The 142,297-nt window shown below is 35.6% G+C and overlaps 12 protein-coding genes across 20 annotated transcripts; 5 read left to right on the top strand and 7 right to left on the bottom strand.

Moving 5' to 3' along the window:
* Positions 1-283: 283 nt before the first annotated feature.
* Positions 284-11,888, bottom strand: LOC127794931 (oligouridylate-binding protein 1). Its single transcript, XM_052326255.1, has 12 exons — positions 11,521-11,888; positions 7,399-7,460; positions 6,831-6,933; positions 6,503-6,579; positions 6,371-6,432; positions 6,160-6,247; positions 5,960-6,035; positions 5,804-5,834; positions 5,196-5,315; positions 4,622-4,707; positions 1,973-2,146; positions 284-974 (listed from the first exon to the last, which is right to left on the bottom strand). The coding sequence occupies exons 1-12, from the start codon at positions 11,602-11,604 to the stop codon at positions 717-719; spliced, it is 1,221 nt and encodes a 406-aa protein (XP_052182215.1). The 5' UTR covers positions 11,605-11,888; the 3' UTR covers positions 284-716.
* A 6,516-nt stretch (positions 11,889-18,404) lies between these two features.
* LOC127793838 (protein TIFY 10A-like) lies at positions 18,405-21,053 on the bottom strand. The gene is made up of 5 exons (XM_052324585.1): positions 20,651-21,053; positions 19,959-20,145; positions 19,151-19,416; positions 18,958-19,015; positions 18,405-18,711 (listed from the first exon to the last, which is right to left on the bottom strand). Exons 1-5 carry the CDS (start codon positions 20,769-20,771, stop codon positions 18,591-18,593), a joined length of 753 nt encoding a protein of 250 aa, XP_052180545.1. The 5' UTR covers positions 20,772-21,053; the 3' UTR covers positions 18,405-18,590.
* Positions 21,054-26,076: 5,023 nt separating this feature from the next.
* On the top strand, positions 26,077-28,895 carry LOC127795572 (pollen receptor-like kinase 3). Its single transcript, XM_052327343.1, has 4 exons — positions 26,077-26,756; positions 26,846-27,177; positions 27,268-27,928; positions 28,106-28,895. The coding sequence occupies exons 1-4, from the start codon at positions 26,441-26,443 to the stop codon at positions 28,660-28,662; spliced, it is 1,866 nt and encodes a 621-aa protein (XP_052183303.1). The 5' UTR covers positions 26,077-26,440; the 3' UTR covers positions 28,663-28,895.
* Positions 28,896-29,204: 309 nt separating this feature from the next.
* On the bottom strand, positions 29,205-31,928 carry LOC127795362 (protein DEEPER ROOTING 1-like). Of its 4 annotated transcripts, XM_052326989.1 has the most exons (6): positions 31,588-31,928; positions 31,435-31,507; positions 30,359-30,897; positions 30,063-30,228; positions 29,842-29,900; positions 29,205-29,741 (listed from the first exon to the last, which is right to left on the bottom strand). In XM_052326989.1, the coding sequence occupies exons 1-5, from the start codon at positions 31,591-31,593 to the stop codon at positions 29,881-29,883; spliced, it is 804 nt and encodes a 267-aa protein (XP_052182949.1). In that variant the 5' UTR covers positions 31,594-31,928; the 3' UTR covers positions 29,205-29,741; positions 29,842-29,880. The 4 variants fall into 4 exon arrangements, 3 of the variants coding, with proteins under 3 accessions (XP_052182949.1, XP_052182948.1, XP_052182947.1); XR_008021786.1 differs by having other exon boundaries at positions 29,842-30,228; XM_052326988.1 differs by lacking the exon at positions 29,842-29,900.
* Positions 31,929-37,989: 6,061 nt separating this feature from the next.
* On the bottom strand, positions 37,990-44,747 carry LOC127795300 (protein trichome birefringence-like 14). Of its 5 annotated transcripts, none has more exons than XM_052326899.1 (7): positions 44,608-44,747; positions 44,023-44,337; positions 43,505-43,738; positions 43,087-43,398; positions 42,070-42,240; positions 40,058-40,253; positions 37,990-39,366 (listed from the first exon to the last, which is right to left on the bottom strand). In XM_052326899.1, the coding sequence occupies exons 3-7, from the start codon at positions 43,656-43,658 to the stop codon at positions 38,538-38,540; spliced, it is 1,662 nt and encodes a 553-aa protein (XP_052182859.1). In that variant the 5' UTR covers positions 43,659-43,738; positions 44,023-44,337; positions 44,608-44,747; the 3' UTR covers positions 37,990-38,537. The 5 variants fall into 5 exon arrangements, with proteins under 5 accessions (XP_052182859.1, XP_052182857.1, XP_052182856.1 ...); XM_052326897.1 differs by having other exon boundaries at positions 44,234-44,337; XM_052326896.1 differs by having other exon boundaries at positions 43,505-44,337.
* A 14,592-nt stretch (positions 44,748-59,339) lies between these two features.
* On the top strand, positions 59,340-80,046 carry LOC127794382 (ATP-dependent DNA helicase Q-like 3). The gene is made up of 20 exons (XM_052325410.1): positions 59,340-59,627; positions 59,922-60,083; positions 60,236-60,343; positions 60,474-60,481; positions 60,580-60,663; positions 61,890-62,030; positions 62,133-62,167; positions 63,418-63,501; positions 65,335-65,423; positions 66,426-66,578; positions 66,662-66,758; positions 68,797-68,800; positions 68,923-69,072; positions 69,172-69,267; positions 69,345-69,410; positions 69,521-69,654; positions 70,893-70,987; positions 71,538-71,665; positions 79,187-79,293; positions 79,403-80,046. Exons 2-20 carry the CDS (start codon positions 59,936-59,938, stop codon positions 79,854-79,856), a joined length of 2,181 nt encoding a protein of 726 aa, XP_052181370.1. The 5' UTR covers positions 59,340-59,627; positions 59,922-59,935; the 3' UTR covers positions 79,857-80,046.
* Positions 80,047-81,156: 1,110 nt separating this feature from the next.
* LOC127795752 (proteasome subunit alpha type-6) lies at positions 81,157-89,345 on the top strand. The gene is made up of 9 exons (XM_052327622.1): positions 81,157-81,332; positions 81,437-81,531; positions 81,645-81,726; positions 84,217-84,313; positions 85,525-85,583; positions 85,746-85,828; positions 86,327-86,422; positions 88,758-88,817; positions 89,048-89,345. The coding sequence occupies exons 1-9, from the start codon at positions 81,257-81,259 to the stop codon at positions 89,138-89,140; spliced, it is 741 nt and encodes a 246-aa protein (XP_052183582.1). The 5' UTR covers positions 81,157-81,256; the 3' UTR covers positions 89,141-89,345.
* A 2,738-nt stretch (positions 89,346-92,083) lies between these two features.
* LOC127795948 (uncharacterized) lies at positions 92,084-95,187 on the top strand. 2 transcript variants are annotated; one of them, XM_052327932.1, is made up of 3 exons: positions 92,084-92,657; positions 93,094-93,393; positions 94,540-95,187. In XM_052327932.1, the coding sequence occupies exons 1-3, from the start codon at positions 92,521-92,523 to the stop codon at positions 94,604-94,606; spliced, it is 504 nt and encodes a 167-aa protein (XP_052183892.1). In that variant the 5' UTR covers positions 92,084-92,520; the 3' UTR covers positions 94,607-95,187. The 2 variants fall into 2 exon arrangements, with proteins under 2 accessions (XP_052183892.1, XP_052183893.1); XM_052327933.1 differs by having other exon boundaries at positions 92,086-92,657; positions 94,595-95,187.
* A 159-nt stretch (positions 95,188-95,346) lies between these two features.
* Positions 95,347-97,377, bottom strand: LOC127795946 (protein LURP-one-related 6). Its single transcript, XM_052327931.1, has 3 exons — positions 97,027-97,377; positions 96,505-96,750; positions 95,347-95,679 (listed from the first exon to the last, which is right to left on the bottom strand). Exons 1-3 carry the CDS (start codon positions 97,261-97,263, stop codon positions 95,533-95,535), a joined length of 630 nt encoding a protein of 209 aa, XP_052183891.1. The 5' UTR covers positions 97,264-97,377; the 3' UTR covers positions 95,347-95,532.
* Positions 97,378-100,287: 2,910 nt separating this feature from the next.
* On the bottom strand, positions 100,288-104,384 carry LOC127795893 (RING-box protein 1a-like). Its single transcript, XM_052327866.1, has 5 exons — positions 104,121-104,384; positions 103,985-104,035; positions 103,818-103,877; positions 100,655-100,726; positions 100,288-100,555 (listed from the first exon to the last, which is right to left on the bottom strand). The coding sequence occupies exons 1-5, from the start codon at positions 104,284-104,286 to the stop codon at positions 100,518-100,520; spliced, it is 387 nt and encodes a 128-aa protein (XP_052183826.1). The 5' UTR covers positions 104,287-104,384; the 3' UTR covers positions 100,288-100,517.
* Positions 104,385-106,769: 2,385 nt separating this feature from the next.
* Positions 106,770-123,529, top strand: LOC127794381 (protein FIP1). Its single transcript, XM_052325408.1, has 14 exons — positions 106,770-107,005; positions 107,634-107,725; positions 107,849-107,953; positions 109,885-109,934; positions 110,300-110,366; positions 111,313-111,385; positions 115,887-115,942; positions 117,020-117,116; positions 119,159-119,243; positions 119,431-119,493; positions 120,101-120,160; positions 122,321-122,413; positions 122,818-122,880; positions 123,058-123,529. The coding sequence occupies exons 1-14, from the start codon at positions 106,950-106,952 to the stop codon at positions 123,160-123,162; spliced, it is 1,065 nt and encodes a 354-aa protein (XP_052181368.1). The 5' UTR covers positions 106,770-106,949; the 3' UTR covers positions 123,163-123,529.
* Positions 123,530-123,665: 136 nt separating this feature from the next.
* On the bottom strand, positions 123,666-137,015 carry LOC127794380 (uncharacterized). The gene is made up of 15 exons (XM_052325407.1): positions 136,669-137,015; positions 134,454-134,717; positions 133,661-133,785; positions 133,353-133,569; positions 132,465-132,590; positions 132,135-132,391; positions 130,847-130,954; positions 130,465-130,606; positions 130,203-130,368; positions 129,751-129,908; positions 129,315-129,638; positions 129,082-129,156; positions 128,769-128,838; positions 128,500-128,657; positions 123,666-124,192 (listed from the first exon to the last, which is right to left on the bottom strand). The coding sequence occupies exons 1-15, from the start codon at positions 136,939-136,941 to the stop codon at positions 124,043-124,045; spliced, it is 2,613 nt and encodes an 870-aa protein (XP_052181367.1). The 5' UTR covers positions 136,942-137,015; the 3' UTR covers positions 123,666-124,042.
* Between the last annotated feature and the right edge of the window lie 5,282 nt (positions 137,016-142,297).

Below are 142,297 nucleotides of genomic sequence, written 5' to 3'. Positions count from 1 at the left end.
GTGAGGATATTTTGATATTTAAATTTTTTTATTTTTTTATTTTTAAATAAAATTATGATCAAATGTGAATATATGATACAATTAATTTGTTTGAAATGTTGAAAAATAAATTTCAAAAAAGTGGCTAAAAAGTAATTTTATATTTGAGGGGTTCGTTACTTTTTGCAATTTTCATGATAATTTATGAAATTATTTTCTAGGAAATCTCAAAGCGACCTGCTTGGAAAAAAGCCCTATGATGGAACAGCGACATGACACCATACACGACTATAAGAAAGCCTGCTGGAACATAGGGCAGCTACCAACCTACAACCCAAATTGACTTGATTGATAGAAATAGAACCACCACATTTTAACACATTTGTTTTTCGGGTCTCCACAGAGTAGCAATCTAACAAAGATTGAGAACAAAATACAGAAGAAAATACTGTTCCAAGTTCAAACTAGCAAAGTCACTCAATCACTCCACACAAAATATGAGGTTTTAAATGAGGTTCGGTGGAGTTGCAGTCCCCAACACAGATAATACATATGCACCATATCCATACACACCGCAGGTACACAAGGGGGCACAGGCAAACTAACCGTCATTAAAGGAAGGATAAAAATGGGAAGAAGAAAAAAGGGGTCAGGTAAAGCTCATGCATCCTACATCCGTTCGTTTTAAGTTTACGATCCTGTAGGAGCTATAACAGGAAAATCTATATAATTATTTATTACTGATAGTACATAGGTTGCTGGGTTGTGGCAATGCCTGGATACCCACCATCATAGATTGCCTGACTAACCCCAGCACCACCAATTCGCTGACCCTGTGGATGCATCAGCGCTTGGGCACCCATTTTACTAAGTGCCAGTTGTCTTTCATAGGCAGCAAGGTCGGCAGCGGAAAAACCTGGCAGTTGTGCAACAGTTGGCGGCGGTAATGGGGCAGAGCTGGTTCCTGGTGGAGTGGGCTTGCTGCCCCAGGAGCACTGCAAGAAAAATTGCATACTCAAAGCCCTTAGTTCACAACATATGTCTTTAAAGCCTCTTACTAACTGACCTACCAGCAAAGGAAACAAGCAAAACGTGCATCCTCAAAAGCCACATGTATCCAGCCCATAACAAGTTAGACTCATGGCTCTAAATTTAAAATATCCAAGGCATTCATTTGATCCCAATATCCATACGCAAAATATGCACACAGCTACTACACATGCTGTACAAAATCTCTATAAAGGATAGTAAATTTGATTCATTTTAACTTTGAATTTAGATTTTAGATTTTTAGCTTTTCCTTTTAGTAGATTTGTTTGGATAATTGTAACTGAACTATCAGCCAAACAAGGAAAGATGGACGGGTCACATTTCACAAGCTGAAGTTTCCTCTGCCAAATCATCAGGTACAAATGTAAAGCCATCCAACCACTTACTTTATGGATGGGTGATTGAGCAGTGAGAGCCTGCAAAACTTCAGGTTCAGGATGAGTTTTTTCAACCCGCCGGGGAGGTTGATAGGAAATTTGTTTTATTCTAATTTTTTATTTATTTTTTAGCTTTCTAGCTTTTATTTTGGTAAATCTCTAGGATAATTGTAATTTGAAATTTTATCCATTAACTCTAGCCTATAAGCCTTAGTGATGAAATCAGAAGTTACGTCATTAATTTGGAATTCTCTCTCACTATGTTCTCTCTCTAGTCTCTCCCTCTCTGCGTCTTCCCTAGATTTCTCTCCCTCTCCCTCTTTTCTTTCTTCTCTAATTCTCTGCACAATCCTTGCCACTTTGCATCAGCTCCAGTGTACCTTTTATTTCACACAGATAAAATACACCAGAAACCATTCCAATCAGATATATATATATATATATATACTACATGCAATCAGTAGTCAAACTCAAATAAGCAAATTTGGTTATTGTCACAAAATCCCATGTCATACTAGGAAGTTATATAAAAAGATGAAGGTGCACAAGTACAGAAATAAGATTACCTTAATTGGCTTGCCAAAGAGAATCCGAGCATTTCCCATCTGAATAGCCCGAGCAGCTTCAGCATGCGTACTATATCTTACAAAACCAAAACCTTTATCTCGCTGTACCCGGACATCTTCAATAACACCAGCACCAAGAGAATGGAAATGCCTGTGGAGATCAACAGAAGCAACCTGCAACATATTGTCCATGTCTTCAACACACAGCCTAAGCGTGTTTAAGACTGCTCAAACTTGGGTATAGAAAAAGGAACTTTTTAATAACAGAAGAAACTAATGTATCAGGAAGCTGGAGAAGGTTAGTAAAGATGACAGACTATAGAGCGCACACTCCTTAAGGGGCTGCCTTACAGGCATCACCCGCATGTCAGACACACTGACATGCCTTCAACACATGTCAGGCACACCCACTTAGCATGTCCAATGCTTTCTTCAAATTTTTTTAAAGGTTACAGGAGGAGACAAGCATGTCCCAGATGCAAACACTTCAAAGACTACAACATAAGAGGTTGTTCTTTTCATATTTCAGCTTTCAGTTTTGAATTTATTTTCAATTTTGTATTTTGAGTGTGTTTTAAAATTGCTGAAAACCCATTCTTTTTATCTATAGTGTTTTTCGCATTTTGGAAATTTTGAGTATGTTTGTGATGAAAACAATCAAAACAATTTTTTGTTGTTTTTGAGTTTTATTTACAAAAAATTTCTTGTTTTCGAAAATACTTTTTAAAAAATATGAAAGTGAATACATTTTCATTGTTTTATAAAACTGAAAACAACATTAAAACAGCAAAGATAACAGCGCCTAAGGGTTTTCTTTTTGACTTCTCACTTTTCCAACCGGGCAATTGCATGCTGCTTATGTTTTTCCACATTTTGATCGCATGGTTGTTCAGTTTTCATACCCTTCACACTTCTTTAAACATTGACTGGATTGTGAGGGATGAAGATGACTGGACTGAGTTGATTGCTAATAGATTAGAGTTATTTATTGAGAATTTAAGCTTATGAATTTTAAATGCATATTTATGAGTTCGGAATATAATTTTAGAACTATATTATGCCATTAAAAATAAAAAATCATAAATCATCAATATAATTTTGAATTTTCCATGCTTTATAAATGACAGATAATCTTTCTGCTGATTAGTCTTTTCAGATTAATTTTGAATCACATTACTGCTGTGCGTATCTATCACATGTTAGAATACATAAAAACACAATAATTTAGAGATTGGCAAAAGAAAAGAAAATTCCTTTGCCTTTTATGTTTAAAAAGCACTGCCACTAGCTCCCAGCAAATGGCTACTGGAGCTAAGATTCGCCGCTGCAGCAGGAATATAATTTCTCCCTCCCTAAGAAGCTTTCAAATTTCTTGGATAAATCATCCAAAAAGATAGGGATATTAATGAGATATTACCCATAAAATTAAAACAAGATTGAAATGGTAAGATTTAGTTAAAGCTAGAAGTAAATTTTATAAGACCAGCTTCATTGTATGACGCAGAATGTTGAATGGTTCCTATTGAAGATAAGATGTGTAAGGCAGATTTCCTCAAGTGACAAGACCAATAGAGACTCCTGTTATGTGAGGACAGTGAATGGAATGAAACAAGTCTTTAGCAAAAGAAGTAGAGGAAGACCAAAAAAAACTTGGAGACAGACTCTTAGATATGATATGAGTTATAAAGGACTTACAAAAAATAAGATTGTTAGTAGAAATGATTTACAAGCTAGAATTCATGACTTAGTGACTCCGTTTGTTGCAGCTTAATTAAAGAAATTATATCTTCTAACTTCTTAGATTATAGCTTCTAAAATTTAGAATAAGTTGTGAACTTGTTTGTTACAACTTCTCAGAAGTTGTAGTTAAACAGTTGTGGTGTTTGATACCATAAACTGTAAAATAACTTATTTTTGTATAATTGTCCATAATACCCTTAATAGTTATAGAATGATAATTTAAAAATTAATTAGTGTATATGTATAAGTTTCAAGTGTTATAAAAAAATTAATTAGTGCATAGAGAGAAAGAGAGATGGCGAGTGAGAAGAAGAGATTTGAAAATGGAGATGGCGGTGGAGAAGAGAGACACTTGATTGTATAGACAGAAGAGTAATTCTTTGTTAAAAATAGGGGCAAAATTGTCAAAAAAATGTAATTGTTTAATCAGAAGTTATAGAAGCTAGGGTACTCCAACTTTTAAAAAGCCAACTTCTACCACTTCTAAAAGCTAGTAGAAGCTATAAGCTAGAATTCTAAAAGCTAAAACAAACACTACATACCCACTTTTTTGAAGCTAGAAGCTAAAAGTTGTAGCTTTTAAGCTGCAACAAACAGGTCCAGTCACTGATTGAGATGCAACTGCATGATTGTTTGCAAATGCTATTAGACTTGAATAGGCATAGGCCATATGAGATCCTATCAGAAGACAAAACCATTGCCCACCCTGATTCTACAAATCAGCCCGGTGGGATCAGGCTATAAATGATTTGGTGCAATTCTTTGTTCCCTAACAGGCTTGGAACATGGTAGACTTGATGCAGCATATATAAATCAACATGCTGTTGAACTTATATGTATAACCAAAGCAAGACCAATTATCTAAAACAATTATATACCATACTATTAGCTAATATGGAAAATTCTCACCTCCGGAGCAAGATTGCCAACATAAACAGTTGTATACTGGGGATTATTCTCTGGAGCATCCTCATTGGTCCTCTCTTGGCCATCTTCTGAACAGAAAAAAAAAGATGCAACCTTGTAAGGATTATGATCAGGACACCTTAAACTGTAAAGATCATTTCAAACAATAACATAGCAAAAATAAGTTCATTTTGAATAAAATCTTCTTGGAGAGTAATAGTAAGCATATGCTAGGATTTGGATTTTGTGCCTGCACCCTCTGCTAAATATATAATAGAATATTCAACATGCAGCATGCATTTATCCGTTTGATCAGATTATGATTGGAGAAATAAAAAAACTGCACTAAAGTCGAGAGAGAATCAAAATTCACAATTTAAAGCCTGCCCCTCTATAACATGCCCATAATACATACAGGAAAAAGTTCAAATTCACACTCAGAGATGGTCTAGCAAAAAGGAAGGGGGAATAGCTAAATCACAATTGTTAAAGTTAAGATTAGTTGTTACAAATTCACAAATGAACAGTTCCTTTAGCAATGATAACTTCAGAGAGTAATTTCACTCATCATCCAGACCTGATGTTCCATTTGTGAGTTCCACAACACTTTTGGCATCGGAATTCTGTTTGTCATCATTAATGCCAGCACCCTTTGTTGCCCAGTTGCAGCGGATTTGTCTGCTTCCAAGCCACTTTCCTATAATGTAAAATCGGAAAAACTCCAGTTTACACAAGTAATGAGAAGCAAATATGGAAAACCAGAAGGAAGAAATGTCTCTACTTCAAGAGTCTACAGAAACTGCCAAATAATACATGCGTACAAATTCAGTGCAATAGATGAAAAAGGTTCTTCCTAATCACACCCTCTCTAGTTCCTCTCAAGTATTGAAAGACATACTCCATGTACCCCTAAGAAAAGATATACTTCAATATTTACTAATGAGAATATAACTTGGAGTATGATTTGAATTTTGAACCAGTTTTATGAATATTAACTAGTGCACGTTAAATCCACAGGGGCATGCTATAGTCCTATAAAGCACCTTGCCAATAACATGTATAATAGTAACTTTTACCAGTTATTAATAACAACAAGATGTAAGCAATTTTAGTGCACAAAAAAATAAAGTATCAAAAACATTAAAGTGAAAATTTGCGCATATAATGATAAGAAGGAAATCTCACCATTTAAATCATTTATTGAACTCTGAGCATCCTGGACATGGCAAAATTGGAAAATGAGAGAGAGAGAGAGAGAGACCATCACATGCAGAACCAGTAAAACACACAGAAACAGATAGAAGAAAGACTATCATGGATGTCAATAAATTGTCTCGGTACCTGCTGACTTCGGAAAGAAACAAACCCAAAACCCCTTGAACGCCCAGTCTTCTGATCCCACATGACCCTTGCATCTCTGTGAATGGAAATGAAGGGATCAAGACAAAGAATTGTTCCCAAATGTTTTAGTCTGTCCTAAACCTGATGTGATTAACACTGTACACAACCAATGACAAACAGGACAAGAAGCAAAAGCTTACGAGCAACTAGGATAAACAGAGAAGCATGCAAACAATGTAGCATCTGTAACCTCAGGGCTAAGATCGCCAACAAAAATGTTGAAATGACCTACATACAATGGTTGCCGGGGGGGGGGGAGAAGAAAAAAAAACACAAATAAGATACCAATGATTTAAAGAAGCACATAATCCATCTTAGCATGAGAATTATAAAAAATAAATACATATGAACCTGATGTGTCCTCTCTCTGAGTACTAGCATATGCCCAGTTAACTTTAATGGGCTGCCCAAACCTGCAGACCATTTGGATTAGTACCTACGAACAGAAAATGCATAAAGAGCAAGTCCCTGATTTCTACTTACAGATGCCTCCCATTGAGAGTCACGATAGCAAGAGCAGCTGAACTCCGGTCAAAGTAGTCCACAAAACCATAGGATGACTGCATGACATGAAATAAGCACCACCACATCACTATAATACTAGCATAAAATTGGAGCAGCACACAAAAAACAAGATGAAGACAGGAGAAGTAACATAACAAAGGGAATACATACACAAGTGAATGGCTCAATACTGAAAAAAAATATATATATATAGGGTTTAAGTATAATTGATACAAGAAGCACTAGAGCATATCTTTAATACACCCAAAATCAAGAATGAAAAGCTGACAACTCGCAGTCCCTGTACCTTCTCCTTTCGGATGAGTTTGCACCCTTCAATAGGACCAGTACTTGAAAACACCTCCTGGAGAAGTGGTTCTGTAACCTGTGGGTGGACATTTCCAACATACCTGCATTATCTCATAGATGAAAACTATCAATTAATTGCACATACAAGTACTTGAATAGGAAATCCACATGAATTGGTACATATGAGCATCACATAACATTTATAAAACTGAGTAAAAGAAAACACGAAAGTAACCAAAACTATCAGAAAAAACACGAGAAGCCATGCTTATCCATGTTAGAGAGAGAGAGAGAGAGAGAGTTTTCCATGAATACCAATGTGCATTTAAATGTAATGCTGCTGATGTACAAAATAATACTAACTGGAATATCATTTTGCAGTTTAGGTAAGTATTGCTGCTAAAATAAAAAATAACAATTTTGACCTCGAAGGAAACTAACTTTTCCATGATAAGATGATAAAAGAAACACAGCTTGAACTGGATAGACAAAATCAAGGCAAAGGGGAACGTGAAACAACTCCAAAAGACAAAACTAAAAAAGGTAACTGTCTGCATGACACTCACACACTGCGGCAAGTGCTTGAGTCAAACCCAGGAGGCAGATTTCCACTCAAGATAGGCTCTATCTGCAAAATGAAAATGTAAAGAACCAAGAAGGGGAAAAAGTCCCAAAAATAGAACATGAATAATCACTACCAAAAAAAAATTAACAAAACAGATATAAAAGGGAAAACTCATGGAGACCCCTAGGCATGCATAATATGAACACTAAACTATGGTTGCCAAATCAAGATTTGAATTATCAAAATTCGTTTTTATTTCAAATAGAAATAAATACAAAATCAAGAATAAATCAAAATTTTTAGAAGTGCGACAAGCATTAATACACATACAGGAACAAATTAGCCTGGTGAAGATATATGATATTGTTATCCATACTCTTGAGAAATTGTATTAAACTTAAATATAAATGAAAGATGACTCAAAAAATGGTGTTTAATGGTTTTCACTTTCCAAACTCAGACAATAAATGAGACTACTAAAAAGGGCGGTAAGAAACACAAAAATGCACTGGAGGCAGTAACTTCCCTAGTACCATCATGCATTTATAAAAATCTGATGGACACAAACTGATAGTTTTGTTCGATTCCCTCGTGCTACTAATGGAATTGCTATAATTGCTAGAATTTCTTGGCCAAAAGCTACTTCATTTTCTAATAGTAAACATGACCCTAGCATCATGGAAAAGGAAGTTAGATCCATATGCAATTCACCACTGATTGTATCAAGTGAAAATATAGCTTTCAATCAAATTAAAATTGAAAACCAAGACAGTCGAAGGATCTATATAGATTTTAAACACTAGTTCTGACCTCCCAGTCATAGCTCTCAATCATTTTATTAAATCATTTATATGCTTTTCTCCCTCCACATATGTGATTTCTTTACATGCCAAGAATTTAATCCCTTATTAAACAACCCAGTAAGCCATCGCTTTATTCTATTCTTTTATTTTATCAAAAATTTATAGTGGATCCCACATAAGATTGATGGCCTTTTATGAATTACAATGACCTAGTATGAGAACCAATGAAACTAGTAAGGGAAACAACAAGATAGTAGCAATCATCTGTTGATTTTTTTTTGTTTTTTTTTGTTTTTTTTGAGGGGGGGGGGGTGTTGGTGGGGGAGAGAGAGAGAGAGAGACGAGGAGCTCTGATAGGTTTGTTGCAATCATCTGTTAATGGAGAATTGAACCTCATACGTATCATGGAGGGAGATCAAAACACAAATCTGAAGTTCAAAAAAGTTGATAAATCAAGTCTAGAAACCTCAATGGTGAGTAACCACAACAATAATGAAAAAGTGCCACTAATGTCATTGGATTACAAAAAACGATGCAAACGTGATGCAAAGTGTAGGTGGATCACAATGTAGGTCGCATATGCTCTTTAATGTTTTCTTTGTTGTCTCTTAATGAAATGATCAAGGAAAGGATCCTCGAAGCTAGCAAATCTCAGGCCCTACCTCAGCCTAGATTGTTGGATCTGTTAAAACTGCTCAAGCCAACACGTGCTGGTTGTTACACCTGCATGTGCGGACCCCCCCCCCCCCCCCCCCCCTACACTCATCTTCACTCCTTCGGGCGCTTGCTGCGTCTATGATAGGTTCGGTGCACCAGCGACCTATCACCATCCTTCATCGAGAGATATGCATAAAAGCCAACACATGAGGAGCAAGATCTTGGGAGGTGAATAGTAATATATTGGGAGGAGAGCTCCTATAACCAAGTCGGGGTCCTATTCGATGGCATAAAGAAGAGATCACAAGCATCTCATTAGGAATTACACAGGCTCCAAATGGCAAATGCCAAGTTAACTCATCTAATTTATATTCAAGGACTTCTTTTTTTTTCTTTTTTCTTTTTTTGTATAATGGAGCTAAAGTGTAAAAATAGCAACAACTAGGCTTTGAAATTGTAGAGAAAAGACACCTTGCCTCTTCGGATTATCCTCTATTTATAATCTCAAAATTTATAGTTTAGGAATCTAAAAAAGGAAATATATACAAGAATCATCCTAATTACAGCATATATACATTCACAATTATTTTAGATTGATTGTTTGTTGTCCTCCATGATTACTGCCATAGAATCAGCAGTTTACAACCTTGCACCATTATAGTCCACCTTTCCATAATAACCATAAATTTACAGCTGTAACAGCTGTCTTGCCAGCTTTCTTTACTCGAGATTCCAATACTCTCCCTCAAGATAATGTATGAATACCCTCCATATCCATCTTGGATATCATAGTCATGAAGTCCTTGCTGTGTAATGCCTTGGTGAAGGCATCCGCCAGTTGATGCCTTGACCAAACAAATGGAATGCACAGTTGTCCATTGACTAGTTTCTCTTTTATGAAGTGTATATCAATCTCAATGTGTTAGTCTTGTCATGTTAAACAGGATTATTAGCGATGCCAATTGCAACTTTGCTATCACTATATAGTAAGAGTGACTCCTTACTAGGCAATCCTAGTTCTATTATAACCTTATTCACCCATAATAGTTCACATGCACCTAGGGCCATTGCCCTATACTTAGCTTTAACACTAGACCTAGCCACAACTGATTGTTTCTTACTCCTCCATGTAGCTAGGTTACCTCCAACAAAAGTGCAATATCCTGAGGTTGATCTTCAATCATCTAGGGATTCAGGCCAATCTGCATCCGTGTATCCCTCTACACCCAGATGGTTATTGTTAGAAAACAATAAACCTTTCCTAGGAGCTATTATCAGATACCTTAAAATGCTATAGACAACCTCCACATGAATTGACTTAGGATTCTGCATAAATTGGTTTACAACCCCTACTGCATAGGCAATATTCAGTCTTTTATGGGACAAGTATATTAGCTTCCCCACCAACCTTTGATACCTGCTTTTATCAACCTTTTCACCTTCATTAGCTCCAAGCCTATAATTTACTTCAATGCGTGAGTCTGCAGGCTTACATCCCAACATACTTCTCTCAACCAATAAATCTAGAACATATTTTCTTTAGGAAATAAAAATGCCCTTGTCTGATTGCCCTTGTTTAATTTGGCTACTTCAATTCCCAATAAGTACCTTAGTTACTCAAGATCCTTGATCTCAAATTCTTCCCCCAACTGACGTATTCCTTCATGGTCATTTCCTGTCACCACTATGTCATCAACATAAACAATAAAGACAGTTAGCTTGAGTTCCTTTCTTTTAAAGAACATGGTGTGATCAACATTACTTTGTTGATAACCAAGCCTTATTACAACCTTGTTAAACTTGTCAAACCAAGCTTTGAAAAGCAAAGTGGGGAAAAGATAGTTAAGGCATGTATTCTTTCCCTTGGAAGTAAAGGAAACATTTCCTTTCCTCTTATTTGGTTAGAGAAATAATATGATAAAAAGGAACAAAGGATTAAATAAATTTTTAATTCAACATAGTTACATACCTGTCTTCTAGAAATTGGAATATTCTTTGGCACTTAATCAAAAAAATTAAAACATCGAACACTTCAACTTTCCCATTCTTTCCCAAAAATGGAAGGAAAAAGGGGAAAAGGAAAATGATTAGAATAAGCAAACCTCTCGTTCTTCCGAATTCCTCCATTTCCCCTCCAAATTATCTAAAAACCCTAACCCTTTATTATTTCCTTCTGGACCCATCACTTTCCCTCCAAATCCTTCAATATATTACTTGAAAGAAATATTTGTGAAACGAAAGCATGTGATTCAGGCGCATGACGTTTACCATAAGCCGTTCGCATGTCAAAAGACGAACAAAACTATAAAAGACCCAAACTTGAAATTCTACATGCCTCCGCTACCCCAATATTCCCAACATTTTTTCCAGCAAAAACGAAAACCAGAATTAGAAGCCACGAGAAAAAAGAAAAAGACGATAAGCACCATGCAGAGGAATCAGACCCTAATAGACGATCTTTCTCCCAAAAAGAGAACCAAATGACAGAAAAAACAGTAGATTTACTACCCCTCAAAACGAATCCAAAAACACAACACACAAATCACAGACAGCAAGCTATAAATCCATAAAAAGACCTGACAAACAGATTATATGGAAAACGAGAAATACATCAATTAAAACACAAAGAACGAAAACAACATATTGCCAATAGGCGAACAAACCTGAGGAGCGGCCAAGAGACCTGGATGGTAGAGAGATTGCTGCTGCATCAAAGCCTGTTGCTGCTTCAGCCTCTGTTGCTGCATCTTCCTCTCTCTCTCTCTCTTTCTCTCTAAATATATATATATATATATATATATATGACGAAGAAGCGATAGAGAAATAGGTATTAACGGTGGAAGCCGAGAAATTTAGGTTTAAATTTGAAGAGAAGGTAAGAGAAAAAGAAAATTGAAAAGAAAAAAAAAAGTAAGAAAGTAGAAAATCGAAAGAAAAAAACCCTCAAAGGAGGGGAACGAAGAAGAAGAAGAAGACAGGAGGGTTACTGATATGATTGAGAGTCGAGGGAAACAAAAATCGTCGATTCTGCATTTGGGGCAGATCTTATGAGACCGAGACCCAGATTTCTCATCCGCTACGCACAGTTGTAGCTTGGTGGACGTGCAATCGGTCTCTGTGGCCTTCCATTTGGATCGATATTGATGTCACTGTGTAACGCCTTGCCTTCTTTTCCAATATTTTTCTCGCACTTAAGAAAATAATATAATAAAATTCGAACAAAAGTTAATTACTGAATTTTGCTTAATTTAATTTGGTTTTTTGTTTAAAAAATTCAATTTTGTTTAAAACATGTAGAGTTTAGTTAATTATACTTTTGTATGATTTTTAATTTTTTTGCCGCAAGTGACTTTGGTATCGTTTGCATAATAATTTTAGGTTATTATTGCCTATTTTGAATTGTTTCAATGATTTTTGAGTTTCTTTTCTTTTCAATTTATGTTTTTTATAAAAAAAAAAAATAGATAACAGAACGATACATGATAAAAGTTCAATAATTATTATAGTTATATAATGAAGTTTATCATGATTGTCTAAATTTTAATTCTGGACTATTCTACTTTGCTCGAATTAATTAACGTATGTGATGATTAAAAATATTAAATGTCAAAAATATCCTTACCTTAAAAATATCGCGCACGCATTTAAATAAAATTCAGGCCAAAGTAAACTCTGTTGAAGTCCGCCCAACGAATTTCATCTCAAATGAAATCCACCCAGCATGGGCGGATTTCATCTGTGACGAAGTCCGCCCACACAATACACGGTGGGGGGACTTCAATAATTTGAAGTTCGACTGACAATTTTTTGATAAATTCGTGCGTCAACCTTTTTCGAGCACTGTAGCACGACTCTCTAATTTTTGATTTAAAATTTTAATTTATTTAATTTTTAAGGTTTCAATTCACCAAATTAGATGTTTAGTTAAATAATATAATAGATTTAGATTTAAATTTATTATTATATGATCTCAATAATAATTGTTAAAGTTTAATTTTAGTTTTGTTTGGATCTAAGCACCATGACTACCATCCTATTTCGATAGCATTTTATTTATTAAATTTTTTTGTGATAATACCTACTACGATGGATTTGATAGTTTTTCTAAGTTTAATGCAGATTTAATACATTTTTAAAGTTTACTAGAGATTTAATACATTTTTTTTTGGGGTTCCCTTATTTTTATCAATGTCTACCCTTTTGAGTTTTAACTATTTTTTTTTTTAATTAGCCAAGCTCCATGATATTTTGAATTTCCTTTATATATGCTTATTTGGTATGTGTGATTGTTGGTTTATTATATGTGTTTAATAAATTTACATAATATACACTTAAAAAATAATAAACAAAAATAATAAATGAGACTTGTAATTTTCTATTATTCAGAACAATAAACGAGACTTGTAGTCACATGGAACTCATATTTCCAACCATTAATAAAAGGTAAATTTTCTTAAGCACTTTTGAAATTTGACAAAATGATATGAATCTTCTAACATATTAAAAATGACATGAACCTTTCTTAGTTTCTAATCATCTATGTTACACGAAAATTGAAATGAAAAACTTTTCTAATATGAAACGAAAATACGAAAATGGTATTTTTCAAAAAAAAATTAAGAAACAGAAACGCGGGGTAAATTGTAATTTTAAAAAATATAAAGATGTATGTGAAATTAATATACAATTTATATACTATAAATAATATTAAGTTTAATTTTGTAAACCCTAAATTGCATATCAGTGTTCGTTGTTAATGGTTGACCGTCGCCGCTTCATCTGTCTCTTTCACCGCCGTCTTTTCTCTCACCGTCAACGCGTCTTTTGCCCTCGTCGTCGATCTTGCCTCTCTCACAATCAATGCGTCTTTGCCATCGTTGCTGCCTCTCTCGCCATCGACGAGTTTCTTACCCTCACCCTTGTCTTTGATCTCGCCTCTCTCATAGTTGATGCGTCTCTGCCATCATCGCTCGCCTCTCTCACCATCGACGAGTATCTTACCCTCACATTCTCCTTTAATCTCGCATCTCTCATAGTTGAAGCGTCTTTATCACTGTCGCTCGTTTCTCACCTTCATCGCTGACCGCTATCGTACACTCCATTTCTCGCCTCATCTCTTGATGACTTTCCTTGTTGCAAGCAACTATAGTTGGTGGAAACGCGTTTCCCACATATTTTTGTAAATTGTGAAACCCCTCTAGGAAAGTTTCGCAATTTACAGAAATGGCCGAAAAATCGTTTCAGGCCATCTTCGCATTTCTGAAATAGGAAACGATTTGGAAATGCTAAAACAGCACCTTCGAGTCATTTTCGTGCTTCATAACTAATCATCAATCATTTTCCCCTAAAAGTGAATAAAAATCTATTAAATTTTCAAAAATGTCCTCTCTTAATTACTATTCATCGATCATTTCCCCTTGAATAAAAGTCTATTAAATTTTTAAAAATGTTCAAACTATCCCTTTTTCTCTCTCTCATGTATTTATAGAAAGAAAAAAATTATTAATGGTGATCAACTACTACTACCATCTCAGGCCACCATTTTAATCTAGGAACCCAAACTAGGTTCCTCCATTGAAGCTACTAAAGAAGTCCAAATTTGGGTCCTTCAATTAAGAAGGATAGATGAAACATAGGCGGCAAAGGCAAAGAAAAAGAATGGGCAAAATCATAATCACATCTCCACCTCCAATCTTCTCACTCCATTGCAAGCTTTACTACACAATTACTATTGGAGCACAACAACTAAGACATCGTGCCTAAGGCATTTACATTGCCATATCTATCTTCATCGATTTCTAGACTATGTTCTATATTTTTTTTCGTCTTTGTGAAGTTGAAAAAAAAGCCATCGTTGACATTATTATTCGACATTATTGATGTTGTGATGTTTTTCTTCTCCTCATTTTATCTGTCACTCTTTGTCATTGTCATGAAGTTCTTCAATTTGGATGAATCAAACTCTCAATTTGTAGAGATAATGTTGTTGCAAGAAGAGGAAATGATTAGCCAGAAAAGACAATATACGAGGGAAAAGATAAGATTTAGATAATGAGAACAAAAGGGTCATTTTATGTAGTAACTTAATGGCAAAGGGAGTCTCTCATTTTTTTAATAGGCAAAGGGTTTATATCATTTTGTCAATCCTTAGAAGTAGTCAGTCTAATTTACCCTAAAAAAAAATAGAATCACAAAAGTGAATGTCAAATTATTTCTTACTTTCGATTCAACTCGGGCCACTAAGTTTTCTGGGGTCGTGAAAAGCAGCCTGGTCCATTAGCAATGGGCCTTTCCCGAGCTGGTCCAATATTGGCCCATATGCACCTCTCAAGCAACTCGGATATGGCCCCTAATGGGCCTTCATTGGCCCCATCCACAACCAGTTATAAGAAAACATCCTTACCAAAATTTGACTGCTTTGACAGAATAACTTGTAAAAATAAAAATATAATAATAATTTGAAGTCACTGGAAATCCCTTTTAAGAAAATTATAAATATTAAAAATGAAGGATTAATTATGAATGAAATCACTGCAATTTTTTTTTTTTGTTCCTACCTTTTAAAAAACACACACACACACACATGCAAAAAATGACACGTGGTGCAATATTTTTTATTTATGAAAAATGAATGGATTAAAAAAATATCATAATGGCTTTTTTATATTTATATTGATGATGGGGGTTAAGGAGAAATACCCAAAACATTAAAAGGAATATAAACCTAAGGCCCAAATTAAGTTAGAGAATCAAAAAATTTATTTAATTCAAGATTTGAGAACTCGAGATTAAGCTCATAACAGAGCGGAAGGTTTATCATAAAATTCTAATTGATTAAAAAGCCCACATGAATTGAAAAGGCTTACTTGGGATTAATATTTGACCCTTCACGTGGCTCAATCTTGAAACTTTTTTATTTTGTTAGAAGCTTATAAGGTTAATTACACCAATAATAACTCAACTTTGCATTTTATTACTGTTTGATCACTAAATTTTGAAATATTAACTGTTAGTCATTGATATTTCAAAACGGTTACTGCTTAGTCACTGAACTTTGAAATGTCACCTATTAATTACTAATATTTCAAAACTATTACTACTTAGTTACTAAACTTTAAAATGTTACATATTAGTCACTGATATTTCAAAACTGTTATACTAAACTTTAAAATATTACATGTTAGTCACTAATATTTCAAAACTGTTTTTCATTCGTCACTCATGAACTTAAAGTTTAGTGACTATCAAGTGACGGGTGAAAAATGATTTTGAAATATCAATGACTAGCAGATAATATTTTAAAGTTCAGTGTAATAATTTTGAAATATCAGTGACTAATAGTTACCATTTTAAAATTCAATGACTAAGTAGTAATAATTTTGAAATATCAGTGACTAATAGGTAACATTTCAAAGTTCAGTGACTAAGCAATAACCGTTTTGAAATATCAGTGACTAACAGATAACATTTCAAAGTTTAGTGACCAAATAGTAATAGAATGCAAAATTGAGTTATTATTGGTGTAATTAACCCGAAACTTATATATAAAGATATATTTTTTTTTACAAAATAGGTACCTTATTAATTATATTACTATTATATTATTATTTAGTACATTACTTAATTTAAGTATTGAAAGATCCACTGAGAGATCAAGTTCTACTCTCTTTTTGCACACAAAACAAATCGAGACAAGTTTAAATTAAAAAATTATGAAGAATATTTTAAAATTTAAAAAAATAGAAAAGACTAAAATCATTATATAAATTAGGTAGTTATAGATACCAAAACCTTCACCACACACACACATATATATATATATATTTTATTTAAATTCAACCAACTAGACATTTCTTTTATTAACCTAAGCAATTAATCACACCCTATCTCCATCAATTTCATGTTGGTGTCTAACCATCCATTTTTGAATTGAATGGAATGGAAATTTTTCAATAGAGAATGATTTAATCCATCCAGTTAGTTACTTGATATATTTTACGAAAATATCATTTTTAGTTTATTTATTTATACATTTAATCTAATCATCATGTAATAGAAATACACAATGTATAGTTTTTTGTTTGAGTCAACGAAAATATCAATTTTTATTTGACATTGCGTTTTAACCCACCCACCCACCCACCATGTATGAAATGTCGTCAACGTCTTACTACCAACCTCATTGATTCATATTTATTTAATAATAATATATGAAAGGGGTAAGAATGAGTCAAATTAACGTGAGAGGAGGAGAGTGACTGCATTCAAATCATAGCAGCGCACGTTGTGATCCAGTCAAGTAAAGTAAAGTAAAGTAACGCAATTCATTTCAATTATTATTATAAAATTAAAATTTTAAAAAAACAAAACAATACGGAATCATAGGGTCCGGCTAAATTTGGTAGTACGACGTGAAAAACGTGATGTTTTCTTTCTTTCAATAAAAACCAAACTACGGTTTCTTTTTCTTTAAACCTACCTAATACTACTGGGGGTGGGTCCCACCACCACCTCGTTCCCTGGTCTCCGTCGGCAAGCAGGCACACTTGAATAATACGTTATCATTATTTATTCATTTTATCAATATATTCAATTATTAGCTCATTTCATCCTCTCCCTCCTCCTCCTGCTGCTGCATTTTTTTAAATGTTTTTTTTATTTCTCGCTTCTTCAACAACAAGTTGTCTCCTCCGTCTCCGTCTGCAATTTTCAAATCCGCGTTTCTCTCCGTTCTCACTGCCATTCTTCTTTATTTTTTATTTTTTTGCGCTGTTTGATCATAATTGAAAAAGGGTTTTTAATTATAAAATAAAAGCAAAAAATAACATTATTTTAAGGCTAAAATTATTCTCACTCACCAACTTTTTTCAATCACTGCCAAAAATCAAGTAATAACACAACATTTAAAACGTTTTTAAGATGTCTGGCCATACAATAAACTCCATTTCCTAGAAAGTGATCCTTCTATTTCTAGCCCCAACCCCCCCCCCCTCCCCCCCCCCCCCCCCCCCCCAAAAAAAAAGGGCAAATGGGCTTAATTATACGATAAACTATTGTAGCACATTTTGATTCCAAACATTTATATTAAAAAATGATTCCTAATTCACATATATTCCCTTTTTTTTTTTCTTTTTTTTTGGTAAAAGCACAATTCTAGTTTTGATAACTAAATGAAACTTATTAAAACCAAAAGGTGGGTAAGCATATTCTCACACTATTTGTTCCTAAAAATGGGCAATCATGTTAATGCATAGTTATAATCATTTTGGCAGGCAACAAGGTATCCAGCAAGAGGCCCCTCTTTTCGGACTCCACCACCTCCCATTTTAAAAAGTCACTGTATTCTCTGTTTCCAAAAGCAAATTCTATATTCCTTCAATGGTTCCAACCAAACAATTTGAAGCCTACTCCTCGTGCATCAGAACTACTGTGTTCATTCATTCCATCAAGCAAATGCGTATCAGGCATCGCAGCCATGCAAAATTTTATTCATACACAGAGGAAAATTATAGTTAAATTAAAACTTAATATGCTATTGCTGTACAAATAGGAAATTTGAAAATTGAATTCACAACTGAATATTATAACAAATGGATGTTCTGTAATTGATTTATATCAGAGTAACTAATACTAAGTCCAGCAGCAGTTAGATGTGAAGCCCAAGCAGCCCAAAAAACAACGTTAAACTTGAACATGGTAGCATTACTGATAACTGATAATGAAAATAAATTGACTACAATGTGCGCTCCAGTTGCTCCGGAGACTGAGCTGCCAGTCCGAGCCACCACTTGCTTTCAGCCGGCTTGGGAGGAGAAGATGCCTTGCTTGTCTGGTATGGTGCCCTTGACGTGATCCTGCGAGAGTGCCATGAGATTCAACAAAATTAATCCCTTTGATCAAAACAGCGTTACAAGTAGTCAAACCCAACCCAATAGGGTATAGGATTGGCAACTAAACTTACAAGACAAAAACAACCTATTGAGTTTTTATTCTATTTCCATTATATGAAATTAATTACATCAAATGAATTCTAGTTTTTCAAGTACTAAATTTACACACCCACATAGCAAAATTTGATCAGAATTACAGGGAAACCTTACCTATCTTTTCTCTTCTCCAAGAAACGGGTGAGTGAGGCTTTCCTTGCAATTGGCAAATCTGTAACAGAAAATGGAAAAAAAATTATGAGATCGCCCAAATTCACGTGCAAGGCTGCATTTTAATCAAAATATACATCTCAATTCTTCTCCACATGAAAGATGTCTAGATCTAGTACGGCCAAGATTAATTTACCTGTAGCAATGGACTGCGGAGTGCCTTGGCCGTGATCTTGGTTGATGTCGGCGCCAAGATTAGCCACGACATTCGAGCTAGTTTCAATGGGCTTTTGAACCGATGTCGATGCCAAGGCGCCCAGATTATGAGAGCTTGCTCTCCTAGCTAAGAGCACAACTTCCTTGGCTTTATCCGCTGGTAAATCGTCTATCACAACCACTTGCCCGGCATAGAATATGGTCATTTGGGCAGTTTCTGGCTCCGACTTACTACTTTTGTTTACACTGCAAATGGGTTATGATTTATCTTCAGCTTAAACAAGATCAAGCAACCATATAGTTTTACAGGAATGAACATCAAATAGCTAGATGGTAGAGCATACAACAACAACAACTACTTATCAAACCTTTGATGCAAGGCATGAATTCTAATTGGACAGTCATTTTTATATACGGTGATGATAGTTGGTTGGTTGGTGATCATAAAATTATTATTATTATTTGTTCGATAATGAAACAGCCACTTTACAGCTTGAAATCATCAAGCATCTTGAAAGCGGTCGCTTCATTCGAAAGTAAAATCGCTGATGGTACCCTATTTTATTTACAGAATTTAAATTCTTAATACATCAAAAATTAAATTCATATTATCTATCTTATTACTATGATTACTTCATAGCATAATAATCTAATTTAATGGAAGACTAATACAATCGTAAGAATCTGAACCCTAATCAGGGCACAGAGGGGGAGAGAGTACATAGTTCCTTTTTTTTGGGGGGGGGGGAGGGGGGGGGCGCTAAACGAGTAATGAGACTTTAGCTCACCTGGAAACGGAATCAACTTTCTTGGGGAGTCTTTTCCTGGGAATGAAGCCAGAATGCTGGGGAAATAAATCCATAGTTGCCTCATTGGGGGCCGCAGCACCGGGAACTTCAACCGTTTGCTTAGCCACGGGGAACAAATTCATCGTAGGAGGGGTTGTCGCTGTTTGGCGGAATGCTCCGGGGATGCCTGCAACATTTCCAAGCAGAAAGCGAAACATCGTTAGATCTATTATCTCATAAAAGCAACTTTAAATCCATAAATATATAGCACACATATATAACAAGTAGAAGTTCGAATATGTAAAACCGATTCCGTAACAAAATCAGGAGATTAGGCAAGGAGCGAGACATTTGGGATCAGTTACAACGGAAAAATTCAACTATGAGCCTGTTTGGAGGAGAACAGGCAGAACAAAATTGAACAAATCCGGAAGAAGGTATCCAAAGATTCCGGAGGAACTCGAAGATTAAGCCAAAAAAGGGTACATTACGGATCAGTTTCAAAGGTAAAATTGAACTAAGAGCCTGTTTGGAAGACATTATGCGGACCAAAATTGAACAACAAATCCGGAATTAAGATATCCAAAGATTTAAAACGAACTCAGAATTGTGGATCTCAACCGAAAACATAACGCGATTTCTCGGAAAAACGAGATAACCGAACAAACGAAAAGGAGCAGCAGCGAGCGTACCTAAACTGAGATCGCCCAAGGAGCCGTTCTCCTTCAAGTACTGGCTGAGGAGGCTACAAGTCTGCGAGAATCGCAGCGACTTCTCCGGGGCTCTCGCCGGGTGGTCCAACGAAGTGAGCATGTTTTCTGGCGACGGTCGGCGAAGACAGGATTTTCCGTTGGTCCTGTACACCCGTACTTTCTTTCTTGGTGATTTGCTGTTGTTGTGACCTTTCTGTCAGGTGAGATGAGATCAAATCATGAACGAAGTTGAAATTTCACGAGACGACTCAAGAGGGCCTTATCTCTCTTTGTGTTTTGTACTTGGGCTGTGCTGTGTATTAAAAGGCACGAGGAATATATGGGCCTTTCAGAGCATGTTCTTCGCACCTTCCTTCCTCCCACTGCTGCACTGATTATCTTCTCTTCGCTTTGCATTTTCTTTCCTTGCCTATTTTATATTTATTTTTATTCTCTCTCTCTCTCTCTCTCTCGTTCGGTTTTCGGTTTCTTTCTGCAATTTCAAACACGTGCTGTTTGCCTTGTGTCGGCATCCAACAACGCCCTTGTCCTTCCACACATTTACGCCGTTTGCCATCCGTGTCCTTCCGTCTCCGGCTCACCCCTCAACCGCCTTCCTTTCCATTTAAGCGTCCATTATTACATACATTCAGAAACCAAACAGACCCAACAGTCCTTTTGTGAAATTTTATTTTTAATTTTTATAAAATAATTAAAAATGATATATCACGCGTCTTTATCTTAAATATTTATATCACAGACACACTTTTATATATATATATATATTATTATGAAATTCACGGGAGCAAGGAGTAAACGCAAGGCGGCAACGGCACGTCGGTTGGGCCAATTAGGGAACGTCGCGTGGCCCCCCACTTCCGCGTGAGGATTTGACAAGTTGCAACGCGGTGGATGTGGAGGAAGTTGGTGGGTGCACATGCACCCTTGGTTATTGACGCGTGGCGGACTCTTATGGAGTTGTTGGTTGGGGGCGCAACATTGTTCTCGTGATCCCAACCATGGAGGGAGGCGTTGGGAGTTTTTCTGAAGTAAAATATGATGAAGCTGAAGTCACGTGGATTGGAATGCATTGGGCGGTGTGAGTTATATCCTTCTCCTTATTATGATTATTATTATAAATGCTGCTTAATAAAACGTGTTATATTTAATTTTAAGAAAAATAAAATAATATCCGACAAAGATAAATAGTTGAATACAATTTATGCAAACGAAAGCATTGGAAATCTCATCTCAAGATAAGGATGGCAATTTCTATTACTTGATTTATCCCCCCAAGGCATTTTTATTTTTTATTTGATTTTGGATGAATACTAAACCAATTTAATTCATTTTAAAAATAATATAAATTCTATTTAATCCAATAAAATCTGTCTCTATACAAGATAGGTATAAAAATTTAATATTTTATTTAATTTAGAAGATATGAACTCTTAAAAAATATATATTGTGCTGGTATGGGTAAGATTTCAGGAGGCAGGATGTGCGCTTAATTCATAATTATTATTATTTATTTTATATATCTTTAATTTAAATTTAAGAGATGGATATCTAATGATGAAGGTAAAAAATGAAAGACTAAATTGCATTATCAAAGATTAAGGATATGAGTAAGAAAAAACTTTATAATAATTTCAATTAGGTTAAAATAATTTTATCATAATATAACGTTTACTTTTTGTTCACAAATGCTGGTTTTTTCTTCTTAAATAAACATAATTTTTATAATTATAAAAAATAAAAAATGAGGAGAGAATTCTAGAATGGGTAAAGGATAATAAAGCAAGGGTACGACTCTCGAGATTTCTGATATTTTTTTCGTATCCTGGTGCTTGCGGGAAAGCACATCACTTTTCTTCGGCGTCACGTGGTCTGCGTGTCACTGTTACAGCCATTGATGCTCCTAGCGAAACAACCCTCTATTATATGGAAATTACAAGGCTGCCACCTTTTTAAGAATAATAATTTTAATTTTAATTATTCTTAAAATAAAGATTAATGTGTAATAAGTATATTATTATATAATATTTTAAATGATTTTATTAATTAATTAAATATTTCAAAGTGAGGTATACCCGAACTATTATCTAAAATAATAAAATTTTAAGCGACCCTCAAATGATAAATATTAGAGAGATGTGAATAAAAGTAATTTTTTCTTCAAAATGAATGCATCTTATTTTTAGCAGCATTCTTCAAATATTTTTATTAATAAATTAATGATAAATATATTATATTTTAAAATATTTTATCAATCAATAAAAATAATTAAATGTTAAAAAGAAAATATATTAATATACTTAACAAGTACTCGGAGACCAGAATACTTTGTTGGCAAAATCCTTTCAAAATATATATATATATATATATATATGATGCAATGCGGTCCCATTGACGAGATCAAAATCAGTAATTGCATATTATTTTTCAAAGAGGTGTCAGAAAAGGAATAGAGAAATTCAAAGAATAGTATATATAGTGATCAATATAATAATAATAATAATAATAATAATAATAATGGTGAGTAATGAGTATATGTTTGCCATGTATGTCAAATCAAATGAATATGATACCTTAATCTTCTTGAACTTTGTTTTTTTTTTTTTTAATGAATAGGGTGAGTTTTTTAAATTGTAAGTCTTGGTGTTAGGTGGAAGGCAAGGCAATCGTTGCATCATTTAGCTTTAATTTATCGTTCGTTGACTTGCTCACAGTCAATAAAGTTAAAAAGACTCCAATAATTTCCACTCCAGACGCGACGTGCAAATCAAGTGCTATGGATCCTTCTCCTTTCTCCTTTCATGGTCAATAGTGGTGTTTAATGCCAGTTGTTTTGAATAGTCATCGCTCATTGATGGTAATTTTTGTAATTCCTTTTTTTTTTTTTTTTACTTTTTTTTATGATAATAAATCATCCTTTTAGCGTATAAATTCTAAGTCATTTATATCATTTTAAAAATTACACAATTTTAAAATAAGATACATAATTAAACAAATATAATTTTAATTTACATTATGAGTTGAACTAATCATACGTGGATGTTACAAAACAAACATAAAAAAAAAAAAAAAAATGATCAAGATAGACTCCATAAGTAACCTCCAATGCTTTAATCAAAATAACAATTCGTGTAGCCAAAGTATATAAAATGAGGAGAGGGGGTTGATGCCTCCAAGGCATAGGTCGAATAGTCGGATGAGTAATATGTCGGTAGGTTGTGAGTTCGATTCTCACTTTACGTAAAAGTTAAATGATCAATCTGTAATTTATCTCTCTAACATAATCGAGAATACGAATACCTAAGAATACACAAAAACGGTCATTTCAAAAAAAGAGCTTGATAAGAGAGCCCTATAGACAAAGGAGGCATGAGTTTTTATGTGCGTATGGCATACAATTTAGTATTAAAAAGTGTTATTAAATCTAGACTAGATACATCAATCATAATAATTAGAGTTTAGTCCCCAACAAACCTTTAAGACATGTCGGATGGCAAAAGGGTGAGTGATCATCAGTATAGTTCGATGAGTTGTAAGTTTGATTTCTCCTCTACAGAAGGGCCAAATGCTCAACCTACAATTTATTTTTTCCTGTATAATAAAAAATACGAGTAAAGGATATTGCATAAGAGATATCATCTCTCCCCAACAATTTGTAGATACTAGATAGTAGCTACCCAACGCATGTCTATTATTTTTTATTTTTTTATTTTTAAATTCAAGACAAAGCGAAAATTGATTTGATGTTTGTCCAAAGTACATGGGATAAAGAACCCAATTGAGACTTAAGAAACTGTCGGTTCAAAGGTGAACTCCTCGCTTCCCTCAAATTCAATTTGGAATAAGTTTGGAGTCTGCAGAGTGAATGAAAGTTTGAAAGTTGAAAGCTTCAAACTTCATCTTTGCACAGCTATTTGTAACCAAAGACTATTCATATATAATTACTTATTAATCACTAACTCAAATATGTTTACTACCTATTTAAGTATTAATTAAGCATGGTGCAATTTTAGACCAAGAAATTAAGAATACCTAAATGCCCATCATTCTTGAATAAAATTTCATTGAGAGGATCATAAACTCCCCACGAGTACAAGAGCAAGCTTTTAAATTTTGATTAAATTGCTTTAATGACATTTTGAAGGCGTCAACAAAGACTTGTCTCCAGTATTATTTTCTAGTCTTTTAGCAGCACATTTCCTGAAATGCCCTTCATAAAATACGCTGTAACACTTGAGTCCTCAACCAGGCAAGATTATCTTCTTATAATAAACAGTAAAATGATTTTTCTTACAAAATAGTTGGTTAATTAACTGTTTACAAATTATAATCTTTTTTTTTTTTTAATTTTCTTGGAGTGATTTGTTACTTGGGTTCATGAATATTTGGTAAGTTTACTCTAACACACTCAAATAATCTTATTAATAATACAAAGTAAAAAAAAAAAAAGAAGAGATAATAATCATTCTTTTTAAGATTTACAGATTTTGTTTTAAATTTTTTTATTTTAATTAAAACATTACATTTGTGTAATTATTTTCATTTTGATTAGAGGAGTTCGGGGGTCCCAATCTGACTCTCAAAAAACTTTAAAAGTCATACAATCGACTCGACTCTCTTAAAATTTAATGACTAATTAAAAAAATACTTGATGACCTTAAGAAGATAGAAGTTGAAAAAAATAAAAAAATTATAATTTCTAAGCTTTTATTTTCAAACAAATCATCATCACTATAAAAGGAAAGCATAAATTTTTAATTTTTAGATGAATATATAAAAAAAGGGGGTAAAACTAGCACGGTTAGTTATTGGACTTGACCTTTGATCTTATCTCAAATTAGACAATTAGTAAGCAAAATAAGTAAATAATATTAGGGGGAATGGGCTGATCGGGTTTGGGTTTGACAGTTGGACCCATTCATTCATATGTAAAGCCTGTGATAAATGCCCAAGGTTGTGAAGTGGTTGTTGGTATTTAATATATTATTATTATAATATCGTGCCAATATAATAATAATCATTATATTGAACCCAGTAATATTATTTATTATAATGTTTTAACACTCATAAAATTATAAACATTTTTTTAAAGAAATAATAGTATTTTTATACAAATTATCAATTATTTTTTAAAAATTATAAATATTTGTATTATATTGTTTTAAAAGCATTTATTATTTAAAAAATAATTAATAAATTTATAATAAAGTGTCATTAATTTCTTGAATATGATTTTTGTAGGTGAGTGTTATAAAAAATAACAATTACGTATGCTGAAATTTGTTTGAAAATTTTGATTGCCGCGTGGATTTTTTTTGGTGACGTGGAATTCGCTCAATTAGAAATTATTATTAAGTCAAAAATTAAACCTAGCAGGTTCACCGAGCATGGGCATGGCAAACAAAGCACAAAAGAACACTGCACCAGTGGCGCTGTCGACGTCCGCTGCCATGGGCGCCGGAACCGAATTGGCTCCGAGCAATCCAACCTCTGTCTCTGTATTTGAAGGACGACAATGCCGCATGATTTGATATACTAATATAAACCTTCCAGATAGATTAATGGTCAATCAGGCCGCTTTTGAAGGGGACAATTTCAGCTATTCTTAGTAATGGCGATTGGATATGACATCTCCATCACCAATTGCCCCCCAAATAAACCTAATCCAGTCCACCCATACCTACTTTCAGAGAATTCCCATCTCTCCGAGCAGCGGCATGACGTTTCTTTCCGGAGGTTCCACTGCAATTTCCGGCTGAGGAACCACCAGACATGGCCGCTGTTCGCTTCCTCCTCCTCCCTCTCCTCCTTTTCTTCTCCCTGCCCCTCTCTCTGTCTGCGACTGACGCAGAAACCCTAATCAGGTTCAGAAACTCCCTCTCAAATTCTCAGGCTCTCGATTCATGGACCCCAAACACTTCTCCCTGCGACACCAAACAGCGATGGGCAGGCGTTGTTTGTAACAAACAGGGAGATATCACTGGTCTCAATCTCGGCCATATGGATCTCTCCGGCAAGATTGACGTAAACGCTTTGCTTCAGCTCCCCGCTCTTCGAACAATCTCTTTCGTGCGCAACTCTTTCTCGGGTCTGTTAGAACCTTTTGAAAATATTATTATATATAATACAATTTGGCTATTTTCTCTCTCTAACTTCATATTTCATCTTTTGTAACAGGCCCGATACCGCAATTCAATCGTCTTGGTTCTCTCAAGGCTCTCTACTTGTCCTTCAATGGCTTTTCCGGGGAAATACCTTCGGATTTCTTCTCAAAAATGGGGTCTTTGAAGAAACTATGGCTTTCCGGGAATAAATTTTCAGGGAAACTGCCAGAATCTTTGGGAAAGATGCCGAATCTGAAGCATCTGCACCTGGAGGAAAATGAATTCTCTGGGCCCATTCCTCCATTGGAACAACAATCTTTAACTTCAATCGACCTGTCAAACAACAAGCTCGAGGGTGAAGTGCCATCGGCTCTAGCCGCAAGATTTGGCAAGCGTCCATTCCAGGTGTTAGGATTAGAATTACAGACCCTATAATTCATTCAAAGCAATACAAAATTCATTGTTCTGATCATCCCGTGTTTCTTCTAACACCAGGGAAATCAAGGTCTGTGCGGAAAGGCATTGGGCAAGGAATGCAGCCAGTCGCTGCTGTCGGCGGCTCGTGACACCCCGGAACCGAAGGAGAAATCTATGGTATCTTTGTGGGTGGTAATAGCCATAGTTGCTGCAACGGCGGTAGTGGTTGTAATGTTTATAGTGGCTCGGAAAGAGGAAGACGAGAGCGTGGACGAGAAGTATAAAAAGCCGGGGAAAGAGAACCTGGATGAGGGATTTCAAAAGCGGCCATCACCAAGCACAAACATGCGGAGCATCGGCATCAGTTCTAGCATGAGAGGCGGCTCCAGCAGGCGGAGCTCGATGAAATGCAGGGACACCAGCGACCTGGTGGTGGTGAACGAGGAGAGGGGGATATTTGGGTTTGCGGACTTGATGAAGGCGTCGGCGGAGGTGCTGGGGAACGGGGAGCTAGGGTCGTCGTACAAGGCAGTGATGGGGAACGGAGTGGCGGTGGTGGTGAAGAGGATGAAGGAGACGAACAAGATAGGTAAGGATACGTTTGACGCCGAGATGCGGCGGCTAGGGAAGCTCCGGAACCCGAATATCTTGACTCCGCTGGCTTACCATTTCCGGAAAGAAGAGAAGCTGGTGGTTACTGAGTACGCTCCTAAAGGCAGCTTGTTCTTCGTCTTGCATGGTACCTTACAATCTTCTTATAACTCGATTACTTACTTGCCAATGCTTATATATATATATATATATATATATATATATATAAAAATACAACTCGGGGGAACTGAGAACGCTAATATATATAATATCTTTACTCGTGGTCTTAAAATTCTCTCTTTTCTAACTTGTATTTGTTGGTCAGGCGACCGCGGGATCTCACACGCGGAGCTGAATTGGCCAACTCGCCTGAAAATCATCAAGGGCATTGCCCGGGGACTGGGCTTCCTCCACGCTGAGTTTCCATCCATCGACGTCCCTCATGGAAACCTCAAGTCCTGCAACATTCTCCTCGACTCAACGTACGAGCCCCTCCTCTCCGACTACGCCTTCTACCCTCTCATCAACAACTCCGGCGCCGTCCGCTCTATGTTCGCTTTCAAGTCGCCGGAAGCCGTTCTCAACCAGCTCGTCTCCCCGAAAAGCGACGTCTACTGCTTTGGCATCGTCGTTCTCGAAATCATCACCGGGAAATTCCCGTCGCAGTACGGCAGTGGTGGCACCGACGTGGTGCAGTGGGCGCGGTCGGCGGTGGCGGAGAAGAGGGAGAGGGAGCTGATCGATCCGGAGATAGTGGGGACTAATTCGGTGGCAGAGATGGAGAAGCTCCTGCGGCTTGGAGCTTCTTGCACTGAGAGTAATGTGAACCAGAGGATTGACATGGCGGAAGCCATTAGGAGGGTGGAAGAGGTGCAAGCTTGAAGGAAGATGATCAGCTGTGATTAATTAAGTTGTAGGAATGGAGATTAATGGGAATGATTCATTTCTTAGAATTTTTCTGTCATTTGGGTTACATCATTTTGAAAAGAAAAGGTTGAAGAAGATATGGTTAGTGATCGGACACATTCATAGTAGATTCATTACAGTATATATCCCTCCCTTTGTTTGTGTTCTTTCAGTTCCATGGCATCTCTATTTAATATCATATGGTTGGATGATAAAAGTAGAAACAACATTCATCATACAGAAATACGGGTTATAACCCAAACCCAATGGTCATATTTCGTTAGCAATTCTCGATGATTACCATGGTATCCTAAGTGGTACTCAAGACCACTATTGAGTTGGTGCTAGCTGCGGCCTGGAAAATTGTTTTGAGACTAATTTAGGTAAGGTCGAGTTAGGAATGATTAATTACATTTCAGTATTATTTTTGGTTGAGGACGCAGGGGTGGTGTTACAGAAAAGGAGCATGGAACAGTAATTGATCTAATGTTGGAACAAGAAAAACAATTAACCTCCCGTTCATTTCATGTTGAGCAAAATCTGTAATATTCTCAAGCAATCACAATATTTGAAGCATCCCGGATATATGGGGAGAAGAAGAAGAAGTAGAAAAAGAAGAAGAACTCCATGTTTGGGTTGCAGGAAAATTAAAACCTTCCACAAGAAATTCATCATCTGAAACTAAGGGAAGTGATCCTTCCTCCTTAGCAAACATCGATAATCAATTACGACTACCCTGTCACACCACCAAATATGATCGTCAAAGTGTGATGCCACAGGAAAAAAAAAATATTCACATCAACAAACAGGAATATCTTCTTTGACTCCTTCCTGTACCCATCGATATGCAGTTCAATGCAAAGTGGGATAAAAACCTGCTTCTTCTATGACAAAATCCCTTTTCTGCTGCTTCAATTTTGATATATTTGAGGCGGCAACTGGTGAATTTAGGCATGCACAAACTTTTATCTTTTTCGATTATTGTTTTCTTAAGTTTCTTGTACGTGTCAGCTTCGGTGCATACCATCAGAGCAGGCGATGAACCATAGACATCCCTGCAGAAGCAGGACATGATAATTTAGACCATGAAAGTAGGATTCTTTTACCAGGGGGAAAAAGAGTTGAAATTTATTGAACAAGTGCGTGCATTCTTACCATTACATCTTCTGATAATTGTCTAAAGAAAAGGAAAAATTATATCTCTAGAACAATAACTGCAAGCAGAAACATCAAATTCATTCAATTAGAAACTGCAGAATCTCCTCAGATCCCAACCGAACAGTCAGAGGTATCTAAGCTAAGGGTTTCATGATTCTTGCATTTGTTATATATTAGAGATGCATGATTAAGCAATATTAACATGAAAAGGGGCTTACATTCAGAATCTGTTTTGACCCATTTACTGCCATCATTTGCTACATTAGGAATCTCGTCTTCACTGTCAGAATCGTGCATTTGAGTGGTCTCCAAGTATTTCTTTGCTGCAGCCTTTGGGTTAGAATTCTGCGGGTATATTTTCTTGTGCAGTATAGCCATCAAAATCTGTAGAAGATCAGCAATAAAGAAGGCAATTATTTAGTAATCAAGAATGAATGGATAAGCATTTGAGCCATTGAGCTCGGCTTAAGTTGGTCCAAATGATTTGAAGATGCAAATGTTTTTGCAAGCTTACCTTCTCTACCATGGCCTTGTCTGGAATAGGATCCCTTAACCTGGGAGTGGGAGCAACCCCTCTTCGGCAGAGAAACATCTTCTTAAGAAGAAAAGACAACGATTTTTTTCCAATGACTTTCCTAGTGTGATCCGCTTGAATATCTTTCCCTCTACTGAAAAATACACTGGCACTGCACTGGAGCTTACCACTTTTAAAGGCTGAATCACAGCCAGCTGTATCTCCATTAGTTGTATCATCTTCCAGACTTGATAGGAACTTCAAATCGTCCAACTGAACATTTTGAGTTCCTAATCCTTCTGCTAAACTCGGTTCAGCACAAACGTGCTTATGCAATAACAATGTGAACTCTTTCTGAAGTTCTCCAACTTCCTCCGGAGAGATGTCTTGCAGCTGATCCTGTAAGCAACTCCGGCACTCCTGGAGATTGCATCTTTCCGAATCTTCTTTCAGGGTATTATTTCCAAATGTGCCAATTGCAAGCAGACCTTGAGGCCAGTCACTGAACTCTTCTTTCCGAGTTTCTTGCAGCATGTGATCTACATTGAAGAACAGAGTCGTGATATGATAAAAAAAAAAAAAGAGGCCTTTCTTGCAGCACCCCTCTTATTATGCAGATAATATTCAAACAGAAACCTTCCCTTTACTTTTGATTATTTGATTGATATTAACTACCAGAACTAGAAATTATGGATTGTGAACTTGTGATGGGGTTTTTTGGAAACATCAAGTGTACTGGGAGAGATCAGATCCGTTTAATCATTAATCTTTTGTAGATCTGTCTCGATCATATTCATTTGAGGATTGGATTTCTTTGTAATGTGTACTGAATTCTTACCATATGCACACATTATAACATGTAACAGTTTGCATGCCACTAGTATACATAAGGAACAAATCAAAGATAACCGAGGGGAAAAAAAAAACAAGAATAATCAACATAATGTAACTTGTCCTTACAAAACGTTCATCGACATTGAAAGAACTCGTCAAAAAAATAATAATAACAAAATTATAATATTAATAATCATGGACAGAGAAGGAAAAGAAAGATGGTGAAGATTTAGCTTTCTTACTACTAGTGAATACTGAGTTTGGCCTTCTGGTGTGTTGTTTCCCATTAAGCCTGCTCTGCATCCAGCTGAAAATCTGCAATAGAAAAATGAATGATGTTAGATAGGGGCCAGAGGAGCATTTTTACAAACATCACAACAGCATCCTTTTTTCACCTTCATGTTGAGCGGGTAGACCTGAGAGATCTCTGAAACGGGCTGGGTTTGGACTTGAAGAAATCAAATGATTTCACAAGCCAAAGAAAGCCGAGGATATCAGGTGTTAAATAGAGATTGAAAAGGGAGACCAAGGTGGTGGTTTCCATTGCTTCAAGTTCCAAAACCCAGCTTCTTGCCGACTATTTGCCTTCTCATCTCTCCCTCTCTCTCCCCACTTTCTTTCCAATTTTTTATTTCCAACTGCTCCGTCTTTTCGATCCCTCCCTCTCTGCTGAATCATGCTTCTAGATCAGTAAGATGATATCAGGGTAAAATACAGTATCAGCTAGTATCTTCACGGTTAGTGCAACTTTTGAAATGCAAAGAATACTCTCTATGTATATATTAAATTTCTAAAGGAGGGGTCTTTTTCAATCACATGCTCCTTCAGTAAGATAAGATTGAAATACTCGTGGTTAGGGGATAATTTGAGTTTTCATATTTGAATTCATTTTTTATATAATTATTATAAATCAGATTTAGATTTATCTTTTTTATCGAAAATTATGAGATCGAGTGACATGAGTCTCCGCAAGAAGGTATCCCAAGATAAGATTGAAATATTTTTTAAATTAAAATATAAAATAATTAAAATAAGATTAAAAATTATTTCAAAATTTTTATCAAACTATTTGTTAAATTTTTTAAAATATATTAAGAGACATATAGATAATTTTTTCTTATTTATAAGATTCAAGATAAATTTATCTAGAATGGAAGATAAATTTTTATTGAACAATTACAAATAGAAAGTCACATAATTTTTTTTTTTAAGGTAGTCAGATCAATTTAATAAATATAACAAAAAATATTTTTGTCTATAATATTTTTCATATCTTTTTTTTTTTTCAGTTCATATCTTGATTAACAAACATAATCTTAATATTACAAGATTGGTGAGATGGAATAAGGGAAAATTTTACCATTTATGAGTTGTGAATTTGATTCGCTTACTATTCTCATGCATGCACATGTGATTAAAGAAGTGAAGTCATTTGTTATAAGTTTGTAATAACTTTTTATTTATTTAGACATCTTATAAAAGAAATCTCTCGAATAAGATATTATATAATTATTTATTTGAATTCTTTTAAGTAAGATAAAGATGACTTGATCTCTTATCTTTCCAGAAAAGGAAATACTTAACTGTAAAGAAGAAAATAAAAGGGAGGGAAAGGGTGGGCTCAATAAGTGGGAAAGGGAGGGAAGAAGAAACAAGCAACATGATGTATATATACATGAGATCTTTGGTATAAATGGTGTTGCTATATTCATTCAATCATGTCCACTGAATAAGAACTTGGAAAGAAAACAAAGAATGGTTTTCACGTGAAGTCAACAAGTGAAGTGAAGGAGGCAAATGGGTAAATACAAAAGGTGGCCGCCCAAGACAGCCAAAGAGCATGGCAGCCACGGGGTTAACCCAACCTACAGCCCATCTTCCCGTGGGGCTGTCCCTTACTAACCCAACCTACAGCCGTCACTTCCTACTCCACTACCACCACCTCGGTTCGGGAACTCTATCAAATCCAAATTTAATAAATCCAATTTTAGCTTAGAGTAGAAATATTATGAATGGATATATATAGAAAATCTCACCTATATAAATAAGTCTCTTAGAAATATATAGTTTTTGAATGATTAAACCTTTCTAATGTGTAAGATGATGTAATTAAATTATTATAAGATTGTAGATATAAATCTATTAAGATTGAAACAAGTTAATTTTTTATATAATTAAGTGTGATTTAATCATAACAAACGATATCATAATTTCGTAACAATGGGATGATCTTTTCAAGACGGTGATATTGAAACAAATTCTGCAAAATAAACTCCAAATTTATATAAGTAATTAAGCATATGATAATTATAGTACAATCAACTATATATGTAATAAATTGAGTTTAAAATTCTACTAATTAATGGTTGGACATAAGAAGATAAGGTCATAGAAATTTAATTATATATAGTATCTGTTTCTCTAATTAATTAAGATATGATTGCATTATAACCATAGCCAATATTTTAGCATCTATATGGCATATCCACTTGCCCGGCCTTATCTTCTTCCTTGAAAATTAACTATTATTATTATTATGAAAAAAAGGATCTCAAAATCCCTCAGTTCTAAGCACCACTGGACACCACCTGGGCATGTGAACTTGTCCATTCACATGGTGTACAGTATACACATGCCAGATTAATCTACAAAATTCTGTACACAAAATGCCACCAAAATGATGACATCATATATATATATATATATTAGAATTTTTTTTCTGTAACTAGAACCAACTTGAGTGGGTTTTTCTTGGCCAATATATAAATATAAATAGGTTATATTACCCTGTATGAAATTCTATACAAAAATTCCAGATATAATTAAGCTGTTTATGCTGCATAAGAAAACACGGGAAACAACATTCACTCCTCTCGTCTGTGTTCCAAAAGCAAAAGCTGGCTGTCACATACGTACATAGACATATATACAATGAATATATATAAGATAAGCTCTTGAGTCTTGACTCGAGCTTAATTATAGATCATCACCAATATATCAGACTAATGTAACAAGCTTAATTATATATAACTTGAAAAATGTTTTTCAAGACTGCATTCCTATAATTTATAGAGCATATACAAACATGGAGGCAGGCAGGCTATCCAATGCATCCTTGCATCTCAAAGCTCATAAACAACTTGTCAAAGTGCCATTAGGGCTTGCTTGCTATTCTAACAAAAGGGCACCCCCCATCCCCATGGAAACAGTATGTATATATATACATCATTGTGAACATAAGCGGGTTAATTAGAAATCCTCAATTAATAAAGTATTCTGTATCTTCCAAACACTACATTAACAATGTCTCAAATGGCATTGTGTGCTCATAATAAAGTTAAACTTATAAATATATTTTATCTATTTACATTATTATATTATTTACAAATTCTACACGCGAAAACATGAAATTAATTTGAAACATGTCAAAATACTTTTTCCATAGTGATTCTTGAAGTTCGTGTTGAAGCATTAATTATCCTATATTATAGATGGACCAACTTTAATTTCCACCAAAGAGCTGTAGTTTTTCCCTCCCCATCATAATTAAGCACATTAGTTCGATTATTAATTAATGCAACAAATAATATTAACAAATTAAATGAAGATCCATTTGGAGCAAATTACATTTTCCTTTGTTGGTTGACCGGAGGTTTTACCCAAAATGTTTTAACAGCCATGCTATATCTACCCACAATATTGATTCTAACTGGTTGAAGTTAGAATTGGATCACTCAATTACATGCACAAATTATAAAAAAAAAAGAAAAAGAAAAAGAAAAAGAAAATACAACTCACATTGGAATGGTATAAATGACCAAACAAAATAATTATAAGTTTCCAAGCGACTGTGAATTTAAGAAAATACAACTCACATGAAATCAAACTACCAAGCTGGTGATCTTGTAATGCAATATTGGCCATTCTATAGATATCCAGAACAAGCCACCCTTTGCCCCTTTATGAATCAAATTTTATATAAAAACACATTCTTTATATATGTGTGTGTGTGTGTGTGTGTAAAACACATAATCTTTCAATGATATCTTTCTTTGCTAAAACCCTAGCTAGTTCTTCTTGATCTCTTCTCCCACTTGTATGAATAAATGTCAATCTGAACTATCTTTAGATCTTATAACATATGATGGTACTTCCATCCTTTTATGGAAAATATCACCGACCATTCATTTTTTAGGTATATGGAAATTGTCTACCTCTAAACTAAAAGGGTTTAGATGCATTTTTTTAGGTCGAATCACATGGGAATAAACTATATATATTTTTAAAAAAATTATTAAGAAACAGCATATGAATTAATGCAATAATATATTATACTCTCTAAACCGTATTGCTATATTTGTATACTCAAAAAATTAGTAGTATTTTTAATTACATGGAATAAAGTAATGTTTTTTCATAAAATTATCAACTAATTTTCAAAAACTAGAGGCATCTTGCATAACAATGGTGTTTAGAATTTTTAAAAATTAATTGATAATTTTGTGAAAAAGTACCATTAATTTTTAAGTGTACAAATTAAGGAATGTAAACCTTCATATATATATATATATTTGATAATTGATTTATTACAAAGTGATGAAATTAATCAAAATATGATGTATCATTCCAAAACAGTAACTTTCAAGGGCAAACTTGAGAGTTAAGTCCTTTGTTATGAAATTAAGAAGAGTTAATTTTTCTATTTCCATAAGAATATATATACTATGAAAATGTACTATATATATATATTTATTTTTTTTCATTCTTTTCACTCCAATTAAAGCATAGAGCCAAGCACCCCGGTTTCCATGCATGTAAATCCCCATTGCTTCTTGCAAACAAATGCAAGTGCTGGAGAACAGAGAAACACATCCCATTAATTTCCAGATAAAATCTCACCATTTATGCTTAGGATTTAGGAATTTTGGCCAACCAAAGTTCCTAGAGATCACAAGCCTCAATTTAAGAGAAGATGCTTCAAACCACTAAACAAAATATGTAACTTCAACACAAGTCGTCATTTGAGGCTTCTCAAGGATGCAAGTTGTATGGATTTGTCCATGTTCGAGTGAGGGTGCATACCTTATTTGGAAAGCTTCCACATGACCTTCCCAAATTGGCAAGTTTTACATTTTATATCTGTAAGGAATTGAAGACAACTCACATGGGAAACATGCATTCTCAAAATAAGGAATTGGTTCTCAAATTGTTTTTCAATTTACTTTACTTTAACAAATTGTTTTCCAAAATTTTGCTTCAAAGTATGTTAAGTTAAACAATAAAGCAAACATTTCGTTTGATGGTTCTCAAATCTCCAAAGATTATTAAATAATTTCAAAATCAAATAATTTTTTATTAAGTAAATAATAATAATAAATTCATAATTTAAACTCCATATGTAATTCATAATACATCAATTAATAACATCCAAATTGAATATATTCTCAATAAAAGTCATGGTCTAGTCTTTCTAAATTACCTAGAATGTCATCATTTGCTATATCATCTACAAAAATAAGACGAAATCATAAAATAGTAAAATACAAAATAAAATATGTCACATATGAATAATTCATAATTTCCTAGGCCATTTATTAAAAAATATAAAATATAAAAAAATTATAATGCATTTATCTTGGGCAAAGAGGGGGTTCATATCCTCTTCATTACTAATTGGAATGCATTATCTTTATAGATTGAATGTTCAAAATTTTCAAAATTAAGATCAAGTTATGATTCTTTATCGTCAATCTATAAATCTGTCAATTCAACACATTCATAATCAATCAAATCATATAATTTTTTTTTTTTTTTTTTGTACAAAGTTACACATAAAAACAAAAGGGAAAACATGAGCAAACATAAGCAAAAAAAATAAAAAAAACCTAGAAAAATCCAACATAAAAAAAAATGAATATGAAAAACATGAGCATACAAAAATAAAAAATTCATAATATACCTAAGATTACGTCACAACCAAAGAGGTGAGCTGCAACAAGAGAGATGAATGGAGAAGAAAAAGAAAAATTGAAGAAGAAGAAGAAGAAGAAGAAGAACAATAGAAGATCAGTGGTCGGAGATGAACAAAGAAGAAAAATAGTGGAAGATCAAAGATGAAGAAGAAGAAAAAGGAACAGTGGTCGGGGAACAGTGGCCGATGGAGAAGATTGGAGAAAAAGGATCGACATGCGGTCGCCATGGTTTGCAGAAATTTGACTGGTTCTGGCCCTTTTATACTGCTCAAAGTGACAGCATATTGAGCAGCGGCAGGCCCTGAATTTAGAATGGTTGAATTGCACTGGTTTGGATGGTCAATCGTTCGATTGAGGATTCAACTCCGGCTCGATTGGTTTTTTAAAATCAATCTTTTTTTTTGCCCGCACCAAACCAATTTCAAAAACATTGGTATAAAGCAACAATTGTTTTTATAAGATTTGAGTTCGTTTGCCAAAATAATGAGTAGTAGTATATGCAAAAATTGTACTTTTCTACAACCTTTCTTTGTTTTTAAGAACACTCCTCACCCCTTACGGTTTCAGTTATGCATTACTACTTGTAAGTGGTAAGGTTTGTTTCCTTTTTATTTTTTTGAGTCAACATCTAATTTATTAGTGAATTTATTTATTTTGAACTATCGTCAATATATAATATATGGATTTATATACCAAAATGACATGACTTAGTATAAGACTTCCAAATGGTGTTCACTAATAACTTAATAGAAGGTGTTGATTGATAAGAAAACAAATCCATAATGCCAAATTAAAACAGCAAAAAGTACTATAGGCCCCCTAAAAAAAATAATGAAGTAAAATACTTAAAAATGACATAAGCCACAAAAAATATATATGTAATTGAGTCTCATAGTTCATATTACAAGTGAATAAAGAGCCAAAACCAAAACTCAAAAAAAGAGGTATAATAAATGGGATATGTTGCTGTAATTTGTAGGAAGATAACTTCTGCCATAAAAGGATCAAATTGCAGCCACTCTTTAAACATAATGGCCCTTCAAATGGTTCTCTGATCATATAGCTGTAAACTGTGATGCCTCGTAAATAATGGCACAGTTAGCTAATGTACCAAAGAGAGATTCCATGTTTATTGATGAAACCTAAGCTAAAATGGAGAAGATAAGCTGATGAACTTGCAACTCAAGTGCAACAACCTTCAACAGTATAGAAGCTGGCCAAACTGGAAAAGATCAATTTATGAACAGGGTCAGAGCTCCAATCAACTCAAGGGGTAACTCCATCACTTGACATTAATTATCCACTCTATCGAGAGAGCATGATACGTTAAATGGGGAAATGGTGAGAGTTCACCAAACACCAGCTTTGTCGGACTAAATTTGTGCCACAAGGATTTCGTTCCATGTATCAGGGACACCGGGTAGGCACCAATGCAAGCAGTCTTGCATGGTCGGTGTGGTGGCCCTAATGCCGTACTTGGATATATGGCCGTCATCTCTCAGCTGTGACAGAGCTGTTATATCCAAAAACTTAACATTTGTTCCTTTCACTGCATCAGCAACAAGAGGATCACCAGAATCGTCCTGTAAAACTGCTTTCCCTTTGGAAGGGTTCACGTTGTCACAAGTGCCACCAGTGTTCCAATCCCCATTGGAAAAATGCCTTGGTGAGATAGACCGAAAGAATGCTTTTAAACCAGGATATCTTGGAAGCTGTGAGTTCACCCAATTGACAACACTGTGAATCGTGAAATTTTTGGCAACTACAATATTTTCAATCTTTGTATCAGTATTGGGCACTCCACCTATGTGCATGACCCACCGGTTTGCGTTGAACTTCCCTCTGTTCCAATGATGTCCTGTATTAAGGACCAGGACATCAAATCTACGTAGAAAACGCTGCAAAAATGCCGGCGGTCGATCAAGGTGCATGGCATAGTCTGTTTTTGGGTTCGTGATATTTAGTGGCTCCAAGTCACATAGGCTGGCTGACCAGTAATAAAGGATTGTGGTATTGGTGCTTGGGAACCGATAAGCCCAACCATCAGGCCGTTTAGCACCAGGGGCCTTGACAAGACCATATTCCCATCCCACATTGAGAACATCAGGCATCTCTTGACCACCAGTGACCATACACATTAGTGACTGAAATTGCTGTCGGCCCAATGAATCCCCAACAAAAGCAAGGGTTTTGTCCTTCATCCTGTAATAGGTCATCACAATCAAGTAATTCTTTCTATTATAGGTAGCAAGGAACTAATCAAGGCAGCATAAAGTCATCCAATTACTTTTCCAAACAACAAATGAAGGGAAAAGGCTGATACTGATTATTAACTGGCAAATGACAGGGCAGCAGAAAATCATCCAATTGCTTATCCAAACAAAAAATAATAGGAGAAAACGTGACTATTAACCAGCTGCTCAAGGAACACTTGATCAAGAAAAAGGACACAAGCTGCCAAACAGGGTCATGCAAATAATAAGTTCATGGTAGAAATAAACCATCTCACTTCTTACACTAATAGGAGAGAACTCTAAAAAGCTTTTCGGAAAACACCAGAATAAAGGTGTTTGTGTTTAGTTTCCCAATTTGTTTTAGTGTCAAGATAAACAAACTTATTGCACGTGTTGCCCAGTTATATGTGTATATCTTGCTGTCAGGTCAACCTGACAAATGCCTACTTAGAAGCCAAGTTGTTCGATCAAGAGATATATCAAATAATCCTAGACCAAAATTTGGATTTAATGTCAACCACAACCTAGAGATCATGATAATGAATATATATCATCTAGTGCTAAGCCATACATTAGGTTGTGTTAACCACATCACCACCATAAAAGATACATCTACTACCTCATGCATAAAACTTTATCAAGACTAAATGAAGTGGTACCTTTCAAAAAAGGTAGATATCGTAAATTCTTCATTTATACAGTTTTTTGGCAACCATCGCAACTTCTCATATCTAAAATCCATTCGTTGTGTCAGGCGACAAGCCCACATTCCTGACAGCCACTGCTTGCAACCAAACCCAGAATATAAAGGCAGTCTGTCATCCAAAACCCATTTTCCTTTGGCATAGTTACAGTCTGAGAAAGGAATTAAACAAATACAACCAACATTAAAATCTTCAGAAACAGGATATATAAGACAATCTACATGTTGCATTAATATACAGTTCGCAAAATGATCAATGGCAACATTCAGGCAGTATGCTATCTTATTGACCTGAAAGAAAAGTGAGATAGGACTGGTATGTGCATGGAAAACCAAACTAATGGCCCTACCATAGAAGCCTGGAGTTGGTACCGTGAATTGGGTCAACCATCCCAATTCACAGGTCAAAAACGACACAGGTCTCTCTGGATCACGAACTGGATGACCAAAAATGGAAAACCAGATTTCCAGCTTGGTTTTCAAAAGGTTTTGGCTTTTGCATGATTTGTCATTGAAGGTGGTTTTTTTTTTTTTTTGTCAATATGGAAGCATACTCACATAGATTGAAGAAAGGCGAGCTTGCTGGTGGTGGTCGGAAGTTTGTCGGACATGTCACACACCAGCAATATTCTGTGTGTTACTCTCACTCCCCCGTAAACGAGTCGTGTGTGTGGGCACCGAACTTGATCTCTGACGACCGACTTTCACTGCAGTGTCACTAGAGGCAGGAGGCCCACCTCCAATGACTATTTTATTGTTCTTGCAATCATTTGTTTGGCTTCTCTCTGTGAACCAACAATTGTGCGAGGGGTGCAGACTTGATCTCCAATGACCAGCTGTCACCAGTGTCGCCTGAGGCAGGCAACCCAACTCAAACGACTATTTTGTTGTTTTTGCAATCATTTGTTTGGCTTCTTACTGTACCAATTGTGCAATAGGCTATATATTCTTTTTGTTTTTAAGTATGGGGGCAGATAATTCTGCAATTTTGCAATCACTGCTCTTAATGTTTTGTTCTTCCTCAATGCTTTTGTTGTTTTCCAATTACTTTCTTTTACAATTTCCTTAGTTTTTCTTTTACAATTCTTGCTATTTTTCAATTACCAAAGTTACATTGAATTAATATTAATTAATACATTTAAGAACTCAATGACCACAGCATTGACAAAGAGGATAAACATCAACAAGATTATTTTAAAATATCAATAAAAGTATTATTTTTTATTTGAAAATTTATAAGATATATTAATTTTGTTAGTATAAATGTAATATAAACCCTACTTAATATTCAAAATGTACCACGACCCTGAATAGAATACCGACTAAGCCTACCCCCACATACTCTTATTATACTAAGTCATGTACCCCGACTCAACCCCAACCATGTCCTGCAACCCCTATTGTACCATGGTCTTGGCAACCCTCCCCTGCCTAAGAATGGATCAACCAAAGATCACACACATCATACCATTTAAAAGCCAAATGATAAATCTCCCTTCATCTGCCAAGCATAGGCTTTACTCACCATTCAAAAGTAAATTGCAAGTTCATTGGAGGCTCTAAAATCTATTTTCACATATTCTATACTAATTAGTTGATAATCCCTGTAACTTTTTGGTCTTCTCCACTTTTTTTTTCCTCATTTAATATATTGTTATTATTTATTTGCCCAGTGTTTTTAGCTGTTTGACATGCCTACCATTACTTGAAACTCACTCGCTTTTAATTGATATGCTTTTTTATATCCCATTAGCTAATCCATAATGTCTACAAGAACAGCAGGCCCCTTCCATGTGGACCACCCCCCCCCCCCCCCCAAAAAAAAAAAAAAAAAAAACTAATTTTGGATAGATTCTCTTCACTGAATTTTTCAGGAGTAAAATAAAGCTATGATGGTATGATTGATTAGTTTTTCCCTTTTATTTGCCAAGGAAATTAAGAATTTAAATGAAGTTGACGGTATTCTACCTTCCTTTACAGCACTGGTAGTCAAATTATCATTGCGTACTTCCTTCATTGATGAGTCTCTGTCCACAGAATTCCTTGACTCTATTAGACCCTGTTCTGCTTCTTTTGAACTATTTTTCCCTTCAGGATCTTGTTCAAACTCTGCATCATTTTTTATAGTCATAGGAATTTCTGCACCATCATGATAAAATAAAATATTTATATACCAAACAGACATCATTTTAAAATGGTAAAGATGAGAAGGCAACACCAATATCACAGATCAATTGAATATTATTGCTAGAAAAGCACATGGTATATATTATGTTATAGACATTGCCACATACATATGCCTGACTACAAGAATATGTTCTTCTCAGGCATAAAGCCTACATTGTCTGGATTAGTGCACAGCCAGACAAAAATGAACCAGAAAAGTGCACTAAATGTGGTCCAGCATGCAAAAAAATTCAAGACTTCATTGAAGGCGCTTCCTTATCAACAGTATTGCTTCTGCAAATGTGGTTTTTAACTAATTTTCCACTGGAATTCTCACTAGGGTCAAGAGCAGATGAAAGAACACATAATACAAGTCTTATTGTGTACAAGACAAGTCTCCCTTGCTCTTCTGTAGAAGTTGAATTTTTATTTTTATCCCTACCTGAAGAGCTTGAGCCGGCAGTATTCTCATTTTCCTCTGTTATCAATAAAGATAGTTACTCCAGAATAAATCATATTTCTTTTTGTGTACTTCAATTCCTCTTAGAATTAAACATAGCAAAAGTTATATAGAGACCATAACACTAGTTCCTACGTAACTAATAGAACTGGAGAAGTAAAAGTGCTCAAAAAGAATCCAACTGATGCTAATATCATCATCTTAGATGGTTGGTCATTATGAAAGGCCCAGTAGACACTAAGAGGCTAAGGCTCAAGATAAAGTCAACAGTAAGTGCTCAACAGGATCCAGTGTGTCACAACATGTTTGTCAAGCAACATGTAGTTAAGATCCTTGCAACTAAAAGAAGTAAACAATACCTCCCTCGCCAACATGAAAGCTATTTTTAGGACTCAATCTAGTTGCAATATCAACATGTTCTTCCTCTTGCCCACTTGCCATCTCTTTACCTAATACATCTCCTTTATATACAAAAGGAGTTGTTCTTGCATTCATTTCAGTATTGAAAATTCCAGGAGAGACTTCTGCAGGATTCTTTCTAGCTGCATCAAAATAATGTCCCTCAACCTCATTAACTGCCTCCTTTTTGGCAATTGCAGACATATCTTGCTTTGGACCTCCGGAGTTAACAGTTGGAGCACCCTTAACAGTTTCTCCAGATGGAAATACACCTGGCCACGGTGAATTAATCAGTGCAAACCACTACCATGCTACCTAGATTACTTAGGACATAGGAATCTATGTTAAATGAAAAGAGATCAATTGCTGGGGGCAAACCTGGGGGCAGCCGTAAAGGGCGACCCTGAGGTAGAAAAAAGGAGGCTAGGAGTGGATTCCTGTCCCATGCCCAAATAAGAATTGTTGTACATACAAGAGTCATGAGAATGACAGAATTTTTCTTAAACCTCAATTCAGAACAACCAGCTTTCATCCTTATTCCTCTCAAATTTATAACCCATCCAAGTGTTATCGCTCAAACCAAAACTAATACTTCCTTTAAAAAGACAGTATCTGCACAATAATACAAGAAAAAAAATTGTTTCAGAACACTATAATCTGACTCTGATTTCACAAGTGGTCTAAAGAAAGGAAAAATATATCTGATAGGAAAGGAAAAACATATCTGATATGATGCTTCCAATTTTTGAGATCATGCTAACAGTTGTGATTAAGACATCACCATAATTTTAAATGCCAATACAAACATAGTGTATGCACAGAACTTTTATATAGAAACAAGAAGTTTATTGGGGTTAAACTTGAACGGACGGTTTGGGCATGTCCCTGCCACGTACTTCTTGACAATTAAGGGATAATCTTCCATAGAAGCAAGAGACAGAGATGAGATAGAACCGGATGGCTCCGTCCAATAGTTAACAGGACGAGATTTTAATAGGTTCGATCACTATAATTCCTCAAGACACTGACAGTGACCACCTATAACAGCAATTTCAGATCACACTTTGTCCAACTAAAAACACACAGCCACACAACATGATTACCGACCGTGGTCTACATCCACAAATGGCCGTTGAAATTAAACCCTCGAATCGTCAAGTGTGAATGTGATGCGCGAAGAAACTAAAAGTCCCTTATGGCAGAGCACCTCTCTGTAGAAACAAACACACATGAATAATTAAATATACATATGTTGCTCGCAGAAATCCAAATGTAACAACTGCTTATTGGTCCGATTGGAACGATTTAGCATTCTTAACATCGCAGAGAAACAATCCTTCAATTAAAAATCGTGGAACAACCACATGATCGCCACCGATCTGGGTTCCTCGAACCCCCTCGCCGTCGGGCAGTGGTTCGGCCTCCACCGCCGACCCATCGGCCAGCAACCTCCAACCAAAAAGAAAAATATGCACACTTACCTGATTTTGCAGTCTTCTGCCTTCTGAAACTTGTTGCCGTCGATTGAGTTTTAGAGACACTGAATGAACGTAAGGGGAACATGTAGAAGAAATAAGGGCAAACTTGGTATAAACTTGGTTATGTGGGCTGCACTGAGTTTATTAATAATGACCGTAAAAAGAAAAATTAAATTAACGGGGGCTCTGAACAGCAATTAGGTGGGGGCTGGGGATAGAATTTCCCTAAAACTAATCATCTATTAATGTGCAACAGTAATACATAACTATTGGCTTTTAAGATAAAATGCTTGGGTAGACGAGAAAAACAAATACCCCCCTCCCACAAAAAAAAAAAAAAAAAAAGACTTATGATGATAAAATTAATTACAATTCATAATTACCAAACTGGCATTGCTACTTTATTTTTAAAATGACCACAAAAATAGCAACATCCAAATGATTAGGCAAATCAAGTCGAATGCCTGAGTCCAAATATCATATATTAAGCCATTGCCAACGTGGTTGTAAAGAGTAATGTCAAAATAAGCAACATCCCATCAATAAAACTCAATGTCCGGCTGGGTAAAGAAAAGTAATAAAAGCTGGCTCCTACTTCCCACAGTAAATGAATGGCATAAAACATACATATCTCTTCTTGCAATCACACACCCCATCCCTCAAAAAGAGTGTCCATGAGATACATGTGCATTATTAATGGATCACCAACAAGAGAGAAGGGAAGAAACAAAGATCACCGACGAGGAGTGGATTCCTATCCCATACCCAAATAAGAATTGTTGCGCATACAAGAGTTACGAGAATGACATAATTTATTTTAAACCTCAATTCAGAACAACCAACTTTCATCTTTATTCCTCTCAAATTTATAACCTCAAACTTATCCAAGTGTCATCACTCGAATCAAAACTAGTACTTCTCTTAAAAAGACAATATCTGCACGATAGTATAAGAAAAAATTGTTTAGAACACTATAACCTGACTCTGATTTCACAAGTGGTCTAAGGAAAGGAAAAACATATCTGATAGGAAAGGAAAAACATATCTAATATGATGCTTCCAATTTTTGAGATCATGCTAGCAGTTGTGATGAAGACATCATCGCGATTTTAAATGCCAATACAAACATAGTATAGTTGTCTCCAGAATACAGATTAAATAGTTGAATCACGATAAATTAAAATTCACACTAGTAGATCGTGGGTTCAATTTCTTACTCTATGCAATAAAACAAAATTTATATATGCGATTTATTTCCAATATCGAAATCGAGAGCACGAGTGGTGGGGGACCACAGCAAAGGCAGTAATCCCAAGTAGTTTATGGGGGGTTAAACTTGAACTGACTGGTTTGCGCATGTCCCTTGTCTTTCTATTATGGAAATCGGTAAGTCAAACACCCCCTAAATCATGTCGTTTTGGTATATAAATCCATATATTATATATTAACAATAGTTCGAAATAAATTAGATGTTGACTCAAAAAAATAAAAAAGAAACAAACCATACCACTTACAAGTTGTAATGCATAACTAAAACCGTAAGGGGTGAGGAGTGTTTTTAAAAACAAAGAATAGTTTTAGAAAAGAACAATTTTTGTATATACTTCTCATTATTTTGGCAAAGAAACTCATTCACTGATGATCGGGTTATCACAAGCCCTTGGACTAACCAAAGGATGCCACAACTAGGCCAGGCTCAACCTGAAATACATTGGACTGGCCCGTGAACCAGCACAGCCCCGCCAACCTAGGCCAACCCCAAAAATAACCTAAAGTAGCCACAACTGTCGTCGTCGCCAGCGGCCATTGAAGACAGTGCCGGACGGAGATTTCCACGATCATTGCCTATCATTAGAAACGCCAAGTCAAGATGGTTAGCATACACAAAATGGTCCAGATTTAACAGTTGAATTTTCGTAGATTTGATTTTTAATTTTCGAGTCAGAACTGAAAAACATACTAGCAGTCGTCACCGACCATGGTGGTTAGTGGTTTCCGACAATTAGAGGCAACCACCTGACACCCTTATCCCCATTGACCAACATACCTAAAAACTAGTAGAATCATGCTAGATGTACACTCATTTTGTACATCTTGAGCTACATAAGGGGGTATTATGACAAAAAAACCTTGCGCCTCGCCCGCCTCTTGCGCCTTATGAGGGGTTTTTTTTGTCATAATACCCCCTCATGTAGCCAAAGATGTACAAAATGGGTGTACCAATAGCATTTTCCAAACCAGTAAGATCCAACGGCCGAATCTCTATAGATCTAAGTTTAAGTTTTTAGCTAAACCCAAACGGCGTGTATATACATATATGTCATGGATCTGTGTTGAAACTAATTGTTGATAAAGTTAAAAGACTTATCTCCTTGTAGATCAGGGTTACTTTTATAAAAATATGATTGAATCTACAGTTAAATTTTATAAAATTAGTGATTTATAGAGGTATTTTTGGGAGAAAGTGAGAGAGAGAGAGTGCGACAGGAAAAAGCAAGAAGAGGGAGAGAGGAGCCCTGGTAGCTTTCTTGGGCCACATGGGCTTGGCTCCCCTTGGGCTTGCTCAAGAATAAGGCCTAAAAGTCGGGCCTTACAGTGATGGTCCTACCCAAATATGGCAATCAAATAACTGGGAATTTTGGTGCTCTTGACTGCATCTAACTCTCCAGCCTTTTGCTCTGTTGTCTAGATATCGCTCGACACAATGTCGATAATTTTCCCACCAAATTCCAGCTAAAGCATGAACATGCAATCAATACTAAACATTACTACAGAATTGAAAAGTGTAATTTAATTTTTCATACTTGTACTACATCTCCACGCACATTATCCATTAGTGGACCACCTTAGGGCACTATTTCTCCTCTGCCCTTATATGACACAGCAAAAAAGTTCAAAGAAAGAACACCTCGGAGAAGCAAGGGGTGCAAATCAAGACTATCTGAGACAGCCAGAGAGATCATAAAGTTCTAAGAAACTCTCTTTAGAAGCTCATAAAAGGAACAGTCAAGAAAGCTATCCAGAAAAATGTTCTTTATCAATCATTTATAAACAATTATGAAATTCACCTGTACAATCTTCGAAGGTCCTCAGGATGGGCCCTCTTCAACAACTGCTCTTGTGGAAAAAAGTAGAATCACTTGACATCCATCCATCAACTTTGCAGAGAAACCAACCGTGCGGGCAACTTGGATGGCTTTTATCGTTACTTACATAATCTTTGTTTGGAGATTCTTTGACATACAAGAATCCTGTTTTGCCATGAATGTATGTATAATGCTGTTGTGTTACTGACAGTTCATTTGTTAAGAATACATTTTGGTTCCTCAAACAGATAAAAAACATTGACGAGTTAAAAGATCATGCGATTGTTTATGAATTTTATCTTACCGTTCACATGTGTCCAACATTTTATTGGCTTAAGACATCCTTATTTGGAATTTCTCTGCTTTGAGAGGGGGAGGAGATTGAATTAGAAGAAATGAAATTGAGTGGAGGAACAATATTTCCTCATTTGGAGACAAGCTAGAATGAGAAGAGTAAGGGAATAGGATAGAGAAAAGTTAAAAAAAAAAAAGAAAAAGAAAACTGAAAACAAGCCAAATTTATACAGTAATGTGTTAGTTTTTATTTTACTAAATGTTGAAAACTAAACACAAAAAACAAAACCAAATTTGAAATAATAATAAGACAGAATCCCTTGCTGTCGAAGGTTCGAGACACCAATAGCAACTGATAAACCAAAATATTCATACCAATAAACAATTAAAAACGCATTAGTTATTGAATTTAAAAAAAAAAAAAAACAGAGAGAGAGAGAGAGAGAGATATAAATGAACAATTCAGGAATCTGACCCTTTCTGATCAAAGGTCTACAGTAAGCATACAAAACTAACATTCTAACAAAAACATAGTGGTTTTTGTTGTCATTGAGAGAATGCATAAGCAAAGCAAAACAATGAAGCATCTTAAAGCTTCTTGAAATGATAACAGCAAACTTGTTGAAGATTGAACCAAGACTGTTGGCTATAAAAGACTCAAAATGACTTCGAGATGATCCTTTAAATATAAACAAAGTGAAACCAAGAATTTTACAGGTTAAAAAGACAAATCAAATATAAAAAACATGCCCAAATATAAGAAAATTTAAACAATACCTGAAATACCATGTCATAAAACATCCCAATTCCAAATGAGAGAGTAGTCAGCCTTTTATAGTTAAGCAAAATTCGTCAACAAAAGAAAACATCAAGTCGGCACCCATAAGTAAAATTCCGGAAATAATAAGTTATGGTTTTGAAAACAGTCAAAATCTAAAGGGTGCATCCAGCACTTTGGAGATTAATGGCCTAAGATAAAAATGCTCCAATCATCCAAAGTTTTTGGCACAAAGTTCTGATGCTACAACAGCCAAGAGACACCTCACCATTGAATGTCAATGGAAATTACCAATAAAAGAACAAGTGGAACACCTTGATTGGTAATGCAACCCTCCACAACACCTGGTAAGATGAAGAAAGGAAAGTACAAATATTTTTGTTGCTTGCAAACAAGAAAAAAAAAAGTAGCAAACTTAATCACATGAAAATTGAGGAAAACTACTGATTAAGATAAGGAAATTACTTCAGTCGACGAAGCACCTCTTCTGTCACGGATGTTAAGAAAGAGGAAAGGATAATATCGACCCCTGTTTCTCAAATACAAATGAAGAGATTGGTTTACTGCAAAATTTATAAATTAAGAAAGTGCCAAAACATTAAAATAACGGCAAAAACCTAAACGATTTTAAAGTAGGCAGAGGAGAAAGAGAAGAAGAAGAGAGGAAAAAAAGAAGTAGACGTCGGAGGAGTAGCTACCATGTTTAATGGATTATCCCATTATTATGTACCGCGTGTCCTTGATTCTACTGTTTGGAAGGTTACTGCATATGATATGCGTAACACGATGTTAGTTCTTAAAGCGTCATTTCCATGCCTTGGCACATATCCTTGCAGCTCATGTTACGATTTCAAGAAAAAGAAGATTTTCAAGTTTTTTGGTAACTCCTCTTTGCCACTATTGAAGATTGCCAAGTTCATCAAAACCTGACCATATGGCATGGTAAATCCATCAACAAAAATAGAAACCCCTTGAGAAATAGGTTCCCCACTATTTGAACAACAATGAGAACAACTCAAAGCATCAGCGTCAAGCTGTTGGGGTAATTTCTGAGTATTCACGCCCATGTAATTGAAACCAGATGTCATGTTGTCAAAACAAGTCGACATACATTCAGAATCTCAGTATGGTTAGGGGCCAAAAAGAGAACACGATACAGAAAGAAACACCAAAAAGAAACTGCTACTAATTAGGTAAACAACTAACCAGAAGGTCTTTACATATATATACACACACACACACATATACATATGTGAAAAGAAGCAAAGACCGAGAAGTCTATGCCCTCCTATTCCGGCAGCCCATTTGCTAAGTGCCAGAATTAAACTTTAAAATCCAAAAAGAACATCAAATACAGCGAAATACTCTTGACCTAGTCGCACATCTGCAATAGAAATTATGTATTTTCCTAATTTTATCAATTGCTCATTTTTGAAATACATCATATGACAACCATCAATATATAGAAGCAATCAAAGTAGATAAAGATAAAAAAAAAAGCAGATGGAGAGAGAGGACTTGGCGGAATCGGAGAATGGCGAACTGCTGAAGTAGAAGCCAGAGCCATGCCTAGGGTATTGTTTTCTGAGTGGTCTTCTTCTTCTTCTTACTGTCTCTCGCTGTTACTAGAAGAGTTTAGAGAGAGCGGGTGGAGTTGAAGCTCGTTCCTAATGCCACATTGAACGAATTGGGATCGATGGAGAATATCTCTTATCCCTCTCTTAGGATTTATGCCAGATTGATCAAATTGAGCCGTTAGAGGAATGAAACTTGCTTGCCAAGGAAGACAGCTGCCGGCGACCGTTAGAGGAAATCAAGAAGATCTCCGGATCGAGGAGATCGCAGATCGGCAACCGTTGGAGGGTTTCTTATTTTCGACCGTTAAGAGGATTTATTATTGCCAAATAAAAAAGTTCAGTGTTGTCCAATGCTTCAACAAAATGGAGATCCAACCGCCAGACTTACAGAAGTAGCCCAGAAATACACACACCGCCGTTGCAGGGAGGAGAATGCCATCGCAAGTAGATCCCAAATCAAACATTCTTGTCGAGAAATCAGGAGGAGATGTTGGTGTCAACACTGTAGCTACCGCATCCGCAATCGACAGGAGAGAAGCTCGCTTGAAGACGATCGGTAGTCCACCGCAACGACGAAGGAGGCCAACTGGAGAGGAGGTTGACGCGACGCCGTTGGGTAAATCGCCAAATACCCCAAGAGGCAATACTGCCAGTGATCGCCCCACTTGACATTACCGCAACTTTGTCGTCGTTGTTGCTGTTTGATGATCTGTCGGAAAAGGTTTGTCTTCATTGTTGGCTCGCATGAAGGTTAGATGAAGTTTGGGTTTGAGCTTTCTGCACAATAATAATTAATTAAATGAAGTTTAGTTGTGGGTTAAATATTTGGGTTTCGTAATTTGGTGGGGTTCTTGGGACAATAGCTTTGTCGTTTGACAATTTGCTAATTTGGTGTTTTTTTAGATTTTGGACAAAATTTGTCTTTTTATTAAAAATGGAGAGTTTCTAACAACTTTAATTGAGAGATAAATTATTATTGTTATTGTCAAAATATAATAATTTATATATATATATATATATTTTGTGGAAGAATACAATTGGTGTGCGTGGTTGATCACAAAAGTCTTGAGAGTCCCGAGGGTTCAGAGTCAAATGCTTCAAAAGTTGAGTCTCATTACCAATGTGCACTGAGAGTCTCGTCACCAAAGTGTTCCAAGAGTTTTGGTGACCGAGAGAGTCCTAATGATCAGGTGGGTCCTGGTGACCGAGTGAGCCTTGATGACCGAGAGACCTGCAAGACGAGAGCACCATTAGGGGTGCGGGTGGATGTCCCTGCGTAAACCCTTCGATACTTAAGTCAATTATTGAGAGCAAGAGTGCGAGAATATACTGAGAGTGCCCAAGACCGCGTCTCTAAGGTCACGGGCCTGGCCTCTTATTTATAGAGGAGGAAGAGGGGAGACGCATGGCGACCGCGCCAAGAGTCTCGCGGCCCATCCGAGAATGTGCGAATGATACTCACTCGGTCATGACCGAGTGAGTGTGTCCTTGTCGCTTCATGCTTTGAGTCGTTACGCGAGGCAACAAGAGGGGGATAGGGGTTTCCCTACTCACTCGGTCATGACCGAGTAAGTCATAAAAAGAGAGGGGGGATTGGTCCCCCCCACCCACTCGGTCCCTACTCACTCGGTCATGACCAAGTGGGTCATGATCGAGTAGGTCTTCAACGCAAATGCATCAACTTCTCGACTGATTTCAGCCTTGATGGGCCAGTATCTCTTAAAACTCAAAACAAGAAAGTTATATATAATCCTATAGGATTTTGAATCACCTCAATCAGATCTCAAACGAGAGAGTTATGCCCGAAAACCAAAACAGTGTCACACCCCACTCGATCATGACTGAGTGAGTCCTCCCCACTTGGTCTCGACTCGACCTCTTGCTCTTTCGCCTTGTTTCCTTGATCTATTGCAACTCGTTTGCCCTTTGGGCTTCATGTCTATGTTTCCGACTCTTTTAGGTATCGTGACTCTCTAAGTTTGCAAGGCATATCAATTGCTCCCTACTCTTTTGGCCGGGAGTTCCGGGTGGATGAGTATCTTGTCCTGTAAACTTTTGAACATTACTTCTTTTTTAGCCGCGTCATCTTCTACGTATCATTTCGAGTTTGTTCGCACATCGTGCCTTTGAATTTCTAGGCTCTTGTGCTTTTCAATTCATTTGCGAAAGTATGAGGTAGATATACTAGTAAGTTCACTTTCCATAAATGTCGAACTATGCATCAGACAATGAGTTTGATTCTGCTCCCAGTTATTGCGTTATGCATTGGACAATATGCTTGCATTTGTTTTTTCCTTGTTGTTGGACTGTGAACAGGATAATGGGGTTGAGTTCGTTTTCCCCCGTTGTCGGGCCGTAAACGGGATAACAGGCTTGCATTGGGTTTTTCCCTCGTTGTCAAGCTGTAAACGGGACAACAGACTTGAGTTCGTTTTTCCTTTGTTGTCGAGTTGTAAACAGGACAACAGGCTTTAATTTGTTTTTCCCTCATTGTCGGGTTATAAGCGGGACAATGGGTTTTAAACTTATCATTCATTGTCGGGCTATACGCGGGGCAATGAATATGGATTTTCCCCCCAATTGTCATGCTATGAGTGAGACACCAAGGTTGGGCTTATGCTTTCCCCGTTATCAGGTTGTGAACGGGACAAGGGGCCCAATATCCATTTTCCCTCATTATCGGACTATAAGCAGGACAACGGGATTGAGTTTGTTTTTCTCTCATTGCCGGGCTATAAGCGAGGCAACATGCTTGAATTAGTTTTTCTCTCATTGTCGGGCCATGAGCATGGGCAACAGACTTGAATTTGTTTTTTTTTTTTTTTTCCCATTGCCAGGTCGTAAGCAAACCAACTAGTTTGTTTTTCCCTCGTTGTCGGGCTGTGAGCAGGCCAACAGGCTTGAATTTGTTTTTATTTCCTGGACACAAAACATAGCAAACACACTTTCATAAAGTAATGTGTAATGAAAACACTGATATTTTTTAAATGGTTTAGTAAATAAGTGAGTACATCCATTGTTTCATTTTGGGGTCTTATTGTTGTCTTTGATCATGAAATACACAAGTCATGCACAATTTCAAATAGTTTAGTTTCTCGATCTTTCTCACAGTCTCTCTTGAATGTATCTGAATTTTGCTCTCAATTTTCTCTTTGAGAGCATTAATGGTAGCTGACTGCCTTCTCCTAAGGGCATGTCCTTTCGTGGCTTGTCTTGGCAAAGGATAAAATCTTTTCATTTTTCTTCCCTTTTGTGGATGACACATAACAAGTGCGTGCCTTTTTTTGATCCCCTCGAACCTGTCTTACCCCTTCGATCCTGGAGAACTTCATCAATAAGTAGCAAGAAGACACAACTGCCCTCATATCATTAAGCAGGGGCCGACCCAAGATCATGTTGTATGCTGCTGAAGGTGTTCTAACCACCATAAAGTTCACATGTCTAGTCACACTTTGGGGATCCGAACCCAACATGATTGGTAACTGAATAGACCCTTATTGAATGCAATACCTTAGGAGCTGCTGGTATGACGTTGATAAGGATGCTGATGTGGCTGAAAGTCTGCTAGTAGCTTGCAAATAAATTTAAATTTAAATCTTAAAAAAATGGTTAATAAAATATGGTAAAGACCTAGTTTTCAGGAATTTGTTATTTTAGTTTCTAGCTGTTTTGACTGGATGTTGTGCCATAATATTTTCCATTTTATGCTCATTTTAGTTTACATTTTTGTTGTATAAATTGAAGTTTATGATTGAATAAAAGTTACTTTTGCAATTGAAGACCCTCTCGTTGCTTTGCTGTTTTTCTCTTTGTTTATGTCAAAAACCAACATAATGGTATCAAAGCCCTTATTCTTGAGGGACATGTGAGATTGAGTGAGCCAAAATACAACCCAAAATAGCTTTCACCTATCGTACACAATACACAAAAGCCTACAAACCATTTTAAATGGATTCAAAATCTTCATTCACTGTTCTTGCACCACCAGTGTTTGATGGAATAAATTATCAAAGTTGGAATATTCATATGGAAGCCTATCTTAAAGCAAATGATCTTTAGGAAGCTGTTGAAAATGAATACGAGGTTCCTTCTTTGCCAACCAATCCAACAATCGCATAAATGAAAAGTTACAAAGAAAATAAGCAGAGAAAGTCAAAAGCAAAAGCAAGCTTGTTTGCAACTGTCTCATCTACTATCTTCACTAGAATTATGACGCTTAAAACAGCAAGAAAATTTGGGATTTCCTAAAGTAAGAATATAAAGTTAATGAAAGGGTCAAAGGTATGCAGGTGTTAAATCTGGTCCGAGAGTTTGAGATACAAAGGAAGAAATATTTAGAGACAATCAAGGATTATTTTGATAGACTTCTCAGCATTGCTAATAAAATAAGGCTTATTGGTACTATATTTAATGATTCTTGAATTGTGCAAAAAATTATTGTTACTATTCCAAAAAGATTAGAAGCTACAATCTCATTTCTGGAAAACACTAAAGATATGTTAAGTATTACTTTGGCAGAATTACTAAATGTTTTACAAGCACAAGAACAAATGAGGCTTATGAGGTAATAAAGATCTGTTGAAGGGGCTTTTCAAGCAAAGTCAATGAAGAACAATGAGAAAAATCATCCTCATTATAAAAAGACAAATCATCCAAAGAACAAGTGTTGGTGGAGACCAGATATCAAATGTAGTAAATGTGCCTAATTGGGTCATGTGGATAGGGTATGCAAAAATCAACAACAAAAATAAAGTCAAAGCAGCAATGAATAGCTAACCAGAGGAGGAGGAGTAATTTAAACTCTACTCAAAATCATATTCACGCCTATGCCAAAAAAAAAAAAAAAAATGTCTATGCCCCATAACCATGCCTATGCCCCATAATCATGCATATGCTTTATAACCATAAATCATAAAATGTCCATATGCCTATATCTAAGACATGCCAAAATTAAAAATTTGCATTTGCAGCTCCAGAGCCAAGGAAGAGTGTCGAATGTAATACCTTAGGAGCTATTGGTATGTTGTTGATAAGGATGCTGATGTGGCTGAAAGTCTGCTAGTAGCTTGCAAATAAATTTAAATTTAAAATAAAAAAATAGTTAATAAAATATGGTGAAAACCTAGTTTATAGGAATTTGTTATTTCAATTTCTAGTTGTTTTGACTAGATGTTATGCCATAATATTCTTCACTTTATACTCATTCCACTTTACATTTTTGTTGTATAAATTGAAGTTTACGATTGAATAAAAGTTACTTTTGCAATTGAAGACCCTCTCGTTGCTTTGTTGTTTTTTCTCTTTGTTTATGTCAAAAACCAGCAACTTTGCTACTGGGACAACTTTCCCAGTTAAGCTGTACAGGGGGGATGACACTTTCTTTAATCTATCGTGGAATATATGCATTTGCTCAAAGTAATTCCAGTAGATGAGGTTAATAGAGCTGTTGCTATCCACCAAGATTCTACTGATAGGGTGTTTTGCAACAATCGTAGAGATTACCATCGAATTGTCATGTGGAAGTATTATATCACCTCTATCAGCAGGAGTGAATGTAATTGGTTCCTCATCATCTCTAACCTCCATCACTGAATTAACCTAGTAAGCCTGATGAGCATATGCCTTCCGTGAGGTTGAAGTGTTTTCAACCAGAGTTTCGCCTCCCGAAATAACATGGATAGCTTGGTGGGTTGGTTCATTATCTAGAGGGGGGTCTTGTCTGTGATCCCTCTCCCTCTCTTGTTGTCTTGGATTTTGCCTTTTTTTCATCTCATGCCTATCTTCCATTCGTCGGGGTTTCCTACCTTTTTATTTTTCATTCTGTACATATCTTTGCAGATGCCCTTCTTGGACGAGCATTTCAATTTGATTTTTCAACTCTCAGCACTGATCAGTGGAATGATTGCGTGTCCTGTGATATTTGCAATTTTTTCCCATATTTTTTCCCATGAGATGGTCAACCTTTTTTTGGAGTCTAATGAGATCTGACCCTTCAATGGCTGTAAGTATGGTCAACTGAAGTTGTAGGAGTTTGGTGTAATGGTGGAACTGGGGCCAAGGTATATCTGATCCCTTAACCCGTCTGGAGTCTTATTCAACATCGTGTTCCTTTCTTTTCTGCTCTCTGTCCTCATTCCCACCTACAGCTCTCATAACTTCCGTATGGAGCACGTATTTATTTACTCTAGCAAACAAATCTGCTAGGGATGTTGATGGGTCCAAAGTAATGATTCTTGTAGGGGAGTTAGCTGTGTTCCATGTAACATAACAGACACTACCATTGCAATTGACAAATCGTGAACTTTAAGGGTGGCGTTCCAAAATCTATCCACATACTGACGCAAAGTTTTTTTGTTCCCCTGCTGAATACTGAGTAAGTATGTAGCATTATTCTTCCTCCAACTATTAATTACAAAGGCCTTAATGAACTATGTTCTAAGCTGCCCAAATGAAGAGATAAAGGCTTTAGGTAAACTGTTGAACCATTTTCGGGCGTGCCCCGATAGAGTTAGGGAGAAGGCTCGACACATAATGTCATCGTCTCATCCATGCAATATCATCAATGACTCGTAGTTTTGAATATGATCATATGGATCATCCCTGCCAGAATAGGGGTGATCTGGGGCATCTTGAACTTCCTAGGCAGTGGCTTCTCCAATACATCCGCAGTAAAGAAAAGTTTTATGCGCTGTTATTCCTCTGTGGTCGGAATTAGTTTTCTTTGTTCAAGTACCTTTTCAACTACCCTTTCCATATCTTCCTTTCCATATCTTCCCGTATGCTTGCTGTCGTTTGGTTGTCTTGTCTTTCTCCCGTTGGTGTATTGTTTATCGTTTCATGGTACCTCCTCATTTATGGGCTTCTCGCCCTATCCTCTATTTGCGGATTATCATTTCCTTTGGGTGTAGCATGAGGATTCTTTCTTGGCAGTGGTGATCTCGGCTTACCTTCTCGGTGAGGAGAGGTCCGAGAATGAGAATCGGAGTGGCTTTCTGATAAGAATCGGCTCTTACATTAGGCTGAGGTTCATGAGGCGGCATAGGCTCTGACATAAACCTTCTCAAGGTATCAGGTAGTGTATCTCCAGGCATCATGCTTTGGAGTATCCCTACTATGTCTCGAAGTGCTTGCATACCCTCAACATGTTGCTGTCTTAATGCTTTATATTCATCACACAGAACCATATGTGATGGCTGTCGCAAAGTCCCAGCTTGATCGAGGGTGTGTGCTCGTGAGCCAATATTAAGTAGAGATGGGGCTGACTGGTACCCCATTTGCCGATTCGGGAAAGCGAAGCAGTCGCCTCCTTGTGGCTGAGAGTTTAGAAGATGCTCCATGTGGATGTGAGTCCTGCGGAGGTGGGTGCACTTCCTGTTATTGAGAATCCTATAGGGGTGGGCTTGTTTCTACACATTGAGAGAGAGTTCGTCAATGTCCACGGGTGTTTGTCATACTTTAAAATGATTTTTTTGTCATTTTTCTCATAGACGACGCCAATTGTTGTTGCCAAAATACAACAATCTATTTTTTTTTCATGGGAAAATACAATTGGTGTGCGTGGTTGATCACAGGAGTCTCAAGAGTCCTGAGAGTTCTGAGAGTCAAATACTCCGAGAGTTGAGTCTCATCACCAAGGTGCTCTTAAAATCTCGTCACCAAAGTGTTCGGAGAGTCTTAGTGACCGAGAAAGTCTTGATGATCAGGTGGGTCTTGGTGATCAAGTGGGTCCTAGTGACCAAGTGATCCCTGATGGCCGAGTGAACCTTGATGATTGAGTGACTTTTGATGACTGAGAGAGTCTTAATGACCGAGAGACCTGCAATACGAGAGCACCATTAGGGGCGTAGGTGGGTGTCCCCACGTAAACCCTCGGATGCTTAAGTCAATTCTTGAGAGCAAAAGTGCGAGAATATACTGAGAGTGCCCAAGACCGTGTCTCTGAGGTCAAAAGCATGGCTTCTTATTTATAGAAGAGGGAGATGGGAGACGTGTGGCGACCGCGCCGAGAGTCTTGGGGCCCATCCGAGAGTGTACGAGTGATACTTACTTAGTCATGAACGAGTGAGTGTCCTTGCTAGTTCATGCTTTGAGTCGTTACGCGAGGCAACAAGAGGGGGAAAAGGGGTCTCTCTACTCACTCAGTCATGACTGAGTGAGTCATAAAAAGAGATGGGGGATTGGTCCCCCCAGACCGAGTGGGTTTTTAGCGTAGGTACATCAACTTCAAGCTTGATTTTCACCTTGATGTAGCATGTATATCTCAAAACTCAAAACATTAAAGTTGTAGATAATTCTCTTGGATTTTCATAGGATTTTGAATCACTTCAATTAGAACTTGAACGAGAGAGTTATGCTAAAAAATCCAAAGTAATGCCACACTTACTTGGTCATGATCGAGTGAGTTTTCCCCACTTTGTTTCAGCTAATTTCAGCCTTGATGCGACTAGTATCTCTTAAAACTCAAAACACAAAAGTTGTAGATAATTCTCTTAAATTTTTTATAGGATTTTGAATCACCTCAACCAGAGTTTAGACATTAGAGATATACTTGAAAAACCAAAACAGTATCACACTCAATTGATCATGACCGAGTGAGTCCTCCTTAGTTGGTCTTAGGTTGACCTCTTGGTCTTTTGGCTTGTTTCCTTAATCTTTTGCAACCCCTTTGCCCTTTGGGCTTCATGTCCATATCTAGTGATTTTTTTAGGTCTCGTGACTCTCAAAGTTTGTAGGCATATATATGATAAATTTTTAAATTTTATACTTTAACAGACAATTATTCGAGTTTTAGTCTAGTTAGAATTATAGTTTTATATTTTAAAAGTCTATACTTTTAAATTTTCACTGTTTATTATTTACTTTCCTTAAATCAATTGTAATTGGTTTATCATTCTGTAAAAATTTTAAAATATTTTATAAAATTTATATTATTTTAAAACATTTTAATTGTCTACTTAAAAAAATAAATAAATAAATTATGCACTTTCTGAACTACTGGAGGACGAGGAGCCAGAGGCATGCCGAGGGTTTGAAGAGAGCGGGTGGAGTCGAAGCTCGTAACAAGTTGGGACTGATCGAGAAGATCTCTCTTGGAATGTATACCAGATTGAACAAATTGGAATGAAACTTTTGCCTGCCAGGGAGGACAGCTGCCGGCTACTATTTTGCTTCCCAAATTCCCTATTTCCCGGCAAAGGCCCTTCGTCTCCACTTTTCCTTTTTTCGATTTCATCTCCGTCGCCACTCCGGCGATTGCATGTTCTTTCTATATATTCACGCGTCTATCAGGTTTCTACTGTACAAAAAGCTATCTCATTTGATCCTTTGTTTCATATTCTGATCTTCTCATTTTGGATCCAATGTTTATAATTTTGGCGACTTCTTGCTCTGATCATAATTTGTTGATGCTGCACCGACTTCGATATTACCGTTGGTTGTTATTTACTCTTCGAAGCCTTATCCCTAGTACATTAATCGTTCTGAGTGTGTTTGAAGATAGGAGTATAGGGGTATGATTTTACAAATTGTTTTTTGTTTGTATCTTTACGTTTTTGCGTTCTGCTTGTGTGTATCGTTTCATAGGTGGAGCATTCGAAATGAAGAAATCACCATTGCCAACGCAAAGTATGTGCGAGAAGAGGAAGATATGTGGGAAAGAAGCTCTTGTGAAGCTTTTGAGGTGGCATTTTGGGCATTCTGAATTCCGGGGAAAGCAATTGGAAGCTATTGAAGCAGTTCTATCAGGTGCCACTTACATTCAAATGAATAAAGGACTCATACCATGTGACTGGAAAATTTGTCTCCCACAGTCCCTTTCCAGTAATTGATCTTGTTCTTGAGCCGTTGATTGTAATGTAGTATTTGAATTTGGTTATTGCTGGGGCTTTCTCGTGCAGGAAGGGATTGTTTTTGCCTCATGCCAACTGGTGGAGGGAAGTCAATGTGTTATCAGATACCCGCACTGGCAAAAACTGGGATTGTACTTGTTGTCTGTCCCCTCATAGGTGAATGCCACTGGTTTCAGCAGCTTGTTGATTATACAGAGCAGAATTAAGCTGCAAAATGTTTTGTTTGGTTTTGAAAATGCTAGAACACAGCACTAATTGCTCTATTGGTTTTTTATTTCACTTGCAGCATTGATGGTAAGGCTTCCTTACTTCCAGATACTCATTGACATATAAATATCTGTTTGATGGGGGCTTGTATTTGGTTAATTTTGCCTTCTATATTATCTAACAAGGAAAATCAAGTGATGGCATTGAAGGAAAAAGGAATTGCTGCTGAGTATCTGTCCTCAACCCTGACTTCACAAGTTAGAAACAAGGTAGTAATTGGTTCTAACAATAGTTGTAGATGTAAGATTTTGAACTCCCCCCCCCCCCCCCCCCCCCCAAAAAAAAAAAAAAAAAAAAAAAAGTAGGCAACAATGAGAATCACAATATGTCTCAGGTTTCATTAATTGTTTAGGTGAATGAATTCCCTTCTTCATTGTTTTGTTGTGGTTTTGCCTCAACAAGTATGAGTCATTGCCATCCTCCCAACATTGGTGTGGTGTGTGCAATCATTAGATATTGTAAGAGAGGGAAAATGAAATCAAAACTCCCCAAAAAATGAATAAGAGTAATCTGATGATACTACACTAGAAGTTTGATCCCAATGGTGAAGCCAGGCAATGTATGCTGGGGAACGGGTGCTAACTGCCACAAGAAGTTTTAAGAATTCTTTATTACAGTGATGTAGGTTGTGCACCTGTACATTTATAGAAGGCTGCAAATCTAGTGGGATAAAGGCTGGATATGTTGTTGTTGTTGTTGTAGAAGGCTGCAAATCAGGCATTCAGATGTGCTTGCTATGTGCATTTCGTAAATTTCATCCATTATTAGCAAGATCTTTTCTGATTTATTTATCCACCAGATATTAACCTATGGAACAGTATAGTGGTGCACACGAACATGAAAGTGGTAAAAACCCACAGACAGTTCTCATTCCACAATGCTTAACACAGAATCATCTACATTGACTGGGTATGACCCTCATTTTTTTAAGGGACACATGTCCAAGAAAAAAGTGATATCTCTCACGTGTTATCTTGAGCTGTCAGAAAGCCTTTCATCACTAGATCAACCTTGCCAGTTGCCATGAAGTTTCCGTGAAACTTAAGAACTTATTAACAGCATTATCAAACGAAAGACACTCATAAAAAAACAAAGAGGTGGGGTGCTCGACATTTTATCTTGCCGATAAATGGATAATAGTTTGCGTCAGATGAAATAGATTTTTGATCTGGTTTGTGATTTTTTTTTAGTTTAAAGTTTGCCTCTTGAACCTGCAATAGTTAGTGGTTTCCATACCACCACTTGTTTGATGCTGCATTTACAATCCCACTCCACTATTTGTGGTCCAAATTTGAGACTTATTTGTTGCTTTAGTTCGCAGTTTGCTGTACAATTCCTTTTGTCATTGTTGACTTCTTACTTTGCTTGACTTGAGCAAATCAATGTTCTGGTCTTGCCAAATTTATGTAATTTGACATTTTTTTCTCAATTTTAGATCCATGAAGACCTTGAATCTGGAAAGCCATCCTTAAAGTTGCTTTACGTGACACCAGAATTGATTGCAACACCAGGATTTATGTCAAAGCTAAAAAAGATTCATGCTAGAGGGTTGTTGAATCTGATTGCCATAGATGAGGTTTGAACTTAGGTGATTGATTCAAATTTATGTATTTTATTGGTTTCAGCAGGAGGCTTCAGTATGTTCCTAATTATTCCCCTGCATTGGTCAAAATTTCAGGCACATTGCATATCATCATGGGGCCATGACTTCAGGTAAATTCTCTTGCATTGATGTTATCATTTAGAAGCTAGTATCTAGTCACCCCACTTTAATAAAGTGCTGCCTCTATTACTTCAGTATCTAACCTTCCATGGTGCAAGAACATGATCTTGTGTTGGCGTTTCACTAATGTTAATTCAGTAAGTTTACAGAAACTTGAGACTATGCACTGAGTGTACTGAGCCACCTAGGTGTGCTTTATCTTGCTGGCAGCCCTGTCTTCAGGATCCTTTTTGTTTGAGAATTGGCCAGATCATCCTTCTTTAATATCCTCTTCTGTCTTCTATCTTTCAATAAAGACCATGAGGCCCTCTCTCACTGTGAAGCATTTGCATAAATCTTCTAGCTCAGAAGTTAAGCTTCTCTGTCGATGGTTCCTCATACTGCCAATTTATTTTTGCAGTTCTTTTTTTCATTTTCTATCTATCGCTTTCTAGTAATGTCTAGCCTGGCATTTAGATTTTTAGATAATATAAGCACTACCAATTAAATGATGTCATTGTATGACTGACAGAAAAATGCTTGAGAGGTCTGAATGCAGCTCTCCTTTTGTCGCTGAAGTCACCTAATACTACAGTTGTTTTACTGTCTGTACTCTGTACGGTTGAGAGTCCATTGGCTAAATTCATGATGGATCCAAGTCTGGCATCATGGCTTTAAGTTGCAAGATTGGATTTTGAATCAGAGTTCTGCTGCATTTTTTTAACAAGAATGGCTCCATTACCGTGAGCTGTGGGCATAACGTCAAGCTCTAGCATCAAGGGATAAAAAAAAAAAAAAAAGAGCGAAAACTTTCGGCAGAGATCTACATTATATGGGGACATATATAGTTTTACTCAATTTGGTCCCCAAGCAAGATATCCTAGAAATGCTCCTTTGATTACATTGCAAAAAACAAGACCAAATACACCCTGAAGATAACTCTTTATGTTGTTGTTAAAAATTAAATAACACACATTAGAAATATGATAACTAACAAACTAATTCTAGATTAAACATAACACACACAGGTAGAAACCCCAAAAATTAAATATGCAAAACTAAAATTAAGCACTCTTCAATTGAATCCCAATGGTTTATCTTTTCTGCTAATTAAGGGGGAAAAAACAAAAACTGAAAAAAGAAGAAACTCTTTCGCCTTGAGCACTTCTTTGTGGTTTGTTACAATTAGTTTAGGTTGCTGTTGAAGCTTTTGTTTCCTTATTCTATTCCACTCCTAATTGTGATTGTCTTTAAATTGCAGGCCTAGCTACCGGAAGCTGTCTTCTTTGAGGAATAGTCTATCAGACATACCAATATTAGCTTTGACGGCTACTGCTGCCCCTAAGTGAGTCATGTAATGCAAATTATGCAATGCATATGAAAATACTGAATTTCAATCCTCTATGTGGTAAAAAATGGTAGTATATTTTTCACTGTTCAACCACATCCTCCATCTGAGTGCTTTCCCCCAAGTTTTCTTCCACTTTAATTACAAGTGAAACAGTTTGTTGTACTCAATTCTGTATTACCAGTCCTCCATCTGACATATGTACTTGGAAAAAGAAAATTTCTAAAAGTTTGTTTTTGTTTTTTTCAAAATCCAAACCAACCTTGAGCAACAATATAACATTACTCGTTTGTGATAGAAAAGTCGCATGTTCAAGTTATGAAACAGATTCTTTGTGAAGGGTTAGGTTGTGTACAAAAACAAACCTCCTTGACCCTCAAAAAGCAGGAACTCTCATGTACTGGGGATGCCTTTTGGATTTTTTTTTTCACCTTAAATAAAAAATGATGTCGATGAGTGGAGAAAGAGCACTTTATTGCCTATATATAAAAATAAAAGAGATGTTCAAAGTTGTGAAAATTATAGAGGATAAAAAATATGAGCTACGTGATGAAACTTTGGAAGAGGGTAATTGAGCAAAGGTTAAGAAGAGAAACTAAGGTTTCTGAAAACCAATTTGGTTTATGCCTGGTAGGTCAACAATGAAAGCTATTTACTTATTGAGGCACTTAATGGAAGGGTCTAAAGATAAACCAAAAGATTTACAATATGGTATTTATAGACTTGGAAAAAGTGTATGATAGAGTACCCTGAGAAGTCATCTGGAAGTTGTTGGAGAAGAAGGAGTTTAGATTTCTTGTATATAGGTTGTTAAGGACATATATAATCAAGCAAACACGTAAGTTGGGATTTATGGAGGAGATAATTGATGCTTTCTTAGTTACAATTGGATTATATCAAAGATCTGCATTGAGCTCTTATCTATTTGCTCTTGTTATGGATGAACTCATAAAATAGTGAAAGAACATCCAAGAAGATGTGCCTTGCTATATGCAGATAATATTATTTTGATAGATGAGATAAGAGAAGGCATGAATAATAAATTTGAATTATGGAGAAACACTTTAGAACCCAGAGGTTTTAAACTAAGTAAAAAAAAATGAGTATGTGAAATGTAAGTTCAGTACAAATATTAGTTTGAGTGATATTTTTGTGAAAGTTGGACGTCAAGTAGTTAAAAAGAAGATCAATTTCGATATCCTGGATTTACTGTTCAAGAAGATGGGGAGATTTTGAAGGATGGTATTCATAGAATTAAGATAGGATGGTGAAAATGGAGAAGTGCATTCGTCATTTTATGCAATCATAAAATTCCTTCAAAGCTGCAAGGAAAGTTTTATGTCAAATGTTAAGGGCCAACATACGCAAAATATAAATGTAATTAAGATGAGAATGTTATCGTAAATGTTTTGTCATACAAGAAAAGACAAAGTTAGAAACAAGAGCATAGACAATAAGGTTGGAGTGACACCTATTAAAGATGGTTTGGACATGTGAGAAGAAAATCGATGGAAGCACCTGTGAGGTGAGTTGATGAACCAGAGGAAATGTTTATCAAAACGAGAATAGGTCATAGAAAACTTGGTGGGAAACCCTTAGATATGACATCATGGTTAGAGATAATTGGAGATCTAGAATTTATGTAGCCAACCTAGGTGGATTAAGGCTTGTGATTATTGTTGTAAATTCCTGCTATGGTGAATCTTTAGGTGTTTAGTTTGGCATGGTGGACGGATAGGTTGGTGAGTTCCTTTATCTTTTGAAATGATTCTTTTGCTTTATGAGAAAGATCTGAGCAATTTATCCCCTGATTTTCCTTTTGTGTTGCAGAGTTCAAAAGGATGTAATAGAATCCTTATGCTTGCAAAACCCCTTGGTACTGAAATCATCATTTAATCGGCCAAATATTTATTATGAAGGTTAGGTCCTAATAACTTGATTTGATGCATTGATTTTGTTTATTGAATCTAAAAATGTAAATAATTCTTTTATACATTCAAAAAATGTGATTAATTCAGCTGGTGGAAACTTGGATTTATAATCTGATTAATTCTTTATCAGTCTAAATGATGGGATTTTGGCTACACTTGATCTTTTCTTCTTAGCTTGGATAATGGTTCTAATGGTTCAACAGACAAGAATGTTTTTCGTCACTGCAAATGTGGTGAAATGAAACTAGTTTTTTATTCTTTAAGCATGTAACCTTCTATATTTTCTAAATTTTGCCTCATTATTTGAGTTTTCTACCTCACAAAAGTATGATGTCATATTATGGAGTGTTTTAAGAGAATAGAAGTCCTGCGTTCATAAGGTGATAGTGGTAATTTTTGGTGATTTAACACTTTTGTAGTGTTTACTAGCATGGAAATCATACTAGCCATGAGAAAAGAACACTATTTGGATGATATTTCTGCTTTCCTACCAATTTCCTGCAAATTTCATAATAAAGACTTGTCTAGGCAGTACACTGCTCCACTTTTCAAGTCTTTTGCTTTTCCCTTAATTATAATGTTAGTTATATTAGCCAAAAGGATATATTAGTAGACTTCTTATTGGAATTTTTTTTTTTTTTGGGGGGGGGGGGGAAACAAATAACACTAAGCCTTAACCTCACGTTGATTGTATGGATTTTAGCTTGTCAATCTTCTCTTTGCATGGTTGTATCTACTGCAAGGTCATAATGCACTATGTTATGCTGAAGAGTTTTCTGTTAAGGTTCTGTTTGCTTTCACTATGTTCTTGTGGACTATAACTGCATCTTGACGTCATTGGAAGCTGGCTTGTTTTGAGCATACAAGTTTGTAACTGTTGCCTGATAATACTTAAAAGGCATAACCTTTATATTATTGGTTTATATGAAACAACCCAGGAGAAAACAGTCACCGGATATATATACCTGACTGGATTTCCTGATATTGCAGTGCGATACAAGGATCTTTTAGATGACCCATACTCTGATTTAGCTAGGATACTCAAATCCTGTGGAGATGTCTGTGCGATTGTTTACTGCCTTGAACGTACAACTTGTGATGACCTGGCTGTACATCTACTAAAGAATGGCATCTCCTGTGCTGGTGATTTAACTGTCCCTGTGCTCCCATCCAAATTGCACTATTGATGAGTTCTAGTGTTTTTCATTACATTTTGTGCTCTTCAGCATATCATGCAGGGTTGAACAATAAACTGCGGAGCTCTGTTTTGGATGCTTGGATTTCTTCTAAGACACAAGTTGTTGTTGCCACAGTTGCTTTTGGGTATGAGTGCATTTAAAGTTCACCATACAGTACCCTTCTTTCTCCCCTTCCCTATGGATTTGCATGTTTGGAGTATCTGTCTTATTTGTAAAACTGCTCCGTATTTATTTATTCTTTTATTAGACAATGCAGCAGTTTGATTTATAGAGAGTAGCATTAAGTTCCACTTTAAGTCAGTGTCAATATTGTACAGGTTGGTTTTGTAATATCAACTATGTGATGGAACACTAGCATATCAATTATCTTCAATGCCTCATGAAACTTTTCCATTTGACGATGGTGTTGGAACTTTTTCTCATCATTCTCTCACTAGAGACCACGTTAGGAAAGGTATCTAATGTAAAATTTGCCACATTATCTTTTTGCATGGATTTATATTGTCACATTGACTTTTAGAAGTCAATTGACATTATGATGTCAAGCCACCCACCCTAACTTGGTTAGGATAAGGTATAATTGATGATGATGAGTGTTCTGAAAATCAAGTGTTGGAAACTATTGGTACTGAAGTTTAGTGCTAAGATATTTAATCAAGAACAAATTTGAGAATTTCATAATAAATAGAAATGAAGACTTCCTCTATATCAAGTAGTTCAATTGATAGTTCCAATATATTCTACTTAAAAATAAATCCTATTTCAATCAATTCTCAGGTCTAAGCGGTCAGTAATTTAGCTTTATCAAATGAATTTAATTGTGAACTGCTTCTTACATTTAGTTTTGAGCAATTAATTTCAATATTAAATGTGACCTTAGATTTGGACAACCAGAATCCAGCACAATGTCTGAATCTAATTTACATTTCTCTATATTTGCTGTAACCAAATCCAGTTGTGTAGCTTGAGAGATGAGGAGTTGTGATGGATAGCTAACCAAGTACAAACTATGGTGGACACTGAGAATTTTCTGCATTGTGCTTGGGAAATTAAGTCTGCTTCAGTTTGTTTACAGAAGTCTTTGTTGAATGGATTTGTATACCTAGAAGTATAACAACTACTAAGAGTTACTGAAGCACCAACTTAAGATGGATTTAACAATATGTCAACTAATTAAAGTTTTCAAGGAAAAAATACTCACTCAAATGGACATTCCAACAAATTAAATTGAAAGATCCAAAATACTCATTCCTGTTGCATGCTTCAATTTTGTCCGGAAATTACAGGGACATGCTATAATGATTGAAGAGGGTCATTGTGTTCTAGTCATTATGTGATATGATATCTAATTCCAAAATAAGAAAAAGAGAAATTTCAAATTTCAAATTTCAAATTTTAAACTTGTCTTTTTTCTAATCATCCTTATTTGAAAAAATAAAAACAAAAATCACTCTTCCTCTATCCAAGAATGTGTTCCAGATAGTATAATGTTCTGCCTTGGAGCATGTCTTCTATGGCATCCTAGTTCCATTTCAATGGATCAAAAACGCTGTTCCGCAGAACATTTTGTTAGATTTTTTTTTTTTACTTAGAAAAATAAATAGAACATTTTTGGCTCAAAAATGGTTGATTTTGATTTATCGGGTATTCTATCAAGCAACCTGGATTGTTGAGACTTCAAGAAACATGTAACTAAATTTGATGCTTTCCTTTAATAATGGAGAATATATGAGAAGCACATGTATGAATTACCATTTGGAAAATGATTACACCTACTAAGATATACATCTACAAGTTATTCCCTGTGACCTTTCTGCCCACTATGCACACAGCTTGCTGATGCAAAGCCCATAAAAAATATCATGAAGGTCATTATACCCCAGCATAGTTGTTAATCATTGTAATTTATGTTTTTAATGGCATGTCAAGTGACAAGGAACTCTTGTTCCTCTGCCCTGGCAAAATCTCCTTCATTAATCTAGAAACTCTTAATTCTTTTGTTGCACAGCTCAAACATGAAACTTCTGGGAATTTTAATGTAATATTTTATTTGAATTCATGCTTAACATGGAATTGTAATACATGGCTCTTTTTCTCCTTGAATTCTCGGTCGGAGCAATTCTGGTGTATTCACAGCTGATGAACTTGTGGTATGCCTCCAGAATGGTATGAAAATCCTACTATTGGCTTTAAGAAGCTATGTGTATGAGTTCTTCATAGCTTTATGCTTTTAAGATACTTTCTAACATTAGTGTTTTGGACTAATGCCTTATGCACAATATTTCCAGGGTATAGATCGAAAGGATGTCAGGGTTGTTTGCCATTTTAATATTCCCAAGTCAATGGAAGCGTTCTATCAAGAGTCGGGTAGAGCTGGTCGAGATCAATTGCCTTCTAGAAGTGTGTTGTACTATGGAGTGGATGACCGAAAAAAAATGGTTGGATTACATTTCCTAATAATATCTTGTCTGAAATTTCTCTTATTTCATTGTTATTGCTAGAATTCTGTGCTAATGTTTATTATAAAAATGTTGCAGCAATTTATTCTGAGTACCACCTCCAACAAGAACAAGGAGCAATCATCAAGCTTACAGGATGGATGCTCAAGGAAAGCCCTTGCTGACTTCAATCAGGTACCCTTCATCCCTTCTACATGGTGCTTGAACTCTATTTCCCTGTGATCCAATGTACTTGTTATTCCTTCATGCAGATGGCTGAGTACTGCGAAGAGTCTGGCTGCCGGAGGAAAAAAATTCTTCTGAGTTTTGGGGAACAGGTGCCTAAAAGCCGTGATTGAAGTACAGTACTCATTTGATTAGTGTGCTTGATGTTGTCATGTAATGTTCAGATACAGCTAAATGTATTCTATGTTGTCTCTTCAAATAGGTGCCAGCATCTTTATGCCAAAAAACATGCGATGCATGTAAACATCCAAATTTGGTTGCTAAGCATCTGGAGGAGCTCAAAACAACTTGTTCCTCTCGCCAAAAATGTGGATCGTCCCGAATATATATGAGCAGGTACTCTTCCGTTGCCAATATGTGGTTGTTTGTCATTTTGCATAGTTTGGAAGCATTACGTAGAGCTAGACATGTCAAACTTGTAGTTCTTGGTGGAGTAAACGAGCAAAGATTAACACTTTCATGGAATTTGTTGTGGACAATTTTTCCTTGCATGAATATTTAGAAGATGAACTTCAGTTTTTGAAGTAATTGGTATTTCAGACTGGTTAGTCATATGGTTTTAGGAAGCAGAGGATGAAGAAAACTTAGCAGTACTACAGTATCAAAGAGAGCTAATTTATTTAAGTCATGTGATCTTTGCTGTAGTTGTGGACTAGCACCATATAATGTTAAAAAATACAATGCATCATATAATCTGTTCTGAAATGATTTTACATACATTTAAGCACTGACTTTCAGACTGTTAGAGGGTTATAGATATGTTATCTCACTCAGGGAGATGTACTCCAGGGCTTTGAGAGTATTATCTTCTATAGCTTCTGTTATCCTAGGACCATGCGGAATTATCCTTAGAGGATATATGCCTCTCTCAGCACTCTCAAATTCACCCAGCGATAATAGGAATTGAGAATAGAAACATAAGCAATCAAAACAGAATGAAAATAAAACAAGAAACAATCAAACCACAAGTGGTAGGTGCAGATTTATCCTGGTTCGGTTTCCTTTGAGGAAACCTACATCCAGCCTTCAAAGAGCCCTCCTAGCAGTCTTATTAAGGAGAAGAAAGACCAGTACAGTAGCAAGATCTCCCCCTTATTCCCGAGTACAAAAACAACAACTTCTCTCCCAAGATTACAAAGCTAAAAAACAGAACTCTAACCTTCCTCTCAGAGAATACAATGCACTCGTTACAATAGAAGAGAATAGAATGGCCGCACACACCCCCTAGCACTCTATTTATAGAGTTGGCGGTTATCTCTAGAGAAGACATTAGATATTTACAGTTTAACCCCCCCTCCCCCCAATTTCCATTAATTACAATTTGGGATATAAACTTCTATCTAATTCTTCAATGGCCCTCTAGCGCACTGCCATCACTCACTGCTTTCACTTTTCTTCTTCTTATACCATATACTTGAGACAATATTTCAACAGCTTCTATTGTTTACATGAGAATTTGTGGATATACAAGTTGGGATTGCCTCTATTTTTGGAAGCATGCAAGGTTTAGCAGTTTACTAGATTTTGCTTGATATTGCTCTAAATGCCTGATTAATTCTTGGTTTCTGTTTCAGCTCCTCAAATTTAATTGATGAAGAAAAATTATCAGAATTTTGGAACCGTGATGATGAAGCAAGTGGCTCCGAGGAAGATATATCTGATTCTGATGGTAAATCAGTTGCAAGATTTTGTTAATATACTTCATCTACGTGTGTTTTGTGTGCTAGTTTAACCAGAAATAATGTATACCCTTTTTTGGAATTGCTACATATGTTCAGGAACGTGTTTCACTTTTTTTCTAGGATGATTAAGGGATACTAAAGTTTGTTTCATAAGAGAACGTCACTAAAAGATTTGTGTCAGAATAAATAAATACAGTGAGCTAGACTATGGAAAATTGGAGTTTTGGTAGGTAACATGTAAATGAATAGGGCATATGCCATGAGAAATGTGGTTTTACGATATTAAGCTGATTAAAAACTCTTTGTTATTTTCTTATATTCTAATAGTTTCATCTATACAAATATGTGCCTCATTTTAGAGCATATGGCATATCACTTAACTATCATGTTCCATTTACGGGAAGAACCCGTGTACCAGGTAATATACTTCTTGTGCCTGTGTGCGAGTTTGTGATCGCTGCAGCTTAAAACCGTAATTATCCATGGCTTGTCTTTCAGCATCTGCTAGTTCTCATAAACTGAGGCTTTTAACTGCAGATGCCATTGATGTGGCCAAGAGCCTTGTTCGCTCAGCCTTACCATCAAAGTCTAGACTAAATGAGAAGATTGAGTTGCTGCAGCGTGCAGAAGAGAATTATTATCGGAATAAAATTCCTGACAAACAGGTTAATCATGGGATTTTTTTATTCGATCTTACTGGATATCTGACTGTTTTCACTATATGCTACAGGATATAAATTGGTGGCAAGTCTGTTAGTGGTAGTGAAAGTTTGGGAAATTTCCAGTAGAGAGGATATATAAAGTGTTAAGGATCATTTATAATATAACTGAAAAATGAACCTGAGTATCTTAGGGATGAAAACCAAACAATTCTCTGAATGCATTGGAGCTTTTAATTATATGGAGATAGTTTACCGTATCTCTCCTACTCTATAAATCTTAAGTCTTTAAGCAACCTCCTGACGCAGCGTGTAGCGCGTGTGTAAAAAAACACACCAAAATAAACCCTTGAAAAGCAAACTTCAATAGTCGAAGCTCGGCTTTCAAGAAGACGCAAAAACAATACTGTTTTGCTAAGAAAACCCAAATAGGTTGCTGAAATTTGATTGATTAAAACTTGATTACAAACTCTAGATCCTAGGCATATTTATAGTATTTGGCTAATCCAAATTCATCTAATATTTGGAAAACAAAATCCAACTAGAATCCTAATAGAAATAAATCATAAATAAAAGTTAACTAGAATCCTAATAAAAATAAAACCCTAATCAAATATGAAGTAGAATATTAAATCAAGTAGAAACATGAAGTAGAATTCTAAATCAAGTAGAATTCTAAAACTTAAGAAGTATTAAAATAACATTATGGCACTACTATTTTAGTGATAATGTTCCAGTTTGGTTGGGTCGGCCTTAGGCCGAGTCTTGATTGGTGACTGCATCATTCACCTTCACTTGAGAAAAAATTCGACCTCGAATTTTGATCTTGTTTGGACAAATCCACATCCGGTAAGTACGAAGAGAGATTAGCCACATTGAATGTTTGGAAATACCCATATGATTAGGCAAATCCACAACATAAGCATTATTATTTATCTTCTTTGTAATTTTGTAAGGATCGTGCTTCTTTGGCTTGAGCTTGTTTTGTGTCCTGCTGGAATCCGTTCTTTCTTCAAGAATATCATGACTTTATCTCCAATCTCAAATACCTTGTGTTTTCTATGCTTGTCAGCTATCGCCTTGTACTTCTTATTTGTGCAACCTTTGCTTGACACCTGATGCGGTCACCAATCAAGACTCGGCCCAAGGCTGACCCAATTAAACCAGAATAGTATCACCAAAATAGTAGTACCATAATGTTATTTTAATACTTCTTAAGTTTTAGAATTCTACTTGATTTAGGATTCTATTTTATATTTCTACTTGATTTAGGATTCTATTTCATGTTTCTACTTGATTTAGGATTCTACTTCATGTTTGATTAGAGTTTTATTTTTATTAGGATTCTAGTTGACTTTTATTTAGGATTTATTTCTATTAGAATTCTAGTTGGATTTTGTTTTCCAAATATTAGATGGATTTGGATTAGCCAAACACTATAAATATACCTAGGATCTAAAGATTGTAATCAAGTTTTTCTCAATCAAATTTCAGCAACCTATTTGGGTTTTCTTAGCAAAACAATCTTGTTTTTGCGTCTTCTTGAAAGCCAAGCTTCGGCCATTAAAGTTTGCTCTTTCAAGGGTTTATTTTGGTGTGTTTTCTTCACACTCGCGCTACACGCTATTTTGGGTTTTCTTGAAGGTAACGATAGCAACCAGCCTCGTGACGGTGATCAGGGGTTGTCCGCAGTTTGGAGAGCAATCGAAGAACAGCGGGAAGTAACTCGTACTATCCAGTAACGATTGGAGCAACATAGCAACCAATTGGGCACCTTACTACGAGTTGATGATGACAGGAACCTGAATAATGGGGTGAATCAAGCCGGAGCGGGAAGACCACCCATTAATCATGTCCTTGTTAATCCTAGAAGACCAGTGATTGAAGATAGCGATGAAGATGATGATTTTGGTCGAGCAATAGCTAACCCTGGTGGTAGAGGGGTTAGGAGGAATGCGCATCAGCACAACCACTGGGGCAACGATGAGTATAAACTAAAAGTTGATATTCCCACATTTAGTGGAGATCTTGATATTGAAGGGTTCCTAGATTGGATCACTGAGGTTGACCGTTTTTTTGAATACATGGAGATCCCAGATGAACGACAAGTAAAGTTAGTGGCTTACAGGTTGAAGGGCGGTGCATCTGTTTGGTGGGAGCGATTAAGAGAAACGAGATTGAGGAAAGGTCGACAGCCAGTTCAGACATGGAGACGAATGAAGCAACTGTTAAGAGGTAGGTTTTTGCCCCCTGACTATGAACAATATATGTTTGAAGCTTATCAAAGATGTGCACAGGGAATGAAGAGTGTGAATGAATATACCTCTGAGTTTTTACGATTAGCGGAGAGAAACCAATTGTCAGAAAGTGACAATCAACAAGCAGCTCGTTACTTGAATGGATTGAAACCTACTATTCGTGATAAAATTGGGGTTCAGATGGTTCTGAGTGTGCAAGAAGCAAGAAACTTAGCTTTAAAGGTTGAGTTAATGTTGAGTGAGAGATCTCGTAATGACAACTATCGTCGATATAGTGGGAATGAAAATAAACAACCAGCTTTTGATAAAGGCAAGTCGGTTCAAAGAGCGCAACCCTCCAATCCACCCCATACAGTCAACCCTAATAAGGCTACAACGGGGGGAAACATTCGAGGTACTACTTCTAATCTTCCAAAATCCCCTAATCCTTATGCAAAGCCTATTCTTTTAAAATGTTTCAAGTGCAATGAGGTTGGGCATCGATCTAGTGATTGTCCAAGGAGGAAAACAGTTAACATTGTAGAAAAGGAAGGGGAAGATGTTGCTGAAGAGGAAGTATATTGCGGACCTGATGGGGAGGATGATGAAGAAGATTATGGACATGCGCAATATACCTGTGTAGTGAGGAAGTTAATGCTATCTCAAAAGAATGAAGATACTACTCAACGGCATAAGCTTTTTCGCACGAGGTGTACGGTGAAAGGAAAAATCTTTGAGTTGATTATTGATAGTGGAAGTCAGGAGAACATCATAGGAAGAGACGTGGTGGCAAAGATGCAGTTAACTCCTGAAAAACATCCAACCCCTTACATGATTGGATGGATCAAAGAAGTTGGTGGCATACATGTAGATGAACGTTGCAGGGTGCCTTTCTCTATTGGTAAGTACTCCGACGAAGTCTATTGTGATATTGTTGATATGGATGCTTGCCATATTTTATTTGGGAGGCCTTGGCAATTTGATGTGGATGCTATGCACTCGGGTAGGAAGAACACATATCAGCTTGAGAAAGAAGGTGTGCGTTATACTTTGTTACCCATAGTGGAAAAGAATCAAACCAAAGCTTCTAAAGTGGAGCTTGATTTTGAAGATTATGTTGTCCTAGCAACCTCAACGTTTGCAAACTCAGGTCTGATTTATGTTGCTAACATGATAGAAACTCCAAGGTTATTGACTCATACTGGGGTATTTTCCAGTCCCGATGGCTCAAGCATTGCTTCACAACCCAATGATGGTGGTGTTTCCTCTGATCGACTTGCTACTGTAAAGGAGATGGAGGTCATGGTAGCAAATCCTTCTAAAGTTTATTCAAGATCTGGCATGGTTGAATCGAAGGCAATAAGATCTATTAGATTAGAGAAGCGCTCAAGATGGAAGGTTCAACGTCCTCAATCTAACAGTAATAATGCAATGGAGGCAGAAGGCAACAAACATGGCGATGATTGGACCCATGCCAATGCTGATATGGCTAAGAAGGGGAGGAATGTCTTTGCTCATGTTCCCTTAGCAGAAAAGTTCAAGCGGTTCAGGAAGATGTCAGGCAAAAGTTGCACAAATAAGAAATATAAGGCGACAGTTGACAAGCATAGGAAGCACAAGGTATTTGAGGTTGGAGATGAAGTCATGATATTCTTGAAGAAGGAACAAATTCCAGTAGGAAAGCAGAACAAGTTTAAGCCAAAGAAGTATGGTCCTTACAAGATTCCAAAGAAGACCAATGACAATGCTTATGTTGTGGATTTGCCTAATCATATGGGTATTTCTAAACATTCAAAGTGGCTAATCTCTCTTCGTACTTAACGGATGTGGATTTGTTCAAACAGGATCAAAATTCGAGGTCGAATTTTTTCTCAAGTGAAGATGAATGATGCGGTCACCAATCAAGACTCGGCCCAAGGCTGACCCAATTAAACCAGAATAGTATCACCAAAATAGTAGTGCCATAATGTTATTTTAATACTTCTTAAGTTTTAGAATTCTACTTGATTTAGGATTCTATTTTATCTTTCTACTTGATTTAGGATTCTATTTCATGTTTGATTAGAGTTTTATTTTTATTAGGATTCTAGTTGACTTTTAGGATTTATTTCTATTAGAATTCTAGTTGGATTTTGTTTTCCAAATATTAGATGGATTTGGATTAGCCAAACACTATAAATATACCTAGGATCTAGAGATTGTATCAAGTTTTTCTCAATCAAATTTCAGCAACCTATTTGGGTTTTCTTAGCAAAATAATCTTGTTTTTGCGTCTTCTTGAAAGCCAAGCTTCGGCCATTGAAGTTTGCTCTTTCAAGGGTTTATTTTGGTGTGTTTTCTTCACACTCGCGCTACACGCTGCGTCAACACCTTCTTGAACTGCTTGAACTTTTCTGTTAAGGGAACATGAACAAAGACATTCCTTTCCTTCTTAACCATATTTGCATTGGCATAGGTCCAACCATTGCCATGTTTGTTGCCTTCTACCTCCATTGTATTATTACTGTTAGATTGAGGATGTTGAACATTCCATCTTGAGCGCTTCTCTAATTTGGTAGATCTTATCACAAGTCTTTCTCCTCTCATTAGCTTTCTTGATTTTGACTCCTCAATGGCTTCTGAATTCATTCGTAGATTTTTCTTGCCAGGAGAAGCATTGTTTTGCAATTGTTTCGAAGAAAAGCTTATTCCATGACTACCAACAGTCTCTCCATCACTTAAAATATTGATGCTTGAATTCTCCTTTGGTCTAAGCACTTGATCAGCTATAGCAGCAATTGAGTTAACTAGTCTAGGAGATCCAACACGCCTATCCACAAAGAGACCCATGTGACCATCTTGCTTTTGCAATTGTGAAGGTGAATATGTTCTTATTGCCTTAGATTCAACCATGCCAGAGCTTGAATAAACTGTAGAAGGATTTGCTACCATGACCTCCATCTTTTTTACAGTCATAAGTCGATCAGAAGAAACGCCACCATCATTGGGTTGCGAAGCAATGCCTGAGCCCTCGGGACTGGAAAATACCCCAATATGAGTCAACAACCTTGGAGTTTCTGTCATGTTAACAGTATAAATCAGACCTGAGTATGTAGACGTTGAGGTTGCTGGGACAACATAACCTTCGAAATCAAGCTCCAAACTCATCGAAAAGTCATTCTTTAGTTTATACTCATCGTTTCCCCAATGGTTGTGTTGCTGCGCATTCCTCCTAACCCTTTTACCACTAGGGTTGGCTATCATACAACCAAGATCATCCTCATCGTCGCTATCATCCATCATTGGTCTTCTAGGATTAATGAAGACATGATTAATGGCTGGTCTTCTCGGTTTAACATAGCCGGCTTGATTCATGCCATTAGTCCGGTTCTGATTATCCTTAACTCGTTGTAAAACGCCAAATTGGTTGCGGATTCGCTCTAATTGCTGCTCCATTGTACGAGTTATTTCCCGTTGTTCTTCGATTACTCTCCAAACCGCAGGCAACCCCCAATCACCGTCACGGGGCTGGTTGCTATCGTTACCGTCAAGATTGGCCATCTGATTGGTTGATGAACCGCTCTGATACCACCTGACGCAGCGTGTAACGCGTGTATAAAAAAACACACCAAAATAAACCCTTGAAAAAGCAAACTTCAATAGTCAAAGCTTGGTTTTCAAGAAGACGCAAAAACAATACTGTTTTGCTAAGAAAACCCAAATAGGTTGCTGAAATTTGATTGATTAAAACTTGATTACAAACTCTAGATCCTAGGTATATTTATAGTATTTGGCTAATCCAAATTCATCTAATATTTGGAAAACAAAATCCAACTAGAATCATAAAAAGAAATAAATCATAAATAAAAGTTAATTGGAATCCTAATAAAAATAAAACCCTAATCAAATATGAAGTAGAATACTAAATCAAGTAGAAACATGAAGTAGAATCATAAATCAAGTAGAAATATAAAGTAGAATCCTAAATCAAGTAGAATTCTAAAACTTAAAAAGTATTAAAATAACATTATGACACTACTATTTTAGTGATAATGTTCCAGTTTGGTTGGGTCGGCCTTGGGCCGAGTCTTGATTGGTGACCGCATCACCTCCCAATTTTGAGAGAAAGTAAACATCTTAGGGGCATGTCATAGAGCTTTAGGCTATGTTCTCTTTACTGTTTTTAGGCCATTTTTAGTTTTCTAAAATAGTGAAAACGTGTTTACTTTTATATTTTCAAAAATGCATTTTCGAAAATAAGAGAAAATTTTGTAGAGAAAACTCAAAACAACAAAAAGTCATTTTGGTTGTTTTCATCTGTGTGTTTCAGTTTTCAATTTTCACTTTTGAATTCATTTTTAGTTTTATTGTTTTAGTGTATTTTGAGATTGCTGAAAACACGTTCTTTTTATCTATAGCGTTTTTCACATTTTGAAAATTTTGAGCGTGTTTGTGATAAAAACAGTCAAAACGACTTCTTGTTATTTTGAGTTTTCTTTATAATTTTTTTTCTTGTTTTCAAAAATGCATTTTTAAAAATATAAAAGTAAACACGTTTCCACTGTTTGAAAAATTAAAAACTGAAAATGATACGACAACAGTAAAGAGAACATAACCTTTAATTTTTTGTTCAATCTCCAGTTTTGGTCTTCACTGTTTTTTTTTTTATTTGGGGGGGGGGGGGGGGGGGGAGCTTGTTCAGTTTTCATTTTTATTTGAAAAATACTTACGTGTGTTTGATAACTTTGGTTTGTTTTCAAGTTTGTTATTTGTTTATTTTTCCTTTGTCTTCCCTCCTTTCAGCTGCTGGTAGAGTCTGTCAACTCCACTGGCTGTGGTTGTCAGGCTCAATCTGGGAGTTGTCAATGATTCCCCAAAATAGGTTTAAGAGTCCCTACGACTCCCAAGTTGGGGTCATTAGGAGTTTGGTGACTAAGGTCACTAGTGGTTGAGAGTAGGAGGGGAAAAAATGAAAATGGTGTTGGTTTCATTTTTTTTTTCCAGAAATTTTTTAAAACGAAACATATGCAATCAAATGTTATTTCCTATTTCCATTTTCAAAATAAGGAAATGAAAACAAAACTGAAAACAAGAGTTGTGTCAAATAAGCCCTAAGAAGTTGTGTTGTTAGTTCCCTGTAGTCCTTGATTTTGCCTTCTATTCCTCTATATGTTCTTTGGAAGGAACATGTATATAAAAGAAGAGCCAACTCATTAACACGAGCACTCTAAAAAGAATGAAGAAGGTTCCTTTAAATCACTTGGAATGTCTTTGCCTGCATGTAGAACCACTAACTATAGGTTTTTGACAGACTGGTAAATTCGAAAAGAATGCCATATCTGAAACATTGAGAGAATCCAGCAAGCAAAGATTATCAAACGCCCTGAAGCAAACCCGGCAGCGGCTTGACAACTTACAGTATGTGCTCTTTCTTTACCGTAATTGAACTGCAGTCTTGTTTTTTATTTCATTTCTTCTGATTAACCACAAGATCACCTGGATGTTCGTTTGCCTGTGTTCTCTACAGGATTGACGTGGAAGCCGCGGCCTCCTTCCTTGAAAATGATTGCTACAAGAAATACGGGAAGACTGGGAAGTCATTCTACTGTTCTCAAGTGGCTAGCACGGTGAGGTGGCTTTCAACGACAAATTCCACTGAACTAACGAAGAGGCTTGGTGTTAGCACCAGTTCTGCTGCCGAAAACATAACCATCCAAGAAAATGGCTCTTCCACACAATCGGCCTTGCTAGATCAGGGACATTTAGGAACGAGCACAACCGAAATCCATGGCGCTGTTAGATCAGAAATAGGTCCGAATTTGCCGAACAATTCCCAAGATATATGTCTTGCTCCAATCCCGTCTTCTTCAGAGTTCGTTAACAGCAGAAAAGCCAAGGACAAGAAAGTATCGGTGATGGCAGAAAAGCAGTCACCCAACGGAACTCAGAAGAAGCTGGAGAAAAGGATGAGACTCCAGTAGGTCAAATTGGCTTTTTTTGGTGATATACTATGGTTTGGTTCAGTGGTTTTAAGTGTAGCAAATTCTTTTAGCAAGTTACTAACTGAATTTTGGCCGAAAGGGCACTGTTTGTGTTGAGTGGTGACAATTACCGAAGTGGTAATGTTTTTGTGTTCGTGTTATGTAAGGCCTGGCCTTGTGTTTAAATTAATATGCTGTGCGCGCGCGCATGTAGGCTTGCTACATACATCTGGAACATTTTATTCTGAACCATTAGAATTTGTAGGACATAATAACCAGAGATTTTCAATATATAAAATTGAGAGGAATTTTGAAGACAATTAATCCCTCATCCCTATACACTAGTCTAAAGTGTGTTGCATTAGAGATTCAATGATTCCCACAACTTCTATTATGGGGTATAATAGTTCCACTTTTTAGGTGTCGATTCTTGATTTATTTTTCTTTTAAGGGTCTATATGAAAAATTTAGGGCCGGTCTAATTATGAAAAATTTTGATTTTCAAGTTTTTGAATTTATATTAATCTGGAGAGAAAATTTTAAAATATTCTATGGCTAATTAGTAAGTGGTCTTAATAAGAAAGAATATGTTTTCTTTTTTTTTTTTTTAAGGAAACTTTAGAAGTAAAAAGCATTTATTTTTGTAACCAAATAAATTTTTTTTATTGATAATATAGGAAGTGATAATAATCAAAGCATCTAATGGGCATAGGACATGAAATGGTCATGAGGAGAGGTGTTCACGGGGTGTATTGATTTGGGTCTGGTATAAATATGAATTTAGGACAAATCAAATTAATTTATCTAAATTAAAATCAAGTGTGGTTGGCTGAGATTTTTTTTAAGATTTTTATAGCAAATCCTAAAAAGGGCCAATCAAAACTTGTAACAAATTAAGTAAAAAAAGAATTAGAGCCAAATTGAACTAAAAGAAGTAAAATAAAAATCCTCCCAACTTAATTATGACTAATTTTAAAATATAATAATCAAACTTACATCAATCGATAAAATTAATATTCCAAACAAATCACATACCATCATACGTTTGTTATAAGATTAAACTTTGGGAATATGGGAATGGTCTAGGAAGATTAATTTTGTCTGTTGGAGACTGTTTTGGAGCCTCAAAATAATTTTTTGCTCGAAGGAGGACTTAACCTAGTTATCCACCAGTGCGTGGGATGGGGTATCACTATCACAGGGCTTATATTCGCCTCGTTACCAAACGGACCCCCAAAGGGCAGTTTGGACAAATCATTCACTTTTCTTTTTCCCCGGGCAAACATTTTATTTACATCCTCTTCCTCTGTCTTGCAGACAAAGCTTCTCGGTTCTTTTCCCCTCGCTCTCTCGGAGAATAGCAACGAACAAACGATCAGAGTAAGGTCAAAAATCCCAAAATGAGCCGTGGAAGCGGAGCAGGCTACGATCGCCACATCACGATCTTCTCTCCCGAAGGACGCCTCTTCCAAGTCGGTAAGCCCTAAATTTTCCCTGTGCCTCGCTCTCAGATCCCCATTTTTTAACCAAATCAAAGAATCGGCCAGTTTGATTATATTTTTTTTTTGCTTAATCCACAGAGTATGCTTTCAAGGCCGTGAAGTCGGCTGGAATCACCTCGATTGGGGTGCGCGGAAAGGACTCCGTCTGTGTCGTCACCCAAAAGAAAGTTCCGGTTCGTGCAATTGCGCTTTCATTTTCTGATTTCTTTTTTAATTCTGTATGTTGTGAGTTGCGCTTGATCTAGGGTTTTGTAGTGATTCCATGCTGGTTCTGGAACATGTGCAGGACAAGCTTTTGGATCAGACTAGTGTCACTCACCTGTTCCCTATTACCAAGTACCTTGGACTGTTGGCTACCGGCATGACAGGTTATTTTCCCACTTTTTTCCAGCGCTTTTTTGCGTCAAATTAGGCAATGAAGGTTGAATGGTTTGGAGAAATTAGTGATTTTGCAGCATTCAAATTTCATTCTTTCTTTTTGGATAATAGTGTAGTACTTTGTGAATGGCGGTTGTGAATTCTCTCTAGTATCATGGTCAAATGGTTAGTTCTCTATTTTAATGTGATTGTCTCTGAACTAGATGGGACAATTTCTTCAGGGGGTGTTTCTTGTTCAGGGGATCAATAAGAGATGGACTTATTATGCTTTTGTTCTGTTAAGTGAATAGATTCTCATTGTTATCAATCTTTGAGTCAGATCATTGGAGTACTAGTAACTATCACACATACCAAGCGGCTTAGTCTTCAATTCTTATAAAGAAAAAGGCATGACCCTTAATTTTGGATACGTGGTTCAGTTCATGTTCTCTCCCCAACCACAACTCATACTTAAGGAACTTATTGGCCCTTCCAGAATGCCAGAAATTGGTTTTTCTTTGTATAGACATGAAGGGTTTCTCCTTTTCTTTTTGTTGTTTGGTTTCTCTTTTTGTGTTTGGGTTTCTAACGAGAATATACTTATCACATTATTTATGAATTTGTTTAATTAGGATATTTTTTCAAGTTTTCCTAATTTAGGAGTATGTTCTTTGTTTGTGATGACCCAATTTCGCACTGGTTGTTTACTAAAGAGGTGTTGGGTATAGCATTTGGTTCACAAACCTGAAAATTGAGACTTAGCTAGCACTTTTGGGTGATGAGTGTTAGAAGTGGTTTCAGATGCAAATCAAGACCACTATCAAGTAGGCTTGACTATAGAAGCGTTTGAGACTGATTTAAAATCAGATTGAGATATGAAATCTTTGGCCCGACGAGGACTTTAGAAATTAAAGGGGGAATTTGTCATGACACAATTCTACATCAGTTGTTGACAAAGAGGGGTCTCCGGAAAATTTGTTGATTGGAACAGTGGAGGAGCAAGCCTTTGGCCCACTGTTTGGCTGTAAAGCATATGGTGATGGGTGTTTGGTTTTGGCCATCGTTTGGTTGCAGGGATATAATTTTCTTTAACTAAATTGCACTGACTGCAAGCATTTTTCTTATTTTTAAGGACACACCTTATAGTTTTAGTTCTGCTTCATAAAATTCCTTTAGCTTGTTTTCTTTTCAAGGGCATCCCCTTATAATTTTAATATTGTATATTTATTTATTTGGTAAAAAACATTCTTGTTCAACCTTCGTCTAACCGTTAACCCTTTGCCCTTTATAGTTAAATACCCAGCCCAATTTTCAAAACATTGGTTTATTGTGTACCTTAGGATTATGGCAAGTGTGGTGGGCCCATAACCCACAAGTACCAAGATCGAAACTTGACTCTAGTACCATTTATAACTCAGTGGGTCCTCACCTAAAAGTACTTATTGATGGGGAATCTTGAGTTCATATAGCCAAGTCATATACCTAAGATCCCTCCAGTAGATTACTAATGTGGGATCAGGTCGTGACAAACTCTCATCTCCTCTAATTTCCAACTTCTTTGCCAGGTTGAACTCTCGTATCTCAATTTGAATCAAGTTGATTTCAGCACCACTACCGAGTGGGTGCCAATTTAGAGAAGTGTTAGAGATTAACTTGGGTGATATTGAGATATAGAATTTCTAACTTGGTAATGATGTCGGGAATTAGTGGAATGAGCTTGCCATGACTTAATTTCACATCGGTAGTTTATTGGGGAGGTATTGAGTAAATTACTTGGTCTTATGAACACAAGAATCACTTTCAACTAGAACATTTATTGAGGAGGTATTGAGTAAGTGTCACGACCCCAACAGCATATTAGTAATAGTAGATTACATGTATTGTTAGGTGTTGTATTTTACTGCTTTGCTAGTTTGTACCTTTACCTAGAAAGCCTATTTAGGTTGTAACCTAGAGAAGTAGTCATCTAGTGGAATGATAATTGGATGCTGTCTCTCTCTCAACTTCTCTGATCTCTTTCCTGATTCCCTTTGATTCTCTTCCTATCTCTGTTCTGTCTGAATCCTCCCTCATTTCTGTCTGTTTCTCCCTCCATTTCTGTCCTAATTCTCCCTCAATTTCTTCCAAATTTCTATTCAAACCCTAGGAACGTGACAGTAAATTATTTGGTCTTATATGAGTTTTATAATTTATGATTTATTTTCTTAATTTAATTAATTTATATTTAGTACAGCCCTTTCTTGTGAATGCTTGGGCTCTTTGAATTATTTGAGTTTTTGGCATAATATCAGCAACTGAATTTCTACACTCCAGTCTTGCCTAAATTGTTACCCCTTTTGCTCTATTTATCTCCTCATTTGTTATGTTAGTTCATTTATTTTCTCTGTTTTGTCTTACATCTACCCCATTTTTATTGGCCTGTACTTGCTGCCTACCTTTTTTCTTACAAGGTAAGATTTGATGTATGTTTCAATGATTTTTTTGCCCCTGCCTTTTTTCAGCTGATGCAAGGTCATTGGTCCAACAAGCAAGGAATGAAGCAGCAGAGTTTCGTTTCAGATATGGTTATGAAATGCCTGTGGATGTCTTGGCCAGATGGTAGGTTAATTCTTGCTCCATATAGTTGATCTGATGTCAAGTGTGGGTATTACCTCTATTAGTTATATAGGTTGACTTGATTATTTATTATAATTATTATTTTTGTTAAGGATTGCATTGATGTGCATTTCTTTATGTTACATTTAATGGTTCAGAGATTGTTAGACTAGCAGACTTGGAGCTCAATTTTGTAACACTAAGCTTCAAAATTACCTGCTGCACTCTTTTCTTTGCCAGCTAATTTTATATTCTCTAGGGACTTGGAGGCTATTTGATGGATCTTTCAGTTTCCAGTTTTCATTTTTTAATTTTTTGTCTTCGGTTTTGATTTTCATTTTAAAAAATGAAAACATGCTGTTTGTTTGACATTTATTGTTTGCTTTTAGTTTTGTATTTGATTTTTAATTTGGTTTTTGTATTTTTTTTTTCCACCCATACCTTTCCTACCACCAGCAAGTTGCTACTGTGGGAATAGGGTTTCTGGTGACCTTGCTGCCAACAGTGAGAGTGAGTGTAGGGGTGATGGATGTCACATTCCTAGGGGCAGGACAATAATTGTGTTTCTTTCTTATGCTTGTTGCTTGTACTTAGTTGTAGAAGTGGTTGTGCTTTACCGGATTGTACATTCCGGATTGTTGTATTGCTGAGGCTGGAAGGCTATAAATAAGCCACAGCTAGTGGATGGGGATCATCATGTGATATGAATTACATCCTTTCCCTCCACTTTTCTGTTATCTCTCTCTCTCTCTCTCTCTCTCTCTCACACACACACACACACACATTCTATCTCCCTCCTTTCTTGCTGTTTCCCTCCCTTTCCGTCCGAATTCTCCCTCCAAATTCTCTCTAAGCCCCAATTCTACCCTCCCTCCAAATTCTCTCTAAGCCCCAATTCTACCTAAAATGATCCCTTGCCAAATCTGGGGATCCGACAATGGAGAAAATGATTTCTTGTTTCCAAAATTTTTGATAATGGAAACAAGTATCCAAATGCCCTTTTCTGTTTTCAAAATATTGAAAATGAAAACTGGATGAAGAAAACAAAAGGCCTACCAAACAGGCCCTTAAGGATTGGTGTTTAGTTTCTATAGTTGGTTCCCTGTTTCTTAAGGCAACTTGTTTAGATTTATATGTGAATTTGCCTTTATTAACTTCCTTAAACATGTCTGGAAAATACAACATAACCATAATATGCTTCCCTGTGCTTGCAGGATTGCAGACAAATCTCAAATTTATACTCAACATGCGTATATGAGACCCCTTGGAGTAGGTTCGCTTCCGGTCACTTGAAGCTCTTAGTTGATTATCTGTATTGGTTTTCAAAGCTCTATTTAACTGGAAAATGGACAGAAAGATCATTGATCTGTAAACTTATTTATTTTTTACTTCTAATGTTGGCTTGTCATATATTTGCTATTTTTCTATCATGAAGTTGCTATGGTTTTGGGCATTGATGAGGAGAGGGGGCCTCAGCTCTTCAAATGTGATCCAGCTGGACATTTTTATGGGCACAAGGTATGTGCCAAAATCATGTCTTTTGGAGATTTTTTTCAAGCATCGAGCTTTCCTGTCTGTTTTAAATTTATTTATAATCTGCTCTCTTTTGAGACTATGTGACAGTCACTTTACTATTGTCACACTGCTAGTTTTCCTGATTTCATTCTGTATTTTCCGTCATTATCATGGTACACTCTCCAAGAGTACTCTATTATGTAGCATGCCATGAAGTTTGATATGAACAAAAATGCATTGTTTTGATCAATTAGCTAGATCATACTATCTTGGTATGTTATATTTTTGCACACGCTTTTTTTCTGAACATTGCCATATACTACTTTGATAATTCTGAAATTTTGTGTTCTTATTCATTCTAATGATTGTCGGACAAAATAGAAGATGGTCGACTTATTAACTAAAAATTTATTTGAATTTTTATTGGATGGAAAATTTTGCATGATTTGTCTCTTTAATTGGAAATGGATTGAGCCCTTGCCTAACTTCTGGTTATTGTAGGCAACAAGTGCTGGATTAAAAGAACAAGAGGCTATTAATTTTTTGGAGAAGAAAATGAAAAATGATCCTGCTTTTTCGTATGAGGAAACAGTACAGGTATGATTATCTTGCTTTATCAGCATACTAGATAAGGCAGTGAGATGCCAACCAGCCTCCTTTTGTTTTCTTGTTTCAATGGAATGTTATTCTTTTTTTCTCTCTATGCACTATTATTTGCTTGTTTATGTAATTGAATTCTGCCCCATCAAAAACACAAAAAAGACAGAAAGAAAATCTGCCATGAATTGGCTGTATGTAAAAAATATTTAGTTGGATAACTCTGAAGCACAGCTGCACCTCGTACCACTTAGCAGTTGTCAGGGATCTAGCCTTGACCTAGGTTTTTTAGTGGAAATTGGAAGAAATTGAGGGGGAGAGAATTCAAAAGATCAGAGAGTAAGGACAGAAAAAACAGAGAGCAGAGAGAAAGATGTAAGAGAAAACAGAGAGAAATTTGGGAGAGAATTGTAGAGAGAGAGGACTTGAATTCTGATATCATTCCACCATGCTCATCCTCTAAAGTCTTAACTGATTTTTCCTATTTATAGGTTTTTCTATCTTTCAGTTTTAGATTTAACTGAAAGGTACAATATGATTAGCAGCACTAGAGTACAATGCAGTAATTGCATTAAACTACAATTACTATTATATCCTTGGGGTCATGACAGCAGCAAAGCATTATCATTGCTGTTATGTCCAACAAAGGGTTTGAGTCTGTGTGTCCATCATATCTCTTTAGTTTTTGAAGTTTATGATCTTAGATTAATACAGGAGATTGGGCTGTTTGCTAATGTACTGGAAAATGTTTCATTTTCTTATTGCAAATACAGAAAAAGTTTATATGTTAGTCTTAATTTTTCAACTGAAAATGAAGATTTATCACTGTTGAAAATATATATGAAGCTCCGTTTGTTTTCACATGAAATGCTTTTATGTGAGAAACATTTCTCTTGTACATTTTGATGTAAAATTGTTTCACTAATTATATTTTCCTGCACTTGGATCCATAAATAGTTTTTCTAGTGGAGGATTCTAGAGACAACCAAAGCAATCACATCATCAAATTGTAAATATTCCAGTGTTGGTTAGAGAGGACTGTTGTCAGTGTTGTCCTTCATTCAGTGCACCATTGATGGTGAGCTGGACAAAGCATGGAACTTCCACAATAACTATTGAGATTATGGTGCTTTAAGTACATATATGCATACTGGTTAGTGGCATTTTATGATAGATCATTATGGAGAATGAAAAAGAAGAGTGGCCTACTGATGGAGAAGGGAATCTTGAGCAAGGATGAAAGAGAAATTAAGGAACGCTAGAGTTGCAAATGTGGAAACTTGATGGATTATATTTGTTAAAAGAAAATTAGGTGCAAACTCTTTGTCAAGACAAAAAACGACATACAGAAATTGGATGCAGAAATTATAAATTGAAATTATTAAAGAAACCTACCTAAGGTTTGCCATAATACTCACTTCTCATTAAAGTTATTCTTAACCTTATAGAAACAACCTAACAGAGACTTAACTAAGGGCTAAATCTTTATGGAGGAAATTTTTGCAAAAATAGTCAACACACTTCCAAAAGGCAGAGAAAAGGATGGGCAAGTTTCAAGTGCCAAAAAAAAAAAAAGAAATCATCTGAAGGATTTTAGGTATAAAAAAGCAAATTAGTGATAGTTTTAAATGCATAGACCACTCAAATCTTTTTGTTTTTTTTGGTAAATTGCAATTTTGCCAACACATTTCTCTACCTTTGAGAAGTGTGTTGACTATTTTTGACTGAATTTTTTTCCATGAAAATCTTTACCTTAGGTTGGTCTTTGTTAGGTTAAAATGGTTCAAAGTAGTTTCTGTAAGGTTACAATAAATTTATGGAAAGTGAATATTATAGCAAACCTTAGGTGGGGTTAAGTATTCCTTCTATATTCTTTGAAGGTGTAAATGTGTACCACTAAGGTAAGAACTAGAACGCCCAGTTAATGACTTAGGAATTTGATGCCAAAAGAGTGTTACTTCAATTTATCGCAAAGTATGAAGTTTGCTATATCCTAACTTCCATAGACATGATAATCATATAATTTGACATTTGAGACATAGCTGCACCTTACAATTATGTAGTCCATGTAGCATAGCTTTCAATCTGACTGCTAGATATATTTGTAATCCCAGGCAGGGCCCATAGATTGCCCAAAATAAAAGGAAAAGAGGAAAAAAAAAAAAAAAAGGAATCTTATTCTAAGCATAAAAACAAGAGAATAATTTTTTCATTCGGTTTTGTTTTAGGAATTTTTGTTCATTAGGTCAGCATGGGAAGACTGCTTTTGTCTGAAATTTGATGTGTGCCTGCATGATTGTGTGAGGGTCTAATTATTCAATTGCTGTTTCTGTAGACTGCTATTTCTGCACTGCAATCTGTACTACAAGAAGATTTCAAGGCTACTGAAATTGAGGTACTGCCAAAATATCACTCACATCAGTTGTTACATTAATAACTTTCCCTTGCAACTGCTTGCTTCACTCACAACTGTTTGTTTCAGAACATGTCACTTCCTGGCGTCTTTCTTCATGTTAACCTCTCCCTCTCTCTCTCTCTCTCAAAGGCTCAAATGGCCAGGAGAGAGATAGACTATGGATGATAAAAATGTTTTTTAAGTTGGAAATTTGCATGATTCTTTGGCAGGTTGGAGTTGTGAGGGGAGAAAATCCTGTCTTCAGAGTATTGTCAACAGAGGAAATTGACGAGCACTTGGTTGCCATAAGCGAGCGAGACTAATTGATGAGGACTAAGAACAGGCACTGGTTGAAGTTGTGTTTATTTGGAACCATCATGATATGCTTTAATTGATTTATGGATTTGAGAGAGGAGGATAGTTGATGTGTTTCAAATTATCAAACTGTGGACCTACATTTCAGAACAACTGTTCCCAGGCTTACCTGCCTGAGAGGTTTATGGGATGAGTAATTTTTTGTATGCTTCACCTTTTTTGTAATGGCTGTATTTCCTGGATTCCCCATTTGATGAATTTTAGGACATTGAGAGATCATCGCTGGACATTTTGAGCCTCCAACCAAAAATGAGAGATGGGAGTGATTTATCAGACTTGTTGATAGAGGATACCTTAGGCGTAGGAGACAAGAGACTAGCCACATTTCAGGGCAAATGCTTGATTGAAATAGCCACAGGGCACATCATCTGGAGGTGTTGGGCCCGAACAGGGCCATGGCTCGAGATTCCTGATAAAAATGACCTCCGCTAAGTCTTACTCACATGCCATGATTATGAAAGTGACGGCAATAAGGTATGGTTCTAATTCGTCACGTGCTTGATCATAAGCCTTATCCACCGTGATGATGTAGCAGCAGCATCCTCCCCTCCTGAGTGGGGCGGGTGGCGTAACATGCATGAATTTTAGTTCATTAATTATTTTTATTTGAATTATTTTATTTGTGTCGGTATCTTTTATTGGCCACCGGCTTACAGTGCACGAAATGCATGGTTCTGTCCCCATCAAAACCCCTCAAAGATGGCATGATAATGCCCAGCACTTACCCAGGATGACTCGCATAGGAAAGGATATTATATTATTTGAGAAGGAAATGAATGATATGTGGTGGATCCCTTAACATGTGATGTATGGCCACAAGGGTTGCTCCATCTTCACCAACCTTCGAAGCAAACCCTATCCTTCTCATCATAATTATCATTAAAATTTGTAGGACATCATGTGGATTTCATCCACCAAAGCTTCCATTCCTTCAACCCATCATCACAACATCTGTCAATCTGAATTGGGAATGCAGGTGTCTCTGATTCCATCCAACTTTAATAGGATTTGTGCAAGTTTTAGTAAAATCATATGCCAATTTGGGAAGGGTTTAGGTCTGATTCGTCTTTTTCCGATTAGATTCTCATCTACAGAACTACTACTAATGTTTTTTTTTTGGTAAGACCATAATACTCTTTGTAAAGCAAGATTATTTTTTTGTTTTTGAAAATATAGACGGTTTCTTATTAGTATTTAAGTTTTAGGTCCAGGTCTTCCTGACTAACTAAATTCGTTAAAAATTGAGAAGAAAACTTAAATCGAGTTCAAGCCTATTGCAAAAACCATTGATAATAGGATAGAGACGATCTAACCATAGCCATAGATTGGAATCTTCTTGATCCACAACACTCAACCTTAACCAAGGTTGTTAATTAAAGAAGGAAACAAAAGCAAAGACCTTTCTTCTACGCATTAATATTGGATGGGAAGGTTGCTTTTCTAAAAAGCCAAGAATCAATCACGAGAGGGCCAAAATGAATCGACAGTAATGGTACTATTTCATGAAAAATATTATTAAGAAAAAAAAAAAAAAGCTCCCAGTCACCGTATAAATAACTTCGACAAATTTGATTAAATTTATCTCTCTTGTCAAAAATTGTGAAATCGAGCCGTTAGAACCTCCTTAAAAAGGGCATTCCAAGTTAACAAATTTGTTAAGTTATTTATGTTATAATAAAATTGAGTTTTAACTATAATACAAGTTATAAAAACTTTATAAAAGATATAATTATTAGTAAAATTCATATAATAGATCTTACTTAATAAAGTTAACACTAGATATATTATTATTTATTCCCCCTCAAAAAAAAAAAAGAAAAAGAAAATCAGAATTTGATGATGCGGAAACATGGTCGTGCAAGATGCCCCACAGCATGGCCACTCATTAGATCAAACAAAAACCAGAAGAACCCAAGTGAAAAATGAACCCATAAGAAATCCATGGTCCCCCCCACCCCCCTATGGACACAAGTTGGACACATCGTCATAAGAGCTTAAAATTTTAAATTTGAAATGTATTTGAGTTTTTTCATTATACGATTTCACGTTACATAGTCTATATATAAGTGAAAAAATTATTAGTATTATTAAGGATATTCCTAATATTTAAAATGATTAGAATGTAACTTTGCCATAAAATAGGTCTTCAACAAGTGACTTTAAATTTCTTTCCTACTTTTACAAGTAATTAACAAAAAATAAAAAATAATATATGTAAGTGTTTGAAGACTTGCTTGGCACAGAGGGAGTTTGCATCGTTGAAGTTGGAAAACAGTCTTGTGTAATGGTTATAATTAACCACATGCACCATATGTTGGAAGGACAAAACTCTAATCACAAGTGCGAATACCTCCAAAACAATCACCATCTCTCCTCCTAACTATTGGTTTCAACAAAAATAAATTAAATTAATAGACATTTAAAATTCATATAATTTGCTGCACCTAATAAAATTAAGGTATATAATTATTGTTGTGCATACAATTTACATCTCTATATTTTCCATTTCATATAACTTGTTTATCTTTACTCGATTAAGAAAAAAAAAAATTATGTCACCTCAAGGCTCAAGCCTTCTTAACTTATATTCATAAAATAGCAATCTTATCCTTACCCTAATATAACAAACCACAAAAATTTGAATGTGAATTTTAAATAAAATTATGATACAAAATAAAATTCAAGTACAAATATAAAAAAATGAATTATATATATAATAATATGGCAACCGCAGAGAAGCAAGAAAACAAGTGTGCTCTTTTCAAAATCCAGGAGTGGCCTTTATTGACCCCATGTTTTGCATGCTGCCTCTCCCTTCCCCTTATTATAAAGGTGCCTTCAAACATCAATTATTGGAGCTTCAGAACCTTCATCAAAAAGTGAGAGAGCACACTGATACCCTCACCCTCCCCCACTCCCCATTGCACACTGTACCCCCCTCTCACTGCCACCTGCCCCCAGGCCCCAAAATTCACCAGCATAGTCACCCTACATCCATAAAACATCCGGTGACTGTAGCAACTCCTCAGCGGCGCGAGACCCAAATAAAGTCTCCATTTTCATCCCTCTGTTTCTGCAGAAACAGATTACCCAAAAACAGAGGAGAGCACAAAGTTGCAGAGATGGTGGGAAAGTATTCCTGAGATTTGGCTTCCAATCCTATTAAAACTATTATATTATAAGATCCCCCTCTTTGTGTAAATATATATATATGTATGTATCTGTGTTTGTATATATGGTTGCTGGAAGGTAACAGGAGCTGAAGAATGGCGTTTCTTGATGATTGGAGCATGGAAAACAGAGTGTATAGTTGAGTTTCTGATCAACAATGGCGATTTCCGGTTCAGAATCACAGTCGCCGGGTCTGAAATCCGGTTCTCAACTGGAAGTGGAGCACATCAAATGCGAATCTTGCGGCTTCACTGAGGAGTGCACTTTGCTTTACATAGCTCGGATCCAGGAGAGGTAACTTACAGACCTTCTTATTATTTCTCGTGACCTTTCGTAAAAGAATAAATTCATTGTCGAGGTGTCCCTTGATGGACTAACCAACCATTTAGGAGATTTTGAAAATCCCGTTAGATTTTTGTAACAGTATTATTAGTTTCTTAAATTGAATTGTTAATGAGAAAGAACTTAAGAACTCTTGAAACTTAAGTCTCAGAACTAGAGACTGACTAATGCCTAGTACTTATCACTGAATACAAACTGGCAAAGACAATAAGACTCTCTGCAAGGGAGTGTAGAGAGAGTGTTTAAATTTACGAAACCATAACTCAAGATTTCAGCATAACCCATCACTTCGGTTGAGTCATAAAGAACTAATCAAAGAGTTGGCCTCAAAATATTTCGAATAAAAACGTAATCCTATTCAAATTTAATCGGGTGCCAATTTTAACAGATACAATGGAAGATGGATTTGTGGGCTGTGCGTTGAAGCAGTGAAAGATGAAGTAGTGAGATCAGAAGGGCTTATCAGCACCGAAGAAGCTCTGGACAGGCACATCAGTTTCTGCAAAAATTTTCAGTCTTCCAGCCCCCCTTCCGGCGCTACGGATCACCCCATTTCCGCCATCGGAAAGCTTCTCCGGCGAAGCTTGGATTCTCCGAGAGCCCTCCGGTCGACGCCGAACAGCCCGGTTGGGGCGGTTCGCCGGCCGCAGTTGATTCGCTCAGAGAGCTGCTTCTCTTCCCTGTCTCGGTGAATTTGGCTCTCTGGTTCTTTAGCTTTTTCTCCTTTGATTTTCTGTCCAGTTTCAGATTTGCTGATATGCTTGGATTTTGACATTATAGAATGGTTGCCAGTGTAGAATCTGATAATAGAAAATGGATACTGATATGAAACTAATATGATTTTCCAGATGACAATCACTTTGAAGGTAACTGAATATTCTCTGGTAATGGTATTTTCTATTGCTTCCTGAGCACAAATTTGTTGGATATTAACATACATATATATATATATGTATGTTGTATATACAAATTTGTTGTATATATGATGTTTGTTGAGATGATCTTATATTCAGATTGGGATGACAAAACACAAAGTAAGGTAGAGCTAAGATTTGTACACCTAATACAAAACTGAGTGAGTTCTAGACTTTTTAACTGTCACGTTATTGCTTTTGAAACCCATTATTGAAATAGTGATTTTGTTCCTCATTTGTCCATTGATATAGGTAATAAGTCAAACTATGTTAAATTTATGCGTCTCTAATCTTGATCTTGTGTGGATGTTACAAAATCTTGATCTTGTATGGATATATGGTAAATTGGTAATATTCTGATACCTACCAATTTATGGCTTGAATCTAGAGACTTTTTATGAGTATATAAATCTGTGATGACTGCAGTATGAATTATATGGATATCATATTTTATGTTATAAGAGGCTAGTGATGAGCCTTATTAAATGGAATCAAAACTGCAAGGATTCAATGATTCTTGTGTGGGTGATTCGTAGTTTCTATGGCATGGGAGAATGCCTCATTTGGAAAGTAACTAGGATGAGGGAAAGTGAGCTTGGAAGGACAGAAAATTGCTGAGAAAAATGAAGTGGACTGAGAAAGAAGAGAAGGAAAAAGCATGAGATGTAGTGAAGGGAGGTCAAAAAGGTGTCTACCCTTCTAAGAAAGTCTGTAGGTCTTTTTGTGTTCTTGTCTTATTTGTTTTCTCTATTTCAAAATCAAAATTCCAAAACTTCCAAAATATCTTTGTTTCCATGCTGTTTTTCAAAAGATACAGCCATATATATATATATAGATGATTAGTGAATAAGAATTCATGTAGATAAGCAGACCCTCTAGTGGAATTAAGACTTAATATGTTGTTATTGTTGTTATTTCAGTGTGAACAGAGATTGTTCAAGTTCTCAAGCCCATTTCCTTCTGATTTTGTCTCAGTTTGGCACATAATTGAAGGAATGGTGCTTGAGCTTTGCTAGAGAAGGCCATATCCTCATCTTTGAGACGAGAATGGATTTTTCAAATGCTCTGTTGAGGAAGAAGCTTCTGGCTTCTGGGTGAGTGTGTATGTGGGGGAAGAATCTTCCACAAAGTCTGAAAAATTATTAGATATGACAAAGACTTATGTGGGACAGAAACAATCACTCAAACCCAATCATTTTATCCCCAAAATTTTTTGCAACTTTGAATATCCACATTTTACATTTTCTTTGCTAGTAGTTTCACCTAATTCTGCATTTGGTGTCTCTTGTGTTTCATGCATCTGCTGTCTCAGTCACCCCTTTTCTTAATCTTTTTAAAACCATTCATAGAATTGACTGACATGTTCACCCTTATATAATAGATTTACACTTCGTATACTGTTATTAACTTATTGCATGCATCTGGAACTGCAATATTTTGTTTTTAATCTTTTCTATAGATGAGAACCCATTATAGTGATGGTGTTGTTGAAGTGAGACTTATAACCCGCACTGTAATCTCCATTATTGGGCCTAGCTCTAATAAATTATTCCGTAACTGTTGGTTCACATGCATTGCTTAATTATTTATTTTATCTCTTCTCATTTGTCAATCGTTGACAATTATTCTCTTCATTGCATCTAGTGTAAATGTTAGGTAGATGTGAATGTTTTTATGTCAAGTGCCTATGATGTGAACTGTGAATTTTGAACAAAAATAGAAGATGCTTTTAATCTAAGAAAGCCATAGCTAAAAATTACAAGTAATCACTTCAAATAGCAACAATCCTGCTGAGCTTTTGCAGCCCGCAAATACATCTAAAACACCACAGTTGAAACTGAAAATGGAAATAAAAGCTCAATCAAACGGGGCCTTAAGAAATTGATAATGGAGTTGTCTTCTTCATTGGTAGGCTAGCACCTTGTAGAGCCATCGTAGATGTAGTCAAGAACAGCAATGAGTCCTATAATGAAGGCTTGATCAATCCCTGGTTTGACCACCACATGGTAGAGATCTTTGCTTGCAGGGATCAGCTCCTCTGCCTCTTCCTCCACTCCAACCTGAGTGTGTGTACATACATTGCCATTAACAACAAGAACAAGAGGGCATGAAGGAACAAATTTGAAAAACAATGACAACAAGCCTTAATCCCATTGATCCGAAAGAGGAGTTAGAATTAGGAATGCCCCTCCTCCCGTCCATATCCTAACATCCTATATCACCTCCCCATTCTTGTCGAGTAACCTATTTAACTTTCCATCCCTGTTGGGTAATCGATATCCATTAAATATCTATTAATGGATACTTATTACCTAATTAATCTATAAAGAAATTTAAAAATATAATTTATTGCTATTAATTGTTTTATAGGCTCAATTATGTTCTTCCTTACCATATTAATGTCTTATGTTTCAAATTATTGCCAAAATTTTAGAAAACAAAATTATGCAAGCGAGAGAGAGAGAGAGAGAGAGATTGGCAAATTGACAAATAAAGGAATTCAAACATTCAAAAATAAACATAAAATAAAAAAACACAACCAATATTAAAAAGATTTTATATTTTTATACCAAAATCCTATATATCTAGTTGGAACAACAAAATTCTATGAATATATAATAAAATAAAAATTATTTAAAAATATGTGCAGGTTGGAGGACCCCATTCCCATCCTCAACCCATCCCAGATGAAGAATTTTTTTTTTTTTTTTTTCCCATCTATAACCACTTTGTTGGGTAAATTTTCTCATCCAAACCCGTATTCGGTAGGTACCCGTTGGGGGACCAGGGGTGGCTACCCATCGCCATCCTAAGTTAGAACCTGCCCATTACATTGTTAATTGATGTTACTTATATGAAGATGCAGATGGCGAAGGTGGTTTTACCTGGGCTATGATGTTGCCATGGGAGTCAATGATGCAGCAAGCTTTGTCCTTAAAGTAACCCTTGATCTCAAAGTCCCATTTGGTGCCATAGCCCTTGGGTTCAGTTGAAATTCTGATTGGATTGTTCTTCACAAGGCATGATGATTTTGGCTCCTTCAAGCTGAAAACCAACCTCTGTGGTCCTTCAAAGTCCACAGCATGCCCTTTCCATTGCTTGTTAATGTTCAGTGCTTCAACTATACCTCTCTGCAATACCATTAAAAAAAAAGAAGAAGAAGATTATCAAATAATACAGGAAGAATTCTTCTTCTCTGTTTGGCTGCTGAGTAAATGAACATTTAATTCACCAGAACTTCCTAAATTTAACAGAAAATGAGGGAAATCCTCATTCATAGACAGAAGAAAGAAGAAGAGACTCCATTGCTAAGCATACAACATCTCCATTACCATTCCATGTAGATGGATGGATCTTAGACTCGAATCAATGAAATCAAACCTCTGAAAGTTTGAGAATAGAAATACCTTTCGCCGAATGAGTAGCAGAGCATCACCATCACCATCTCTCACAATCAGCTCCTCCTGTTTCCCAAGCATCCCACAGCCATCCACCCTGAAAACAATCTTTTGCCCACAATCTGAAACCACAAATCCTCCTCCATAAACAACATGAGGCCTCTTCCTCACCGCAAGAACTACCTGAGAAGATGAACAAAACACTTTGCTCACTATAGGCTTTGAACTGATGACTTTGGCAGCCATTTTCAGCTCTCCCTTTCCCTGCTTTTCAAAAATCGAACAATCAATGTATTTAAGCAGAGAAAGCTGAGGTGAATTGTTGGGTTTCTTGGGGTTCAAATGTTTGGCAACGTTTGACTATTAACGGTGGAAGAATAATTTTCTTTGAGTGTGGCTTTGATCAACCTTTTCATGGCTGAAACCATGGATATGAGTTCAACTGTAGAGATCTGGTGGAATTAACATGTGATGAATAAGTTAAATAAAGGGTGCGTGTGCTTTTTGAAGTTTGGCAACCCAGTGGCTGGAAAACTCAAGAAGAGAATATATATATATGTGCGACATTTCCGCAAAAGAGAATGGTATCTTGTTGAAATTGACTTGAACTGACGTTTGGATCACTCCAATATCCCTGAATTTGATTTCTCTTATCATAATCATTACCCGAAGGGCTAAATTAATTTTCCATACATGCACATCCATTTCATTGAAATTTTCATTTTATATATCTCAATGCATGTTCTTAATGACTAACTCCAACTAATTCAACGTGGCCTCTAAGGTGGCAACCCAATTCAAACAGGGACCAAAGATATCAAGCTCCAGTGTTAACTTGAGTTATTTGTTTATTGTGTTTAAGCAATATTTAAAAGCAATGGAATTAATGATGCTATTATTGATTAGGATGATATCTCAAAAATATTTATGGTAACTTTGACGGTTTTAAGGGCACCTTGTTCTAAAAGTCTATGTAATGTAATTATGGGGCAAAGTTGTGAACAAAGACTTCAATTGCAATTGAAGTTGTAAATTGGGGTTGATATAATACAAAATAAGATCATGTATTTTTTTTTGTTATTATGTGGAAGTACGCGTGTATATATAAATAAATTATTTTACTAGAGACAAATAACATTAAGTTATTTTAGCTGAATGATTATTTCTTAGCTAATAGTTATTCTTTTTTTTTTTCAGATAATATTATTAGTTATTTCATAGTTCCTAACGAAATTTTAAGTTTTTTTTGTAATTTATCTCTTCACAGCAAAATATAAATGCCTAAACATGCTTCTCACAATATAAAATATAGAAAATAGAAGAGTAAAAAATAATGCAATCGTTTTTCGTTTGGGAGAATTATGGGAATAGATAAAAATACTAAATAACATGTGACAATTAATGCACTTTTAATGAAAAGTTTTTATTATATTAAATGGTAGAACCACAGAATAACTTTTACAAAAATATTATAACTAATGTTGTCTAACATAAAAAAACAAAAATTTTCATTTATTCATGGTCTAACCCATATTTTTCCTCTAAAATTTTACATGAAAACTCTATCACCCCTTGAACTTTAAATTTGAGTTATTGAATACTTAATATTTATTATTTACACATGTGGACTACCTAATTATCTAGTCAATATTGAGCATATAATAGATATTTCATTAAATACATGAAAATAAAGTAACAAAATACCATGCTCGTTGCCAAATTATAAATTCACCAATAAATAGATTGTGGGTCATTGTGTCAAAGTAAAGAGGACGGGAAATGGTAGATTGACCATCGCCAGTCAAAGCAAAGAAAAAGGGGAAATGTGGGTCGATCGCGACTCATGGGTCGCCAGTTAGAGAAAAGAGGACGGGGAAGGATAGGTCGGTCGCAAGTCATCGATTGAGCAAAAAAGAAAGGGAATAGTGGGTCAATTGCAGGTCGCTAATTAGAGAAGGAGAAAGGTAGGTTGATCGCGATTCACAGATCACCAATTGAAACAAAGAGAAAAGGTCAGAATTGGTCGAGACAACAATGACTAATAGGAGACTTGATTTTTTGTTTGAGTCGACAAAAGATGGGAGCAAAAATGATAGCCAAGGACAAAGAGAAAGGCTAAATGAAAGATTGATTCAACTTATTCTTCTTCTGTTATTCTGTTATTTTATTTTTCTTTTTTTTAACTCACATTACGTGTAATTATCTTAGTTAAGACGATAATAGCCAACAAGAAACTCAGTTCTTCCATTCGAGTCGACAGGACACAAAAGCAAAGACGACAATTGAAGGCAAAAAAGAAGACGAAATAAATGATCGATTTGGTCAGTTCTTTTTCTATTCTTTATTTCTTTTATTTTTTTTATCTTTTTTATTTCATCTCAGGTATAACTCATGCAATATTTGAAATCAGATTAAGTAGTCAATATATATAAACTATAAAGATAAAATATTCAATAAGTTAAATTAGAAGTTTAAGGGGATAGTAAACTTTTCATATAAAGTTCAAGAAAAAAAATATAAATGACATTTATTTATTGTCTTTTTTTTCATTTAGTTGTAATTGTGCCTCTCAAAGAAAAGATTAAAAAATAAAATAATACAGGGATCTAAACTTGCATTGGATCCAATGCTCTTAAAAGCAGGTCTTGTTTGCTCCATGATTTAGCGAAAACCAATTGCTTTATTATAACCTACTACAAAAAGTGGCAGTTCATGAGTAAACGGTCTACAAGGAAAATATGATAATCCATGGGCTCCATCCATGCATTTGGAATTGGTGTAAATATAAACAAGAAGAAAAAAAAGAAAAAGAAAAAGGTTTTCTACACACAAACTCCTCACTTTACAAAAAAGTCAAAACTAGTGTATTCATGCTCGACCTTCCTATTACCTTTTTACAAAAAAATTGCATCACAACTTGAACCGTAGCTTCCACGTCAAACCGGAATATCGTGTTGTTGCTAGCAAGGCCACGTGCAATTTGTATCCAAAACACAATTTAACATTACGACCACATCAAGGCGAAGACACTCCCTCTTTACTGTTTACCTTTGGCCGAGCCCATTCACAATGCCATCAATCACATTTATTAGCATTCACAAGAGAAACTTCACGTCCAGAGTACAACAACATCCAACACCATCAACACCGTATGGTGTAAACGGATATTCAAATCCCATCTTTTAAGCACCGGTCAGCCAAGTTGCCAAGGAAATATGGCATATAAAAGAACTTCCACCCGCGAAATAGTGTTTAATAAAGTAAGCCAAATTGAGCAGATAAAGCCAATCAAAGGACAAACTACATATTACAGCCACTACATTGATCAATTCCAGTTGCTTGTTCACACATATGGAAATTGTTCTCAAGGATAATATCTGGGACTAAGTTTGCGTCATCAAAGGTAAATGAAATACATAATGGTTCTTCAAAATATTACACTCAAAGCACATGCCATAGCAGAAAGAGAGAGCATCCCACTTTTCACCTGCACCGAACTTCTAGTGTCCATACTTTTGGAATTCCCACTCACTGTTATCTGCACAAACGAGAAAAACCGCAGAATATGTGGGCAAACATCACCATGCAATCACATTGATGCAAATGCAGAGAACATAGTTGAAAGCATACAACTTACCCAGTGGACACACTTGACGTGTTTTTAGCCATCGGCTGATGCAGTGGAAGTGGAATGCATGATTGCAAACCCCTAAAGGAATAGAAACCAACTTTATTTCAGCCAAAATAATAGATAATACATGAAACTGCAGCAACAATCAACGGTCTGGCTCAGTATAGAAAAAAGAAAATCAAGCAAATTTTGAAGACAAGAAACCAAATGGAGCATAAATTTAAAACCTTAGGAAGATGTTACTGATTCATGTTCAATCTCGCTATTCTATTGAGCCACTATTTAAATCAAAACAGGGACAAAATATTATGCGAAGAAAAGTTCAAAGTGATTGTGCAGCTATGAATCTGATTGAGAAGAGTTCTGTCAAGACTAGCAAAAGACTCTCCTTCATTGAGAAGTGGAATGTTCCCAAGAACCAAAAGATGCAACCCCCACATGCACGCGCACAAATCACTAGATCCCATATTACATGCAAATAGCAATCACCCAGCATAATGTTTATATATAGAGAAAGCACATAGGAGTTCAGATAACATAACAGAGAGGATAGTAGGCTAGTAAGAAGATGACTGAATGGATGCACACTCATTTTCACTTCACTTTGTTTTTTTTAAAGTAATTCCACTTGTTTTGACATACAGAAGTTCAATAATAAATCAAGCCCTGGCATGGTCATGAAGGTGAAAAATATAAGGCAATCTTTTTCTCATGCCCAAAGAAGATGTTACATTGCTGCAAATAAATCGAGGGCATCCTCATCCTCAACCCCCCCCCCCCCCCCCCCCCCCCCAACCCCCAAAAAAAAAGAAAAAGAAAACATGATAAGACATTTTCTATTCTAGTTACTGTATTGGGTGGGGAGCAATGAAAATATGTTATTCAATATAGTATGTTGAAATTAAAACAAGTAGAGGACACCTCATTGCCTGCATGCATGTAGGTAATACAGGTATTAGTAAGAAGCCAATATCATTACCAAGTCATGGCTATTCCAAACCCTGTTAATCATAATGTAATGTGTTGGACCCACTGATCTCCCTCAACTACGTACCAGCTCACAAGGAAACTTTACTGGCTAAACTTTTGCATAAATGAGCAGATCATGGATCTACAAGCTGATCCAAAAACTCACTGAGTTGATATTCTTGACAACAAAGCAAATGATGAGCTAGGCACAATTCTCCAAGACAATAATAATAAAAATTAAAAACAGAAATTTCATTGGAATTGGGGTTTTGAAGAAACTAGGATTCGTCATTAAGTGCCACCAAGTTCAATCTCCATTCCTCAAATTGCTAAGATTTAGTTGTCAAGGGCCACCAGATTCACTCACAAATCTTCAGTTGCATAAAAATAGCAAAGAGTAAAATATGGTGACCACCCCTAAGGTTTAGCATAATGTCGTAACAGATAGTACCACTGCATTCTGAAAATTATACACACAGCACTCAAACCTTTTAAAATCCCCCCCTCCCCCCCTCACTATTTAATGGCAGTTAAACCTTTTAAAATGCACTCCCTGCCTCCCTATCTCTCGAAAACTAACGGAAGTTAAAGCTTTTAAAATCCCCCCCACCCTCCCTCTCTATCTCTCACTAATTAATGGCAGTTAAATCCTTTAAAATGCCCTCCATCCCTCCTTCCCTCTATGTTTGGAATGGGTTCAACCATCGCCAAACCATGATGGCTGGCATCAACTCCAGCTCCCTCCCTCTCTATTCAGAATGGGTTCAATGGCAAGTCACAGCATCAATGGAGGAAACCTGTGTGTTTCTTTTCAGCAGAGATCGTCTCTATCAATGGTGGCAGGTCACAGCATCAATGGAGAAACCCATGTGTTTCTTTCCAGAGGTCAACTTTGGCAGAGATTCTCACACAGAGAAGATGTTCCTCTCGTCAAAGATTGTAGGTGGTGAAACAGCCTTATCAGATTGCTATGTTACATTAACCCGCCTATGTTGGGTGAAGGTTTAAAAAAAAAAAATCAATAGATAAGGGAGAGAAAGGAGAAATGGGGAAAAGAGAGGGAGAGAGAAGAGAGAAACAAGGGAAGAATCTTGAGATAGCGATGTAGTACCAGATGAGCAGCAAAAGGAGGGTGCATATTGGGATTATATTACTGCTCATGTTGATTCTTGTGGTCATCAAAACCAGACCCAGCATCTCTTGATTTTAGCTTTGTTTACTCAGTTCTTGTGTTATTTTTAGCTTCCTCGGTCCCTATTTGCTGTTTGATAGAGTGTTGTTAATGGCAAATTCCATCTCTCTGAGAGATAGAACTCAATGTTTAATTGATTAATTGGATTAGCAAACATTACACAAATGTTCTGATCAATATTTGTATCTTTTCTGTGTGAAAAGAAAATTAATAAGAATCATGCATCTTTTGATTATATATTCAAGCCAAGAAGCAATTGGAATGCTTCACAGAGCTTCAGCAAAGTGTGATGGTTGAACCCAGCCAAAGAGCAGCAGTTCAACCACAATGGGTTTTGACACTGAGACAGAGAGTGGGGAAGAGGAAGCTACCGCTGATGGCAGCCAGCACAACAGAGACAGTTCTTATTTTCTTTTAATTTTTAGAACATGCATTTAGTTTAGGGAGAAATAAAGACTCAGGAGGAGATAATTTATGGTCAAAATGGTCAATTTACCCTGGTTTTTAACAGCAGGTATAGCATTTAGTTAAACATTATCTATCACCAAAATAGATTGGTTCAAGCAGTGGTAGCGAAATTTGACAGTGGGAGGCTGGCCCCCTGCTATGAAAAATTATGATCTTACCCCAGGGATAAGGAAAAAAAAAAGAGATGCCTCTCACATATCCCTAAGTAAAAGGAATGCTTTTCACAAACATAGTCCCGAGGAAAAATGCAGCTATAATCCCCCACTTTGATTAATGTTACTTGTATCCCTACTAAAATTCCTATCGTATATAGCAATACTTCTCACTGGTAAATATGGTGGCTTGAAAAAAGATTTTGGTCCCCTCAAAGATGAAATACTGTTTCCACCCCTGGTTATAACTTGCCAGACAATGCCCATTGCCGAACAATCAAACCATATAATTTGATTGTCCGATCAGAGCAAAAGTATGACTATTCGCTACATCACCAGTATAACACTGAAAATGCTACGAAATTAAGATTTCTAGAGAAGTACATACCCCAAGCAACAGTACATTCCTCGCTTGTTGCACTGGCTTGATTAGCTTGGCACTCAATGCCTAATAAGACCACCGAAAAAAGAATCGTATATATCAGAATAACAAGATTAAATCACAAGCAATAAAAACTAATTGAAGAGATAGAAATCGGAAGCCGTGCAACTCACAGAGATCCATGATATGGTTACGGCAGATCGCACAATTATCCACAACGATATCTGCGTCGACCAAACACCAAATTACTAACACGAAAGAGTGATAGATACATGTATTGTTAGAGGAGCTAGGGTTGGAGTTTCATACCCCAAGCCCAGAGAGCAACGGCGTTCCACTTTTTGATCTCGAATCGCTTGGCCTTCTTCGATGAGGAAGAAGATGTGGAGGCGGTGGAAGACGAGGGGCCAGCACCGCCGGGACCACCGCCCTCACCCACCGGAACCATCGTCACGTCGGTGTCGAGAGAGGCCATCGCTGGAGCAGACCAAAAGCTAGGGCAAGTCTTCCTGATTTCGTAAGCTTTGGGTCTGCGGTTTGCAATGTATATTACCTTTCTGGTGCCACGATGTCGATTTGAATATTGACACTCTCCTATAAATAAAAATAAATAAAAATGAAAACCCCAAACCGGTTAAAGAATTGTTTTTTAAATAATACAAATAATTACTTAGAAGAACAAACAATACAAATAATAGAGAAATTTGAAAAAATATATATATATTATCAACGTTTAGAATGAATATTTCTACTTTACTTTGATGGAATATTGTACATGTTTCTCTTTTGTTAAAGATTGTGTTATTTAAATTAAAATATTATGATAATTAAATAAAATTAACAAGTACTATATTACCTATATGATAAGTCATTATTTGTGATGGTCATTTTTTATTTTGTTGGTTCGATTAGTAATATTAATTTCTAATCTAAATAGTACGCACATGACTTCAATTGTTTAATGTGGACAAAAATTATATTTCAATAGTAGAATTAACATCTGAATAAAAATACATAATAATTAATCTTATTTAATTACTAGGCATTACATACTTATTTATATTTTATGATGCAATAATCACAAATTTAACATATTAAACCCCCCGCTTGTTTATGTATAACTACTAAGTCTTTATTGTCTTTGGTATAGGGGATTAAGTATATAATAATTATTAGAGAAAATTCCATACGGTACCTTTCACATTTATTATAATTGTAAAATATACAATTAATGTTTAAAAAAGCATATTGAGATCTAATATTATATTATTGTTTGTTAATGTAAAACATCATCTTATAGCCACGAATCAACTCTGGCCCTCAAATAACAAGAGTCCTACCGTACTTATAAGCTCAATGGTTGCCCAGGGCAACCGATGTAGGACAAACCCGACACGTTATCATGTCATCCCCCTTAAATGTGGTGGGGCTCTGCCCGTTTAAACCATTTTAGGGGTGAAAGAGATCGAGAAAGTTTTCACAGACGATGTCAAATACTGATGTAAAGTATCAATATCAACCTACACGGATCAACGCTCGCCCTCAAAAGACAAGAGCCTCACCACACTTAGAGAGGAGGTTGTGACGATGGTGCTGTAGCATCGGTTCTCAATCTCACATCAATTGCCCAAGAGACAATCACTAATCTTATAAGTGCAGTAGGACTCTTGTCTTTTAATGTTGATGCATCATTTTTTGTTATCATTAGTTAACTCTCGTTAAACAATAAAAAATAACAAAAATATCTTTATATTTAAAATTTTGTTCCTCGTTTTTCATTTTTATTTATATATCTTCTCAATTTTGTCCTCAATTTCAAAAATTTACCTTAAAAAAAATATTTGATTTAAGTATCAAATAGTTCTTATTTTAGTTCAATTTGAGATGGTATTTTTGTATTAGTTGTAGGCATTTTAGTATTTGATAGGTTCTTAGTGGCATCACTTTATTATAGTATAACATATAAGATGACTCATTTAAATCTCTCTAAATCTATTGAAAGTAAAAGACAATATGGTAACAAATAAATTGTCATAATTGTTTCATTCTTATCCTTTTATGTGGTTTAAAAAAATGGTAACAAATGGTTTTAATAAATTTCACGGGCATGCTAATTACAATTTGTAAGTAAAAAAATTAAAAGGTAATAAATGATAAAATGTACAAATAAAATTATAAATAAGTTAAATTTAATCAACAGTGACAAGAAATAATAAATATTCACAAAAGCGTGGAAAGAGGGAAGGAAACACGCAACGCAACAATCATCGGAGGAAGGCGCGTTAATAAATTTACATTGATTATAGAGTTCCGCCAAACGCAGCCTTAAGGGCAAAATGCAAAATGTGCCACAGTATGTTGACATTTGGTGTTTTTGGTCAAGAGAACGTCGACATTATGAAAATTTGAGTGGTAAGGAAAGAAAAAGAAGTAATAAAAAATAAAAAAAATAATATTCCATGAAAGAATATAAATATAAAAGTTTAAAGATATATTTTTATTTTTAATTATATAATTAATATTTGGGTGGAGGTGGAATTTTGTTAGGTTATTTTTTTTAATTTAAAATGATAATTTTTGTGCCGTCTTTGATATTTGTGCTATCGATTATGTCAGGAGAGGTAAATTATAGATTGGATCTTTAACCTCTGCATAAGGCGATGATCGAACTTGCAACCCACTAAATTGATACTGATATATTATTTATCCGATTAATTAACTTATATTTCGGAGATAAAAATATTTTAATTGAGTTTATGTAATGTTAATAATAAATTTAATATAAAGTCCATATTATAGAACATTTTTTTGTAATTATTTTAAAATTAAAACGAAATATATAATTAAGTACCATAATCGATAAAATTAAAAATAAAGCAAGAGTTAATTAAGTATCATTTTTGGGTAATTAATTTTCCTAAAATGAAATGCAAATTTCTATTTTCGTTTTAACGTGATCAAAGCGAGACAAACGAGGATTCCGCTACACGCCAGAGCCGTGGCGAAGCGAGACGAGGATTCAAGCCGGTTTCAGTGTGGTGCCGACATCTCGGATCCGGAACCGGCGAATTCTGGATTCTCTAAACCCTACCATCGCCGTTCGGAAACTGTAATCGAATTCAGAGAACAACCAAAAAGATGTCATCAGATAGGCGCGCTTCTATGACCTCCTCTCCTGCTGAAGAAGACGCCCTGTAAGATTCGTACTGCCGATGCTTCTGTCATTGAACATTGAGAATATGTGCATAAATTTGCAAACACCAAGAGGTTATGCCTTTCTGGCCAATTTTCGGGACTTTGAAATTTGAAATTTTTTATTTGCGATCAACTGTTACGGAGATGTAGGTTTTGAGGAGATAGCAGGGAAATAGAGTGGGAGTTATGTTGGTTTTTGTTCTGGTCTTTTGTTAGTAAGTGAATTGCTTTTTTAATTTCCGACTTGTTATGTTGCTTTGTTAATTTCCGACTTGTTATGTTGCTTTGTTAATTTCCGACTTGTTAAGCATTTATTGTAGCTCATCTTCTGCTTGATGTTGAAAGCATGATTAATTCCATTCGTGTTATAGTGAGATTCTGAATTAGCAAAAAAAAATGTCGTGCTCTTGCTGCGATGAATGCATTATACTGAAAGTTGTGGAATTCCTTTCTTTAATGAGATTTTAGTGGTAATTCTTCTTCAACGCCAAGGCTCTTTGTCAAGAGAGGAGGCTGTTGGAACTCATTTATTATGTATTGGACGAGGCTCATTTGTTAGCATAAAAAGGTCTCTGCTTTTATTCCATGCCATTTTAATGTGTATAATCTTTATGGTATCTTATATAGGTTCCTTGATATATTACACGAGGCCCCTTTATTTGGTCATCGTAAGCCTACAAGCATCATCGGGAGTATATTCTACTGTCTTTTATTGGCAAGTACTGATCCTTCTTTGTGGTACTCCAAAACAGCATCCTTAAGATACAATGATACATCCACTGCATTTTTTGTTTTTCTTTCTTGCTGATAAATTCGACCTCTGGTTTCCATAATCTAGGCAGGTTATGCTATTTTGGCTGCTGGAGCTCCATGGATCTTTCATCCTTTACGGGCATTAATTCTACCACTGCTTTGCAGTTGTGATGTTATTCTTCTTATTGTCACAGGTTCTTTTCCTGAAATTCTTCATATTAATTTATTTTGTCTTTCTTTTTTTGCCTTTTTTTGATGAATGCCACATCATATTTAATAGCATATTTAATTTATTTTGTCTTTCTTTTCTTTTCTTTTTTTTGCATTCTACAGTGTAGTTTCTTAACACTTTAAGATTTGTGTGACTAAATTGATTTATTTTGTCAATGTAGTCTTCTACTCTTCTTTATAGGAAACCATGCTTCCATGTGATCTACCTATTACAACTTTTGTTTTTTTTTTTAGCCATGGATAAATTATTGATTAGAATGTTGTTAAGTTGCCATACATTTTAGGTATATACGAGGGTATCCACTTTTAGGCATATTTTTGTGGATTAACTAGAGTTTGAATTTATTTTTTCTTTCTGCAGTGTTAATCTGCATTTAATGACCTTTATTTGTTTCCTTATTTGGACATAAGAGAGGATAGGGATTGATCCTTTGCATAATTTTGAAATACATGATTTCTTACATATCCATGTCTTTTGAGGGTAACTGGGTAAGTAAGGTTTTATGACCTAAAAACTGATGATATACAAGGAGGTTCACAACACAAACTAGGTGGCATGCACTAACAGACCCAGGACTAAGTTCCTCTCACAACTTGGGAGACTATTTGACAGCAAGAAAGAAGGTACTCAGCATCTACAATGGAAGAGGCTAAGATTGAATTAATAACTGAGTAATGTTCTGGCTCTTTGTTGCTCCTATGAATAGCGTAACCTTTGTTTAAAGGTGTATAGTGCGTTTAAGGGAGAAATAGAATGAAAATGGACAGAATGAGAATGGGTGGAAAGGGTTTCTTCTTGTTTGGAAGAGACAGTAGTAATTCAACGGAAATAGAAATGGGTGTAACAATTTAAACTATTTTTTCTCCAATGCCCCGTTTTTTCTCTCCCCCAAAGTGGGTTAGGGCAGATAGAGTTGAAATATTTGAACGAATTTCATTTTTGTGTCTTGACAATATTAATCGGAATGATTTTAGAAAATCCAAAATTGTCCTTAACAAAATTTTACCTATCCTCTTGTTTACTGATTGCCTTTCTAATCACCTCTCCGACATTATTCTCTTCTTCTTATTGCTAATGTTCTTCTATCTCATCACTTCATAGGCAACAGTTAATGGCAGTAAACTTTTACAAGGATTTTATCCTTATTGATTAAAGTAGAGATTGACAAAAATTGAATATAATGAAAGTTAGGCAATTTCATTTATTGTATATCTACTAAGAGTGTATAATTGTTATCTGTCATTTAATATTCTTCTATCCATCCATTTTCACTTTGCCCCAAATAGGAGAAAGTATTCTATATACGAACTATCTTCTTTAGGTAATGTTGGCTTAAAAACAGAAATCCTACAAATATAATTCTATACCAAATTTTTATTGTTCCTTAAATTCTCCACAAATATTTCTCCTTTTGAGTTCCAGAGTGTATTTTAGCAAATAGATTAACTGAAGTTGGAGTTGAAGTTGTTTGGTGCCTTTAACTTTGCAACTTTTGAAGTACTAAAGAATTTGTATTAGCAAATAGATTAACCAAAGATAAAGCTGAAGTTGTTTAGTAACCTTAATAGAACTTAGTAACTGTTTGCCACTGCCTCTATGTAAAGTTCATACTTCATAGCTTGCATGATTGATAGTTTTCTTCTGTTTGTTAACCAATCAATTTCATGGCTTCTACAAAGATTCTATTTGTTGTATGAAAGTGCCCAAACAACTAGGATATTAGTTTCATGATGCCTTCTTTCTAGTACTTTTACCAAATTCCCAGTTTCATTTTGCTGGATCTGTTACTATTTTATATCATATATATGTGTTTGCTCAGTTTTAATTTTTATGATAAACAGTGAGTTTCACTGTAGAAGGCTGCAATAATGATCATATTCAGTGCATTTTCAGGCATTTTCCATCAGTATTTTGTGTACCAGGTCCAGAAAATACGATTACAGGTTTTGCTTATTTTTTTTGCTTAAGTAATCCTTGTCCGATCTTTAGTTTTGGTTCTTAACCAACTTTTGTTGTTAAATGTATCACTATCTGCTCTTCTTTTTTGTAGTTTTTGATATGGGTGACAAATACTTAAATGCCTCATGCTATCATGTTCTTTTGTACTCATCCCTTTGTGTTTTAGTGGCCAAGTGTGCTCTTACTTTTATTCTCTCTTAATGGCAGGGTAATCTTGTGAACGAAATTGAATAAACACAGAAGAGAAATTCTACATTTGTTTCTCTTCTTGTGTACTGGTTGAAATTTTTAATTCCTTGTTTGTAATTTCTTAATTAACTTGGAACTGAAATGCTCATTCAATTTGCAGGGTTACTATGTTTTCAGCCAAAAGTTGAAGCATATTGCTCGCCTACCATTTGCCACCATTGCTTATGGTATTTATTCAAGCCCTTTATTATTTCCACATAAGCTTCTATTTACTTTTTTTTTTTATTGTGGGTATAATCTCTCCAACTTAATGTCAAACTCTTTCCAACTTAAGCATAAGATACATATGACAATGTACAAAATCTTCCAAGATTCATTATAGTCGAAAATATAGCAACATTAACTACTACTTGAAATGATTTCACATTAATAGGAATTGAACTATAACACAGCACATTATTTGTTTGATCCGAAATTTGAATGTCTATCTGAACACAATAAAAGCTGCAGAAGAGTTGACCTATTGATATGTTGCTCATAGGTTAGAAAACTTTATGAGGGCCAGTTTACAGTCATATTCTAGGAGTGGAGGGCCATTTCTTCTTCATTTTTTTTATATTATTTTTTACTTTTTTTTTATGATAACTAATTCTTCTCTAATTAGCTGCTGTTATATAAAAAAAATGTGTACTTCTACTGGTTGACATTCATTGTTTGCTTACTGTTCCAGGTTTGTAGTTAGGATTCTTCATTCACAGTCCATTTTAGTTTTATCTAGTCCTTTTCTTTCTAGTTAAGAATATTTTTCGTTTTATGTTGGTTTTTGCTATCTCTATTTTTCAGTTCCAGGTTTGGCTTTTCCTAGTACTATCATTACAGTTTTAGTTGTGATTAATTTTTTTCCTGTTTTGAGATTAAATCAATTTGGTCATATGACCTACAACTTCATATATGATATTGAGTGGTTAAGGTGAGAGACATTTTTATTACAGTATAAAAAATGGGTATTTTCTTTTGAAGTTCTTACTAGCTAGGGTACTTATTCCATGTGAGATTAATGCATGAGGTCTTGCCTCTTTTCTTATGCACAATGTTACACACAAGTAAATAATTTATTTAGGATCTTTGTTCATGGTAGAATTATCTATTATCAGCATATTGGTTCATTGGCAGGAACTGCTGCAATACTGCTTGCCATGGTGTGGAAGCCCTATATTAGTATTCTATCTATCACTTTGTTGCTCAGGTCCGTAAAACATATACCTAAATTGCTAAAGATTTAATTATTTCACTTTCTTGTGTTTCTTGCACATCTAATTCATTACCCTTTGCTGTCTTGCTTTTCCTTCTTCAATAGCTGATGGATTGTTTTAGAAATTGTTGTTCTCATGTTTACTTGTCTTCTGGAATTGGTGTTTTTCTTTATCTCATGATGTAGTTAACTTTTTTGGATTATGTTTTACAAAATTTTAATAATGTTTGCAGTAGCTTAAATCTTAATGGACATGCTGAGGTGTATAAAAGTATTGCCTTTCCTTTTTATGGAGATATTTGATTATCAGGAGTCTGTAAGTTTTGCAACCATTTGAAAATGGTTATTTGAAAGTGTTCTGTATTATATGGGGAATATGTTTTCCGTGTGTCATTTAGAAAGGAGATAGCATTTGCATATTTTCCTTGCATCAGGAGCCTTTAGGTAATAATTGACTAATGCAACTGTGTCATGTACCTAGCTGCCAGGCATTACTTTGTAATAATTGGTAGCTATAGTCGTTAGCTATTTCTTTTGATTGGGAGGGAAATTAGCTTGCTGGCAGCATGTGCTGGCAACGCTAACTGTCTTTGCAAGTGGGTAGGCAAGTTGCTGATTATAGAAGGGATTTGGGCAACCGTTTTGGCGCTGATTCCAAGCTGAGCAGTATAACTACTCTGTCTCAGCTCAATTGCAATCATCCTTGATAATTGAATTGGCCATTTTTTCCCTCTCAAACTCTCTCTCATTCTCTCTCTAGCTGTTGTAACCTCAATGGTGCTTGATTGGTTGCAGGAGGTAACTGATAGTTATAACCACGATACATAGGTAAGAGAGCTTCTGGAGCAGCTAAGTATAAATGGGAACTGCAGACCTGGCTATGCGTTGTCTAATGGATTAGTTAGGTACAATGGTAGACTGGTGATTGGGGAGAGTGAAGCCCTGAAAAACCAGATATTACAATCCCTACATAGCTCTCCACTGGGGTAGGCATTCAGGAATTCAGAATACTTATAGAAGAGTTAAGCAAATTTTCTATTGGCCTTAACTTAAGAAGTTTGTGATAGAGTATGTGCTGAACTGTGATACTTGTGGAAGGTGCAAGCGCAAGACAGTGCCCCAACCAGGGTTGCTCCACCTGTTGGCCATCCCTGAAAAGGCTTGGACCAATGTGACCATGGACTTCATTGAAGGGCTACCAAAATCAGAGGGAAGGGGCTGCATTTTAGTGGTGGTTGACAAATTTACCGAGTATAATCATTTCCTTGGTATATCCCACCCTTTCACAGCCCAAGATGTTGCAAGGGTGTTTTTGGACAACGTGGTGAAGTTACATGGAGTCCCACAGTCCATTGTATCTAACAAGGATAAGGTCTTCAGTTTATTTTGGAGGGAGCTAATGAAATCTTTGGGCACTAAGTTACACATATCAACTGCCTATCATCCTCAAACGGATGGGCAGTCTGGAAAGGTGAACCAGTGTCTTGAGTCTTATCTAAGGTGCCTCTGCTTTCTAAGACCAAAGGGGTGGCACAAATGGTTAGTAGTGGCCCAATGGTGGTACAATTCATGCCACCACAACTCCATTAACATGACTCCTTTAAAGGCCCTATATGGCTACAAGCCAGCATTATTGCCAGTTGTGGATGAGCCAACAACAGTGGCAGCAGTGGGAGCCTATATGCAACAGAGATAGGAGATCCTAAGGCTACTGAAGACAGAACTGACCAAGGCCCAAAACATGATGAAACAGATGGTGGATAGAAGAAGAAGTGAGAGGGAGTTTTCAGAAGGGGAGGAGGTGTACTTTAAGCTCAACCATCAACACTTCAAAGCTCTCTCCCAATAGTCAGCATCCAAATTGAGCCCCAAGTTTTATGGTCAATTTCCAGTGCTTGCAAAGGTAGGGCCAGTGGCCTACCTCCTACAACTACTGGAGGGGTCCCAAATGCACCCGGTATTCCATGTCTCCCCCCTTAAGAAGGGCGTTGGGTCACAGACAGCCAGTAATTCCCTTCCTTCCGGTATCAGTGAAGAAGCAGAGCCAGCGGTTCCTATGGCTATCCTGGACAGGTGTGTCATCTACAGGCAAGGGGCACCCATCCTCCAAGTGTTGGTAAAATGATCCTCCCTACATTTGGACAACACCACCTGGGAGTACCTCCCAGACTTGCTGAAGTAGTTTCCCAACGTAGCCAGCCTATTACACATTTCTTGAGGACAAGAAATGATTGAAGGGGGAGAAGCTATCATGTACCTAGCTGCTAGGCTTTACATTGTAACACGTTTGTAATAATTGGTAGCTATAGTCGTTAGCTATTTCTTTTGATTGGGAGGGCAATTAGCTTCCTGGCAGCATGTGCTGGCAACGCTAACTGTCTCTGCAAGTGGGTAGGCAAGTTGCTGATTCTAGAAGGGATTTGGGCAACGGTTTTGGCGCTGATTCCCAGCTGAGCAGTATAACTACTTTGTCTCAGCTCAATTGTAATCATCCTTGATAATTGAATCAGCCATTTTTTTCCTCTCAAACTCTCTCTTATTCTCCAATCCTTCCCTCCAAATTCTCAAACTCTCTTAATTGGAGAGAATTCTCGCTGTCAAATTTCGGATCTGACAAACTGCAACCTCAAATTGTTTTGAGCTTTCTTTTTATTTATTGTGGACTATATAGATATTGATATAAACTTACTATGGATTTTAATCATTCAATTCCATTTTCTTTTTGTGATGAAGTTTTTGAAGTTATGTTGTTTGATTTGTATGCGAAATTTGTATGATATAAAAAGGCAACGCTATATTTGTTGTTTGAAGCTCTATAAAGGTTGGTATTCCCATGATAGCCTCCAACCTCTGTCAATTCAATAGTTGCATTATGGGTAAGTTGTGAGTTTGATGTGCTCTCCAATGGTTGCTATACAAAAATATGGGTGGTCATGTTGACACCTCTGTATACCCATGTCTAGTAGTTAATATTGTTAATGCCATAAAAATTACTTTTCATGATAAAGGGATATTGTAGGGAGATTTTTGTAAGTGATAAATGGCACATTTATCAATATAAGTCCTAGATTTTTGTTGCACATCTATTAACAAGTACCTGATAGATATTTCTGTAACAAAAGAATTTGATTCATACTAATTATATGTACAAACTTAAATGGAGTATGCTTCCAAAATAAAAGATTCATACTAATTAAATGTCTAAACTTTAGCTAAAAGGAATCTCCAAAATCTTAGGATTTCACTAAAAGATTGATCAACTCTATCCAAAAACCAATGATACAAAAGATAAACCACTTTGCTCCTTTCTGTTATACCCCCAACACACACAAAACAAGATGAAAACAAATGGTTGCATCAACCACGCCATATTGTTCCTGGGAGGGATTGTCCAGACAAGACCAAACCTGTAAAGCATCAATGAATAAAGGTCTTCACCACCATATTACTAATTAAGGAGATGATTAGCAGTTCCTAGTTAGATAGTTGATAGCCCTTTACGAGGGAAAGAGGATTCCGTATGACCTGCCAAGATTTATAAATAAACTTGCACACTAAGTCCTCCCCCATCTCAATCTCATTCATCTGAAGGTATCATATCTCTATCCAATACGAATAATATGGTTGAGAATATCCATAGTAACTACTGCCTTATATAGCACATTGCAGAAGTTTGGAAATGTTAAGTCTATTGATGGGCAATATGCAGAAAAGTGTTGGTAAGATCTGTATTAATTCAGTTTATGTGCACAGCCATATCTCAACAAAATTTATTCATGAGATTTTATGTTCTTTAATATAAATCTAGAAATATGAGAAAAAAGGAAACAAATAGGCCTTTTTGGAGGTTGCTAGTACATTGAACTTTTGAGGTGCTTGAATCACGAAAATGAACAGATGAGAACTTGAACACTTTTTTCTGTTACCTGAAGCTTTGAAATGTTACCTTTTGGAATGAAATCATCTGAAGTCATCTGAAGATGGCACTTGCCCGTGGAAATAAGTCATTGAACCCCCTTTCCTTGTCATACCAATCAAATTTTGTATGTATTTAGATTAGCAAAAGTTTATAGTTCACTTAGAAGTCCAAAGGATGGACGTTTGATACTTGAGTTCTTGCTTAAAGAGGTTTCGGCTCCTTTTCTACGTGGAATTCTTAATTATTATGATCCTGATTAATATTCATTAATCATTTAAGGCTTAATGATTGATCTCTTGACCAAGGCTAACATCTGTTCCCTTCCTTCACCTGAAAGAATTTCTTTATAGCTTATATTGAAGCATTTACTAGTTTGGTGTAATTGTGTTACAAATGACTCTTGACAAGATTGGTTGAATCCGTAAGGTTGATACTTACTGAAAGGTACCAAAATCAAAGTTGGTGATCTATTCTTCTGGTATTTGAGATTAGAAGTTCACAATTGATGTTCCTTGTTATTTTGGGTTGGAAATATGTTGTGATAACGGGTTGTTTGCTTACCTATGGAAATTGCAGGATCATCATGCTGGTTGAAGTAGTATGTGCTGGTTTTTTCATGAGTATTTACATTGGTAAGGTTACATCACCACTTGGGAGATACTCAGGTTCTGAATCTGTACCAGTTTGTTTGTGCTTGGTAATCTGGCTGAATCACATGTTCTAACGAGTTTTTAGCAATGTGGTTGTCCCCGGCTACAGTTACTTGAACTAGTACCTTCATATATATGACATAATTGCTAGCAGACGTTTGAGCTTTAGTTACAAAATATGAGCTTCAAATTTAGTTGAACTTATGGAGCATGTCATGGTAGCTGGAGCAGTATACAGGCTTCAATCTAGTCCTGCTTGAAACATTTAGCGCTGTTTGGAGTTCTTAGATGCACCAAAACAGAATGTTGGACTTAGAATGAGATTCCATTCCTGCCAACTAGAGCCTTAGTGTTTATACCATATTTAGTTTGTCATATCAAACATCGCCGAATTGCATGACAAGTTATGCTTTGTTTCAAATGAGGTCAACAGTTTGAAGTCCAGAGCTGCACTAGTTGTTGGAGAAGGAGATTATAGGGTTCTTATTTTTGTGGTGGCAGTGGAGGATAACTGTCTCCATCCTCAGTGTATCAGAAATAAAATTGATTAAAATAGATCTTGACTGCTTATAATTTTGAGCACTATTTTACCAGCTCTTTGTTGAGTGCTTCATATTTGATTTTTGATCAATGGAGATTTTGTAGTCCCTTTGCTTTTTATGTGCAACTTTTTTTTTTTTTAACAGCACCCCATTTAGTCCATTTTGATTCGTGTGATATCATCTCTATTGTAAAAGACCCCCCCCCCCCCCAACAAAAAGAAGAAAAAAATTAATAAATAAAAAATATGTTCAAGATATATATTGCCACATATCACTCTTTCCGGACAAATGGTATAGAAATGGTTGGAAAGCCAGAGTTTATGTAGCCCTGCCCCACCTAGTGGGATTATGGATTGTGATGATTTTTGTTTTATATTTTTTTTATTTTCGGAATGGGTGTTAGTAGTTCTCTTTAACTAATGTCATGATGTGTTACCGTCCAAGTGATTTAAGTAATTGTGTCAACTTTTTCCATCTTTGTGCTGGAATCTGATTTCAATGGGTGTTTTTGGTGCAGGCTATGTACACCGGTACAATTCCTTGGATACTCAACCCGACGTCTTGAAGTCATTATATTCTCCCCTTCAGCCATCAAGTTCTTTGGAAGGATTGAGGTAATGATACATTTATAAAACTTATGTTCTCAGTTTTTGTAAAGGCCTGTTATATGTAAGTATGTCCTCGCTTCTATCTGTAAAGATTAAACTAAATATAGTAGTTTAGCCTAGACAGTCTGAATCTTCTCCAATTGTCAACAGTTTTTCTTTTTGTGATGAATTATTGTTGATATTCTGCAATATTGCAACTAGCTATTTGGTTTCCACCAAACCTCGAAGGTGTTGCTTCTTGCTCTAAGGTGTGCCATGGCTGTTAACTGGATGAAATTTTTTCCAGCTTCCTTTACAAAAGTTGAATAAGTTCAAATTTTACTTTTATTTGTTTTGTTCTGTGGTCACCTGTCAGAACCATTTTTTTGTAGTTACTATTTGAAAATCAAATGAAATGGTTCACTTCTGAAACATTCCTGAAATTTCAGCACTCGAAGGTAATTGTCCAAAAGAGATTGCTGTGCCTGAAAATGCATGTCATAATATTTAGCTGTTTGCTGGGTGATGTTTCATCTGTTTCAAAGAAAGCCCATTTACAAAAATTAGATTAAAATAAGGAAAGCCTCAGTTGCGTGTACATAAAATCCTCATTTCATGTAACAGATTAACATGTCTCCTGGTAACTTTGACTAAGACTTTTATGCTAATGGAGCAGGTTCTTCCCTATTTGCACTTGAGACCAATTATTACAGGAATATGATCATAAGTCACAATGGTGAAGTTGAAGTTTTCATTTCCATCTGTACACTTGTGCATATAGAAGTGACCGAACATTATTTGTGTTTGCATTTATTTGCATTTTTGGATGATGATTCCCAGAAAATTGATACTCTAATACAAAGTAATCATTGATGTAAATTATATCCTCATCTTGTAAATTTATTCATTTAGCTGGGAAACCTTTGTCATGACTAGAAAAGACAGGTTTTTAGAGCTTTTATGTATTCTGATGTTCTGCCCTCTTGGATGAAATTATTTTAGAAAAAATTATGAATTTTATTTTACATTTCTCTTAAAATGATTTGCTAGTTTCTGGTTGCATTCCATGTGCAACTTGAGCTCTCAATGTATCTTAAAATTTTACTGGGGGAACTGACTTTGTAAGGGGATTAGACTTCACCCGTTTCAATTTATTCTTTTCCCCACTTTAAATTTTGTTTAACTTCATTTGGGATCTTTCTCTAGTTAAATGTTAATTGGAGTCTGTGGCAGGATAAAGGCCTGCCAAAAAAATTGGAAGAGAACACCATGATAAAATATTTTAATTTTGTAGTATTCAGAAGGAAAGATGGAGCCTAATAATTTTTAACTTATCCTATGTCAGTTGAGGAAATCTTAACTTCGAGAACTAAAAACAAGTTTTTTCAAAATTTAGAACTAGAAACAAAAAAAGTTTACAAACTAAAACTCAAACCAAACTTGTTCCCAACACAAAACTCTCTCACTTCAAACCCATCTCATCAATTAACACAGGGAAAAAATCTCAAGAGGATACCTTTTTGGTCAAAAAGGAATAAACCACTAATGCAGTTTTAATATTTAGGTAGAAACCGCTTCTGCAAAAGGCTAGCTTGTATAAGTTTATTTATTTATTTCTAATTTTCTAAACTGCAAAAGCCGTTTTAATATTTAAGCATAAACCACTTGGTGGTAGAAGTGGACAACTGCTTTAGTGGTCTTTATATTAATGAACAAAACTGCAAAGGTGGTTTATCTATTAATGCCAAAACTGTATTAACAGCTTGTTTGTTTTTGGTCAAAATATTTTTTTGTGATGTTTTTTTTATTGTGTTGTATGAGAGATTGATTGGATATTGTGGAGAGTTTTTGTTTGGGAATAAGTTTAGTTTGGGTTTTAATTTGTAACAGTTTTTGTAAATGATTTTAAGTTTTGAAAAAACTCACTGAGAACTATTGTTAATTACAATAACTTTTTTACTGTCATTTTTCTCTGTGGTACTTTTTACTTGTCCAAAAACTTCACAATATTGAAAATAAATCTTTTGTAAAAAGTACTCATGCTGTGGAAATGTTGCTTTTTAAGGCAGATATCATGATGGTGGTCGGCTTGCTGATCAGCAGATGGCTTTATTGCAATATCAACGAGAAAACCTTCACTTTCTTAGTGAGGAGGTATCATTGATCTTGATTGATGGTTACCATATGGCATTGTAGCTCATACTCAAATTGACTTTGAGATTAATGCTACTGTCTTGAGGGCATTGAGCAATCACTTGCTCTAATATGCATCAATAGTCCATTTAGTACTAGAAACTGATAATTCAGAACTAATAATCTCCGTGCCTTGTGTATCCTTTAGATCCTTCGGTTGCAAGAATGTTTGAGCAAATATGAAGGAACGAATAATGCAATCACGCCTCAGGTATTTGTCTTTTTGGATAAATAGTAATTTTGAGATATTTGGCTATCTAATTTTGTTCCATTGATGTCAAATGTATGATCAGGTCAAGTTCTGTTTCAATTTTTTTCCCTTTATTTCTTTGGGTTTGATCTTGCCCCACCTAGTGAGGTTAAGGCTTGAAATGTTGTTTTTCGTTGTTGTTTTGGGTTTTGGGTTTGATCTTGGAAAGACTGAAGTTGAAGTTATTCTATACTGTTAGTGAAACTGCTGGAGAACCTGCAAGCCTGGTAACGGGATGAGAAAATCTCCCTCATAGTGAGCTATGCTTCACCATTCTGTTTAAGATGCTATTCTTTATTCTTTTTTTTCTTTGTGTTTGAAGTCATAAATGTTACTGTTTGTAACTTCAGTTCATTTTTACTATTAGTGAAACTGCTGCAAAACCTACAGGCCTAGTGGGACTAGAATCTCTCCCTCATAGTGACCTGTGTTTCACCATTCTGTTTGACACTCTATTCTTCTTCATCTTCTTCTCTTCTGTGTTTGAAGTCATGAATGTTTCTTTTTGCAACTTTAGTTTCTTTCAGAGTTCTAGACTGGTTATAGGTTCTACTGGCTCCTACTGCAGGTTGATCTTGCTCATCTTTTGGCAGCTCGTGATCAGGAATTGCGAACACTTTCCGCTGAGGTCATGTTTCGCTTCACTTAGGATTGAAAATACTGAATTTTTATCAGCCCACATGAGCATTTAAGCTATAGTAATTTGTTTAAAAAGAAGATTTACATTACTTCTTGTAGTTCCCAGCTTTCATCTTTTATTCCCACTTGCTTTTGCTCATCTGCCCCATTATTTTAAGGCTCTAATTGTATGATGACCTATGTAATTTATTGAGATGTGTGCTGTTATTTTGTTTTTAAGACATGTTGACAGTGTGCTAGGCAGAGGATTCTCAGGTTTTTCAACTTCCAACCTGATAATGGGGGTAAAATTGCTGAGAGGATAACTAGGATTTTTTTAAAAATATATATTTAAAATTCAGCATCAAATGCTCTGATAATGAGGGTAAAATTGCTGAGAGGATAACTAGGATTCTGATTATGTGTCATGAATTATATATCAAACAGTCAATTATTCCTTAGGAGAATTCTGCAAAAAAGAAGACTGAAGCGGATAAGCTTAACAAGGATGTAAATATCAAAAAACACATTCCTATCAACGATACCTATGCAAACAATTATTTTTACCATGGGATTTTGCCAGCATAATAAACACATAGTCCTATGAATTTTTATGAATTACTTGGCTTAATGAAAAAAATTTCTGAGTTATTTATTGTATGCTGCAAAATGTTCACCAATATGTGTAAAATATAAGCATGATAGAGATGGGGACTTTAAGATGGATGTGCAGCCATAAAAGAAAAGATGAAATTAGAAATGAAGTTATTCATAATAAGGTTGGAGTGGTTCTTACTAAAGATAAGATGCATGATACGCATTTAAGATAATTTGATCATGTGAGAAGAAGACCAATAGAAACTCTTGTAAGGAGAGTGGGTGGAATGGATAGAATTTTTTAGTGAAAGAGAAAGAACAAGGCCAAGAAAACCTTGATGGGAGATGCTTAGGGATGATATTTGTTATAAGGGCTTTATAGAAGATAAAAACCATAGATAGAAATGGATGGTGAGCTAGAATTCATGTAGCTGACCACATATAAAGGAATAAAGGCTTGGTATGTTGTTGTATCCTTGGTAATGATAATGCAAAAGGATATTTCTCCAATTCTCTTAAAGATTTTATGACTAATTGTGGTGTTATTTATCAGTTTTCATGTTCTCATACTCCATAATAACATGGAGTGACACTGTGACAGAGAGGATATACATACATCTTGTTGACACAACACATTGTTTACTCTTTTGCATGAATGTGCCCAAAGTTTTTTTGATTGATTCTATTTTGACTACTTGTTACCTCATTAAGTGGATGAGCTTTTCAGTTTTAAAGAGTTAAGCTCCTCATTTTGTTGCATTTCCTTGTGAGTTATTGTTCTCCCTTCTTCCTTGAGTCTTCGGTTGTGTTTCATTTGTACTTCAACTAGGCTGGCAGAGTTGATAAGCTGGATCCTCTTTTAACTCATTTAAGTTTATTTTCCTAGATTACTGTCTGCCATGAAAAGGTTTCATGTTACAATCTTATCCTCCATAAGGTTTTTTTTTTTACTTGTGTCAATGTTGCTTTTTTTAGGCCAGCATCATACTTCACTCTTATCTTATTCAGCTACTGATCTTGAGGATACTTTTTTCTTTGCTAGTCATCCTCTCTCATCAAGTTCTACCTCTACTTTTCGTTGATTATTCCAATCCTCTTATTCTTCACCATCACATTGTCTCTTCATCCTAGTTTACAATTGTATCAAAGACATAGCTAGACCAGCCAGTGTCTACTACTCGTCCACCTCTTTCTTCCACCCTATCCTTAAATGTTGCTACTCATGAATTAGACCTTTCTGTTGGTATCCAGAAAGGGGTAGATGTTTTTGGGCTTCATGTCCTACCTCTAATCTTATGCTGTATGAATTTTTTAATCTTCATCACACTATTTTTTTATCACTTCCTTGTCTTCCTTCTCTATTTCTAACTCTTTTATCTGAGGTTTAAACCCACTCTAGGTGGAAAGCTATACAATAGAAGAAGAGATGTTTGCTCAGTGGTCTTATGATACTTGGGAACTTATCAATATTCCTCCATTTTGTGTTTTGACTTTACACACTAACAAAAATCTCAACCTAGAAAAAATGATTTCATCTTCTCTGCAATATACTGAGAAAGATTTTCACATTCAGATGAATCAACTGCAAGATGAGTTGAGGCTTGCTCGATCTCTGATTGCTGAGAAAGACACTGAGATCCAGCATGTTCGCAGCACCAACAATCAGGTATTTTACTAGCATTAGGGAAGCAATGCAGGCAATTTCATATCATTTTATGTTCTCTTGTAGATGTCTAGTATGGTATGGTTGTTGCTTTGAAGCATAAAGAAAGGAAAGGAAAAATAATTGCTCGACTGTTTAGAAAACAAGGTCAGGAGAAAAAAAAGGATTGCAGAATTATTTCCTTTGCCTGGTATTGAACATAATATTCCTTTCAATAGTTCTCGTTTGATTGTGTGAAGACTCTTGGGCTTGCACAGCCTGAATGTGCATAAAACCCTTTCGCTGTCAAAAAATCATTCGTGGAAACGGTAGATAGCTAAAGTATCTGTCCATTAGTCGTGTCTTTTATTTGTCATAATTTCCCGTTCAATCATATTGCTGAACTTCACATGTTATTACTGAAACAGTATGTTGATGAGAATGAAAGGCTAAGAGCTATATTAGGGGAATGGAGTACCAGAGCAGCAAAGGTAATCTATGTTTGATATATCCATTTTTTATGATCCTCAGCTAATAGTATTAGCAACATATAGATTCAATACAGAAGCTACCTTTATCTTATTATGTGGGGTCAGGTATATAGAATCTTACAAATTGATTGACTTTCTATGAGAATCATGCTAATACCTCCTTGTGGGCTGTTAAAGCTTGAGCGCGCATTGGAGACCGAGCGGATGTCAAATTTGGAACTACAAAGGAAGGTATTGGTGGTTAGAAATCAACCAACACATGAATCAACCGAAACAACGTAGCAAGGCAGAGACCGGACGATCGCATTCTGTAAAAATGTCTTTTCATCCTCTCTATATCATTATTGCATTCCACATTTTGCTTTCATGGTTGAAAGAAGCTGCAGATTTTGTGGCTTTAGTTAGCAGATGGTCCAGTGTACAAATCTGATGGGTTGTTTCTGTCAAATGCTAAATTAACTAGTAGTTGCTGCCAAACTTTCTCGGTTCCCTGTTTGTGGTCATCATGTCCTTCGCATTATTCCAATGGTGTAGCGGCTTAATACTGGTTATAGATGGGTGGAGGGCTTTGAAGGTGAAAAAATACTAGCAAGTTAATTAAATTAGCAGAAAAATGATATTTACCATGCTCTTGGATCTACATTACACGTTTATTCCTGATGTTTTATTTACTTATACCATAGACAAAATTGTGAAAAAAAAAAATGAGTTTTTTTATGAAAGGTTAAGTCCGCAATTTTAACCTTGAAATTATTTAATTTCTGCGACAAACTATATTTATTGTCTAAGCCTATATATCATTCACACACACAGTCGCGGTCTCCCAACAAGGGCAATACTCTTTAAACAAATTCGTGTCATATAACATCGTTTTCCTCAACCGTTGTGCATTAGTGTACACCCAGAATACACATTTAACAGCAGACTCCTTTTCATTCAACAAAAAACCCTATAAGAAACATTTCAACAAACCAATAGCTGCCTCACCAAGCCTCGTTCATTCTGGTCTCAATGTTGACGGCCTACAAAATTGCCCGCAGGCAGCAGCAGCAGCAGCTTCCATCATCCAAAATGATCTCTTGCCAACCCAGTCTCCCATGTCACCCCTCAAAAACATGCACATCATTTATATCCTCAAGAAAGTTTCTCAATTTCGGCTCTATTACAATGGGGATGCATGGGCACTTTCATTTAGAAACAGGCAACCGAACACATAATTGTAAAAGTCACGGCCCTTCGCATTCTCTCCTCCCTTGAATATAGCTTCCATGTCATATTTGCATGCTCTAGTACAGTCTGGGCAGTATGTCACCTACACCCGAAGGAAATATCGCACTATTAATTTCGAAAGACTCAGAAAATTCAACTTCAAAACCAAGACGACAGATTTAGCCCCTAAAAAAAAAATTCATAATGATGAGTGAAAAGAAATTGAGAATCTCTTAAATAATATGGTGCATAGCATAACTACATAACTAAATTTTGGAATTAACCACAAGCAACAACAGATCTATTCCCTACTTATGACAAGAAAAATGCTAAGCCACTCACTGAACAATCAAAACAAAGCAAAAGGTTGACCTTTTTTTTTTTTTTTTTCTCTCTCCTTCTAGTGTCTCCTTAAAAGATCTATCATGTTCACTTCGTTTCTTATTACATTTTATTGCATACAAACATACTAGCATTTGCAACAAGAAGAAAATAAATTTGAAGGTAGGTCATCATCAAGTTTTTCAAGAAGATATCAACATAGTTCTGAAAGAGAATCTCATTGCATGAAATCAATCTTTTAAGATAAAAGTGAATCTTGAGTCTCCAATAAAGTGCTACATCAGAGACTTTCAAATGAGCATTGGGCATTCAAAGAAGGTTTTTTTAAGTCAATTGAAATTTGAGAAATAAATTTACAGTTTTCTTAAAAAATCTTACAAAAAAAAAGCTTTATTTACACAAGAAGGCTTTGGCTAACAGAAAATCATCCCCAAGTTTTGTGGACTCTCGCTATGAAATCACTTAACCATAAAGTGCGTGGTTAGATGGCCTTAGATGTTCATCTACAAGCAATGCCTTCATAGATGGAGAGACTGCACCTTGCATTGCTTTGGATGGTGACTGCACTACCCTCAAAAGAAAATTCTCAATTTGGTCAAGCAAGGGAGGGAGTCCGTAGATAAAAGATGGTGGGAGAAGGAGCCTATTTTCCATCTTACACAAGCTGCTGTTAGAACTCTATGTGCATACATCATTATTAGTTGTCTGGATGCTGGAATCTTGCAGGAGATTAGTCACTGTGGCTCAAGGTTCTGAATCCAGTGAGGCTTAAAGAAGGTTTGGGGACTGAGGCAGGCAGATTCTTGACAGCGACAGTAGACCAAGGTTTGCTCGTATACCAAAATTCATGCAGGATGATAGAGTTTGCAGAAAATTGAAGAAGAGATTTTTTTTTTTTGGGGGTGGGGTGGGGGGCGGAGAAGGAGAATAAGTATAAAGGGAGAAGGGAGACTAAGAGAGACCAAGAAAGAAGGGGAGAGATTTCAGCATAGGAGAATCAATAATTTTATTCATCAATCAATCAAAAAGATATTTTTGTATTGCACTAATAAGCCATATATATGGGCTTGATAAACTCCTAAAACAACTAGAACTCTTTTAAAACTACTCTTATCTAATATAGTAATCTAATACCATTGATGTCTATTGTTTTTAAGCAGAATACAAGTGCAACTTTGGTGGTGAAATGGAGGCTTCCCAAATCTTGCTTACAAACTAGATCCTTCTGTGTTAGCTTGTGTTTTTGTTAGTTCCATTCTTTATGTAAAGGCCTGGTTTTATTACTTCTGTGCATTATTTATTTTCTTTTGGATAATATATTCTTACTTACTTGGAAAAGAAGTTTCTATCACACAGCCCATTAAAAGCCAAGCCCTAATAAAACTACATTTAGATAAAATAAAAACGGGATAACTACATAAACATATTTGAGGTTTGCCGTAATATGCAGTTTTATTAAACTTCTTATTAACCTTACAATTTCATACTTGAATTGTTTTTAACCCAACAGAAACATATCCAAGGTCTAAATCTTCATAGAGATAAATTTTCTAAAAATAATCAATACACTTTAAAGGTAGATAAAAGTAATCGTGAAGTTGTAAGTGGGATTTTAGGTATCTAAACCGTCCCTCATAGTTGACTTTTAGATACTTAAAACCCTTTAAATGATTTTTTTTGGCCTTGCAACTTTTATTAACCTTTGGGAAGTTTACCTACTATTCTTGTGAAATTTTTCTTTATAAAAATTTAGACCTTTAAGTAGGTTTAAGTTTGGTTAAAAAAAGTTCAGGCATGGTTCTTAACAGAAAGTTTAATGAAAAGTGTATATTATAATAAACCTTAGGTATATTTCTGTAATTATCCCAATAAAAACCTCATAATAACATAAAACTAGTACCTTTATTTATTTTGATTCCTATTACCGCCTGACCTGGATTCCTCAACTTATCAAAGGTGAGAATGAAACCAAGAGAAACTAAGCAAGAGAAGAGGAGCACATTGCTAGAACAAAGCCTCTTCCAAGGGAAAGCCTCTTTACCTTTGTCGCAAATAGCCTCATCAATAAAGCAAATGGAAAAGGCCTCCATCAGCCGATGGCTGCCACACCCATCAGTCCTAGACTAATTGTGCAACAAGTCAAAAAAAACTGTGAAAGAGTCCAATTCCCAATTTATCCTCTCCCTCTCTCACTCTAGAATGATCTCTTCCTGTATGGTTTGATCTCCTTTGTTTTCTTTTTCCTTATCCTTTGTACAGGATCGATCCCATATTTCCAATTCTTCACTTCATAATGGGTACTAACAGATATGCACAACACAAATAAACCAACACGATAGTTTTAACATATCAAGACAAGACACTTCAAAACACAACAACGATCAAAAGATAATATATGTTTGTTTGCCTATGATACGTAATGTAGCCACATATATTCATATATGTATATATGTATATTTGTATGTATGCATGCATATATGTGTATAGACATTTCTGAGTTAGTTGGTTGTATATATATGTATTTTTATATGCATATAGAATATATATGTTTGCATAACTGTAAATGTGCATGTGTGTGATTCCTTATATATATAGGCGGAAGATCTTGTCAAAATCCATCAATGATAAATCATGAACTGATTAGTGGAAACTACAGAATTTATTGCTATCACATGGTCCATGAGTTGGTGAGAAGCGGACCCCCATCAATGACATCCACAGTAAGGCCATTGCCTCAAAAGTTTCCCAGCTGATTCTACCATAGAAGAAAACCATAGACAAAAACTTTCCAAGAACAAAGCAATTCGTCTCAAACTCTCACTCAAGGAGTCTTGTTGGAGTCCCAATTTACACAAGGAATGGCTACGAACACCTAACTATAGAAGAACCAGGAATTAAGAGCTTTTCCTGTTTTACAACTGTTTGGTCTTAAGTAGTTTTAAGAAAGAGTGGCTGCTCTTCGACCTTGACTTAGTTATTGATACTGTATTGTACTGGCTGGTATGTACTGTACTGTTAAGAAAAACGATATTAAATAACACCTGTATCATTCCAGTCCAAATATTGGTCAATAGCCGCCATACTGGCCCGTATTGGCTGTAATTTACGGATACCAGGGTACTGACAAGCACCTGCCCCCCAAAAAGTAATAGAACATATATTAATTATAAAATTGAAAAATAATTTCTTTTGAAGTTGATTTAAAAGTATTATTATATTATATTAAATCTTTTGTTTAAGCATTGCTTGGGACAATAGTAATGATTTTATATACTTCTATAATATGATTTTATATAAAAATTTGTTATAAATTTATAATTGTGCATATATGTTTATAATATATATTATTAATCTATCTGAAACCATACCTGGTATTGTACATACCAATGACAAATTTGACACCTTGTTAAGTACGGTATTGACAACAATGACCTTTACTACCGTTCCTGAAGCACATCACTAACACCTTCCATTTATTGAGCAACAATATATGGTCAGTTCGTGAACCCTGGATGCCAAAGATATCTGTGAGAAGACATTTCCTATAAGGTGGAGTGGAACTATGGATTTTCCTTCCTTTTGATGCATTTCTTTCAAATGGTTGCAAGGAGATGTGTATGAAGCTGGTTGCAAAGGCCAACTTGATTCTCCCTTGGGACCCCAGATGAAGGAACTCTAGAATAGCCACAGATCCCAACTACTGTCCATGAACGAGCATACTAGATCTGACTAATCCGACCCCCCTCTATGTCCTTGGACGCCCATCTCTGTCAAAATAGTCTTTCAGTGGCATGTTTAGGCCTTTTTCCCTATGAGTTTAAGTGAGCCATTGGTTTAGGTACAAAATACCATCATCACCACCTATGCAATGACCCAACTCAAAACAGCAACTACTCCATTTCAAGAGCAAAGCTGAACAAACTGAGCTATATTTCCCCTAGCCAAGTTACAGCAAGCACGAAGAAGTCAGATGCTTCTTCCATTTTGCTGTCCCAATTGGTTTTCAGGTCCATTAACTTCCAAACCAAAGTTATAAGAAGCATAAAAGGAAATGTTATAGTAACATACCTCTAATAACTTTGGCTGGAAACGGGAATCAAGCATTATATCCACACCATACATTGCCCTAGATTTTGGACTCTGCATTTCTGGATGCACTACTGCAGCTGCCTCAAAAACCAATCGTATCATCTTTTTGACTCTCTGATGGATATCCAACCATTTAACTGCAAACAATAATATGCAGTAGTGATCAATTCAAATGCTACCTATGTTTTGCTTGCATTTCACAAAGCGACAAGTCAAGCAGCATAAGCATAACATGTAAGCAATAATACCTTCATGTTCCTGTTCAAACTGCCTAACAAACTCTGGTGTGTTCATGTGATTCAACCTCCCCCTATAGTTCTGTAGGCCATTAAAGTGATTGTAAGGGTCAAACATCACTTGTACATTTTATTGAAACCAATCATCCCTTCAGAATGAGCAAGCGACAGGGTAGGGGTAAATCAGTTAGTTTCTACTTTATCTGGATTCCAACAGCATCCCTCACTACCCCTGGTGTTCCTCAGGAATTAACGCTTGCTCTATCCAATACTGGGGAGTCATGCAACTAGAAAAACACTTAGTTATTTACTCCTAAGGACTTACCATAACAGTGAAATGAGTCTCGTACTCAAAAAGACTGCGCTTGTCTAATGAATATGGATTGTTTGCCAACCTAACCTGAAGATAGAACAAAACAAAGTTTTAGTATGGTCCATAATGTGTAAGTTTTAGATGTATTTGAACCAATGTAAAACATTTATTTTCATCATTTTAAGGTCCTCTGTCCTCACAGACATGGTAATGCCCCAAAACTAAATTTACAGATATTTACCTACCCAGAAAACATCAGAAAGGAATATCTCCAAGGGGTCCATGCAGCGAACCAAAACAATGTAACGGAGATCAAATTTCTTTCCTTTGAACAAAGCTGGGGTTTCTATATACTTCTGGCATATTTTTGGACCAGTCTCCATGAGACGAACTATCGCAGATAAGTTACTAGTTACAGTTGTATCAATGGTTCGTGCCATATTCCATGGTTTCAAGATCCATAGATTGTCTAGTCCACCCCTTTTCCGTACATAATAGTCACCAATAAGATGAGTTAGTTCTGTTTCAAGATTGTATGTAGGCTGAAACCATGCTGGACATCCATGTGCCTGTTGGTAAAGAAACTCAATAAATAAGCAACCTTCTATATATATTCACCAATGTCAATGTTTAATTGAGGCACATTGATCATGTTATTGAAAATAATTGAGCTACCAAGACCTTCTGAATAGTTTCTGCCAAATGATGTTTCATTACAAGACACGCCTCAAAAGGGAATTGATTTATGTATTGTTCATCTGTCAGTCCAGCAGCTGCCTTTGTATCCTCATCCACCTGTGTACTTGTCCAAATTATATCTGCATCCCTGGGTTCTGTAGCTGCAATGAAAAAATCAAATAGAAACTGTAAGGGCATACATACAAACTGCAATCAGTATAAATAACCGACCAATCAGAGGTAAAATATAACCCAAACACACAATCAGAAGAACACAGTACAAAATAGACCAAGCTGAGCTAGATATGGTGTGAATGATCCAAAATAAAAAAGATAAATCCTACAAGTACACAGAATATCTCAAACAAGTTCAGAAAATACTGAGCATAGATATAATCAAAAAGAAATTTGAAAAAAGAAGTTGCTTGCATTAAATTGCCATTCACTCAACATACTAATTGCAAACTCAGGGCGTGTTAGAAGTTCTTCAACTTGAGGTATATCTGTGAAGACACGTAGAATGCTCCCTTGACTATGCAACAAACTACTGGTTCTAGATGGCTTGACAGGCTGGCAGACAAATCTTGTTGATTGCAATTTTTGCCTGTGTTTCTCATATTGCTGAAAAATTGAAATTAGTTCCAGAATGACTGCTGACAGAAAACAATTCTAATTCATAATTAAGCATGAGTTCAGACTAATAAAGAAAAGACTTACGTCAACAAAATAATTTTGTGGTGTATGGAACCAAGCAGTAAGTCTGGCCGAACGTTGCTTCTCCTCCCTGATACCAGGCAGAAAATCACGAGTGCACTCATCACCATTTTGAATTTTCTGGATTGGCCATAAAATAGAGAAGCTGAAAAAAGGGGTACTCAAAATTAATAATCACATGACAAAGGTGAATTGCTGAATTACATCCAAATAAAAAGTTGAATCTATATACAAGCACACAACATTTCTACATGCCCTTGCATTGGGCGTATGGTGATCAATGTACTAACAAATATATATTTCCAATTATTCATCAAACCTATACAGATCTAGACTAATGAAGCGGCTTAAAACAAGACAAAATCACAATGGCCAAATAGAGAACCTTACAGCTGATGCCAGTTTACCATCTGGCATGTAAAGAAAAGGAGACACTCTGAAATTTGGCTCATCACTATGCCGCAAAGCTGAACCTAGTTCATCCATCACATACCTAGAACCATAAAAACCAACTTTAGATGATTCAGTATAAGAATAGAAGAAACTAGTCAAAAGCTATAGAATTCATGCTCATTTAGCATTTGGAAAAACTAAAAGATTGCTTTTTCTAGTATTTATCAGAAAAACAGACATTGTTTCTTCTAAGCAAAAACTAGTTTGATCAACAGAGATTGTCCCTGCTAATTAGGATAAACAAAGAAAAATATCCATCAGTAATTCCCATTAAGCTGACTCTCCCACAAAACCAACTAGTCAATTTACATAGTTTAATAGACTGCTAGTGTGACCTGGCATTGTTTCATAACCTCTTTGTAATATTTCTAAGCCAAACAACCATATAAAAGACAAAATATTGTTATAACTTAGTATGCTACGTTCTGATGCAAAAGAAATCGATTTGTAGGGATATATACAATAAAGACTTAAAAGGAATTTTATTTCTAAATTTCCAGTACACTAAACTCCATTTCTTCCTCACTCCCATACCCCTTTTCTTTTTGTTTTCTTTTACAAGTAATTCACCCAACTAAGTTAGAAGTTCTATTAGTTCAGGAGACAAATATCGATTAAGCACATACAATAGCTAATTTGTTGTACACCAAATTCATCTTTCTCTTTTTCTTTTTTCCTTAAACTACACCCAACTCAATAAAGTGCCCAATGAGTCAGCTTTGGTAGCTAGATTCCTTCTTCCCACCCAGCTGTAACCCATGAAATTTTGTCCCAAAAATCAACCATGTTCCATTTTGCAACATCTCATGCCATTATAGAGGGACAGACAATATCCAAGCAAAGAGTATGGATTCTTACAACTAAAATTCTTGCAAGATATAACCACCTAAATTTTCAAGAGAAGTGTCCACCTCCAGTAAATGTGTTTCTTATTGGTTATGCAGCACCTAAAGGCAGCAACAACAAATGAAGAATGTCTCGCAAAGTGCAACTTATGACAATGAAAACAATTAAACAGTAGCTGCAACAGCTCAAATTTGCCACAAAGGCACCCTCTGAATCAATCATGCCCCCTAGATATAAGATACAAAGGATGCGCTTGAGATGACATAATTTTCTACTACTAAAAAATGACCGTTCACCAGAGATCTTTCTACTCAGACTACAACTTTAACTTCAATTATTCATAAACAACACAGAAATGAAGTTTGAATATGTACCATACAGAGGTTTCATCAATCTTTTCTTCATCTGCAAGTCTATAAGTCATCAAATATGACCACATTGCATTGATAACACGATCAACAAGAGGTTCACTGGCAGTCCATTCCGGGAGATGTGGTTGAAGCATTGAATCAATCACATGCTTTCCAGATTCTATGATTTTCAATGCATTGATACCATTCAACTGAGAAATATTAGGAAGAGATTCAAGAATTTCTATAGCACTTTCTCCAAGTGGGCCTGGAATATCTACCTGTGCCATAGCTTTTATCAGCAAATGTTCAGATGATATCTGGATGAAACAGAGCCAATTTTCAGAAAGATACCTCCAGGGCATTTAAGGAAGGAAATCCCTTTAGGAGCTCCAACAACTGGCCAACAGAGTTTTGTTCCAATGGATTTCCTCGAAGATTCAGATGTGACAAAGATGGTATTTCAGCATGAGAAAATGCCTAAATAAAAACCAGAGATTTCCAAATTAGCACTTTACTTGACAAAAAGGCAGAGACTAATTTACCAAAATGACGCAGCGTGTAGCGCGTGTGTGAAAAAACATACCAAAATAAACTCTTGAAAAAGCAAACTTCAATGGCCGAAGCTTGGCTTTCAAGAAGACGCAAAAACAAAACTATTTTGCTAAAAAAAACTCAAAAAGATTGCTGAAATTTGATTAAGAAAAACTTGATTACAAACTCTAGATCTTAGGCATATTTATAGTATTTGGCTAATTCAAATCCATCTAATATTTGGAAAACAAAATCCAACTAGAATCCTAATAGAAATAAATCATAAAAAAAAGTTAACTGGAATCCTAATAAAAATAAAACCCTAATCAAACATGAAGTAGAATCCTAAATCAAGTAAAAACATGAAGTAGAATCCTAAATCAAGTAGAATCATTAGAATCCTAAATCAAGTAGAAACATAAAGTAGAATCATAAATCAAGTAGAATTCTAAAACTTAAGAAGTATTAAAATATTGTTCTGGTGTTACTATTCCGGTGATACTGCTCCGGTTTGGTTGGGTCGGACTTGGGCCGGGTCTTGATTAGTGACCGCGTCACAAAAGGAACATCCAGTAACTAATTGACACCTACAGCTCTTTCGTTTTCTATTTACTTGAAAGGTGTAACATGTTTAAAAAAAAAAAAAAGTGCAATATGTAAAAGTAGCTAATAAAAGTCACAAGGAACCAACAAGCATCAAGCTCTGACCTTATTGATTAGATTGTGAATGGATCTATTTGAAAGGTCAAGCGAGGTCACTCTCTGCAATGGATAATCTGGCTGATGGAAAAAACCAGGATTGTCCTGGTCATAAATTCCTCCACAAAATCCCAAAGCCCACTCACTATAGTTGCTGGTGAAATGTGAGTTGAAAATTTCCAAACTTGGGCAACCTTGCAAAATGATATCTGCCATGTGGTCATCACTTGAAACGAAAAAACCATGTAATTTAGAAGGCACTCAATATAACTACAAAAGAAAATAGTAACAATATTCCACACACTAAGCAAACTTACGAGTTCTGTAGAATTGGATTGTTGTTCAGCCAAAGTGCCTTGAGGGACTTGAACTTAATAATTTCCTCTGTAACTGTTTCCACATTCTTGAGCCTGTTTCCGCACAGGCTAAGTGCAAGTAAATTCTAATGGGAACCATGTAAAAAGAAAATAAAACAAGGATTCAGATAAAAACAATATTAAAAGGTAGTGAATTAATAAACTGTGATTCTCTATGTACAAGAATGCATGCCGATAGTTAAATGCCAGTTCAACCACAGTTCAGTTAATTTGATTGATAGCTCATAAGGATCAGAATCCACATTATCACACATAAAGTAATTTATTTCATATATTAAGAATTGCATTCCCTTTTTTTGCCAAATTAATAAAAGCCAACCAGCCAAACTGGTTACATTCTGCCCACTTTATGTGGAACAAAGGGAAATTCAATAAAAGTATTTGACACTGCGCACACAGCACATGCACGTATGCCTCACCCATACCACTTTGATTCATGATCTCTGTGCATGCTAAAATCTCATTTGGAAATCCTTACAACAACATATCAAGCCTTCATCCCACCATGGGGTCAGCTATATGAAGGCTGGCTCTCTAGTCATTGCTATCTATGGACTTGACAGTAGGAAATCCTTAACAGTCGTTTTTTCACTAAAAAAAGTTCCAGCAAACTGGCCATAGAAAAGCATAGTTCATAAAATAAAGCACTCACCATGAATGCTATCAATAGGAAATCCATTCTTCCACTTTTACAAGAAACAGATAGAACTATTAGTTGAACAGGATGACTTACAGGAAATTTACTAGGCAAGTAAAGAGAAAACAGCATTGCATCATTAATGTCAAGATCCTCAAGCTCCAACCACCTAACAGACTCATCTCCTTTCTCTTTTGCTTTACAAATTTCACTCTCCACAATTTCCACGGCATTCAATTTGGCACTGTTCTCATCTGAGGCTCCACCAGAATGCTCCACCTCTCCAGCATCCGAGATCAAATCAATATTGACACACATCAAAGAAGCCATCCTTTCAGCCAACCCTGGAACTTCCTCCAACTAAAAAAAACACTCAAAATAAATACACAAACATGTATAGAAAAAGAAGATCATATTAGCACCAAGGAAGCAAGACACTTCATTTTGAGTTTGTAACCATGCCCAACACATAACAAACACGGATTCTTATTGAATAATCTTGGATGTATATCCTAAACTAGTGGGATAAAGGCTGAATATGTTGTTGTTATTGTTGTATATCCTAAACCTTTTTACTAAGGATGAATAACACAGCAACAAACAACATATCAAGCCTTTATCCTACTATGTGGGGTTGGCTACATGAATTCTAGCTCGCCAACAATTTCTATCCATGGTCGTATCTTCTATAAGGCCATTATAACTCATATTATACCTAGGTGTCTCACACCAAGTTTTTTTTGTCTTCCTCTACCTATTTTATTAGATATTTGTTCCATTCCATCCACTCTTCTCATAGGAATCGCTATTATTCTTCTCCTCACAAGAATCTCTTTTATTAGAAACATGTTTTACACGTCTTATCTTTAATAAGAACCACTCCAACCTATAAAGATGAAAACCACAATCAAGTCTAATTATAGCTCTATTATAAAGATGGACCTCTCTGACCTATAAAAATATTATTTGATCTTTTCCTCATATGTCAAATAGTGTTTATATTATAATTATTACGGATATAATAGTATTTTATGTTTGATTGGAGGTATTTTCTTAATAATTGAATATTATTATATAAAAAATAATATTATCTTTGCATTGGATTTATGGTACATCTTCAGTATTTTAATGCTTTTTAGTTATTATGTTCATGCATGCTCCTGAAAGATATATACATATTATTCTTTGTCATATTTGTATGCTTACTTTGTCTAGATTGTGTTATCCTGTATCCATTTTCATACCCCAATGTGTAGAGGTGCTTCTTATATTAGCATGATCAGCCAAATTAAATGAAAAGCTGAAATCTTTTAACACACACACACCCCAAAAAAAAAAAAAAATCGAAATCAAGTTTGAATGTGATTTTTTAAGCAAAACCTGTCCGTACAGATTGGTTTTTTCCTATATATAGTGGATAAATTCAAAGAATGGAACCAGTGCCCATGAATTCATTGAACACCCTTGGTTTTAGAATCCACTGTAATGGAGAAAAGGGTACGGATTGTTTTTGGTAAAATAGTCTAAATATGTTATAACCAGATTACAGTTACCAATAACCACATTGAATATCACATAGCATTATACAGCAGACTATGTTTACCACTGTATCCCTTCTTAATAGGACAATCTAGCAACATATGGCCCACAGTTTGGTACTTAAAATATTTCTGCAATAACAAATAGAAACTTAAATAATCTTATTAGATATCTATAATAATTCTGTAATAAGTCCTTTATTAAATCATAATAAATATTTGGTAGAAGTTTAAATAAAAATAATATAAAAATTAGCAGATCAAAACATCCACAAGAGTTCTTTTTTAAGTTTTTGTTGAGTCTTTCTGGAGCTTGTTTTTTGGTATTCGAAAGGCCTATCTGCCCTCTCACGTTTCCTCAAAAACGTTTTTATTTTTTATTTTTTTTTTTGGGGGGGGGGGGGGGGTAAGTTTCCTCAAAACCGTTACGGATCAACAAAGTTTATACTTTGTACAATTGTACCCCTCCAAAAATGCACTTCCGCGAAGCACGATTCCCCTGCTCATATTTGGGTTTCCTAACTCCTAATAACTATGATTTCAATTGCTTCATTTTCTTTTTTCTATCCTATTCCTGTTCCTTCTCATTTCCCTCCACAAATGCAAGTTGAAAATCGAATCACCTAGCATTCCTACACCCCTAAAATAACAAAAGTACTCGAATTTTCACTAGTCAGTTAAACTAATTGGTTATCCCTGCTTAAATTTTCCCATACTTTCCTGGGGAACAAACACCCGAGCAAGTAAGAAGAAGAAAAATACAATATACTGACCTGTTTCTGAGCATCGGAGAGTCTAAAGGTCCAGGCGTGATCAGCCAGGAAGAGGTCCGACTCCTTCTCCATGAAGTCGGAGGTGAGTACGAGGCGCCTCTGCCGGCCGTCCTCGCAAGGCTCGACCTGGAAGAAGTTGCCGCCGTCGAATGTGTCAGTAGAAAGCTTGTCGAACAGTCGGCGGTGCAGCGCCAGAGGCACTCCCGAGGCCGCAAGCAAGAGTTCGTGCACATTCACAAAGTCTTCGAAGGTTTGTATTCTGCCGCCGGCCATCGCGGGGGCGGTTGAGGGCAGTGGCGGTGAGGGTGGCTTAGGCGGTGGCGGACACGGCAAAGTAGCGAGAACTAGAGAAGGGTTTCCACTTTCCAGTGACACGTCGGATATATATATACTTAAATTGTTATTAAAAATCGACAAACACACGTCGTCCTAACTAAAAATAAATTTTTTTAACAAATATTATTTTCACTTTTATTTTTTAAATTTTAAATAATTGACACCATAAGCCTCAATTTTCAATAACCAAATATTGGTAGTTATTTGATAAAAAAAAAAAAGGTAACTTCTTGACACACTAAAGATTTATTTGGTACCAATTTTTTACTTGCCTTGTGTTATTGAAGGTTTGTATAAAAATTTACAAGTTTAGTTACGAAATTATATCAACGATTCTTTATCTTATTATACCGATGTAATTATATATATATAATAAAATTATTAATAATAGATTATCAAAAATCTGAACTTTTAGGTTAGTTTTAAATTTAAATTTAAATTTAAATTTTATTTTTTTAATAGTCAAACCAAAATACTTTGGACCATGCTATTTTGTTGGAGAGGTTTACGATAAAAATATGTCAAAATAACAAAAACGCACATCACACTCATGTTTTTTGTAATTTCTTCTCCTTCTCTTCCATGGTTGTCACCTCTCTCATCTCACTCCCTTCCCGTGGCCGTCATTATCTTATTTCATTACCTTATTTCATCACCGTCGTCACCTCGCCCTATCTCATTTCTAGCCCATTGACCACCACTGCAGATGCAATGGTGAGAAGGCACAAGGCAAAGAGGCAAGGCGACAGCAGCCATGGGAAAATGAAGAAATGAGAGAGCCAACAGCCAAGAAAATAAAAAAGTAAGCAATTGTAAATGGTATTTTTATCATTTTAGAATCTCTTGATAACCTTCTCGCTAAGCCTCTCACGCAAAGTAGTAATTTACAAATATATTTTAGTTCCAATGGTACGGCGGCATCGTTATAATTTACTAAATTTCACCACTAAATACTCACATGGCGCACATAAATTGTTGACATGGACGATAAAGTGACAATTAATTGTCGCGGCAACATTTAATTGTAAAATCTTTAACATTATTCTACTGTTAAAACTAAAAGTTTAAGTTTGGCATGACTATAGAAAAAATTAAAGTGATTATCAGTACCCCTAAGGAGTTGGGCGTTGGGCTGGGCTATAATTATTTATCTATTCATTGGCTTTTGAGTTTCAATTTATGAGCATCATGCATGAAGTAACATATTAACTATATTCATTGTAATTATATTGGGGAGCACTAAATCTCCATAAATCTTTACCTATCGCTTAGCCCTTTAAGTTTTAATTATTGTTAGTAAGTAGTATTAACATATTTTAGATTTGGGTAATCTTAACGTAACAAATGTATCTTATTTTCAAATATATTACATGTTATTTTTTATCATTATTACACCTTATTTTATGTCTTGAATATTTCATGAGCTTAGTTAAATAATTTACAAAAAATAAATTTGAACTCTACAAAATTCTAAGTAAATAAATTAGAACTTTATGAGTTTAGTTAGAGTACTAGAATTATTTATGACATTATTTTAATTATTTAATAAAATAGTATTAAGTCAATATTTTTACTTTTTTAAAAATATATCAGGAAAGTAAAAGATAAATTTGTAACAAATTTGCAAACTCTAGTTTTAAAGCACATCTTCTTCATCTTTATTTATTTATTTTATTTTTTTGCACATTTTCTGTATTAATGAAACATGTTTCTTAATACAGTGTTATAAAATTCTATTAATAAAGTATTTTTAAAAAATTATGTATCTTTAAATAATAATTAAATTTTTAAATAATTTTACCGGTACATCAAAATATAAGAAATGATACTTAATAAATATTATTATTTTTTTTTTTTTTGGATGTACATATAATCGCCACCTCTCTCAGTCATATTAATTTCCACCAGCTCCACCCTTCTCCTGCCGGCCCTACACTGTCGGAGCCAACGATTGACCTTTGGAAACCGCCTCACCCTCCGCCACGCCCGGCGGAGACAGGAAGTTTACCGTGGTGGGAAGTTGGGTACCGAGCGGTGGTTCTGGTGGCGGGGCGCAGTCCAATTGCAGGCGGGTTTACATTGGGCGAAGTAGACAGGGTGAGGCGGCCGTGGGAGACAAACGTGAATGCGGACCGACCATATCTATTGGGCTCGACCCCACCGATCCGCAAGCAATTGTTGAAAAATCGAGATCTTCTCTTCATGTCACAGACTGCCGATCGCTATCGCGAACCGGAAAAAATCTGGCTACGTTGCGGCTTCTGACTAAGGGCCTGTTTGGGTAGGTGGTTTGACTGGTTATAAGTTAGTCTTGTAATTTTTAAGCTAGCCAACTTATTTGTTGTAAGTGTTTGATTTGGACAAAGAGCATTTAAACTATATACCTTAAATGCTCATACTTGCAAAACACTGCTACCAAATAAGCTACGTACATCGAGTAAATGACCATTTTACCCTCAATTTTTTAAACAATTTTTAGCCATTATCCTTATTCTTCAACACTCTGTCTCTTGCCCACCCTTGTCGCTCCCATCTTCCGTCCATCACCCCATCGGTCGCTGTCTATTGTCGTCCCTCACCCCTATCTCTTTTGTTGCTGTCCATCTCTTTTGTCGTTGTGTTGGAATATATATATATATAATAACAATATTAATATATATATTATATTAATATATTTTTTAATTAATTTTAACATATATATAGATATATATAACAATAATTTATAATTAATTTTATTAAAATTGAGTATTTGATGTATTTTTTATATTATTTAATAACATATATATTTTCTTCTTTTTATGACATTCTGATTAGGAGTGGGCAAAAAAATTGATAAATTGTGAAAATTGTCAGCACCGAACCGCATCGTGCGATTTTTAGGAGGGAGTAGTTCAACACAATTTAAGAAATTTTCAAATTATGCAGTTTGCTGATTTTTCGATTCGGTTAAAATTGAATCGGTCAAGTAATGTATTAATAAAAAAAATTAAAAATATATAAAAGCCTAACATGTGAACACTACCTGTAAATACTCAAGGATTGTAACTTAATGGTCATAAAATGTTTTTAATTTCAAAACATGTTAACCAATTTCTACTAGTGTTAATAAGTAATTCCAAAGCATCCTCCTTTGCACGCAACTAAATTCAAGGAGCATTAACAGGATGTGGTTATGTTCTAGATTTTAAATTTTTAACTTTGTATTGTTAATTGGATTGTAATTTATTTGACTTTTAAACTCCAATATATTGCAAAAATACGAAAATTGTGATTTTATACATAAGTTTTATTATTTTACTTAAAAATTCACAAGGCAGTAAAAATATTAAACTGTGAAAATTGCACCAAATCAGACTATGCGGTCTGATTTAATGTTAAACCATATGTGCGGTTTGGTAAATTAAATACCTCATAAATCGTACTGTGTCCATCCCTAATTTTAATAATTTATCATCTTTTTCAAATCAAACATATAACTATTAATTAATAGTTTAAAAGTATATTTATCCAAATATATTATCATCTTAAATACTACATAACTTAAAAGGTTTAAATAACTTAAAAGCTTAACAACTTAAAAGTTTCCTTAAAAAACACTTAGCCAAACGGGCCTTAAGACACCTCATTCGTCGTGGGCGCCTCTCGCCGTCGCATTTCGTCATGGAAGGCGTAGGCGACTGGGTTTTGTAAGGCCCTGTTTGGATGGAAAGAAACTTGTGATTATTACTTATTAAAGGTCCGTTAAATGCAAGGGATAAATATAAAAATGCATATTATATCAAATTAGTGGAGCTGAAAATTGAACACAAAGTCACAGGTCAAGGGTATTTTTTTTTATTTTTTTTACGCTTTGTAGTTTTTGAATTATTTACCAGATTTCTTCATAGTTTAAAAAATATTTAAAAGTTCATGTGATTTATTATTTTTGTTCAAACACTTCATCGAAGGCATTTATAAATTCATGTGGTTAAAAATATTTTTAAAGGTTTCTATAACTTAAATTTTTACTTAAATAGCTCATTAAGTGATATTTTTCAATTGGCCGACAGTGTCGATTAAAGGTATAAGCCAATAAGCCAATAAGACCTATGTTTAAAGTTCTGAAAAAGAGAGACTCCAAAATTACTAATTCTAAGCACTAATTAAAATTTATTTTTTAAAATATAAAATCACTAATTTTATTTCATAATGATTTTTTGTTTGAACATGCTCTGTTTATTTTGTTGCTCTATTTGAATGAGAAGGCCCTTTAATTCTCCAAGTTTAAGGGTCATTTTTTAATGTTGGGCAATAAATAACGAAATGTAAATTAATAATGTAACGTAAAAAAAATATAATAATTGACGTTATTTTAGGAGAACAATTTGATAAAAAAAAATTTATTTGGACGATATCAATTTCGTATGGACAATCTGCATTGATCTAGGCATTAAAGAAATAAAAAATAAAGGTAAATCGATAACTTTATAATTTATATGACTTGTCTATAAATTCTCTACATTTTGTACTTATTCAATTCTTACGTTTTTATATATTTTTCTCTTGTCTATATTGTTAATTACAAAATATTTGTTTTCTAAAATTCAATATAAAAATTTAATTAATAAGTTTGCATCTCAAAAAATAAATAAAGTAAAGTTTAAATAATTTTTAATATTTATTTATATTATTAAAAAACCACCAAAATAACTCAAGCTAAAAAAAATAAATTATAAGAAACTCAAATGACATTTTTAAATAATAAGGAAACTATAGCAAATGACCAAAGTCAAATGAATCTAAATGCAATTCACCCAATAATAAATTGATATGTTGAAATGATAGGCCTCGTATTATTAAAAGTCTTTAGAAATAAAATATTTATGGTTCATACTATTAGTAATTAGTTAATCTTTTTTATTTTTTTGATAATAAATAGAGATATTTATAAACAAATTAAATTATTAAGTCACTATCTATAAGTATGTTTACACAAATTGTAACTAAATCAATAATATGACAAATGAACACATTGTAAACAAATTGTGACTAAATCAATAATATGACAAATGAACACATTCATGACAAACATATATGTAATACCCCGATAGCCCAGATAAATTAGTATATATCAAAAATAGTGTAAGAAATGAAACAATATCAGCTGGATATCTTTTGGGCTGAATGTTGGCAAAGAACTCCCAAGTTAAGCGTGCTTGACCTGGGGTAATCTAGGGATGGGTGACTCCCATGGGAAGTTCGCGTAGGCCCATCAGGATAAGTTGTTCCGGTTATTCCTATCGCTCGAACGGGA

This window comes from Diospyros lotus, chromosome 2 (assembly GCF_014633365.1).
Source record: "Diospyros lotus cultivar Yz01 chromosome 2, ASM1463336v1, whole genome shotgun sequence".
Taxonomy (NCBI): domain Eukaryota; kingdom Viridiplantae; phylum Streptophyta; class Magnoliopsida; order Ericales; family Ebenaceae; genus Diospyros; species Diospyros lotus.
This window is presented reverse-complemented; position numbering and strand designations above follow the sequence as displayed.

Bases quoted from the DNA above. Each gene is read 5' to 3' on its own strand.
- LOC127794931 (XM_052326255.1), bottom strand. From the start codon at position 11,604: ATGCAGCAACAGAGGCTGAAGCAGCAACAGGCTTTGATGCAGCAGCAA. The intron at 6,934-7,398 runs GTGAGTGTCATG...GAGATAATGCAG, and splicing joins TCAAGCACTTGCCGCAGTGT to GTATGTTGGAAATGTCCACC. The intron at 6,248-6,370 runs GTTCATATGTAT...CATTGTATGTAG, and splicing joins TCAGAGAGAGGACACATCAG to GTCATTTCAACATTTTTGTT.
- LOC127793838 (XM_052324585.1), bottom strand. From the start codon at position 20,771: ATGCTCACTTCGTTGGACCACCCGGCGAGAGCCCCGGAGAAGTCGCTG. The intron at 20,146-20,650 runs GTACGCTCGCTG...GAAATGTTGCAG, and splicing joins CTTGGGCGATCTCAGTTTAG to GCATCCCCGGAGCATTCCGC. The intron at 19,016-19,150 runs GTAAATTAATCT...TTTCTGTTACAG, and splicing joins TCCGCAGTCCATTGCTACAG to ATTTGCCAATTGCAAGGAAA.
- LOC127795572 (XM_052327343.1), top strand. From the start codon at position 26,441: ATGGCCGCTGTTCGCTTCCTCCTCCTCCCTCTCCTCCTTTTCTTCTCC. The intron at 27,178-27,267 runs GTGTTAGGATTA...TTCTAACACCAG, and splicing joins TTGGCAAGCGTCCATTCCAG to GGAAATCAAGGTCTGTGCGG. The intron at 27,929-28,105 runs GTACCTTACAAT...TTTGTTGGTCAG, and splicing joins CTTGTTCTTCGTCTTGCATG to GCGACCGCGGGATCTCACAC.
- LOC127795362 (XM_052326987.1), bottom strand. The intron at 30,898-31,434 runs GTAAGAAAGCTA...TCTTCAATGTAG, and splicing joins AAACTCAGTATTCACTAGTA to ATCACATGCTGCAAGAAACT. The intron at 30,229-30,358 runs GTAAGCTTGCAA...GATCTTCTACAG, and splicing joins ACAAGGCCATGGTAGAGAAG to ATTTTGATGGCTATACTGCA.
- LOC127795300 (XM_052326896.1), bottom strand. From the start codon at position 43,658: ATGAAAGCTGGTTGTTCTGAATTGAGGTTTAAGAAAAATTCTGTCATT. The intron at 42,241-43,086 runs GTATTGTTTACT...ATGATGGTGCAG, and splicing joins CTTTCATGTTGGCGAGGGAG to AAATTCCTATGACTATAAAA. The intron at 40,254-42,069 runs GTAGAATACCGT...TTCCTTTCTCAG, and splicing joins TACCAGTGCTGTAAAGGAAG to ACTGTAACTATGCCAAAGGA.
- LOC127794382 (XM_052325410.1), top strand. From the start codon at position 59,936: ATGAAGAAATCACCATTGCCAACGCAAAGTATGTGCGAGAAGAGGAAG. The intron at 69,655-70,892 runs GTACTCTTCCGT...TTTCTGTTTCAG, and splicing joins TCCCGAATATATATGAGCAG to CTCCTCAAATTTAATTGATG. The intron at 71,666-79,186 runs GTTAATCATGGG...GGTTTTTGACAG, and splicing joins ATAAAATTCCTGACAAACAG to ACTGGTAAATTCGAAAAGAA.
- LOC127795752 (XM_052327622.1), top strand. From the start codon at position 81,257: ATGAGCCGTGGAAGCGGAGCAGGCTACGATCGCCACATCACGATCTTC. The intron at 81,333-81,436 runs GTAAGCCCTAAA...CTTAATCCACAG, and splicing joins AGGACGCCTCTTCCAAGTCG to AGTATGCTTTCAAGGCCGTG. The intron at 81,532-81,644 runs GTTCGTGCAATT...GAACATGTGCAG, and splicing joins TCACCCAAAAGAAAGTTCCG to GACAAGCTTTTGGATCAGAC.
- LOC127795948 (XM_052327932.1), top strand. From the start codon at position 92,521: ATGGCGATTTCCGGTTCAGAATCACAGTCGCCGGGTCTGAAATCCGGT. The intron at 92,658-93,093 runs GTAACTTACAGA...CAATTTTAACAG, and splicing joins ATAGCTCGGATCCAGGAGAG to ATACAATGGAAGATGGATTT. The intron at 93,394-94,539 runs GTGAATTTGGCT...TTGTTATTTCAG, and splicing joins TGCTTCTCTTCCCTGTCTCG to TGTGAACAGAGATTGTTCAA.
- LOC127795946 (XM_052327931.1), bottom strand. From the start codon at position 97,263: ATGGCTGCCAAAGTCATCAGTTCAAAGCCTATAGTGAGCAAAGTGTTT. The intron at 96,751-97,026 runs GTATTTCTATTC...ATGGTATTGCAG, and splicing joins TGCTACTCATTCGGCGAAAG to AGAGGTATAGTTGAAGCACT. The intron at 95,680-96,504 runs GTAAAACCACCT...ACACACACTCAG, and splicing joins ATGGCAACATCATAGCCCAG to GTTGGAGTGGAGGAAGAGGC.
- LOC127795893 (XM_052327866.1), bottom strand. From the start codon at position 104,286: ATGGCCTCTCTCGACACCGACGTGACGATGGTTCCGGTGGGTGAGGGC. The intron at 103,878-103,984 runs GTGAGTTGCACG...TGGTCTTATTAG, and splicing joins TAACCATATCATGGATCTCT to GCATTGAGTGCCAAGCTAAT. The intron at 100,556-100,654 runs GTAAGTTGTATG...TCGTTTGTGCAG, and splicing joins ACGTCAAGTGTGTCCACTGG to ATAACAGTGAGTGGGAATTC.
- LOC127794381 (XM_052325408.1), top strand. From the start codon at position 106,950: ATGTCATCAGATAGGCGCGCTTCTATGACCTCCTCTCCTGCTGAAGAA. The intron at 107,726-107,848 runs GTACTGATCCTT...TAATCTAGGCAG, and splicing joins CTACTGTCTTTTATTGGCAA to GTTATGCTATTTTGGCTGCT. The intron at 109,935-110,299 runs GTTTTGCTTATT...TTCAATTTGCAG, and splicing joins TCCAGAAAATACGATTACAG to GGTTACTATGTTTTCAGCCA.
- LOC127794380 (XM_052325407.1), bottom strand. From the start codon at position 136,941: ATGGCCGGCGGCAGAATACAAACCTTCGAAGACTTTGTGAATGTGCAC. The intron at 130,607-130,846 runs GTTCTCTATTTG...CCCTTTTTTCAG, and splicing joins AAACTGGCATCAGCTGTAAG to CTTCTCTATTTTATGGCCAA. The intron at 129,157-129,314 runs GTAGGTAAATAT...TTCTATCTTCAG, and splicing joins TCCTTTCTGATGTTTTCTGG to GTTAGGTTGGCAAACAATCC.